General features: G+C 36.7%; 6 protein-coding genes across 11 annotated transcripts; 2 read left to right on the top strand and 4 right to left on the bottom strand.

The window, feature by feature from the left end:
* Positions 1–1,913: 1,913 nt before the first annotated feature.
* Positions 1,914–15,636, bottom strand: LOC113514660 (protein MEMO1). Its single transcript, XM_052892208.1, has 9 exons — positions 15,469–15,636; positions 12,283–12,364; positions 9,972–10,049; positions 9,471–9,583; positions 8,681–8,792; positions 8,489–8,554; positions 7,468–7,621; positions 5,775–5,879; positions 1,914–5,059 (listed from the first exon to the last, which is right to left on the bottom strand). Exons 1-9 carry the CDS (start codon positions 15,515–15,517, stop codon positions 4,922–4,924), a joined length of 897 nt encoding a protein of 298 aa, XP_052748168.1. The 5' UTR covers positions 15,518–15,636; the 3' UTR covers positions 1,914–4,921.
* LOC113514610 (uncharacterized) lies at positions 13,288–14,770 on the bottom strand. The gene is made up of 2 exons (XM_026898707.3): positions 14,232–14,770; positions 13,288–13,750 (listed from the first exon to the last, which is right to left on the bottom strand). The coding sequence occupies exons 1-2, from the start codon at positions 14,636–14,638 to the stop codon at positions 13,345–13,347; spliced, it is 813 nt and encodes a 270-aa protein (XP_026754508.1). The 5' UTR covers positions 14,639–14,770; the 3' UTR covers positions 13,288–13,344.
* Positions 15,637–15,989: 353 nt separating the features above from the next.
* Positions 15,990–28,864, top strand: LOC128200082 (ferrochelatase, mitochondrial-like). Of its 3 annotated transcripts, none has more exons than XM_052892205.1 (10): positions 15,990–16,316; positions 17,190–17,326; positions 19,360–19,525; positions 20,718–20,835; positions 21,285–21,386; positions 22,696–22,861; positions 23,362–23,517; positions 26,549–26,665; positions 27,763–27,890; positions 28,729–28,864. In XM_052892205.1, the coding sequence occupies exons 1-10, from the start codon at positions 16,295–16,297 to the stop codon at positions 28,796–28,798; spliced, it is 1,182 nt and encodes a 393-aa protein (XP_052748165.1). In that variant the 5' UTR covers positions 15,990–16,294; the 3' UTR covers positions 28,799–28,864. The 3 variants fall into 3 exon arrangements, with proteins under 3 accessions (XP_052748165.1, XP_052748166.1, XP_052748167.1); XM_052892206.1 differs by having other exon boundaries at positions 15,994–16,147; XM_052892207.1 differs by lacking the exons at positions 15,990–16,316; positions 17,190–17,326 and having other exon boundaries at positions 19,394–19,525; positions 20,722–20,835.
* A 4,379-nt stretch (positions 28,865–33,243) lies between these two features.
* Positions 33,244–108,399, top strand: LOC113514639 (leishmanolysin-like peptidase). Of its 2 annotated transcripts, none has more exons than XM_052892230.1 (18): positions 33,244–33,497; positions 74,203–74,303; positions 77,123–77,153; positions 78,398–78,480; positions 89,279–89,390; positions 92,500–92,629; positions 94,456–94,600; positions 95,171–95,308; positions 95,806–95,871; positions 96,788–96,911; positions 97,318–97,419; positions 99,473–99,654; positions 102,560–102,692; positions 103,258–103,417; positions 104,192–104,286; positions 104,812–104,883; positions 106,259–106,390; positions 106,872–108,399. In XM_052892230.1, the coding sequence occupies exons 1-18, from the start codon at positions 33,354–33,356 to the stop codon at positions 107,019–107,021; spliced, it is 2,100 nt and encodes a 699-aa protein (XP_052748190.1). In that variant the 5' UTR covers positions 33,244–33,353; the 3' UTR covers positions 107,022–108,399. The 2 variants fall into 2 exon arrangements, with proteins under 2 accessions (XP_052748190.1, XP_052748189.1); XM_052892229.1 differs by having other exon boundaries at positions 99,473–99,660.
* Positions 68,643–71,574, bottom strand: LOC128200085 (uncharacterized). Its single transcript, XM_052892234.1, has 2 exons — positions 71,329–71,574; positions 68,643–70,448 (listed from the first exon to the last, which is right to left on the bottom strand). The coding sequence occupies exons 1-2, from the start codon at positions 71,372–71,374 to the stop codon at positions 69,637–69,639; spliced, it is 858 nt and encodes a 285-aa protein (XP_052748194.1). The 5' UTR covers positions 71,375–71,574; the 3' UTR covers positions 68,643–69,636.
* Positions 79,571–87,684, bottom strand: LOC116413336 (uncharacterized). 3 transcript variants are annotated; one of them, XM_052892232.1, is made up of 8 exons: positions 87,553–87,684; positions 86,023–86,226; positions 83,381–83,542; positions 82,719–82,865; positions 81,316–81,487; positions 80,385–80,615; positions 80,038–80,182; positions 79,571–79,718 (listed from the first exon to the last, which is right to left on the bottom strand). In XM_052892232.1, exons 2-8 carry the CDS (start codon positions 86,206–86,208, stop codon positions 79,586–79,588), a joined length of 1,176 nt encoding a protein of 391 aa, XP_052748192.1. In that variant the 5' UTR covers positions 86,209–86,226; positions 87,553–87,684; the 3' UTR covers positions 79,571–79,585. The 3 variants fall into 3 exon arrangements, with proteins under 3 accessions (XP_052748192.1, XP_052748193.1, XP_052748191.1); XM_052892233.1 differs by lacking the exon at positions 87,553–87,684 and adding an exon at positions 87,422–87,517; XM_052892231.1 differs by lacking the exon at positions 87,553–87,684 and adding an exon at positions 87,035–87,127.
* Positions 108,400–110,093: the final 1,694 nt, after the last annotated feature.

Raw genomic sequence — 110,093 nt, 5'->3', positions numbered from 1 at the left:
TCTAACTATGTAATCGATTTATCAAATTTCCCGCGCTTTTTAACTGTCATTAGCTATAAAATTTGACGCTCTTTTGCAACTAAGCCCCTTTGAGTCGTTTCCCAAAAATCCTATTTAATATAAAAAGAGATGCTATCTAAAAGAAGTAGCTATTGTAAGTATACCATTTACATATACTAGTCTGTTAATATTACGGCCACAACGAGAGGCGCGTATTCAACTAGTCGGATTATACAAGAAAATCCTGCATGAGATATTAAAAACAAACCTTATCTGATTCATGTAAGATCGAATTTTAAACTCCCCAGCCTCCCTAAACAAAAGGTGTCGACGAATCCATCGACAATATCTCCTCTGGCCGAGGAGATATGAGAAAGACTAAGACGGCGTATATCGCTGTCTCATTCTATTGACGGATTCGTTCGTACCTTGTCTAAAGGGATTTCCACGTTAGTAGACAGTAAGTACCTCATTACAGTTAATTTAATATGTTAATTCTAAATGCCTTCATATATATACTTACTTCCAACTTATGTCTTCTACCAACAGTCAACAGTTACTGTTTTACAAAAATACATAACTTTTATTACAATTTATTATATTTTACTTAATATCTAAGTACAGTAATAAAAAAAGAAAATTTTACTCAAGTGAAAAAAGCTATTTGTGAGGAAAAAAAATAGTATAAATTATCAATTAATTTTTAATAATATAGTATATATACATTAGACAGGAATGGCAACACATGCTAGTTGCCATATGCGTCAAATATTAATGGGCTTGACTATGGTATTCTGTCCATTTCTACAGGCGACAGATACCTATATAAAATATATAATTTAACCTAATTATTCATAAAAACTAAATTCTACTACAAAATTATTTTAGTTATTACAGAGTGTTTTGTCACTTTCTCTCAAATTACGAGATTAAGGTAAGAGAAATAGATAGAACACATTTGACATTTTTATAAATGTGTCAATGTTTTTATTTTATTTTTTTTACATAAAGAATTTTTTTTAAAGAAATTTTTTAGGTGAACACTTAAAAAAAACTATATATGTATATCAAAAACGTATAAAAAAAAATTCTAAAGCTTATAAACTAAAAGCAGTGCCCACATAAAACTGCCTGAAATAGTAGATTCCGATTGAAATAAGCAGTTTTTCATTTAAACATCGATATATTTCCATATTTAAAAATTGTTGAATATAAAAATAAGTAATATTTAAATTCAGAAATACAATTGTTTAAATTTCGGTGTTAGATTCAGTAAGTGATAACACAGAACACTTATCTACAGTTGAGATAATTACACGTAACAGCAAAACGAGTGGTTTTTTTTCTACGCACGTCAAAATGAGAGAAGGGGTTGTCAGAACTAGTGCTATTGGCTGTAAAGAAACTATGGACAAGGAATTACATAGAAGAAATGCTAAAATAAAAACTGTAAATCATATGGTTGCCTCCTTTCTTCTTATGCAAATATAATTAGTAAAAAGAGGACGAAAGATACACCATCCGTTGCTATTTATCTCAATTCATAGCAGGCTAGTGTATAGAAAATGTTTGATATGTCAATTATTTGTCAATGACAAATTTTACATTACTAGATTATATATTCGACACAGTTTATGTAGAAAGTATGCAAGCAGGTTGTATCTGAATTTGGTAGGATTATACGGCCGTATAACATTTTCTGTACACTAGCCTGCTATGAATTGACAATTTTATCACTCCTATGTATTCTTGTTCTTGGTATAGTGAGGCACATATCCTGTCAGGTAGACTGACAGATAGGTAGGCCTAATGAATTAGAACGCCTGATTTTATTCTCATTTATATCCCACTGGTGCCTCACTAGTGTATACCGACAGCGCAGGCAGGGTTACCATTCATTAATAAAACCAATCTTAAAAAAAAAAAGAATTTAATTTATATTCTAAATTTAAAATAAACATAATAGACATGTGACCTATTTTTTCAGGCAGCTTTTATTAACTAAGTATTTTATTATTGAAAAAAAAAAAGACATATTCTTTGTGGTTCAATAAGAGAACTAAAACTAATGAAAAATACCTTAAAATTATTACAATATAAAAAAAAAAAATTGTTACACATCACCAATTGAAATCTTTTAGGGCTAATCCCGTGGGACTCGGAATCCCACACTTTACACAACACTAGTACCTATTAAATATTTTCTTTTTATTAAATATACGCAAATTTTGAGATGTAAACAGTCTATTTACAAATAATCCCGGGAATACAAAATAAGACAAGAAATTAAATGTAAAAGTAGTTATAGAACGCGACAGTTTAAACTTTTATTTTTTAAAACAATCTTTTATAATCCGCCATTTTGTAGCTGCCAATTATTTTAATGACGTCATTTATTGCATCGTTATCTACTCTTCAAATGCTTTCATTTAAAAGCCACAGTAAAGGAGTTGATAAAAAATACACCGTCCGCCATTTTGTGGTGACGGCCATTTTGTAAGTATTATGAGTATGCAAAATTTTAGTTCAATCATGATATAAAGGAATGGTTTTAAAGCTTGCAAGGTTCAAATTAAACAAACTTACGTTGCAAGTTAAATAAAAGCCCGTAAAATATACATTTTTTAACCGGGAATATTGGACATACGCCATAGAAGAGCAGAGGAAACTATTAGAAAAAATTATATGTGAAAAAAAAAATAGTACAAACTGTTTTTATACACTTGGCATATATTACACCGGAGAAAAACTTTGTACAAAAGTCGATTGCTTGGGTACCTCTGTCGCATTCGTGTTTCAACTGTAAAGCAGTTGTGTTTGCATGGCTGTGTTTCAGTTTGAAGGGTGGGATATGGCGTGAATTTACTGGGTACAGAGGAATAACACCTAAGTCCTCAGGAATGGCAACGCATGGGGGGTATCATGGGCGAAACAGTATACTCTGTTATGTCCACGGTACTGCTCATGTCTATAGGCGACGGTTACCACTTTCCATCAGGTGGACCATCAGCTTGTTTGCCATTCTAAGTTGTATAAAAAAACAAGTGTGGATAGTGAAGATTGTTTACGCTTGGTGGAGTTTAGAATTCATCTTTATATTTATTTATTATTATTTATTTATATTTAACAGACTTTTACGATACATATATGCCAAGTTTAAAAGACAGTAAAATAATGTAACATTATTAGTTTTTTTTATTTTTTTTTATTAAGGGTTTATGGGTTTACACATTAAATAAAAGAAAAAACTTTCTTGTTTCTAAAAAGGCTCCCAATTAAATCTAATTACAGAGCAATCAATACAGATTTGTATTTTTTTTTTTAATAAAACTATAAAGTTCCAGATCTTACGATTCGATATAGATTTTAGTTTAATAACTTATATTTATTTATGTGGTAACACAGTACACATACGATGCGTAAGCGCATTATTTCGTTCCCATGGTAAAGAGGCGGAAAGGTGGCGAATACCACCAACAAGTGCTTTCCCAAAAGAGGGTTGAGGTCAGGCAGGCGGCCGGTCGTAAAACTAAGTCAATTTCATTTTGTAATATTTTTTTTTACAACACGGGGCAAACGAGCATGCGGCTCACCTGATGGTAAGTGACTACCGCCGCCCATGATCACTCACAACACCAGCGGCATTGCAGGTGTGCTGCCGGCCTTTTAATATGGAAAAAACATTACGCCGACCCCATATAATAATTGGGATACGGGTAGGAAGAAGGCAAAGAACGAGGCGACTGTAGGTGCATTATAATGAGGCCGATTCTGTGGTACTGTGCTTCTAAATTTATTTCTTAACTTATTAATTGAATGTTGGGCTTTTTCAGGCAGAAAATCCTGGAGCCCTTTACACGATCTTTCGTGCTTGCCCTCGCCGTGTTCCCACAGAACTTAAGTTTTAATAAAAAGTGCCGTGGAACTTGTCCTCTATTTAAGCATTATTAAAAATTAACAAATATGTAATTTTTTTCATAATAATTTAATGAGAATGTAAACTAAATTAATCGATTCCCCCTCGCCCTCCCGAGACAGCCTAGTGATGTCCGATCGAACAATCGAGAATCGATAAATTGAATGTTGATTATCGATTGAATATAGATCACCAGAGGGAGACTTTGTATAAAAGTCGATTGCTTGGGTATCTCTGTCCCATTCGTATTTGAACCGTGAAGCATGGCTGTGTTTCGGTTTGAAGGGTGGGATATGGCGTCAATTTACACGGTACAGAGGAATAACACCTGAGTCCTCAGGAATGGCAACGCATGGGGGGTATCATGGGCGTAACGGTATACTCTGTTATGTTCATGGTACTGCTCATGTCTATAGGCGACGGTTACCACTTTCCATCAGGTGGGCCGTCAGCTTGTTTGCCATTCTAAGTTGTATAAAAAAAAAGATTTATTCCTAATTTTGTTTAGAACGTACTTTTATGATAGCTTCAACAAAATTTAATTACATTTTCATTAAATTGTATTGAAAAAAAAAAATTAAACATTTGTTATTTTTTTATATGTTTTAATAGAAAATAAATCCCACGGCGCCTTCTTTATTTGAAATTTAATTAAATGTACAATTTATTTGTTTTCGACAACATAACAGTACCCATGTGGAACATTTGTTTGACATCTTTTTGTTTTTAATTAATGATTATCAATGTTTGACACAATAATTAATGAATGGGTCAAACATTAAAAAAAAAGGACACTTTATTACACTGTCCTTTTAATTAATTTTTTTAATCAATCAACTAACCATTTCAAAATTTTTTATGAATTGTGACAACACTTTCCAATCCCGGGATCGATTTACCAACAACAACATTCTAAGAGATCGTCACTAACTTCACAAAAAAAATCGCGGAATCCCGCGGGATTTTCGCCGGTGAGTTTCAACGGGATGATGCGGCGGGTGCGGCCTACTCGAACACGAGGGAGGCACTGGCGTACGACACGGACGAGTCCTGCGGGTTCACGCACTGCGACGACTGGGCGTATTTTAGGAATTTCATGGACATTCTTGGTGCGTTCTGTTGCGATTGAAGCTTCGATATTGCCTGGAAATACAATTTTTATTATTATTTCAGCTGAACGAGTCTTCTCCACAAGGAGAGTGTTGCCAGTAGTTGCCACGCTTAGCAGGCAGGTTGACAACCACAGTTAGGCTTTAGAGTTATTTTAAGAGGGACTCTGCTGTCCATCCCTCGACCTCCCGTAAGGAAGTGGTGGCCCATTCTATGCCGGGACCTATACGGCGGAAATACAATAGTATTTATGGACCATTTTCAGCGAGTGCGATACTAGTCCTATTTCGATGTGTGCTTTTAACTTTTTTTTAATATTGTTAAAATAAGGTGATTACTGTTAAAAGACCAGAGGGAGACTTTGTACAAAAGTCGTTTGCTTGTGTACCTCTGTCCCATTCGTGTTTCTACCGTGAAGCAGTTGTGTTTGCATGGCTGTGTTTCGGTTTTAAGGGTGGGATATGGCGTGAATTTACTGGGTACAGAGGAATAACATCCGAGTCCTCAGGAATGGCAACGCATGGGGGGTATCATGGGCGAAACAGTATACTCTGTTATGTCCACGGTACTGCTCATGTGTATAGGCGACGGTTATCACTTTCCATCAGGTGTGCCGTCAGCTTGTTTGCCATTCTAAGTTGTATAAAAAAAAAAACAATATTACAAAATTTGTGAACATAAAATATAAACATAAGCATACATCTAGTGAACAGTCACAGATGGTGAAGGTGATGATGATGAAACGTACCTGCAGTAGCACGCCTATGGGATGCCTGCCGCATATCGTGTTGCTATACTTTTTTATATACTCTGTGAACGCGCGCGGATCCATCTTCTCAATTATGTCCATAGCCTAAAATGAATGGATGAAATTTTATAATTCACTAGATTAGAGAAAAATAAGAAAGGAAGTATTATTATTTGAGTAAACTTAGAATTTAACCATTTTTTCTCAAACATGCTTGGAAATGTGAGCATTGTTTTGACAATCTACCAAGGAGGTAACTAATAAAAGGTTTTATTTAAATTTCGAACTGGCTTGCAAATAGAAAGCTGTTTATTGAAAAAAAAAAAAACAAATGAACATTATGGCGCGTGAAAAATTATTATTGTTCGTTATTCGTCATTGAACTTAAAAAAACTTTGATGGACTCACGTATGTGTGCTTCGGCTATGCCTCGGCCCACATTTGCACCTTCGTCCATCAATGCCTCAGTAGTTGGCCGCTGCAGTAATGTACTATTAATAGTGTTTTTTTTTTCATTACCACCCATTCGGAATGCTATTTCAGCCAAGAACGAGCAAGAAACTCAGCTGTTGCTTTTTCAAAAAGTTTAACTATATAAATAATGAATTTGTATGAATACAAACTACTAAGCAGTATCAGGTCATGCAATTTAAAATATATTTATATATATAAAAATTAATGCCACTTTTCGTTGTAATTTTCTAACTCAAGAACGGGCTCACCTATCCAAACCAAATGTTTAAGCTTTGTTCAGACTATTTAGTAGATGGTTTATGTGAAGTTTGCACAAAATCGCTCGAGCGGTTCTTCATTTATCACATTTTTTGTAACAAATGAATTCAATAAATGGCGGATCATTTTGTTAATGGGGATTTTTGTGTCAAATTCAAACTTTTTTTTAAGATGGGGATTGTGCTGTCAAATTTAAACTTTTTTCAGTGTTGACAGTACAAGCATGTGGGGGGAAGGGATTGTTAGTAATGGAGACTGAGAATCCCATTGCTAGCAATATACCCAACCAGGTCGACCTCCTCGCAGTTCCCCCTGGAAACTATCATGATTAATTCCTGATGAATTCATCATGATGGGCTAACTGGCCTGTTTTCATCCTCATCTATCACCCTTCACTGGTGCTCCGCCAGCGTATCCCGTTAGCACAGGCGGTGTTACCATACCATTTTCACCCATTAAAAAAAAAAGTACAACCATGTCGTTATGTCATTCATGCGGTCATTTTATTTTGGACGTGCAATTTAAAAATTTAAAAATTAAAGCAAATTGTCAGCGATAATTATTGCTTTGTGTTTATATTTTTAAACATCACTTTATACGTAGCGAAGCACGTACCGGGCCGCTAGTAGTATATAATTAAAACAAATCTATATTTTGTTAAGAATTTACAGGGTACAGAGGAATACCACCTGAGTCCTCAGGAATGACAACGTATGGGGGTATCATGGGCGAAACAGTATACTCTGTTATGTCCATGGTACTGCTCATGTCTATAGGCGACAGTTACTACTTTCCATCAGGTGGGCCGTCGGCTTGTTTGCCATTCTAAGTTGTATAAAAAAATATACCTTTAATTACAAAATAATGAACAAAAACCACAAGTATCGATTCCAGCGCCATCTATAACAGATGGCGTGATTTTTTAATTTCGTTTAGTAACGTGCCACGTTAAACACTGTACCTGTTTGTCGAGCCACTCGATGCTCTGGTGGATGGGTCCCCTGGACGAGTCGCGCCAAGTGTACCGGAACCTCGAGCCCCAGTGGCAGAAGTCGGAGGAGATCACTAGTAAATTCTGCGGGTCAGCCAGGTAGGGGGCCAGGATTGCACCATATCTGGAACGTTAGATAGATACTCTTTATTGTTTCCTCCAAAAGATTACAATAGTAAACTTATTATAAATATAAATAATTACAAGAAACAATCACAGTGAGAAAACAATGGGCGACCTTATCGCTAAGAGTGATCTCTTTCAGGCTGCTTTGATTGGCTGACTGTACATTTGTTACACACAAAAAAAAAAAGACTTTAACGGTGGCAAATGTAGTTTATTTTGATTTAAAAACCAAACTACTACAGTGTCTTTGACAAATTTTCTACGAGAACAATCTAAAAATATATTTATTTATTTATTCTTTATTGCACAATAAAATTTTGTACAAATGGCAAGCTTAATGCCATATGGCATTCTCTACCAGCTGACCATTAGGTGAAAACAGAAAGCGTATGAAGGGCAGATGTGGTGAAAAATATATGACAATTATAGTAACAATAGTATATATACTTGGTTTAAAATTTAAATAATTTTTTTTTATACAACATAGAATGGCATACAAGCTGACGGCCCACCTGATGGAATGTGGTAACCTTCGCCTATAGACATGAGCAGTACCATGGACATAACAGAGTATACTGTTTCGCCTATGATACCCCCCATGCGTTGCCATTCCTGAGGACTCAGATGTTATTCCTCTGTACCCAGTAAATTCACTGTCATATCCCACCCTTCAAACCGAAACACAGCCATGCAAACACAACTGCTTCACGGTAGAAACACGAATGGGACAGAGGTACCCAAGCAATCGACTTTTGTACAAAGTCTGCAAAATTACTTATTGATATACATTGACTATATTATTATATTAGCCGTTAACTGCCCACTACTGGACATAGGCGTACCCCATAAGAGAAAAAAAACTTACTTGGCCTCCTTTTCCGGCGTTAGAGAGCCGACCAAAATTGGTATGATTGTGAAACCGGTTTTATACCTGAAAATAAATATTATAAACATATCAGATAAGTGTTTCCCAACGTGGGGCCCACGGCCCACAAGGGGACAATTTGATAACTATCAAATTGAGATAACTACAAATAAAGATAAAACATGTACATACTCCTCCATAACTTTGGCGATGTACGGTAGGTGCATCTCTATAGAACGCTCGTCTTCGTCCGTCTCCACGTCCATCCATTCGAACTGACGCGTCGCCTCCAACTCCGCGTATACTGAAAACAAATATGGCATTCTAAATTTGAAATAAAGAAATGGTATTCTAAATTTAATTTGTTTAAATGAATTTAAAACAAAATAAAAAAAAATGTGTTTAAATTTCGAATAAGTTTTGGATTCGTTGTTTTTATGTACAGTGTACATTGACTGCTTTGAACAAAGAATTACATAGAAGGAACGTTAAAATAAAAACTGTTTAATCATACGTTTTATCAATACGTTGTATTTATGACATTGCCAATGCGTTAGAAAGGGATAGATATATAAGATATATAAAAGCGCATCTGCCCTTTGACTAGTCCGTAGAAATCAAATTCCTCAAGATATGTCACTTGGTTTTATTGGTCGTATAATCCTACCAAATTCAGATACAACCCGCTCGCATACTTTCTACATAAACTGTGTCGAATATATAATCTAGTAATGTAAAATTTGTCATTGACAAATAATTGACATATCAAACATTTTCTACACACTAGCCTGCTATGAATTGAGAAAAATAGCAACGGATGGTGTATCTTTCGTTCTCTTTTTACTAATTATATTTGTATAAGAAGAAAGGAGGCAACCGTATGATTTACAGTTTTTATTTTATCGTTCCTTCTATGTAATTGCTTGTTCTTAGATTATATCAAACTCTGTGTATCTATTACCAATAATAAATTATCTCTTACTCTGTTTGTCTATGGTGAGATCGTAGAGCGGAGTTTGATATTTGTCGAGCGAGGACAGAGCACATTCGCCCATCCGGGCGTAATGCGACGCGCCTAGGATAAACACGCGCTTCCTGAAAATAACCTCAAACTGTATTATTATATTTAACATTTTAAGACAGCGCCCATCTAGTTTTTTTTTAATAGGTGAAACTGGGATGGTAACCCCGTCTGCGCTATCGGTATACACTGGTGGGGTACCAGTCAGAGATGAGAGGTGAGGATGAAAAGGCAGATCAGTTAGCCAATCGTGACGAATTCAACGATAAATGAGTCTAATAAGGCATATTGCTAGCAATAGGGCTGTCACACTTCATTGCTAACAATCCCTTTCACCCCAATACACAGATATCGGATCGGTATCCACATTACACAAGCCTAGTTTGCAGCGTATTTTTTCTTCAAAATAGATACACTAGTGGTAATTTATTACGTGAATTTAATGTGAAACAATGTACTCACACAACAACAGGGCTGACTTGTCTGTAGGCGAAGGCTGCGCACGCTCCGCACGCTCCGCAATATGAATAACCCGCGTGGCTGAAAGCAAGCACAATTATTTATTTATTTATTTATTACATCCACTGGGTGAGCCTTACAGTCTCCCAATACGCCCACCCAGGAAAGCATGAATACAACAACATAGAAAAAAAAGGAATATTACACATATATACAACAAGAATAATATAAAAAGACTTAAACAAAAACGTCTGAACACAAATACTCTGTGGTCACCCGGCGAAACTCCAGCAAGTTGGAGGCAAATACATCCAATTGCGGATACTGGCTCAAAATATCATTGAGTAGTTTCAATGCAAGAGATAGGGGAGCCTGCTTAGCGAACTCTGTTCTTCGTAATGGAACATCGAATAAGTGCCGTCTACGTGCTCGCACGTAGTTACTGGGCGCTCCTATTGATATTGATTCCAGTACAGTTTGGTTACACTTTTCCCCCCGCACTAATTTTACCACATATTCAATTAAATTTAGTTTTCGTCTCACTTCAAGTGTATTATAGCCCACCATACCCAACAAAAACATACTCGGGTATATATGGGGATAAGACACCTTGAAACCATACTGTTTTATTATTTAGAAGTAACACATTATAAAGAAGTAACACTTGCTGACTGCTTCATACCAATACAAGTCTAAGTGACATACCGGCACAATTGTAGCCGCTCGCCATTACTACCCTACGGATTTTTTATTTTTTTCATTTCTTTTTATGAGTGATAATGGTATGGTAACGGTAAGTCCGCCTGCACTAATGGGACACGCTGGCGGAGCACCAGTGAACGGTGATAGATGAGAATGAAAACCGGCCAGTTAGCCCATCATGATGAATTCATCAGGAATTAACCATGATAGTTTCCAGGGGGAACAGCGAGGAGGTAGACCTGGTTGGGTATATTGCTAGCAATGGGATTCTCATTCTCCATTACTAACAATCCCTTTCCCCTTGATCTTTCTATTTGCGCGGTTGAAAAGACACAGTTGCGTGATTCCTGGAGAGAAACACTGTTACCATGTTCTATTATGTTTTTTATACTAAGATTTGTAAGATTTTCAAAATATCGAAGATAAATCTATAACTACATGAACCAGAGTTGTTATTTATGTCGCATCTAAACTACTCGCTTCCCGTTTGTCTGTCCATGTTTTTTTTTATACAACTTAGAATGGCAAACAAACTGACGGAACACCTGAACATAACAGGCTGTTTCGCCCATGATACCCCCCATGGGTTTATCATTCCTGAGGACTCGGGTGTTATTCCTCTGTACCCTGTAAATTCACGCCATATCCCACCCTTTAAATTCAAACCGAAACACAGCCATGCAAACACACCTGCTTCACGGTTGAAACACGAATGGAACAGAGGTGCCCAAGCAAACGATTTTTGTACAAAGTCTCCTCTGGTAAGATGTATGATGTCTCTAGATCTTTAAAAATACGCAACGAATTTTGATGTATTTATAAACAAATTAAGAGGAAGGTTTGTATGCATAATACATGCATACATACAATATAGTAAAGGAACACAGATAGTTTTAGAGGTTTCTAATGTAATGACGTATTGTAATGGGGGGCCGGCGGCGCTATTTAGTATCAGTATTGCATCCGTGCGAAGCCGGGGCGGGTCACTAGTTTAAGATAAAAAATGAATTTTCCAAATTCCAAATCGGTTTACAACTGATGGGGTTATGAGGTAATAAATATAAAAAGAAAAAAAAATAATTCACTCTTGCGCCACCTGCCCACTTCTATCTGTTCTCCTTTAACCAAAGGTTGTCTGTAAGAGATTGCCCTAGCGGTAAGACCGCCTTTTGTACCTTTATGTGTATATTCCAATCTGTATTTATGTTACTGTATTTCACTTGAATTATTCACTTGTCATTGTATATTTTTGTTTATGGTGCAATAAAGAGTTAAATAAATAAATAAAAGCCAGCAGCACACCTGCCATCCTTCCATTGTTCACGACTGACGGAGTTGTGAGATTGTTACCTCACAACTCCGTCAGTTGTGAATCGATTTGGAAAATTCTTTTTTTTTTTTTATCTAAAACGATATATTTACAGATGGTATATCCATGTAGAAATTTTATCAAAATTTGTTCAATAGTTTAATTTTTAGACCAAAATAACTGGTTTTCACACGATTGAAGTCTTTTTTTTACAATACAATTTTTAATTAATCCTCCAGGAATACTGCTGCTGGGAGTTGGTTTCAAAAACTACACCAAATAAACCACGAAGTCTATACTTACGGTGCAATGATGGCTCGTGCCGGCCCGTGTGTGAGATCAGCCTTTGACAGCCAGAGGTCCAGTTGGCGGGACAATTCATTGCCTATATCCAACAGAAATTTAATCTACAGAGAATGCTTATAGATATAAAGCATCCACATTGAGTACTACAGAAGAATATTTTAAATCTCTTAATAAGTTTAAAACTGTTATTAAAAAATGCTTATTGAGCAAAGCCTATTATGTGCTGAACTATAGCTAAGATTTATGTGAAGCAATGATTTATTGAATCTAAAAAACTATACCTATGTCAAATACCTCAAGAGTTTGTTATGCCATATTATTGTTTATTTGTTAATTAGCACGCTGTGTTTCCTTTAAAATGCTTGTACACTAAGTATAAATAGACAGTAATCTTAATATTAAATCTTATCAGTGTAACAATTGCTGGGAGACCAGATAAAGATAAAATAAAAATGAACTATTACTTGGATGACAAATGTGCATGGTGTTAGTCGATCATGCACGAGCTTTTAACGACCATGTAATTTTAGACATAGTACATTGAAATATATAGACATAGTGTTAACAGAGATTTAAAAGAGTAACTGTTGAGTTTCCTGCGGGCTCTACTTAACAGATAACAACTTATCTAACTCTGCAGTAACTAACTGCTCTGACTCTAACTAAAAAAAAATTACAACTTAAAAGTGCTTTTTGAATAAAAATTATTTGAATTTGTTCACATTGGATTTGACACTGTTTTGTTTTTGTTTTGAAAAGTTATTTATTTATTATAATTAGTTGAAAATATAATAAATTCAAATGTGTGTAAGCCTAGAATTTACAGGGTTTAATGCTAGCAATGAGAGGTAATATCCTCATTACTAACAATCCCTCTACACCCCACTAATGGGGTATTAATTTAATTTACTATATTATATTTAATTTCAGAAACAAAAATTAACTCATGCATTTAAATTAGTATATTAGTAATTTGAAAGCTTTATCAAAGAAATAAAATAATTTATTTAATAACAATTATTATTTAATTTTAATTGAGATCAAGTAACAAAATATAAATTAATCATCCATCACTTTGGATATTTTATCAGACACTTCCTTTAGTAATCTCTCATTGAACTTTGGGAACTTTGCCTCAAATTCCGATTTCAAACTTTCCAAATCGAATCTATCTTTTTCTAATTCCTCTATGTTTGTCTGTGATTTTTCATACTCTTTAAACTTGTCTATGTCCAAATTTGAATGTTTTTTAATCTGTTCCAATCCCTCAATGGCTTCATTCACAGCATCAAGTAACTGTTTATGCCCAGTATCTTTATCATATCCAAAATCAATATTTTTTGTTTCCAGTTTGTCAAGACATGCTTGTTCTGTGGCAGATAAATTTTGGAGCAATTCCTCAGCATTCGAAGAATCAGTCATAGAGTAGAACTGTGATGCATCCTGACTCTTTAAATCTAGCAACCTGTAATTTATAAAAATGCCAGACTGAAGTTTAAAATTTTTAATTATATAAATATACTATTTCTTTTCAATTGGCATATTTAGTAAACCATGTAATCTCTTTTTATCAAATAAGTTATTAAAGTAACATATTGCTAGAATAGTCTTATGTTTAACTAGCAACTCACCCCAGATTTACATAGATACATATTGGACATATAAACATTTTATAAAGAATATCTAAATGACAATGAATCCCATATGATAATGTCTTGCTTCCTTTAAAAGTACTTTAAAAAAACATAAATATGTCAACTTTGTGTTAACCTACATGTCCATTTCACCTGTCTTAGGGTAGTGCAGAAACAATGGAACGCCAAATGCTACATAATCTCAATAAAAGCATACCAAGATGATTTACTACATATATTATTTGGCTAGTTTGTGTATGATAGTTTACTGTTTCTCAGTAAACACAAAATAGCCATAAAATTTGTACTAACCTTTTCTGTTCCACTATAAAGGATATATCCTTCAGCCTCCTGTTAGTTTTATCTAATAAATCCACGGTTTTCTGGAACCTATCCGCCAATTGTGCCATTTGTATATCCATCTGTGTTTCTTCCAATTCAATTTTCTCGTCTACTAAGCAATCTTCTAACATAGCGCGTAAAAACTTTCCGTAAGCAATTTGACGGTGTTCAGCATCGAAATCAAGTACAGAAGCTTCTTGGCGTATCATCGTCATGTCCCCTTCGCCTAATACCGTAGTGTTTTTATTATTTTTAGGACGAGCACCAATGTTTTTATCTTTCGCCGTTGTCGCATTTTTCCCGCGCGATGACGAAGTTACAGCACTAACTGTTGATGGTCGCTTAATTTTTACAGTTTTAGATGTTGGCGGGGGCATTGTTTTTGATTTCTCAGATATTTTTAACGATTTTCCAACGATAAATATATGCGACGAAATTTGTTGTATTAAAATTGACGTTCAATTCAAACGGTTGTCAATGCTGTCATAGCAACCATGTTTCGTTCAGAAACGTTATATTGAAACAATACGAAAGTAAGTCAGCGTAGATTAGAGATTTACAATTATTTAAATAAAATTGTTTATAAATATAAACGATAAAAATAATTTACTATTTTTTTTTATTTTTTTAAATAAATATTGCTCTGGCTCCTTACATGAGTTAACAGGACACAAGTAACATTTCTGAACGCAGGAAAAACAAGTACTTGTCAAACAAAATAATCAAATGACATTCTTTTAACAATAATTATAAAATTATAAAAAAACATCAGGCAGAAGAATATTTTAGATAAATAAATATATTTATAAATTGTAAAGTTCATCATAGTATTAACGTTTAGATGAAAATCTTGCTGCATATTTTCTTTCAGACACAGAGAATTATACGATGTTTGACTACAAAATTACTTAATTAATATTTTCTTTTTTTTTTTTTTTTACAAATATCAAATCTCTCAATAAATTTTTATAGAAAACAAAGAACAATAATTGGACATTTAACGACTAAATTTAAGCAGAGAGGTCATTAACCTATAAGGATTATTGACTCAACACAGGAGTCAAACCAAAGTAAAGGACAAAATAGGGAATTATAAGGTGGTCCACAAAAGAATAGTAATATTAATTTACGTTCACAAGAATATACTCAATTAGTTAATATGAATTTTAGATAATTATCTATCTACATTTAGCAATGATTTACATACCATTTTCAGTGTACCAACTACCAGCGTGAGAAGCGTTGCGACAAGACATTTTAATAAAAGTTATATGTTTTTGTATTTTATAAACAAAATAATAAATAATTTTACAAATTCACAATCACAAATATAATACTTTGACGTTGACGACTTTGATCTAAAAACAATATACCATAGACAAACAGCAGTGTTACCACATCAGGTGTGAATTTATGTGCTAAACAATAAGAATAAATGCAATATCATTATTTTATATTATTTTGAAATTATTTGTATTTATATTTTATAGAAATAGTTGCACAAGAAAATGAGGTACGATAAAATTTATAAAAATGAGAAGACGTAATACTACCTCATCTCATTTTTACACAAATATATATAGAAAAATAAGACAATTTTAATTAATAAATATAAGAAGCTACGTTTTTTTTAAAAAGAAGCTAAGTTGAGTAATTCAATTGTGTTGTGTCTAAGCGGTGCTACCACAGATATTTTGGAGAGAGTTGTTACGTTCTGTCAAAGACAAACTGGAATTGGGAAAGTTGAATAACCGGAAACCCCGGCTAGAAGTTGTCAATTTTTTTGTTTTTAATTGTAAATAATATAAGTTCATAATAATATTGTTTTTTTTTTTTTATATAAATATGTTATTGCAGATTGTGTACGATTACTTATAAGATTTCTGGTACTAATTGCACCTTATGATATTGACTTCTACGTGATTACTTGCTTGGCGATTGATCTATATGTATTATCTTCTACATCCATACTTCACTCAATCTGTTGATCACTATCTATTATCAATTATAACCTAATTTTTTAAACAATAAATATGAAAATGGTCTCTATTATATGTGAGTACGATATTAAGAATCTAAATGTAGTAATATAGACTATACCCTACGTTTTTTTTGTGGAGCCCATTCCTTGGCACTGTTGCAAAACATTTTTTTTATAATTTCGCAAAAGCACTACTTTATTGATCATTACAATACGTCATAGTCCTTAATATACAGTTTTTGTTTTGATTACAAATTTAAATTATTACAAATAGTTTTAAAGAATGCTGATGCAGAATCGACCCCAATACTGTCATTCTTTTTTTAAAATACCTATTAAAATTTTTTTTTTAACTTTCTAAATTAATATAAGGACTAAGACCAAAGAGTGTAATACTTAATTGTCCATACCTTATATTCTAAAAAGATAAAGAAGACTGCTGCTAAGAACTTCATAAAATTCCTGTTACAGACAGGAGTTGGTAGTGAACTTTAAGAAAGGGTGAACACAACATATCTAATATGTCCCAGTGTTTCTCTGCCTGACAAAGTCTACTGCTCAATAATAATAATTGTTTACACTTCTAATATCTTTCATTTATCTCTTACTACAGTCAGAATGTACACTTTAAGAACAGGAAAATAACTGGGGGTCTACCATGAAATGAAATTCCGAATTATCGGGCTCAATTTCGTGGTTTTGTTCGTACCAAAATCGACCCTGTAAATGGAGCTTAACATTTCGTTTATCATAAATCCTATCATAAAAGTTCAAAGGAACGATATTTTAGCATTTTTAATATTTTTAAACGGTACATATCATGTAATTTTAGCATCAAATTTTTGTTTCTTTCGGATCTGAAATTTTGAAAAACATTTCATGATAGGCCATCTGATCTAGCTTTAAGATTATCAATTCATGATTTCAATATATTTTTTAAATTTCAGCCCGTATAAGTAGCACCCTGTTTCCTCGTGTTAGTATGCCTGCCTTCACTATGGCATCACGCTCAAAAGCAACATTGGTTAAGCCTAAAACAGCCATTGTCATGCTAAATATGGGGGGACCTCAAACTACTGATCAGGTATTTTTTTTTTACATTTTAGCTGCATTCACTCAAATTAAAATTTTGTATTAAGCATTCGGTTTTATTATTTTTGAAGATTTGTTAGTAATATGCTCGGTCACACAGCTCCATTGCTAGTAATACTCTATTCTCCAGTGGATAAGGAGGCACAGTGGATCTTATGGTAACAAACCAAGCCCATATCCACTTTTTTCTCTTCCATTCTTGTAGTTCTAAACATGGATTCTTCAAAGATGCATTTTGTTACTAAAGATAGATACAGGCTATTCATTATAGACAGGGGGGAAGGGATTGCTAGTGATGCAGGCTACCAGTCCCATTGCTAGTAATATACCATGTCAGATCGACTTCCACATGGTTCCTCCTGGAAACCATCATATTGAATTCCATATGTATTCATCACGATGGACTAAATTACTTGCATTTTCATTTTTATATATCCGTAACTGGTGCCCCGCCAGCATATAAATGCACGTAAGGTTACTATTCCATTATCATCCATTAAAAAAAAACTTGTCATAGACCATCAAAATTGGGTGTGTCAATGAACAATTGTCAAAACATTTATTATATGTAGGTAGGAAAATATCTTAAAACAATTATAGAAACAATAAGGGGCCAGGCCCCTTAAACACAATGGAGTCTACAAACAGCCTTCTATATCAAGGCTGTTTTTACGGTGAAGAAAGGGCTGCCCATGTAATTCTGGAATGTGTAACTGTGGCTCGTCAACATTCAGAAATCCTCAGTATAGTGAGATCGCTCTATGAGGCCTGTGAAGATACTAGGAGGCTTCATTGTTTCTAGGCGCAGCTTGGCTGGCTGTACTAGCTACGACTTACACATACAGCGGCCCAAATTAGAGACTGAATGTGGAAATAAGAGCCCAATTTACATTGTATTACATTACTCTATTAGGTTGAAGGCCACGCAGTTTCCCTTTAAAAAATTACTGCGGTTAACACTTTGCTGACCGGTAATTTCGTCAAGGTTGAAATCTTTGGATTTAAACTAAAATTGTGATAAAAACCTTTTTTTTATACCACTGAGGTGGCAAACAAGCATACGGCCCACCTGATGGTAAGCGGTTACTGTAGCCTATGAACTCCTGCAATACTAGGGGTGTTACGCGCGCGTTGCCGACCCTGAAGAAACCTCTTTACCCCCCTTTTGAAGAACCCCATGCTGTAGTCTCTTGGCCGGGAGGGAGGTCATTCCATAACCTGAATGTTTGTGGGAGAAAACATCTCTGAAACCGTGTTATACTCGACCATTTAGGCTGTAAGGTATGAGGGTGAACTCCCTGTCGATGGCGAGCCGTACGATGATAGAAAGTGGCCGTAGGCATCATATTGAATAATTCCTCTGAGCACAATCTGTTGTACAAGCAGTAGAACACAGAGAATCTTAATACAAAGAAATGTAATTTTTTGGTCATGAACGCTTTGTAATCCAAAAGGTCTTGTTTTGGTCTTGTCGTGGTAAGAGGACGTACCTACACGCTAATTTAATGACAAGTTAACTCATCACCGGTCGGTAACGTTTGGATATGAAAAGACGAGTTTTTTTTTAATGGGTGATAATGTGGATGGAACGATAACCCCGCCTACGCTATTGGTATACACTGGCGGATCATCAGTGAGTGATGATAGGTGAGGATGAAGTAGGCCAGTTATCGTTACGAATTCAACAAGAATTAGCGACAACGGTTTCCAGGGGGAACCACGTGGAGGTTGACGCCGCCTGCGCTATGGGTATACGCAGGCCGGGCACCAGTGAGGGATGATAGGTGAGGATGAAGCAGGTCAGTTAGCCTGTGATAAATCGAACAATAAATCTATCACAATGGTTTCCAGGTGGAACCACGAGGAGGTCGACTTGATATAGTATATTGCTAGCAATAGGGCTGTCAAATCTAATTACTAACAATCCCTTCTGAAAAAATACAGAAATACAGCTGGAATAGAGATGGTAAACGATAGTTCTACAGTCTGCCTCTAGTAATCTTATCAGGATTTCTCTTTGATCAGGTTGGAGGATATCTTCTGCGTATCATGACAGACCGCGACATGATTCAGCTTCCGGTGCAGAGCAAACTAGGGCCGTGGATCGCCACGCGCAGGACCGAGGAGGTGATGAAGAAATACAATGAGATTGGTGGCGGTTCGCCCATACTGAAGTGGACTAATACACAAGGTGAGTGTAAGGCAAGTGTGTTTAAAAATATTTGAAAACAAACTATTGTGTTTTATACTAGCGGCCCGTCCCGGCGTCGCACGGTTAGATATTTTGAACATTTCCCTTCACTGCTCTGCTCCTATTGATCGTAGCGTGATGAAAAGTACTGTAACCTGCCCAGGAGTATGAAGAATAATTGTACTAGGTTTCGTTAAAATCCGTCGAGTAGTTTTTGTTTCTATAACGAACATACAGACAGACAGACGGACAAAAATTTTACTGATTGCATTTTTGGCATCAGTATCGATCACTAATCACCCGCTGATAGTTATTTTGGAAATATATTTCATGTACAGAATTGACCTCTCTACAGATTTATTATAAGTATAGATAATTTTATATTTATACTAGCGACCCGCCCCGGCTTCGTATGGGTGCAATGCTGATTTTAAATAGCGCTGCCGGTCCCCCATTATATTAGAAACCTCTAAAATTATCAGTGTTTCTCTACTCTATTATGCATGTATTATACATATAAACCTTCCTTTTGAATCACTCTATCTATTAAAAAGAAACTGCATAATCGTTTGTTGCGTAGTTTTAAAGATCTAAGCATATATAGGGAGGGGGGACAGAGATTGTTAGTAGTGGGATCCAACAGACCCATTACTAGCAATATACCCTAACAGGTCGACCTCCACGCGGTTCCCCCTGGAAACCATCGTGATTAATTTTTGATGAATTCATCACGATGGGCCAACTGACCTGCCTTTTCATCCTCACCAATCATCCCTCACTGGTGCCCCGCCAGCGTATCCCGATAGCGCAGACGGGGTGATCATTCCATTTTCATCCATTAAAAAAAAAAGCATATATAGGGACAGACAGACGGGAAACGACTTTCTTTTATACTATGTAGTGATTAGTGTTGTGGAGGGGGTGGCCTATTCTATGCCAGGACCACACGGCCAAGTTATGAGCTGACGAAGAGACGACGAGAGATGGACAGCAGCGTCCCTCTTAAAACATCTCTGAAGCCTGACTGCAGTTAACAATCTGCCTGCCAAGCGTGGCAACTGCTGGCAAATCCCCCCAAGGGGAGGCCTATGTTCAGCAGTGGACAGTTATAAGCTGGTATGATGATGATGATGATGAGACCACTTTTCCAGGAGGACTGGTTATTGCGTAACTTCATAAGGCCTATCTTCAGGTAGAATGCTGACAGAAGCCCTAGACCAGATGCTACCAGAGTCGGCGCCGCACAAACACTACGTGGCATTCCGTTACGTGCCGCCGTTTACAGAGGACGCTTTCCAGGAAATTGAGCGGTATTTGTTTTCAAAATTTTATTTTTTTAAATTGAGAGTTCCCTCTTGTTGGTGCAACCAATTGATGTATTCTCTTCCAGCCAGCTCTATCCCAGGCCATATCTTTGACCTCCCTATACGACATGACACATAGTGTTTCCTTTATCTGTCCCATGTAGTTTATTGCTCAGTCTCCCCCTTCTTTTATCAGTAAGCCCGTCGTGATGAATACACCTGGAATTCAGCACGATGGTTTCCAACGGGGACCACGAAGAGGTCGACCCGACATGGTATATTGCTAGCAATGGGACTACCAAGTCCGGATTACTAACAAAAACTCAGTACAGACAGCGACCACTCACGATTTTATTATATGTATTGATCAGGTCACCGGCACCAAAAACGTGGAGTAAAAAATACTAATTCTTTTTGAACTAAATTTGAGTCTAATATTTTTTTTTTATCACCAGCGATGGTGTAGAACGAGCGGTGATATTCTCCCAGTACCCGCAGTACAGCTGCGCCACGACTGGCTCCAGCTTGAACGCTATCGCCGACTTCTATAGGAATAGGTAAGCAACGGGCTCGCAAAAAGTCCTTATTCATACAGAGTACCTATATATTTGGTGCTGTGCGGTCCCGGCATAGAATGGGCCACCCCTTCCTTTCCCGTGAGTGTCGTAAGGGGCGACTAGGGGAGCGTAATGGTCGAGGAGTGGGCAGAGGGAGACTTTGTACAAAAGTCGATTGCTTGGGTACCTTTGTGCCATTCGTGTTTCTACTGTGAAGCAGTTATGTTTGCATAGCTGTGTTTCGATTTGAAGGGTGGGATATGGCGTGAATTTACTGGGTACAGAGGAATAACACCCGAGTCCTCAGGAATGGCAACGCATGGAGAGTATCATGGACGAAACAGTATACTCTGTTATGTGCATGGTACTGCTCATGTCTATAGGCGACGGTTACCACTTTCCATTAGGTGGGCCGTCAGCTTGTTTGCCATTCTAAGTTGTATAAAAAAAACCTATATCGGTTACGTGGACGAAGTCTCCCGAAAGTTTTCTTTTACCGGACATATATAAAATCCCTTCAAGTATATAGTAGCGCTATAGTGGATCTTTTACCATCCATGCTGCTACATGGTGGAATTCTCTTCCCATATCTATCCGTAAGAGTCAATCCCTAAATATTTTTAAGAGTAGACTTAAAGAGCATCTTCTATCTCTATGAACATATATTTATTTATCTATATATGTAGGCATATATATATATATATATATATATATATATATATATATATATATATATATATATATATATATATTTGATGTAACAGACACATTTCCCTTCACTGCTCTGCTCCTATTGATTGTAGCGTGATGAAAAGTATACTATAACCTGCTCAGGAGTATGAAGAATGATTGTACCAAGTTTCGTGAAAATCCGTCGAGTAGTTTTTGTTTCTATAACGAACATACAGAGAAACAGACAGACAAAAATTTTACTGATTGCATTTTTGGCATCAGTATCGATCACTAATCACCCGCTGATAGTTATTTTGGAAATATATTTCATGTACAGAATTGACCTCTCTACAGATTTATTATAAGTATAGATATGCATGGATGTAGGTATATATGTATATTTATACGAAATAAATGTAATTTATTTAATTTAATTTTGTCTATGTTGTTTAAAAATTGTCCCAATATTGTACACCGCTCTAGCCGCTGACATTAATGCTCCTTTCCACTTTGCGTGTTGCTGGAAGAGAACTTTATTAGAGTTAAGCTCGCCTCTGTACATTTGATTACCTCTGTCATATTTTTATAAATAATTAGTGTGTACAATAAAGAATTATATAAATGAATACCATTTCAGAGAAGTACCAAGCAGTATAAAGTTTAGCCTGATCGAACGCTGGGCCACTCATCCTCTCCTCGCGAAGGTGTTTGCCGAACGGATCAGGGAGAAATTGGAAGCGTTCGACAGTAGAGTCAGGAATGACGTAGTCATACTGTTTACAGCTCACAGTCTACCATTGAAGGTATGTAACCAGGGTTATAGCTAGATCTAAGTTTAAGGTAGGGCAAAAGAAATTCTTAGTAGAGCAAAAGTCATAATTTTGTGACTTCAAATTGAGACTTTATACAAAAGTCGATTGCTTGGGTATCTCTGTCCCATTCGTGTTTCTACCGTGAAGCAGTTGTGTTTGCATGGCTGTGTTTCGGTTTGAAAGGTGGCACATGGCGTGAATTTACAGGGTACAGAGGAATAACATCCGAGTCCTCAGCAATGGCAACGCATGGGGGGTATCATGGGCGAAATAGTATACACTGTTATGTGCATGGTACTGCTCATGTTTATAGGCGACGGCTAGTTAGCCCATCAAGATGAATTTATCAGGAATTTGATAGTTTCCAGGGGGAACCGCGAGGAGGTCGACCTGGTTGGGTATATTGCTAGCAATAGGATTCTCAGTCTCTATTACTAACAATCCCTTTCCCCCCTAATCACAGGATACAGTTAGTTCAATATACATTCCAGGCGGTATCGAGAGGAGACACGTACCCTCATGAGGTGGCAGCGACCGTGGCGGCCACCATGAGCACTCTCCAGGTCCCCAACCCTCACAGGCTGGTGTGGCAGTCCAAGGTCGGGCCACTGCCCTGGCTTCAGCCGTACACAGATGATGCAATCAAGGTAGATAGATAATTTATTTACATTACTTACAGCACACAAATTACAATAAAAAAAAAAAACATACACATAATACACAGTAAAAGAGATTAAAGAATGAAAATAAAAAAGCAACAAAACAAAAAAAAAAGAAATTTTTCCTGTCTTTTTTTTCCTTCATGCGTGTGTCACAGTAACACAAAATGGTATATATATATATATATATATATATATATATATATATATATATATATATATATATATATATATATATATATATATATATATATATATATATATATATATATATTTTTTTGGACAAGAGTCATATTGGTCGGATATCTATTTTCGAATATGTTAAAAGTCTGTTAGGCAATATTATTTTTTGGATAACAGACTTTTAACATATTCGTTATTGCACCAGTATATACATATTGCTACTAAAATATATAGATATTGCTATATGTTACCTATCCCTAATATTTCCTTCTACTCTATACGTACGAAGGTGGCGCCCTCTGCGGTATACACAGTTGTATTCCTGAAGGATTGTTTTAAAATATAGCACCACGCCGGCATACACAGACCAACAGAGGGAGGCCAGAGGATACCACAGGGAGACTTTGTACAAAAGTCGATTGCTTGGTTGTTGGATTGTTTCGGTTTGAAGGGTGGGATATGGCGTGAATTTACTGGGTACAGAGGAATAACACCTGAGTCCTCAGGAATGGCAATGCATGGGAGGTATCATGGGCGAAACAGTATACTCTGTTATGTGCATGGTACTGCTCATGTCTATAGGCGACGGTTACCACTTTCCATCAGGTGGGCCGTCAGCTTGTTTGCCATTCTAAGTAGTATATAAAAAAAAAACCAACAGTGTATGCCGGCTGCAAATCCAGCGACCTGGAGGTTGTCGCCTCCGGAGTAGAAGCCGGGGTAATGGGATACGCCCTGAGGCCCCTACCTCGCCCGCCCACACACCATCTGGCGGCCAAAGAGATACCCTGTTGTTGTTGTAAAATGTGGTTTTTGTTTCACTTCTATTAACTGATGTGGTATTTGGTATTTCATTGGTTTTTCTACTTCTAAATTTCGTATTTTTTTTCATACTGTTATGTATTTATGTTAGTAATAGATGGGTATCTGTGTATGTTATAAGGTCAAACACATTTAATAATAATAATTTACATACAATTTAATAACAGAAAAAATAGCTTATTATAAATACCAACCATCAGCAGTATTAGAAAATTAACGTCACACAATGTACTGGGATCGAACTATTATAACAGATAGAAGAATACATTACAACAGACCAGATATTAAGATTTTTTTTTCCCCTTGTTATCTACAATCGGCTCTTCCATAACAGCCATAATCAGATAGTCATGTGTGAAAATTAGCGTTTTGGGAAGCAGTCCAGCCAGTGACAGCTCTCTCAGAATGATTTTGTAGAGCTCTTCAAACTCTAGTGTCAAGGTTCAATACAAGCCATCGTCTCAGTCTTGTAGATTGTCGTGCTGTGAGCAGTTCTCCAGCAAGGTCATTCCTATGATTTATGAGGCGCTGTTTATATTTTTTGCTGTTCATCCTTATCTCTTCTTAAGCAGTATTAATTTGCATATAGTTATCTACCTCCTCATTTCTAACAAACCATGGAGATTATTCTTGATAAAGACAATAAAATAGTTTACTTTATAGACATATCAACATGCAACACACACAATTTGACACAAACACACTCTGAAAAACTGGCTAAATACACGGATCTCTTTATAGAAATAAAATCCCAATGGCGAATTCAGTACAGTAAAAACAATACCAATAGTTTTATCTACAACGGGTGTTATTACCCGAAAACCTTACACACAAGTCTCCATACATTATGTATAAAACCCTCCACATATATACTCCTCCAAAAAGCAGCAGTTTTAAATACATGTCGCCTGCTCCGTAAGTTCCTATCCATTGAACTGATGTTCCAAAAACACTTGGCTTTGGCCCGTGTCTAAAACTATCTCTAAATGAGAGATATAACAAATTAAATAAATAATAATAATGAACGGTCGGTAAACGGTCTTATCTTATCCCAACCAGTCTGGAACAACATCTCAGACGGTTGGGATTCCGAGGCGGCTCACTCCCGGGAAAGATGCAGAAAGCGGTGCTCTTAGTTACTGTCCGCATTGTACGCCGGTTTCTCTCGCTGGGGCCCTGAACCCCGGCCGACTGTGCTTCTGCCGGGGGTTAGTTTGCCATCTCCTCTCCTTAAGAGGGGAGATGTGAATTTAGCAAAAATTTAAAAAATAATAATAATAAAGATTTGTTGCACATAAAAATATACAGTCATGGGCTTACAGAAATTTCAAAGTGAATTATATATGTATAAAATGTAGCATTATGCCCAGCACATTAGAGTCTAAATTAGGCCTAGCCTGTATCTTAGACACCAATGCCTTCAATTAGATACATATTTTCGTGCAGTTTCGCTATATTAGAATAATACAAGATTCAATAAGCAACATGTTTTATATTACTAAAAGAGGGTATCTGTAAAATAAATAACAATGTTGTATCAAGAAATGTGGCATTATTAGTAAAATAGATGTCATGCTTTGCATTGTTCAGCATTTATTTATTTATATATTTATTTAAGGAACACCAACAGCATATTGCGTTATAACATATAGGTATAACAAACATTAAATACAATACAATATTAATGCACACGCCTATTATAGGTATTCACAGCATTCACTTTAACATAATTATACAGTGCAAGAAAATTAAGTAAATAATAAAAATAAACATGTAACCTGAGTTGTGAGCAATGTCAGAAAATAAGATTATGAGTGAATTGAATTAAAAAAATATTAAAAAAGATATATATTATGACAATTTGAGTTAATTTTCATAAGATTTATAATAAAATCAGTGCGTATTCAACCTCCACTTCTGTCACTCGTCCCCTGTCTCGCATATTTAGTATTGGCGACGAAGGTGGCGAAGGAGGCTGTATAATTTTTTTTTTATATATTGAATTTCTTCTCAGGCATACGTGAAACAAGGGCGCAAACACCTGATCTTAGTGCCGATAGCATTTGTGAATGAACACATAGAGACCTTGCATGAACTGGACATAGAGTACTGCGATGAGCTGGCTAAGGAGGTAAGTGGGTTTTTTTTTATAAATGATAATGGAATGGTAACCTCGCTTGCGCTAACGGTATACGCTGGCGGGGTACCAGTGAGAGGTGATAGCTGAGGATGAATAGGTAGATCAGTTAGCCCATCGTGATGAATGCACCGGGAATTCAGCACGATGATTTTCAGGGGGAACCGCGTAGAGGTGGATCTGATAGGGTGGGTACATTGCTAGCAATGGGGACTAACTACCACATTGCTAACAATCCCTTCCCCCCAGTAGGTGGGGTTATCAACTATTTTATTAACAAGTTAAAAAAGGAAGCAGATGATGTCAGTTCTAATGTATTTTTAACAGACTTTTAAAATAAGGATTTACAATTCGGTTCTTTTTTTATTTTTTATTTGTTGGTTTGTTTTAACTTCGTCAGTCGTATCAAGGTATCTTATCGGTAAGAGTCGACAATCTGTCGCTCCCCTCTCGCAGGCTTGGAATGCCAACTGCACTCGTTCCTGTACGCACCTGGTGAAGCTGTAAAGGCCATCTGTACCAACAGCAAGTACAGATTGAAATAATAAACAATTTAGAATGGCCAACTAACCATCGCCTATAGACATGAACAATACCATGGACAAAGCAAAGTATACTGTATACTGTCTAGCCCATGGTACCCCCCATGCAATGCCATTCCTGAGGACCAAGGTGTAGCCTCTCTACACTGTAATTTTATTGCCAAGTCACGTAAACACAACTGTTTCACGGCAGAAACACGAATGGGACATAGGTATCCAAGCAGAGGGGCTGACCACCAAAATAAAGACGTATGTACTCTGAGACATGTCTTACGTGACTGCTGAAACCATGTGGACACTAGACAATTTACAGGGTACAGAGGAATAACACCTGAGTCCTCAGAAATAGCAACGAATGGGGGGTATCATGGGTGAAACAGTATACTCTGTTATGTCCATGGCACTGCTCATGTCTATAGGCGACGGTTACCACTTTTCATCAGGTGGGTCGTCAGCCAGTTTGCCATTCTAAGTTGCATACAAAAATAGACAATTCCGGGGTGGGCACGGCTCGCCCGGCCTTATCTCTTAATACATCAACGCTCGCAGGCGGGAGTACAGCAGATAGAGCGAGTCGCGACCCCCAACGACCATCCCATATTCATCGCGGCGCTAGCTGATGTCGTGGCCAACCATCTGAAGAACGGCCCAAGGCTTAGCAACCAATTCCTTACCAGGTATGAAGTTATACATGTCTATTTCTTATTAGCAAGGAATAAATGAATATTGATTTTTTTTTATACAACTTTGAATGGCAAACAAGCTGACGGCCCACCTGATGGAAAGTGGTAACCGTTGCCTATAGACATGAGCAGTACCATGGACATAACAGAGTATACTGTTTCGCCCCCATGCGTTGCCATTCCTGAGGACTCAGGTGTTATTCCTCTGTACCCTGTAAATTCACGCCATATCCCACCCTTCAAACCGAAACACAGTCATGCAAACACAACTGCTTCACGGTTAAAACACGAATGAGAAACGAATGATGCCAAGCGAACCTTGCCAAGCGTGGCAACTACTGGCAAAACCCCCTAAGGGGGAGGCTTATGTTCAGCAGTGGACAGTTAAAGGCTGATATAATGAAATGAATAATCAATGATAAATTTAAATAATAAATACTGAAGCCACCCCCCCCTCCCAATAGGGGAAGGCCTATGATTAGCAGTGGACAATTGACAACTGATATAGATTTATTTTAATGGATGATTTTTTTATTGATGATGGAATAGTAACCCCGCCTGCGCTGACGGTACACTGGCGGGGCACCAGTGAAGGATGATAGGTGAGAATGAAAAGGCAGGTCAGTTAGCCCGTCGTGATGATTTCACTTGGAATAGAACACGGTGGTTTCCATAGGGAACCGCGTGGAGATCGATCTGATAGGGTGTATTGCTAACATCGTGGCTAATCCCCATTATTAACAATGCCTTCTCCATTCCCCCCCCCCCTTCGAAGCATTTGTGTGGTGTCACTTTATGTATATAATGTAAAAATACATTTGTATTATTTCAGATGTCCACATTGTGTCAGTCAAAGGTGTCAGTCGTCAAAGAGTTTCTTCAAAAAATTTATAGGTGTTTAACCACTGTTATTGTATATTATAAATATGTTTATATGTGTGTGTAAATAAATATACTTACTATGTGTTTTTAATAGATTTTATTTTAAACATAACCATTAACAAAATGTATATTTACTGGGGGGAAAAGGGATTGTTAGTAATGGAGACTGAGAATCCCATTGCTAGCAATATACCCAACCAGGTCGACCTCCCCGCGGTTCCCCCTGGAAACTATCATGGTTAATTCCTGATGAATTCATCATGATGCGCTAACTGGCCTGTTTTCATTCTCATCTATCGTCCCTCACTCAGCGTATCCCGTTAGCGCAGGCGGTGTTACCATACCATTTTCACCCATCAAAAAAAAAAAATACGTTTAAAATCTTTTTCTCCTTATTGTTAAAGTGAAAACTGAGTCTTATAAACTTATAAACTCTTTACTGAAATTTGAAAATAGAAAAAAAAAAATATTGCCTAGTAACCTTCATATTTGTGTTGTGTTTTATAAATTAACTTTTGTCTGAAAAACTGTATTTACAAATTGAATAATATTTAAAGATAATTGTGCGATATAGTGTTTCGTGTATTCAGTGTGTTTTGTGTTTATACATACTTATAATAAATCTGTAGAGAGGTCAATTATGTACATGAAATATATTTACAAAATAACTATCACGGGGTGATTAGTGATCGATACTGATGCCAAAAATGCAATCAGTAAAATTTTTGTCTGCCTGTCTGTATGTATGTTCGTTATAGAAACAAAAACTACTCGACGGATTTTAACGAAACCTGGTACAATTATTCTTCATACTCCCGGACAGGTTATAGTATACTTTTCATTACGCTACGATCAATAGAAGCAGAGCAGTGAAGGGAAATGTGTCTGTTACATCAAAACCACTGAATCGTGTGGAAAGGACACAGGCCACTTATTTTACGAAAAACAACGGAATCGCGGACGAAGTCGTGGGCAACAGCTAGTTATATTACAAATAAACGGTCAAGTTACTTGTACTAAGAACTAAATCTATTGTGTTCAAGTGCTACCACTACCTTCTTGTTGGTCTATCTTTCCCTGTATATGTTACCAGAGGGAGATTTTGTACAAAAGTCGATTGCTTGGGTACCTCTGTCCCATTCGTGTTTCTACCGTGAAGCAGTTGTGTTTGCATGGCTGTGTTTCGGTTTGAAGGGTGGGATATTGTGTGAATTTACTGGGTACAGAGGAATAACACCTGAATCCTCAGGAATGGCAACGCATGGGGGGTATCATGGACGAAACAGTATACTCTGTTATGTCCACGGTACTGCTCATGTCTATAGGCGACGGTTACCACTTTCCATCAGGTGGGCCGTCAGCTTGTTTGCCATTCTAAGTTGTATATAAAAAAAAATCTACTCCTAACAAGGTAGGTAATCAGCTGCAACTCTAACACCCATTTGTGAAGAACCAGTAATAATTTATAACTAGGCTGTATGGATCGTGCTCTTTGCCTGACCATTTTGGATGAATTTTAAAACAAAAACATTAACATGGCGACGTGAGTGATACATGATTATAAGGATTGATCTATGTTCTATTTAGAAACAACTTTCTTAGCTGATATATCTGCAGGGTAAACGATCTATGATCGCAGTGCAGACGAGCGACGAATTTAAAAGGAAAGGAGAGCTATGCAATCAGTCAAGACATAATAATATAATAAAATCGTAACTGTCCGCTGTCTGTACATGGAAGATATATAAGAAAAACTATTATAATAGGGCTTTGTGACCGCAATATAGCTCAAAACAATGATTTTGGATGATGATGGAGAGTTCCAATGAGAATGATATACGGGAACTGCATAGTAAGAAGTGATCTATGCCGCGGGAAACGGCTAGTTCTAAATATTTCATCTCCGTTTAGCTTTGTTAGAACTTTTTGGTTCTAGTCTAGAAAAGTCTAGAAAATGCTTTATACAGACCCATACACCTTGTGGGAGGTGAGGTACTGTGGGAATCCCCCCGTAAGGTGGGGGTGTACCCACCAAAAACCAGACGATATACCCTCGGGGTGCCATATGTCGGAGACATGGGTTCGCTTTTATTTTAGCCAGTCAGGATTCGATTATCAATGTTACCTAGCAATTGTTGTCGACTATCGTTATATACGTAATTGAAAATTGGTAGACGTTATAAATACTGTGTTACTTGAACTGTGAGTGATGTTGTGTGTTCGTTTGTGTATTTCGTGTAATTTGTTTGGACTTCATAAACTGTAAAAGTGACATCTACCAACTTGAGAGTTCCCTGCTGTTCAAGGTACAAGACTCAAGGTACGAGTTTCACTAAATATATTCAGCGAAACATGCGGTAAGTAGCGAATGTGGTATTCTCAAAAAATATTTTTCTCTTGTTTAACGGAATATACTAATTCCGTTGCAGAAATATCGGAGAAAAATACATTTTTTATTTTTATTTTTTTTTTGCTTGTGTCACTTAAAATGGCATACAAGCTGACGGCCCACCTGATGGAAAGTGGTAACCGTCGCCTATAGACATGTGCAGTACCATGGACATAACAGAGTATACTGTTTCGCCCATGATACCCTTCATTCCTGAGGACTCAGGTGTTATTCATCTGTACCCTGTAAATTCACGCCATATCCCACCCTTCAAACCGAAACACAGTCATGCAAACACAACTGCTTCACGGTAGAAACACGAATGGGACAGATATTACTTAGATCACAAAGTTTTTAATACATAAATATGTGTTTATATTTATAATAAGTTTACTATTGTAATATTTTGGAGAAAACAATAATAATAAATTTATTTCTTTATACAAAGATAGTTACATTACAGGGTTTGGTATTTCCTGTTAAGCAAAGATTGCTTATGTTAGGAGAAACCGCTCTTTGATAACAATAATTAAATTTCATAATCATCAAACAATAAAAAGTATCTCTCTATCTATGTGAATATTGAATCAAATCGTACCCACCGACAATAAATCGCTTGTCAGTCGCGCGTCTGCCTCGTGTCATAGATCACGCGCGCCGTTTGACCACTTTCACACAATAGGCATGCGACACACGTAACATTACATAAACCTGGTCAGTATGTCCGTGTGTCTGTATGCGTTCTAAATAAATAATATCACCAATTTGTTGTTACAATGACAACTTGGTCGCATGACGTCTGTCATAATGCGAACGTTTATGAGAACGAAGTGTGGTAACATCGAAATTAGAGGGGAAAGGGATGTTTTTTTTAAATGGGTGACAATGGAATGGTAACCCCGCCTGCGCTAACGGTATACGCTGACGGGACACCAGTGAGGGGTGATAGGTGACGATGGAAGCAGGTCAGTTAGCCCATCGTGATGAATTACGCTAGAATTAACCACGATGGTTTCCAGGGGGAACCACGTGAAGGTCGACCTGATGGGGTATATTGCTAGCAATGAGGCAGTTAGAGTTCATTACTAACAATCTCTTTCCCGGGGGAAAGGGATGTTAGAAATAAGTTTATTTTTATAAATATATTATTAAATATAAAAGTTATATATATATTTTTATATAAGTTTATTTCCAGGGGTGACCACGTGGAGGTCGACATGACAGGGCATCTAGACAACCCCATTACTAGCAATATACCCTATCAGGTCGACCTCCACGCGGTTCCCCCTGCAAACCATAGTGGTTAATTCTTGTTCAATTGATCACTATGGGCCAACTGACCCGCCTTCATCTTCACCTGTCACCCTTCACTGGTACCCTGTCAGCGTATACCAATTGCGCAGGCAGGGTTACCATACCATCTTCATAAAAAAAACAATCTTCTCAACAAATAAACGATATATCTATCTATCTATCTATCTAATTGAGCTATTTTTTTTTATGGGTGAAAATGTTACGATAACAATACGAATAATAATAATAACAAAACGATAATAATAAGGAGGTAGACCTGGTTGAGTATATTGCTAGCAACGGGATTCTCAGTCTCCATTACTAACAATCCCTTTCCCCCCTAATGTGGTTATTTTAAGGGATCAAGACTCTCTCTTGGAAAATTATTTATATGTTGATGCCATTTCATTAAAAAAAAAATCTTATTCTACAGAGATATAGAGCAAATTTCTCAAGGCAAATTTTTGCACATAGCGCGTAGATAAGGGAATGTAAAATGTCAATGACATTTAAGACGGACGAAAGTATGAATGAGTTAGAAATGAGCGAAATTTTAATTAGTCAATAGAAAATCAAGTTAACGATACGCAATGCAACGTTTACTTACTTTTTATTGGTAACCACTTCACGTTCTTGTTGACACTTGACACCAGACTATTTTCTCTCCCTCATTCGGACCGTAGAACGCGTATGTAAGAAAGAAACAAAATATTAAACTAACTTCAGATCAGATACGTTCATTCAACAACTTCAAGTAATAATTCATTACATTACATTAGTTTCGTCGCGAAACGATTACTGTTTACACGTCATTTTTTCACAATTCTATATTTAAAATGTAAACAAATGTTTGTTTATGTATTGAGTGAAATATCTCATAATTCTTACGCACGATGTCGAAAATAAAGTTTACAAGTAATGTGCCCGTGTTCAGTTTGTTTGTGTTATTATTAGTGGTTGTTCATGTTTTTTGCAATATAGTGGTAACCGAACACGAACATGTTCATTGTACCCATGAACACCCAAGGGAGGACCAAGTAAGTTTCGATACCGACCTCTTTTTCAAGCTCCCTTCTTTTTATTAGAATTTAAAAAATAAAAACTTTACTCACGACTTTGAGGTTATGTTTCCAATCGAATAAAAAAAAAAATACAAATGAACGACTAATTTGTGTTATATATCATTAGGTGTCGAGTTTATTTAACTAAAATTTACTTGGTAAATTATTTATGTTTCTGTTATGTTCTGTAATACGGTAAACGTATGTCCATATTTTTTTTATTACCTATAATCAGATAAAGAAACCAGCAAAAGAAAGCTTGTTAAATGCAACCGGTCCAATGTTATCAGATTTTAATGCAATAGACTGAAGTTCTTACAGGAATAACAGTAATTAGTATTTCTAAGATAGGTAATGAAGTGGTGAAAAATAAATAAATAATAAATTAATTACCCGAGGTTTCTTGTCAATCTGGTCTCCCTTTTCCACTTGGTGAGATCCCCATACCCCTTTCCTGTTTTTTTATATGTAACGTAAAATAATTTTTTTTTTAAACGTTAAATGTAGTAGGAGTATAGGTATTATGCTTTATTTACTTGTTTCAGTGAAATAACAACTGAATAAAAAGTTGTGTATTTTTAATTGACTTTTTTTACAAGATTCTTTCACCTCTTGCCTCCCCTTCCCCCTTTAATATCATATAATAGACCTCCCTTATTTAAATTATATAGTGGATGTAGTGATGCAATTTATGTTGTCAATATGGCTTATTGGGCAACATTTTTTTTTTTATTTTTTTTTCAGTCCTTGGTGGGGATTTGATAGCAATGAGTCTAGCCTCTTGCTAGCAATCTATTTATTTATTTAAAGCAATCTACTCTGTTAAGTCTATCTCCTTGCGAATCTCCAAGGAAAACATTATATTTAATAAAAAAAAAAAATCCTGGTATTACTTATACATAAGTCACAATGGATCAACTAATCGGACTCCATTCTTCTGTCATCTTTCACTGGTGTACCACTAATGTGATAGCACAAGTGATTGAAAGATAAAAAAAAGGAATGATAACCCATCATTCCTTTTTTTTATCTTTTTTAACCAGTTCTCAATTTAGTTAAGTATATTTTTTTATGCTTGTTACCTCATAACTCCGTTAGTTATAAAATCTGAAAAAAAAAATATTTGAAGGATATATTGGTTCCATTATCATCATCATCTCAGCCATTATCTGTCCACTGCTGAGCATAGGCCTTCCTCATAGACTGCCGTAAAGAATGACCCTGAGCCATCTGTCCATCTACTGACTCCCAGACTAATTGGTCCCATAGAAACTTTACTTTAATTCATATATTATTGTTTTATGCTTCAACATATTTTATAGCAATGAATTAGACACACAGTAATCTGATTAAAATTTTATCAAAATTGGTTTTGTAGTTTTTTTTTAATAATATAACTCGTTTTGCCACAAATAAAATCGGTATATATTTTGGGAAACAAAATCTACTTGTCTATGTATAATATGAATATATTACAAAAAAAGCTGTGTATTAAATGTACATTATACTCACATTTACTTACAAGCTCTAATTAGGACTAGTATTATTTAATATGTCTTCAAGACTTCAAAACAGGTTGAATGGGTCATCTTTTTTATCGTTTTCGAATTTTAAATGCAACACTTGAAGATTACAAACAGCTTTAATGTTTTTCTTTTTATTAATGACAACACGTCAATATTAACTATTTTTTGCCAGTGTCGAGCTTATGTTTCCCGCCATTTTTTTATTGGTCAGTTGAGCAACCGTTATGAGTACACTAGGAATTAAACACAATGGTCTCTAGCAGGATTACGTGAAGGTCAATCTGACAACTATATTGTCAATAATCTGTTACTAATAATCCTCTGCCCAAAACTTTAAATAGTTTTTAAATTATAGATTCGAAATATAGATTAATGTAAGTTGAATACGGTTTTGTAAGCGTGACATATTTTTTTTTTAATCATGGGAAAATAAGGCCAAGATAACAGTGTAAACTTACGTACACAATGAAACTGACATAATTAATGTATAAAACCTAAATATCTAACTTATACGCAATTCTGACCGCTTTGTATATGCATACGTGATGCAATTGGTAGGTATGTGACTTTTAATTTATGCAGTTTTATGGTCGTGCTTCATTTACTGAGTTGATGTACTGTAGTGATGTGGCGAATCGGATTTTTTTTGTATTTTGGTGTAAATAAAAAAAAAAATGAATAATTTTACAATCGATTTGTGAAACATATTTTAAATTAAGGTAATATTTAGTTATGTGACGACTTTTCTTTTAGTAATTATGGACAAATATCGTCATAGTCGTAGAATACTGACGGATCTGACAAAATATTACATATATAGATCCGTCAGTATTCTACGACTATGACGATATAACCATCAAATAGAAACGTAAAAACTTACGATAAACACCCGACTTTTTCCACACAGCCTCTCATTTGGGCCGTTGTGCGTATGAAACTCCGATTAGTATTCGAATAAGGAAGTACTCAAAACTATTCGAATATCGTGTATCTGAATTCTGTATCGAGTACTCGTCTACCTGAGTATTGAGCTTCTAGTAGATAATTGTTTATTAACCATTTTTGTGTCGCGAAAAAGCCTAAAAGTTAAGTAAAAGTCTTGCGACTCTTCCTATATATATATTTTTTTTGATCGGTAAAAATAGAATGGTAACCCCGCCTGCGCTAACGGGATACGCTGGCGGAGCACCAGTGAAGGGTGATAGGTGAGAATGAAAACAGGTCAGACCAGGCCCATCATGATGAATTCATCAGGAATTAACCATGATAGTTTCCAGGGAGAACCGCTAAGCTAGCAATGGGAGATTCTCAATCTCCATTACTAACAATCCCTTTCCCCCCCGCACAGGCGGGGTTACCATACCATTATCATACATTACGTACATCACTACATTGTAGTCGCGACTGTTTGTTTGCATACCTACTCCTCAATAAGGCAGTTGCTCGAATACCTTTAACTCACAATTGGAATGAAAAATCTATTATAACCATGTTGTTTGTTACCAAATAAAGGATTCTGAATCGCTATTTTAATTGTTATAGTGTTTTTTTTTTTTTTTTTTTATATACGTCATCGCAGCCATTACACTTTGTCGTACAATTAATATTACAGTTAAATTATTACAATATTTTATTATTATGTGCTGTGTGGTCCCAGCATAGAATAGGCCACCCCTTCCGTTCTCGTGGGTATTGTAAGAGGCGACTAAAGGAGGGCGAGGAATGGGCAGCAGCGTCCCTCTTAAAACATCTCCAAAGCCTTTTTTTTTTATTATACGACTTAGAATGGCAAACAAGCTGACGGCCCACCTGATGGAAAGTGGTAACCGTTGCCTATAGACATGAGCAGTATACAGTAGAACGGAGTTTACAGTTTCGCCCATGATACCACCCATGCGTTGCCATTCCTGTGGACTCAGGTGTTATTCCTCTGTACTCTGTAAATTGACGCCATATCCCACCCTTCAAACCGAAACACAGCCATGCAAACACAACTGCTTCACGGTTGAAACACGAATGGGACAGAGGTACCCAAGCAATCGCCTTCCAAGCCTAACTGCGGTTGCCAATTCGCCTGCCAAGCGTGGCAACTACTGGAAAAATCCCCAAAGGCTTATGTTCAGCAGTGGACAGTTAAAGGTTTGATATGATGGATATGTAATTATATCCTTTCAAATAAAAAATAATTTTCCAAATCGGTTTTTGACTGACGGAGTTATGAGGTAACAAACATAAAAAAAAAAAAACAAATAAATCGAGAAACTCCTCTTTGAAGTCATTTAAAAATAATCTTTGGTCTGTGGTATAGAAAGTTCAAATTACCCAAATCTTATATTAAATTAAAGACTGCTCATTATTAATAGTCATTATATTTAATTTTGGAAATGTATCTGTCATAATATTTAACAAAACTTGGTTACATACCTTTTTATTAAGATCTATAGAAACGTGACAGTATTTACTGTGGAAAAATCATAGATTGTGTATTTTTTTTTTATTACATTTTTATCGATCTATACATTCCGGTTTTGGAATTCACAAAATTCGTATAAAGTCGCGTGCAAAATCCATAAATGGAAAACCCTAACATGACGTAATCAATAATAGAAACTACGCCCCATGGTACTTGCGTAATTCGATAATTACCTATGGGAAAGCAGTACTATCTCTACTATTATATTACTAATTGTGTGTGTGAACAGTTGTAGTGGCAGGAGGGGACCATAATATAACTTACATTATAAAGTATTATAGAGAAAATATAATAACCTGTATGTTAGAGCGAGATAGACTATAGGACAATTATTTACAGAACATATGCTCGAAGCTGATTTGGCGGGAAAATGAAAAAAATAACTTTTTGACTACGTTTTGAAGTGGAATTAGTGTAAGTGAATGTTTTTATTTAGATTTTTTTTTATACAACTTAGAATGGCAAACAAGCTGACGGCCCACCTGATGGAAAGTGGTAACTGTCGCCTATATACATTACAGTGTCATAGACATAACAGAGTATACTGTTTCGCCCATGATACCCCCCATGCGTTGCCATTCCTGAGGACTCAGGTGTTATTCCTCTGTACCCAGTAAATTCACGCCAAGTGTGCTCTATCTGAATATGATATTAAAAAGGGAAATAAATAAAAAAGTTGCATGTTTTTCCATGTAATTACACTGTAAATATGTATATATATTCTAGAACAATTAGAGTTGGTAGAAAAAATATCTGATTTAATCAAAATAAAGTTCTGAACGTCACCAATTCGAAATTAAAATTGTATTATTTAATAAATTTCGCTATTTTTCCAATTTAAATTTCATACAAAGTCAGATCTGTCACGTGTACAAATTTACAAAACACGCAAACTAGTGTAAAAAAAAAAAATCAATAAAATGTCTTGTCTCGTTTTTGTGTTTTTTTTTTTAATGGATGATAATGGAATGGCAACCTCGCCACAAAACCCTATTATTTATTTGAACACATGTTATATTATTATATTACCTATATATATTGTTTTTTATTCGACCAAGTCACATGTGTTGTTATCATTCATTCTATTTCCGAACAAATATATCTTGTAACAAACAAGGAAAGTAATTTTGAGATATACAGTTCTTTTGATGGAAATATAATGAGATTTCCATTACCACAGGGACTGTACAAAAGTATCTTTGTTCGATTCGTGTTTCTACCGTGAAGTATTTGTGTTTGCATGGCTGTGTTTCGGTTTGAAGGGTGGGCATATGGCTATGAAATACAGGGTATAGAGGCATTTAACTTCAGTCCAATATATATGGCAACGCATAAGGTGTATCATAGGCGACACAGTATACTCTGTTACGTCCATGCTACTGCTCACGGCAGCAGTGAATTTACAAGGTACAGAGGAATGACACCCGCGTCCTCAGGAATGACAACGCACGAAGGATATTATGAGCGAAACAGTATACTCTGTTATGTGCATGGTACTGCTCGTGTCTATAGGCGATGGTTACCACTTTCCATCAGGTGGGCCGTCAGCTTGTTTGCCATTCTAAGGTAAAAAAAGGCTTCTGACATTCCTTCATATTATTTGTACTCTATTCAATTTTATATATGTATCACAACATAGTATAAAACAAAGTCGCTTCCCGTCTGTCTGTCCCTATGTATGCTTAGATCTTTAAAACTACGCAACGGATTTTGATGCGTCTTTTTTTTTAAATAAATAGAGTGATTCAAGAGGAAGGTTTATATGTATAAGACATGCGTAATATAGTAGAGAAACACTGATAAATTTAGAGGTTTCTAATGTGATGTCGTAAATAAACATATTTTTTTGCGCTTAGTACATTGCAAACGCTGGCTGAACCTTACGAGATAGATCTAAATAATGTACTACAGTATCGTACACCTTAAAAAGGTCTACAAAAAAGTCCACGATTGTATATGTATGAGGTATATACCTTAAGAAGGTCTAGAAAAATGTCCGCAATGGTATGTCTATCTCTTAGAAATAATCCACAATAACAGTTTTTTATCCTTTACTTTTTACGAGAAATAATGGTTTATTTACGAAACAATTTTAAGCAATGCAGCATTAATACTTATTCAGTCAAGTAGCTTAAATACATTGCGCATTTAATATAGATTAATATGGCCCTTTACAGTATGTAATTTAAATGAATATTGTAGAAAATATTATAGATTTAAAATGCAGGGACATAGCGGTTGCGGCGGTATCGGCCGGGGGCTGGCGGCGCTATTTAGTATCAACATTGCACCCGTGCGAATCCAGGGCGGGTTGCTATTTATTGTAATAATAAATATATCTATTGTAATGCGTAGAGGATGGATGAAAGAAGAATTACGAAAGAAATTTATCGAGCAAGAATGAATGGTGATGTCGATAGGAGCCGTCCTAGACTGACATATCTCGACTAAATAGCCGACGTGCTGAAGAAGGGCCAAATTAAAAGTACCCGTAACCGGCGAGCGTGTATGAAAAGATTGATGAATGTGGAGGAAGCGAAAGAGGTTTGTTTGAAAAGCATTTGGCGTTCCATTATTTTTGCCTACCATAATGGGAGACAGGCATGACAGATATGTATGTATTTGTATGTATATTATAATCAATCAATACATCTGTACAATAAAATCGTAACTGGTCGCTGTCTATACACGGAAGGTATATAAGAAAAACTATTATAAGGGGGCTTTATGCAAGTAATAGAACCCAAAACAATGATTATTAATTTTTTTTCTGTCTGTACGTTTGTGCACGCTAATCTCAAAAACGGCTTTACCGATTTCAACGCAGTTTTTACTAATGCGTTGCGGTTTATATCACGTAACATTTAGAGTTTGTTTTATTTCAATCGATTCATAAATAAAAAAGTTACATCAATCTAAAGAGTCACATATAAAATGCTATAAAATAACCGATCAGTTGTATTGGCTGAAACTTTATGAAGGTATTAGGTACGTGATTATCATTTAAGTATATAATACAATATAAGACTAGATTCATGAAGGGTTCCAATGGGAATGATATACGGGAACTGCATAGTTAGAAGCGGACAACGCCGCGGGAATTAGCCAGTGTATAATAGCGAAAATTGAGTAATAAGTGAAAGCTGAAATGAAAATTATAAACATTGGGAATATTAGAAAAATATAGTAATTTTTTTTTTTAATGGATGATAATGGAATGGTAACCCCACCCGCGCTATCGGTATACACCGGCGGGGCGCCAGTGAAGGATGATAGGTGAGGATGAAACAGGTCAGTTAGCCCATCGTGACGAATTCGACAAGAATTGTTCACGATGGTTTCCAGGGGGAACCACGTGGAGGTCGACCTGATCCGGCATATTGTTAGCAAGGGGGCTGTCAAATTCCATTGCTAACAATCCCTTTTCCCCCTACAGTAATATGTTAGAGCGGTATTGATAGATAGATAGGACCATTTTCATTTACGTCAATGGACTGTAGTGGTTTGGCGGATGTTTTGAACAAAATACATTCTTTTTTTTTTTTTTTTTTTTTTTTTTGCAAATTAAAGTATGATTTTGTTTAATTGGACATCATTAGTTAGGCTTACGAGTGCAATGTGTGGATATAATACAAAGTAGTGAGAAAAATATTTAAATGCAAAATTTTAGACGAAGGGGAAGACTGAGAAAGAACTATGGGGCCGGATAAAGAAAACTGTGTTATGTCGTAGAGGGAGGTCAAAGATATGGACTGGAATAGAGCTGGCTGGAAGAGAATGTATGAATCAGTTGCTATTAAAAGAGGAAACTCTTAATAAGAAGAATATTTCTAAATCATTGAAGAATTATTAAAGGTACTTACAAGAATTGATATAGAATTTTATGGCGTTTGATATATAAGTGAATCTGGATGCCGATGAGACGTAATAAAATAAATGAATAAATATATAGTATTTCTAGTTCTTTTTTAAAATTTCAATTTCTTTCAAATTCAAATTTAGAACTGTCACATGCATATATTTACATTCCACGCACACTAGCGTAATTGTATTTGGTCTCGCCTCCGTGATTACATTTTCAGTGTGCCAGTACGAGAGTTGTGTAATTTATGAATATTGTAAAATGCGTACATTTCCTGAGTCTAGGATTCGTTTCAAAGAAATAAAACGATCCGTTGACGTAACCGCGTGGCCTTGCTTGAATTGTCGTTTAATTGGCTCGCCTCATTTACAATTAACGTTCATTTATTTACAAGATGAAATGCGACTATGTAAATGAGAGGTCTCTTAGATTACCAAGGTTGTCCTTAAATTGTTATCTTTATATAGTGTCTCTTTATAAATCATCATCATCATCATCATCATCATGCCAGCCCAGTTAAATGTCCACTGCTGAACATAGGCCTCATCCATGAGTGGGAGTTTTGCTAGTAGTTGCCACTTTTGGCAAGTGGGTTGACAACCGCAGTTGGGCTTTTGGTGATGTTTTAAAAGGGACGCTTCTGCCTTTAATCCCTTGTCCATTAAGTTCCCTCAGTCACTTCATACGACACCCACGGAAAAGAACGAGTTGGACCATTCTGTACCGAGATTATACAGCCATTTTTTTTTCTCTTTTTATTAATGCTTTATCAAAATTAGCATAATATGTATTTGGTTTCTCGTAACATATTCCATCGATGGGTTATAAAATTAATATGGAATCGATATTGAAATAAACTATATAAATAAATTAATCATTAACAAAATATAATTAAATTTATAATTCAAAATATAATAATTACCTTTTCTTTTTTTAAGTAGACTAAAAATATCATTTTTTTTTAGATGTTCAAGATGAGACGACTCTATAGTTATTTATTGTAGAAGATTAAGTTTGTATGATTCTGTACCTTTGCCATTGTGACGTAATACGAACATTAATACCTATTTAAGATCTCATAATAAAAATCGGAACAGTATTCCCACAAGCCAAACAAACTTAATGAGAATCGCCCGATGAACATTTCGCACGCACTCTCTTATTGTATCGAATTGTGTAATTTTTACTTTCATTGCCTATTGTCGTCTTGAATGTTCACAACTATATGGCACATTGACGACATAATCGGTGCCTTTTGTTTCTGATCTAATGTCAGATTAAAAAAAAAAACTCGTTGTTTGACAAGCGTTTTGGCGGGAAATCAGGAAATGGTGTTCTTTTTTTTTCTGTACATTTGAATTGAAGTTACGCAGAATACACAAACGAATATGCATTATTCGCAGATTAGTTTCTGTTCTTAGATTCGAACCATAAACACAATAAAAAAAAAATAACGTGTGAATTAATTTTTAAATAAGACAAAAGACAGTGTGATCATGATTGTGTATCAATATTGATTTTATTTTGTCGTCGAAAAAAAGTTACGAAATTAACAAAGAAACCGTTGGCTTCTTTGGAAGTTTTCTTGTTTTTTTTAAACATATAATATTTTATTACTACATATTATTACTACATAATTCTTCACTAATGTTATAAATGTGAAATTGAGTTTGTTACCTTATCCCTTAAATACTTGAAGTTCCAAATTTGATACCGGGCTTATAAATCGCATCGGGCGCCTACAATCGATTTTATTTTAATATTTGGCTGTTTACATGTTACCAAATGTTTTTTTCAAAATAAATATATAAAAATATCGTTGTGATTTTTTTTTACTATTTTTTCCCATTAGTAAACACAGTAAAGGGTACACTTATATATTTTTTAATTTGATTTAAAAAATCTGACTTTTAAGGGTTATAGCGCCTTCGTGGCTCATTCAATCACTATGGAATTTGGTATATATATAGATAGATAGATAGATAATTTATTTGCATCACTTACTGTTGGCGATAGACCTCTTTTTACATAATTTACCTTTTTAGAATTATATTTTTATATTATGAATATGTCTTTTTGATATTTATTTTGTTTTTCTTCCTGATTGATATATATTGTTATATTGTGTACGTCTAAGAAAATATATTGGTAAGCCTCTCTCTTAATATTATTTTATTATTGTCGCTGCCCTCCTCTCCAACCAGCGCCTTTTTTACTTACAGCACACAAACAGCAAAAGATACAAAAGCAAAGTGAAAAAAGATAAAAAAATATACATGTACAAAAGATTAAAAAAAAGAAAAACCAAAAACAAAATCAGAATGCATAAAATTAATAAAAATTAATAAAAAATATATGTACTATATGATAAGACGGATGGAGAAGAACATAGGGTAGGTACTTTTTAATCCGGTCACGTGATACAGGCGCGGGTAAAAGTCGGTAAAGAGTGAAAAGTGAAAAGAATAATCTGTTAAGAATGTTTATTACGTTTTATAATATTAAACTTTGCAATGTACTCTATCTACATTGCAAAGTCACGAGAATATTGCGTGCACGAGTACATCACGTGGAAATTGCATCCTCATATGTCATTTCCTCGCACCATTTAAAGGAACAGCACGTAGATATATCAGCAGGGCCGGCTCAGGCCTGCTAGATGTTTTTTTTTTTTTTTTATTTTTATACCATGAAGGTTGCACACAACTTTTTATGCAACTTAGAATGGCAAGACTTAGGTAGGCGACGGTTACCATTTTCCATCAGGTGGGCCGTCAGCTTGTTTGCCATTCTAAGTTGTATAAAAAAAAATGTCGATATCGCCCATATCGGTCGGATATCCATTTTCGAATATGTTAAAAGTCTGTTAGGCAATATTATTTTTTGGATAACAGACTTTTAACATATTCGTTATTGCACCAGTATATATATATTGCCACTAAAATATATAGATATTGCTATATATAATAATAATAACATTTTTTTTATACAACTTAGAATGGCAAACAAGCTGACGGCCCACCTGATGGAAAGTGGTAACCGTCGCCTATAGACATGAGCAGTACCATGGACATAACAGAGTATACTGGTTCTCCCATGATACCCCCCATGCGTTGCCATTTACTTATAATGACAATTACTTATGGGAACCATAAAAACTTTGTTACTAATCACAAAAGTAGGATAGTGTATGATGACAGCTACATTAGTTGAAATAACTGTGTCATGGCCGTCAACGTCATGGCAATATGTAGATATTGGGGGGAAAGGGATTGTTACTAATGGAGACTGAGAATCCCATTGATAATGGAATGGTAACCCCGCCCGCGCTATCGGTATACACCGACGGGGCACCAGTGGAAGATGATAGGTGAGAATGAATGCAGCTCAGTTGGCCCACCATGATGAATTTGACAAGAATTAACCATGATGGTTTCCAGGGGGAACCGCGTGGAGGTCGACTTGAGAGGATATGTCGCTAGTAATGGGGCTATTAGACCTCATTACTAACAATCCCTTAACCCCCTATTTCTATACCTTACCCATCAGTAACTCTGTCTAATTTAAAGCTTACTATAAATTCTGTACATGTGTTTATAGGTACATAATTACATGGTGTATGAATGGTGGAAAGTTGTGAAAGATTGTTTACTAGGTTTTACGAGCATTGAGTATTCACGTATTTACGACTTGAATGGGTAAATAGAATAGTGCTTAGGCCCGTAAGAACGGTGGATAGCTTGTTCTGCGTACAAATTTTCCCTCTGTCAACCGACTTCAAAAAAGGAGGTTCTCGATTGGATTGTATTTTTTTTAATATATATTACACTAAAACATACAGTAACAACAATAAGTTAACAACAATGTTAGCAAAGGCGAACTTATCTCTAAAAGAGATCTCTTCCAGTCAACCTAACGTAGTAGCATAGGAAGTAGTGAGTGGGCAGCAGTAGTGCAAGACAGGAATTTAAATAAATATTTACATAAATTATAAATCATTATATATATATATATATATATATATATATATATATATATATATATATATATATATATATATATTCTTTATTGCACTAAAGCATACAGTAACAACAATGTTAGCAAAGGCGAACTTATCTCTAAAAGAGATCTCTTCCAATCAATCTAATAACTACGTCAAAAACGTACAAACTGATTTGTAAAATCTTATCTTTTTTTATCCGAATGAATAAAAAAAGTAAACACAGTGTAGGCTGTAGCCTATTTGGGTCACTGCGACACACATGGCGAAAATATATTTTCGTGATTTATCTTTTGTTTTATATTTAAAAAATGTTTTAATAATATAGTAAGTAACTAATTTGATTGTATAAACTCATTTGTTAATTTACGTGTGTCATAAATGGCTCAAAGTGTTTATCTATCCATCTCGGACGACCTTCCACTAGATGGAGTGACGACCTGAAGTGCGTTGCAGGGAGTCAGTGGATGCGGGTGGCTCGGGACCGTTCTTTATGGCAGTCTATGGGAGAGGCTTATGTCCAGTAGTGGACGTATAATGGCTGTAATGATGATCTGAATGGGTATACTTGCAGATTGGTCCCGTAGAAGTTTTATCAAAATTGATCCAGGAGTTTTTTTTATACAACTTAGAATGGCAAACAAGCTGACGGCCCACCTGATGGAAAGTGGTAACCGTCGCCTATAGACATGAGCAGTACCATGGACTTAACAGAGTATACTGTTTCGCCCATGATACCCCCCATGCGTTGCCATTCCTGAGGACTCAGGTGTTATTCCTCTGTACCCAGTAAATTCACGCCATATCCCACCCTTCAAACCGAAACACAGCCATGCAAACACAACTGCTTCACGGTAGAAACACGAATGGGACAGAGGTACTCAAGCAATCGACTTTTGTACAAAGTCTCCCTCTGGTAATAATTATTAAATAATTGTATATCTTTCGTCCTCTTTTTACTAATTATATTTGTGTAAGAAGAAAGGAGACAACCATATGATTTACAGTTTTTATTTTATCATTCCTTCTATGTAATTCCTTGTTCTTAGGTAGGTACTCAATAATGGTAACGCATGGGTACCCGTGGGCGTTACAGTGTATTCAACGGCGCTTATGAAGTCTATAGACGGTTACAACTTTCCATCAGGTGGGTCGTCAGCGTATTTGCTATTTCAAATTACATAAAAAAGACCGGTCAAGTGCGAGTCGGACCCGCGCACCGAGGGTTCCGCACATATTATAATTGAAAATAAATATTGCATTTTATTTTTTGTTTGTGAAATTTACGTTTTTCGGATTTTCCCTTTTATCTGTGTTGTACGAAATTGCTTCTTGTCAAATTAGACTATTCTAAGTCAACGGGAAGATAGAAGGTCAGGATTTCTTAAACTTTTTGCAGTCCACGACCAATCAATGCTGTCACAGTTTACCACGAACCTCTGTCAAAAAACATTTTAATTTGGTCCTCAAATTTAGATAAAGAAAAAAAAAATTATTAAAAGAATCTTTTATTGGTATTTCCAATAGATTCTATTGAATTCGTCGTCTGACGACGACGACGCGTCTCGCCGAGTTTGCTACACAATTTTCTAATAAATATTTTTACAATTAACTGACCTATTGTGGACCCCTGATACACATTCACCGGACCTCGGAGTCTCTATATGTCTCTCTAAGTCTCTCTATGTTATATGGAAGTCTAAGGAGTCTATGAACACCACTTTACAAAACCCTGCTATAGCTTTTGATTCTCTTGCAAATGTTAAACCATAAGCTATAAACGGCCGTTTGATTTTTCATAGCTTTTAGCGTTTGACTTAAGTCATCATCATCATCATACCATCCTTTAACTGTCCACTGCTGAACATAAATCTCCCCCTTGGGGGGTTTTGCCAGTAGTTGCCACGCTTGGCAGGCGGATTGGCAACCGCAGTTAGGCTTTAAAGATGTTTTAAGAGGGACGCTACCCGTCGTCCTCCCTTAGTCGCTTCTTACGACACCCATGGGGAAAGAAGGAGTGGCCTATTCTATGCCAGGACCACCAAATGTATTTGATATTAATTCTATCTTATTTTTTTTATACCACTGAGGTGGCAAATAAGCATACGGCCCACCTGATGGTAAGTGGGTAGTGGTGGTGTTGGTAAGCCTATGAACACCTGCAATACCAGAGGTATTACGCGCGCGTTGCCGACCCTGAAGAAACCTCTTTACCCCCCTTTTGAAGAACCCCATGCTGTAGTTTCTTGGGAAAACCTCGGCAGGGAGCTTATTATACTTCCGGAGGAAAAGGCTCTTGATACACAGATAATAAATTGATGCTATAAGGGTTTAATTTTTCCTCCTAGAGACACGGAACCCTAAAAAGATAATCGACGGGTTTCCTACAAGATGTTATTCAACAATTTTCTACAATCAGAGTTTTTACAACAACTCGGTACAACTGTTGTATTTATATTATTAGATAAGAGGTTTTTTCTTGACACTGGCGTTAGTCGATAGAAATTGGCATTGATTCCGAACTTTCACTGACTCGACACTGTGTGTAGTTGCCTACGTACAGATTAAAAGTTCGACTGCATTCGTTTGCTGGCAGTTTTTTATTTTTTTTTTATTTATTTATTTAACACTTTATTGCATTAACATAACAGGATTTGTTGAACAATTTTCGATAAGTATAGTGTAGTACAAAAGGCGGTTTTATTGCTAAGCAATCTCTTCCAGACAACCTTTGGGTAGAAAGAATTAAAGTATAAATCAGTAGGTGGCGCGTTAAATAATAGATCTGTAAAAATAATGTAAAAATAATAAATATCTGTGTAAGCACAATTATATACATACATAAATATACAACATACATTTACCAGTACTAACATTTACCAGAGGGAGACTTTGTACAAAAGTCGATTGCTTGGACACCTCTGTCCTATTCGTGTTTCAACCGTGAAGGAGTTGTGTTTGCATGGCTGTGTTTCGGTTTGAAGGGTGGGATATGGCGTGAATTTACTGGGTACAGTGGAATAACACCTGAGTGCTCATGAATGGCAACGTATAGGGGGTTTATTGGGGGAAACAGTATACTCTGTTATGTTCATGGTACTGCTCATGTCTATAGGCGACGGTTACCACTCTCCATCAGGTGGGCCGTCAGCTTGTTTGCCGTTCTAAGTCGTATAAAAAAAAACATATATAACATACATTTTAATAACTGATCGAAGTCTGTATCCTTTAAAAGGGACCGTTCTAACATTGAAACTGGGAATTTTCAGAGAAACTTGGATACGTAAATGATCAAAGTATCTTCTTCAAGGCACTTTCTTCCACGCACAACCACTCTTTGGAATCAACTTCCAGCAGCAGTATTTCCGAACCGATACAACATAACCTTCAAGAAAAAAACATATTCCTTTTTAAAAGGCCGGCAGCACACCTGCAATGCCGTTAGTGTTGTGGGTGATCATGGGCGGCCGTAGTCACTTACCATCAGGTGAGCCGCATGCTCGTTTGCCCCCTGTGTTGTAAAAAAAATCGTATTGGTGATATTCAGTCGAGTGAAGTATCTATCGAGAATCGGTTCATTGGCGCACGCGGAAGTGAAACGATGCCGTGTGTATCGGATGAGATAACGCTATTACTGGTTACGTTACTATTGCACAATTCGTGCCGTATCGTTTTTTATTATTCGTACTAGATTAAAAGATTATAAACGGACTAATCGTTCATCTAATTTAATCATTTTCTGGTCATGAGTACCTCTGTCCTCGTGATTCTACTCTGTGCAGTTTTTTTTTTTGGGTGGAGAATATGCCAGTAAAAGGACACAGTAGATGTGTACATGTGCTTTCCGACTGTATTGGGTCGGGGAAAGGGATTGTTAGTAATGAGATTTAACAGCCCCATTGCTAGCACCCTATATACACCCTACCAGATCGACCTCCACGTGGTTCTCCCTGGAAACTATAGTGGTTAATTCTTGTTCAATTGGTCACTATGGGCGAACTGACCTGCTTTCATCCTCACCTGCACCCTTCACTAATGCCCCGCGAGTATATACTATTAGCGCATACGAGGATACCATTCCATCTTCACCCATTAAAATAAAAACTGTATTGGGTTGATTGGAAGAGATCTCTGTCAGAGATAAGTCCATCCTTGCTCACGATATTTATATATGCATTAGCAATGTAGTTTACAAGTTCAATAAAGAATGTATATAAAATTATATCTCAGTATTGGTGTCACAATGCATTCTGTGATGTCCACGATCCTGTTCATGTTTATAGCCGGCAGTTGCAGTCCATCTGGTGTTCTATTATCTATGTTATTTTAAGTATCATAAATAAAATCGCCCACATTGTTCAGGGCTGGCCGTTGAACAAGTCCTTAGCTATATTTATGGGAGGGCCAAAGGCGCCGTGCCCACTACAAAATTGGTTGGTGCCCACACCAACATGCAACGGAGTATTCAGCTATGGGCAAAAGTATGTTTGAGAGTGCAAGTGAGCCTTTTTCTTAAAGGCCTCTGGAATATAATATTAAATTCGCCAATTGTTCTTATCATCAATGGAAGAAATACGTATTAAAACTGTCTAATGAATTAAGGAACTTAAAATATAATTTAATGTCGGTACTTAACGAAAACTTTACAGTGCTACGCCATTATTTCTTGATCGAACATCAAGAAGCAATGGAGGATTGCTGGTAAATGTTACCATCAATTTCCTTGTTAAAGTTTATTTTGATAATCAATACGGAAGCACCGAGAATGCAAGCACTATTGTAAGATGGAAGCGTTCTAGAGTTCTAATTTTATGCTACAAGTAGGTTTCTGTATCTATTATTCCTTGATTAATTTATTTTTTATTATATTTACTTATAAATCTTTTTAAAAAGCTTCAGGCGCATTTCGAAATGTCAATCAGTTGTTAAAATGCTTATTTTTTTTTAGTGAATTCCCGCCAAAAACTAGATAGTCTTTGTCTTATTTTTTTTTTTTTATAGCAACTTGTCCATTTTCATCTCGATACTCATATATAGGTTAGTAGAATAATCCATAGACAATCAATATGTGTTAATAAAACTGAGGTGAATGCCTCGATCTTGGTCCATTGCTCTAAACAAATCGAGCTAGTTTTTTTATTTGCGTGATTTCATTACGTTGAAGGTCGTGTTGCTACAGAATATGAAGTAAAAACAATGGCGCGAAACGCCCATACTTCAGAAATACACCAATTTCAAGGTTAACTCTATGGAAATCGTTTTAAACAGTATTATTAAGTTAGTAGCTTCAAAACGAATCCGTGGCACTCTGTACAGAAATACGTTTATATGTAATCTATGCGACCAGTTTATTAAATTTGAAAACTTTGCACTATGACGTAACAAGGTTTTATTTATCCATATTGGCGTTTTAGATAAATTCATATTATAAAAATAGCTTTGATTTATTATGAAAAATTTGTAATGTTTTTGAAAACTTAATTGTCAACGTTTTTTTAATCATCGCGGGTGTTTTTCCTTTTTTTTATACTTAATTATTCCTGTTTACATAATTATGAAGTTTTAAATGACTATTTAATGACAGTATGCCTGCACGAGTTCGGTTATCTGCTATCTTGTGTCTTAAAAATACATTATAAAAGTATTACACTTTTCTTTCATCTATGTTTAAACATATTTCAGAATTACTGAGCAAATACACACTACCAGATTACCAAAGGGAGACTTTGTACAAAAGTCGATTGCTTGGGTACCTCTGTCCCATTCGTGTTTCTACCGTGAAGCAGTTGTCTTTGCATGTTTATGTTTCGGTTTAAGGGTGAGATATGGCGTTAATTTACTGGGTACAGAGGAATAACACTCGAGTCCTCAGGAATGGCAACGCATGGGGGTATCATGGGCGAAACAGTATACTCTGTTATGTCCATGGTACTGCTCGTGTCTATAGGCGACGGTTTCCACTTTCCATCAGGTGGGCCGTCAGTTTGTTTGCCATTCTAAGTTGTATAAAAAAAGAAAAAAAAAATTATGAGTAGGCATCACCCTTAAACTGATGAAACTGGAAGATTGAATATATGCAATCACTTAGAAATATTAACACAGTATAACAAACGAACATACAAAATATTAATATGGATAGGTATCATAAAAGACCTAGCTATATTTTATTATAGTGTAAAATTATCATATTCAAAGAACTGTTTACACAGATTTCATATAAATGTATTTTTGTTTAGTGACGCGGCCTTACATATCACCTACTTAATAATAGCATTCTATAATCTATAGATAAAGCACTTTGAAAAATTAAATTAAAACAGGTGTCTACATTTTTTTTATTGGATGAAAATGGAGTGGTAACCCCGCCTGTGCTAATGGGATACGCTGGCGGGGCACCAGTGAAGGGTGATCGATGAGGATGAAAACAGGCCAGTTAGCCCATCATGATGTATTCATCAGGAATTGATCATGATAGCTTCCAGGGGGAACCGCAAAGAGGTCGACCTGGTTGGATATATTGCTAGTAATGGGATTCTCAGTGTTCATTACTAACAATCCCTTTTCCCTCCAGGTGTCTACATTTGACACAAAAACAATTTCGATAAAACATTTTCTTGTATTATTAATAAAAGATTTAACTTAATATTTGTACAGAATAATAGATTAGTTTACTGTGTAAAAATCTTTGTTGCAAAATGTAACGTGTTTCAGCGACTTTCTTGTTCGTGTTCAGTTAAATGAAAATAACTGAACGCCGTTGAAGCGTGGCGGCTTTGCTATAACTTACGACTCTAGGGTACCGTTTGTTATTTAAATAAAACACCTAGATCATATTTATCTAGATAGTTTCTCTATATACATTGCGCTAGAAACAGTTCGTCTCTCCAAGAGGCAAACTAATCTACTATCGATAGAACAGTCTTCGCTAGCGAGTCCATGAGATAGAATGAGACGGCGACGTGCGGCGTCTTATTATTTCTCATGCAAATCCTAACCGAAATATATTTATTGTTAGTAATGTGGATTACCGGTCCATTGCTAACAATATACGCTATCAGGTCGACCTCCACGTGGCCCTCTGGAAGCCATCGTGCTGAATTCCTGGTGTATTCATCAAGATGGGCTGTCTTTCCATCCACGCCTATTATCCTTCATATCATCCTTCTCTTTGACATTTGACTAGTGGAAAGCGATTTATTCTTGTAAGAGTATATTTTTCTCTGTTTATAATTATATTTTGTCTGTTATACTTACTACATTTATTTTCTATATTCCTCAATATAAGACCAGTGCCGACTCTTAAAATATGTAATTATTACTTACTCTGTGCCATAGATTAAGGAGTACCTGCGTTCTGTGCATACTATAATTTCACGAATCAATGGAAATGTGTACAACTATGTATGTATGCACGAAACCTATTTATAGTGTACGGCTCACTCTTGTCCCGCATTCCATCCGCAGCAGAGCGTGGGCATTAATAAAATCTCGGATCGTATCGGAGCGAAAATGCTACGTCAAGAAGATTCCATATTTTTCAATGACTTTGTGAAATGGAGTGTTATTTCTTTGGAGGATCTGCGATTGTGGGACGCAATCTCCTGTGTCCCTTTTGTCCCTTTGTGTCCTCTATACTTTATGAAGTAGGGTTTCAACATAGCAACCGATAGTACTGTCGAAGTCGCAGAGTTTAGGTATAAATAAATTTCACCAGAGGGAGACTTTGTATAAAAGTCGATTACTTGGGTACCTGTCCCAATCGTGTTTCAACCATGAAGCAACTGTGTTTGCATGGCTGTGTTTCGGTTTGAAGGGTGATATATGGCGTGAATTTACTAGGTACAGAGGAATAACACCTGAGTCCTCAGGAATGGCAACGCATGGGGGGTATCATGGGCGAAACAGTATACTCTGTTATGTCCATGGTACTGCTCTTGTCTATAGGCGAAGGTTACCACTTTCCATCAGGTGGGCCGTCAGCTTGTTTGCCATTCTAAGTAATATAAAAAAATAAAATAAAAAAATGTCTAAATATAAACCTAACAACAACTTGACTTTAAGGACTGATGTAGTTTAACACCCCTATTACTAACTAGATACCCTTTACTATGTACCAGAGGGGAAGGGATTGTTAGTAATGGGGAGGTTAGTCCCCATTGCTTTTTTTAATAGGTGAAAATGGGAAAAAATGAAATGTAAAAACAGTATTATTGCCAGAGGGAGACTTTGTACAAAACTCATTTGCTTTAGTACCTCTGTTCCATTCGTGTTTCTACCGTGAAATAGTTGTATTTGCATGGCTCTGTTTCGATTTAAAGGGTTCTCTTGGTAAGTGACAAATGGCATGGTAACACCGCTTGCGCTATCGGTATACACTGGCAGAGTACCAGTTAGAGGTGATATTCTCTCCATCTTCTCTTATCATCTTTCAATGATGGGTATCATGCCCCAGCGTGTATCGATCGCGCCGGCAGGATTACCATTTCATTTTTATCATTAAAAAGTAACATTTGTATTGCTGTTATTAATAGTCAGAGAATGGTCAAAGTTTCTATTTATATATGTTTTTTATAATGTTACGCGGTTTTGACGATTTTTTTTTGCAGTCATTAACTTTTTTTATACAACTTAGAATGGCAAACAAGCTGACGGCCCACCTGATGGAAAGTGGTAACCGTCGCCTATAGACATGAGCAGTACCATGGACATAACAGAGTATACTGTTTCGCCCATGATACCCCCCCCCCCCCATGCGTTGCCATTCCTGAGGACTCAGGTGTTATTTCTCTGTACCCAGTAAATTCACGCCATATCCCACCCTTCAAACCGAAATACAGTTATGCAAACACAACTGCTTCTCGGTTGAAACACGAATGGGACAGAGGTACCCAACCAATCGACTTTTGTACAAAGTCTCCCTCTGGTATAACTGTCATCATTATCATAATAGTCGTCAACTGCTTACTGCTGAACTTTTGTTCCATTCTATGCCAGGACTACACGGACCCTAATGTCACTCCTGTATTGGTCCCATATTAATAACGCTATATTTAGGTCTGATCAAAGTTTCACATTATCAGTTATTCTTTATTCTCGTCTACCATCTAAGGAACTTACAATTTTGATCGTTAGAACGAACGAACGTGCCATATAAGTTTTCGTAATGTGAGAATTACGTTTCGTAGTAGACCTCCTGACCATATCCCCCGCCTTGTATTTTTCACAACTCTACTATAGGAGAACAAGGCTTCGCCTTATTCGAAATTGTATACGTAAATGTAACGATTTATTATTATGTAAAATCGCCAAGCGTACTGGTCAATTTACACTTAAATGGTAAAAGAGTCTGTTCTACAACCTTCAGGCGAGAAATGTTTGTGGGTTTAGGTTGCGGTCTCTATGAATGCTTTTAGCGGTTTCTTATGCGACTATTGAAAGAAGTGTTTTTTTTTTTTATGCAACTTAGAACGGCAAACAAACTGACGGTCCACCTGATGGACAGTGGTAATCGTCGCCTATATACATGAGCAGTACCATGGACATAACAGAGTATACTGTTTCGCCCACGATACCCCCCATGCGTTGCCATACCTGAGGATTCAGGTGTTATTCCTCTGTACCCAGTAAATTCACGCCATATACCACCCTTCAAACCGAAACACAGCCATGCAAACACAACTGCTTCACGGTAGAAACACGAATGCTACAGAGGTACCCAAGCAATCGACTTTTGTACAAAGTCTCCTTCTGCTGTATCATACGGCATTTTAATTTTTATCTAATTTTATTCTTTACGCTCAAAGTATCCAAATTTACCTATAACAATACCAGTGACCGGCAAAAAGCTGAACAGTAAATCGCTTCTCTTGTGGAGTGATATTTCGCTTGCCGCTAATCGCTAATGCACGAACCTCGTCTTTATCCATGTCGTCTGCTAATTTGCACGTATTATTTACGCTTTGCTCCGAAATTCTTATGAGCATTGAATTATAAACAGTTTCTTTCAACACTTTTTTTTTTTTTAGTACGTATATTTAACTATTATGTTTGTATGTGTTTATTATGTAAAATGTATATATATATATATAAAAAAATGTTGTATATTTAGAAGGGTCATCCGATATATGCGGAACAGATGTGTTTTGTTTTAAATATGTATATATATTTTATATCTAATATATAAAATTCTCGTGTCGCGGTGTTTGTTACCAAACTCCTCCGAAACGGCTTTACCGATTTTCATGAAATTTTGTGTACATATCAGGTAGGTCTCGTACGGCAGCTCACGTAATCCTGGAATGTGAGGCTGTGGCCCATCAACGTTTAGAAATCCTCGGAACGGTGAGGTCGCTCCGTGAGGCCTGTGAAGAACCCAGGAAGCTTCTGCGCTTCTGGACGGAGCTAGGTTGGCTGCACTAGCCACGACTCATACGCACAATGGCCCAAATGAGAGGCTAAGTGCGGAAAATGGAGTCCCTTTCACAGTCACATTCACATTCACATCAGGTAGGTCTGAGAATCGGCCAACATCTATTTTTTATACCGCTCAATAATAAGGGGGACCCACCAAAAAAAAAATTTTTTTTTTTAAAAAAAAAAATTATTTTTATTTTAATATGATTTTCACACTTTTACAATCAACTCCTGTTTTTTAATCGCGATTTTTATATACCGCAATTGGGTTGCAAGATGACAATCGAATATAACAATTGTAGTACGATAAATTTTCATGTATAGTTCCACAAATAATGTATATGGTAAAACAACGTTTACCGAGCCAGCTAGTTATGGTATATATTACTATACTACCTACGGTGTTAAACAAACATACGGATTTCACCAGAGGGAGACTTTGTACAAAAGTCGATTGCTTGGGTACCTCTGTCGCATTCGTGTTTCAACCGTGAAGCAGTTGTGTTTGCATGGCTGTGTTTCGGTTTGAAGGGTGGGATATGGCGTGAATTTACTGGGAACAGAGGAATAACACCTGAGGCCTCAGGAATGGCAACGCGTTGGCGGTATCATGGGCGAAACAGTATGTGTGTGTACTGTTATGTCCATGGTACTGCTCATGTCTATAGGCGACGGTTACCACTTTCCATCAGGTGGGCCGTCAGCTTGATTGCCATTATAAGTAGTATAAAAAAAAACGGCCCACCTGGTGGTAAGCGGTTCTTTTAACAGAACTTTACAAAACTTGGAACAGAACACGATGGTTTCCAGGTGGGGCCACGAGAAGGTCGACCTGACAGGATAGTATTGCTAGCAATGGGGCTACTGATCCTCATTATTAATAATCCCTTCTCCCCCAAAGGTTTTTTTTAATGGATGATAATGGAATGGTAACCCCGTCCGCGCTATCAGTATACACTGGCGGGGCACCAGTAAGAGATGATTGGTGTGGATGAAAAGGCAGGTCAGTTAGTCCATCATGACGAATTCAACAATAAATTATTCGCGATGATTTCCAGGGGGAACCGCGTGGAGGTCGACCCGATCAATATACCCTATATTGACAGCAATGGGAACTAACCTCTCCATTAGTAATGAACCCGATGCTAAGCGGTTACCATAGCCATACCGTAGAATTGAACACTTTCATCATCATCATCATCATCGTCATCACATCATCATCGTTATCACATCGTCATATCATCATCATCATCATGTCATCATCATATAAGCCTTTAGCTGTCCACTGCTGCACACAGATCTCTCCCTATTTGGGGAGTTTTGCTAGTAGTTGCCACACTTGGCAGGTTGCTAACTTGTTTGACATTTTTTCATCTATTACCAACATCAATAATCTATACTTATAATAAATCTGTAGAGAGGTCAATTCTGTACATGAAATATATTTCCAAAATAACTATCAGGCGGTGATTAGTGATCGATACTGATGCCAAAAATGCAATCAGTACAATTTTTGTCTGTCTGTCTGTATGTTCGTTATAGAAACAAAAACTACTCGACGGATTTTAACGAAACCTGGTACAGTTAGTCTTCATGCTCCTGGGCAGATTATAGTATACTTTTCATCACGCTACGATCAATAGGAGCAGAGCAGTAAAGGGAAATGTTAAAAATGTCTATGTATGGGCTGCTAGTGTTTAATATATGTGTAAAAAAATATACATATATATATATATACATATATTTAACCTATTTTAAATTCGAATATTTGTCACATTTGAAGACACTGTTTATTTGCACACTCATATCAATTTGTCACAGAGTAATAAAAGTTAAGTCACGTAACATTGCACAGAGTATAAGATTTTCTCGGAAAAATCTGACAAACGCAAGTTGAATGTACAGATGCGGGAAAGGTCGACGGAGCGGAACCGGTCCGCCCTTGCCACTTAGCGTACACCCGCACTCGAAAGTGGTTGCCGTTTGTTTTTTCATAATTATTTTCGACACATTTTGGAAATAAGGTTTTTTGTTAGTACAATATAGAATGGCATACAAGCTGACGGCCCACCTGATGGAAAGTGGTAACCGTCGCCTATAGACATTAGCAGTATCATGGACATAACAGAGTATACTGTTTCGCCCATGGTACCCCCCATGCGTTGTTATTCCTGAGGACTCGGGTGTTATTCCTCTGTACCCAGTAAATTTACGTCACATGTATATAAATGCATGTAAGGTTCTCTACCCTTACATGCATCTTTGTACCTAGTACCAAAAAGATCCGACCAACTTAAATAAGTTCGTTTCCTAAATTGACCCGACCGAGAATTGAACTGCGTACGTTATTTACGAACGGAGATAGTCGATAAGTTTGTTTTGTACCATAAAAGCGACTAAAAAGCATACAGCCCGTCTGATGGTAAACAGTTACTTTAGCCTATGGACGCCTGCAATAGAGGTGTCACGTGCATGTTGCCGACCCTGAAGAAATCTTAATATATCCTTTCTTAAGAAACCCATACTGTAGTTTCTAAGGAAACCTCAGCAGGTTCACCTTTATTTCACAATCTGAGTGTAAAAAGTAAAAATATATTACATATAGAACGCATTACAAACGTATAGTTAGCCCATCACGATGATTTCATCAGAAATCAACCATGATAGTTTCCAGTTACCACTTTCCATCAGGTGGGCCGTCAGCTTGTTTGCCATTCTAATTTGTAATTAAAAAATATGTACGATATAAAAACATAAAATATTGTTTTTTTTTAATGGATGAACATGGAGTAGTATTCCTATTATTTTGCCTGAAGAAGCCCCGTTTAGAGATGAAACGCGTGTCGCAAAACGTGCGTGGACGAAATGACGGTCGGAGATTGATGGCTAATATGGAAGGTTGTGGAACTTCTGGTAGTAATAGTGGTGGTCATTCTTCGAGTATTGGCAGTCGCACACATATTAATGGTGGCGGAATTAAACAAAATAATTGTAAACAAATAACCGGTAAATATGGACTCCCGCAAAATAACACGTAAAATATTTGTGTGCATGTCTGTACATCTGTGTTTTAAATCTGTGTAAAGTGTAAATGACATTCAAAGGTCACTCACATTAAGTTTGGCGGTTTGTTTTTTTTTTTTATTTATTTAAATCCAGGGAAGGCACTCTGATTTGCTACTGTGATAATAAAACTCAAAATCTTATACTGTGCTACCTGTATCTTTAATAGAGAGAGACACGTCTCGAGCAGTACTGTATTAATGCACTAAAATTATAATATGAGTGCCATAGTGTTTTCTCTTTTTTTTTTTATTTCTGATAATGGAATTGTAGCTTCGCTTGCGCTAACGGTATGCGCTGGCGGAGCACCAGTGAGCGATGATAGGCGAAGATGAAAAAGCAGGCTAGTTAGCCCATCGTGGTGAACACAACTCGAATTCAATACGATGGTATCAAGGGGGACCACGTGGAGGTCGATCTGATAGGGTATATTGTTAGCAATGGGACAGGTAGCCAGCATTACCTACAATCCCTTCCCCCCAGATAATGGAATGGTAAGTGAGGATGAAAAGGCAGATCAGTTAGCCCATCGTGGTGAATATACCTGGAATTCAGTACAACGGTTTCTTGGGGGGACCACGTGGAGGTCGGCCTGTCAGAATATATTGCTAGCAATGGGACTGGTAGTCTACATTACTAACATTCCCTTCACCGAGCAGTGTATTCTGTTATGTCCATGGTGCTGTTCATGTCTACGGTACACGGTTACCACTTTCCAACAGTTGAGCCATCAATTTGTCATTTCAAGTTGTTTAAAAAAAAGCGGTTTCTCCCTAATTGAAGAAAACATCGATTCGTTACAATATCGTTACGGATTCATTGAAATCGGTCAAGTTTCTGCTGTCAAAGTCATTGCCACAAAACAATAATTGCGATTGGTCGTGGAACTGAGGCGATTTGACATTTTCACTTTTTTAATTAGCAGGCTTAAAAGGCGAAGGTACTAACGCCATACAGCCATATCGTTCGAATGTTTTTTTTTTGTTATATAGATTAGTTGTTTACCAACGTGATGCTGGTAGTGAGATACTGAACTATTTAGTCTAATACAGTCTAAGGCGGTCTATACGGCCTGACCTGGCCTGAATTTATCTCATTACAAACAAACTAATCTTTCCTCTCTATTTATTTACTAGTGGCCGGTCCCGGCTTCGCGCGGATGGACATTTTTACAACATTTTAAAAAGTGGTTATTGTGACATAAATGATCGGGACATTTAGCGTCCCGATCAAGTACAAATCGGGACGCGGCCCCAGACCAGAGGGAGACTGTACAAAAGTCGATTGCTTGGGTACCTCTGTCCCATTCGTGTTTCAACCGTGAAGCAGTTGTTTTTGCATGGCTATGTTTCGGTTTGATGGGTGGGATATGGCGTGAATTTACAGGGTACAGAGGAATAACACCTGAGTCCTCAGGAATGGCAACGCATGGGGGTATCATGGGCGAAACAGTATACTCTGTTATGTCCATGGTACTGCTCATGTCTATAGGCGACGGTTACCACTTTCAATCAGGTGGGCCGTCAGCTTGTTTGCCATTCTAAGTTGTATAAAAAAATATATATTTTTCCGGTACGCAGAAAGCTTTTTTTTTTCATGGATAACACCATACCATACAACGAACCATCGATATACTACGGCCAATACGTAAATCTGTTATATAATCTATGCAACCATATCAAGTAGTATATAATCTATGCAACTTAACTCCATTGGAGATTCTTCAAAATACAGCACCGCCATTTTGAATTTACATAACCCTAATTTCTATATTAATTTGTTATGGTAATTTTAGTTGGATCGTTGATAAATAGCTTGAATGGTTTTCGTCATACATTATAAATACATTGAGTGTCGGTAACTGGCAGTAAATATCAAATCTTTTAAGAAGGTATGACCGCTTCTTATGAAAAACGCTTGGTATGAATGCTTCGTACAGAATTAGGTACATTGCTCCTCAACAGCTAGTTTTTATTCGACAAAAAAGCAACACCAATTTCAGTTATAGCGGAACCCGTTATTTTGTTTAAAAACCCAAAGTACTGCACCGATTTTGATGAAATTTCTTTTGGATCAATCTGAAAGTATATGTTTTCAGATAAATAAAAAAAAATTCCAAATGACTAGAGATTTAAAGATACAAAAAAACCGAATTGAGAACTCTCGTTTTTTTTTTAAGTCTGTTAAAAATAATTACTTGAAGATGACCGATGCCATGATGAATTACATGACATTTAAAAAATTTCATTTTATAACCTTGTGTTGTGTATCTACAAATCTACATGTACACTTTGCTTTCATAGAAACAGTTTATTTAGCTTCGAAAACAAAAACGTCAGTTTTAATTGTAACAAAATTCACATGAGATCGACACTCAAGATGGATCTATCAATTGTAAAAATATTGTGTAAATCGTTTTAGCCACAATAGCGTAACAAATAGCCACAAATAATAATCGAGTCGAATTTAAAACTCCCATCTTTTGACTCTTAAAAATGGCATTACTGTCTTTCGTCACACGTAAAGGCACATTAAGTAGCCAAATCTATTTATTTAATTACAAAAATGTTATATTCGTACAAAACTCACGTACAATAAAAGCTAGAATAGGCATCATTATGTGTTATTTAATATTTAGCAATAATGAGCTAAAAATTGCATCTCGCCGCTCTTTGTAATAGATTGCATTACTTATTAGCGTCCCATTGTTGGCAATGAAATAACTACACGAGTATCAGATAACGTCATAATTTGCTTTCCTGCTCTGTACCTTCGCGTTTTTTTTTTTCTTTTTTAACAAAATATTGAATAGGTTGTCTATTATTTTTCTTTTTTACAATAAAGCGCTAAAATTGTTATTCGAATTCGAGCGTTTCGTCGAATAAATGTTTATGAAATCTATACGACTCAATGAAGTGGTTGCATAGATTACATAAAAATATTTAAAATATGAACAATTTAAAGTGGATAGATCTTTTATTTACCTATCGATATTTTGAACATTATAAATAGTTGTGCAATATTATGAATATTCATTTATTTTGTCTTGATATTTCTAGATCTAGGCGGTGGCATAGATTCATTTTCCAGTTTCGTCAATATAAGAGCTGTGCCGACTCCTAAATAACGTAGTGATTTCTAGATCTATAGAGCTTAAGTACATTGCTGAATTTTGTTTTTTTTTTAGAAAAAGGCGCCAAATTGTCTTTGTCTTTGGTATTCTTCGTCCATAGATTACCTGATAGTACCTGCAGTCTGTCACAATCAAAACCATCGATACTTTATTATAAATAATTATAATAATAATTGATGATTTTATAAACATGATTATTTAAATAATACGTATACTTATTGGATTGTTAAGACGCATCTTGGGGTCGTATGTAATAACATTGTCGTGATTTCCAGTCACGTATATTTGTTCATGTATTGCATATTCATATAAAAATAACATATGTATACAACATAATGTGTAGAACAATGGTGTCACGATCACTGCAAATACTGTTTGTTAGTTTGTACCGAGTGAATTTGAAAACCCGTGAAACGGATACTTTCAATCGTCTTCAAAAAGGAGAAGGTTGTTATGGAGCCATTTTGGTTGTATTTTTTTTTAGTTTTTAATTGATTTGAATTATTCTTTTTTTTTATCTGAAAGGATATGCTCACAGATTAGTTTCATAGAAATTTCGAATCGATTCAGTTGTTTCGGTTTTGAATCAAAATCACTGATTTTGTCTTAATTGAAGTCGGTTTTTTTTTGGGAAACCAATTTTTAATATCTTCTATAGAAACGATGATTAAAAAAATTACAAAAATATATATCCTCTCATATATGAAAAAAAAAAAGAAAGAATTCGGCTAATCCAGCTGTTCTAATTTGAGTTGTTATATATATATATATATATATATATATATATATATATATATATATATATATATATATATATATATATATATTTTATACAACTTAGAATGGCAAACAAGCTGACGGCCCACCTGATGGAAAGTGGTAACCGTCGCCTATAGACATGAGCAGTACCATGCACATAACAGAGTATACTGTTTCGTCTATGATAACCCCCATGCGTTTACGCCATATCCCACCCTTCAAACCGAAACACAGTTATGCAAACACGACTGCTTCACGGTTGAAACACGAATGGGACAGAGGTACTCAAGCAATCGACTTTTGTACAAAGTCTCCCTCTGGTATATAAAACAGATTTCAATAGCCATAAAACTATAAAACTAAATTGATTTTCATAGGATCTGAATATGAAAGTATATCACTTTACGATTAGTCGTCTTTTTCGTGAGGTAATGAACATAAAAAAATGCAGTCGAGTTAAAAACCTTCTTTTTGTCTCAAAGTAAAGAAGATTTAAAAAAAAAATACCTTTTAGGTATAAACATCGGCACGGATTTCTTCCTAGAATGAGCTTTGAAATCATGCTATATTTATTATGTATGTTGGTATAATTAATTACTCAAATCAATTCATTATTCCATAGAGTATTTTCCTTATTTTTAATTAACATACGTGTAGGAATACATGAGGAAAAATATTTTATTGCCTTGTAATTGATGAGGGTCAATTAATAAATTAATGTTTTTTTTTTTAATTGGTGATAATGGTATGGCAACCCCGCCTGCGCTAACGGGATACGCTGGCGGAGCACCAGTGAAGGGTGATAGATGAGAATGAAAACAGGCCAGTTAGCCCATCATGATGAATTCATCAGGAATTAATCATGATAGTTTCCAGGGGGAACCGCTAGGAGGTCGACCTGGTTGGGTATATTGCTAGCAATGGGATTCTCAGTCTTCATTACTAACAATCCCTTCCCCCCCCCCCCCCTAAAGAGGACAAGGGATGGACTGCAGCGACCCTCTTAAAAAGTCACTAAAGCCTACTGCGGTTGCCAACCCGCGTGCCAAGCGTGGCAACTACTGGAGATCGAGCGTAGATGTGATTTTGGAGTTCACTATCAATAAATAGTATTTGTGACGTCACAGCACCCATCAGCTGTTCGTTTCTCGAATCCACCGCCCGTGTCGAAGGTTACAACTTTCGCCGTATCACTAATGGATTATTTATTTAGAATCTGCGATTAAATTATCTTGTTATACAATTAGAAACACTGGAGCTAATATGACCGATTCGGTCGTGCGGCATTTCAAGGTTTCATAATCGTAATAGATAGAGCCATAGATAAAAGAATTTCTTTTTGTCTATGGTAGAACCATAGAGATTTTTTGTTTTAAATCTACTAACACTGACCGGAAAGTTAATATACTAAAAAGTTACAAACAAAAGATAATTGTATAAAACAGTCTTTACATACGTAGATAGTTCTTAATTTTTTTTTTTGATGGGTGAAAATGGTATGGTAATCCCGCCTGCACTAACGGGATATGCTGGCGTAGCACCAGTGAAGGGTGATAGATGAGAATGAAAACAGGCCAGTTACCCCATCATGATGAATTCATCAGGAATTAACCATGATAGTTTCCAGGGGGAACCGCGAGGGGGTCGACCTGGTTGGGTATATTTTAATTTATATTTAAATTGTAAGATTTGCTTTCTCCGACTATGGTAGAATCATTACATCAGTCGTTAGCTGTCCACCGCTGAACATAGGCCTCTCCTTAAAGGGTTTTTGCTGGTAGTTGCCACGCTTGGCAGGCAGATTACCGTTTTTCTTAATAGAAGACAATAGTATGGCAACTCCGCTTGCGCTAACGGTATACGCTGGCGGGGCACCAGTGAATGATGACAGGCGAGTATGAAAAGGCAGGTCAGTTAGCCCATTGTTGGTAAATTCACTAGAATTGAATGCTCGACTGGTAGAGTATACCGTCCGGTGTTAAGTCCGCTAAATGTACATAGAATTTTACTGCGCATTAAAGTTTAAATAAATAAATAAATTGAACACGATGGTTTCCAGGGGGAGCCGCGAGGAGATCGACCTAGTTGAGTATACTGCTAGCAATGGGATTCTTAGTCTCCATTACTAACACCCCCCCCCCCCAGACGGCAACCGCAGTTAGAATTTAGAGATGTTTTAAGGGAGACGCTGCTGTTCATCCCTCGACAATTAAGTTCCCTTAGTCGCCTTTTACGACGCCCACGGGAAAGGAAGGGGTGGCTCATTCTATGCCGGGACCGCACGGCTTACACACGCACACTCACAATTTTTTGCGTCTGTAATATTATATTTTTAGTACTAGGATCTGTCTGTTGCGATGTTTATCATAACGATGTCAGACTTGATCTTTAACAGATTTTTTTTTCAAATAAATTACGTATCTAGCAGAAGAAGGTCGCTAGTAGCTTTTTTTTTTTAATGTAAAATTCATCATCTTCCCGCTCTTATCCCAATTATTTAAGGTTTTTTTTCAATGGATGATAATGGAACGGTAACCGCGGGGCACCAGTGAGAGATGATAGGTGAGGATGAAAAGATACCTCAGTTAGCCCATCGTGATGAATACGCCTGGAATTCAACACGATGGTTTCCAGAGGGAGCCACGGGGAGGTTGACCTGACAGGGTATATTGCTAGTAATGGGGCAATTTGATTCTGTTACTAACAATCCCTTCCCCCTGGCCGACAGCTTGTTTGACATTCTGAGTTGCATAAAAAAATAAATAAAAAAAATGTTACATTATTGTGAATTATACACATACGTAATTTAATCTAATAAAAAGATTAAATGCCACAGTGTAACACCTATTTTCAATATTATTTACCAAATTAATGTCATTTTACGTAATACAGTTTGACCGGCGGCCATAATGTATAGATTTGAACTTTATGTCGAGGTCAACTATGTTTATTAAATTAAAAAAAAAAACTTTCACTCCGCCATGATGTAACTGTTTTATTTGCATTATTCATAAGTTCGCGCCAATTCCGAGATGGAAACGATTTAACATTATCATCATTATTTTTTATCACACTTTTAATGTAGTTTCGGTAGATTATTATCTGCTGACAATATATATTTATATATATATATATATATATATATATATATATATATATATATATATATATATATATATATATATATATACCAGAGGGAGACTTTGTACGAAAGTCGATTGCTTGTGTACCTCTGTCCCATTAGTGTTTCTACCGTGAAGCAGTTGTGTTTGCATGGCTGTGTTTCGGTTTGAAGGGTGGGATATGGTGTAAATTTACAGGGTACAGAGGAATAACATCTAAGTCCTCAGGAATGGATACGTATGGGAGTTATCATGGACGAAACAGTATACTGTTATGTCCATGGCACTGCTCATGTCTATAGGCGACGGTTACCACTTTCCATCAGGTGGGCCGTCAGCTTGTTTGTCTACAATTTTGCGTGATAAATAGTTATGAGTGATTCCTTTATAACTTCTATGTTTATTTTGTCTTAAATATAATAGATGAAACGGCAGGTTAGTTAGCCTATCGTGATGAATACACCTGAAAGCACAATGGTTTCCAGAGGTCACCACGTGCAGATCGATCTGATAGGGTAATTGCTAGCAATAGGAATGATAGTTTGCATTAGTAACATACGTACATGTGTTCATTTTAATCAGATTTTTTTTTTATTTCGATTCCAATTTAAAAATCGACCTGAACTGAGATATTTTAATCCAATTACTGGCAACACTGAAAAATACAGTTGCAGACACCCCCCCACCCCCCCCCCACCCCCCGGAAAATAATTTTAAAGTGTCATATTTAAAATTGTCATTAATACTTGCAAAGTATGCGTGAGTATTATGGATACCAATCCGTTATCTATATATTGGGTTCCTCTGAACCTTGATGGCGGAAAAACGTTATCCGTTCGGATATCCGGTCGTTATTGGATTAGTATTGACATTGTAACTAAAATATGTAGATATCGATATATATACAACTTAGAATGGCAAACAAGCTGACGGTCCAACTGATGGAAAGTGGTAACCGTCGCCTATAGACACGAGCAGTACCATGGACATAACAGAGTATACTGTTTCGCCCATGATACCCCCCATGCGTTGCCATTCCTGAAGACTCAAGTGTTATTCCTCTGTACCCTGTAAATTCACGCCATATCCCACCCTTCAAACCGAAACACAGCCATGCAAACACAACTGCTTCACGGTAGAAACACGAATGGGACAGAGGTACCCAAGCAATCGACTTTTGTACAAAGTCTCCCTCTGGTTACTATATAACCCTATTGTAAAGCGTACTTGACACTTTAGTACATAGATATTAAAGATGGGCTAAAAAGGAAACATACAAAGCCGTAAAGTTATTTAAAAAAAATGTACTTGGCACTACTTCATTATTTAATTTTTAACGTTAATAATTGTATGATTAATAACGAGTATTTATGTTAAATTATATAAAATTTTTATGATAGTATATATATACATAGAATTATAATTATTGCAATACGTCAAGGTATCGATCAAACGTTATAATACTTCCGCCAACAATTAATATAAAAGCGAATCCAGCTGTGCGTTATCTCAGAACTCAAGAACCGGTCTCGTTAATGGCCGTTCACTAAGATTATGTTAATATATCATCCGTATAGTGGTTTATGGGTATTAAAATATTTTATTTGCTCGTTCAAAAACTGCGAGATTACATCTTTATATGTCGGTGTACAATCAATTGGCATAGACTATAAATCCATAGATAATCGTTCATAAAATATTTTGGACTGATGTACTTTGGTCACAGATTAGAACATTTCCCGCGGATTTTATAAATGTACACAATTTGTATGTAATATAAAAATTAGTGTAAAATATTTATTTATTACATCCACTGGGTGAGTTTTACAGTCTTCCAATACGTTCAGCCAGGAAAGCATGAGTACAATAACATATAAAAGGAATACTACACAAAAATATAACCCCGACCGCCCGAGCCGCTGCAGTGTTCCAGTCCTTTCCGCAACTGCAGTGTCCTCTCCTTTCCTTTCCCACATAAGTCCCTTATTCCTCTCATTCACCAATTTCCTTTACGCATTTACAACGTTCCCTTCCTTTTTTCCTCAATCCTTTCCTCCATACCGTAGGTGGTGGAAACTACCAACAAATGCATTCCCAAAAAGGGTTGACGTCAGGCAGGTGGCCGGTCGTAAAACTGTACCTAAGCCAAATCTTTTTGTAATCGATGACTTAAGAGAATGTTGTGCACATCTGTAATTGGTGTAAATGCAAAATGCAAGCCCTGTATATCAATTATAATTAATGTCTGTATTTACATTGTTGATGTATCTTTTAAAAAAATATACAGAGTCAAAAATCTAAAAATTTATAAATTATTATTTATAATTCAGCCTCTATTACTCTTATTAAAACATCTCATACAATTTTTTTATTTTTTTATTTATATCTTCAATATTATAATAAAGAATGTATTAATAAAATAAACCGACTTCAATTCGTTTCTAACGAAACCAGTTATTTTTATTTAAAAACTAAACTAGTGAACCGGTTTTGATGAAACTTCTATGGGAACAAAGTAAGTATATTCTTTGATATAAAAAAGTTGAAAAAGAGTTAATAATAAAAAATACAAGCACCTCCTTTTTGAAGTCGGTTGAAAATTCATATTTATGTTTACAATAGGGAGTAAAATCTTCAGTGTTTTAATAAACAATAGATTTTTGTAATATATATATATATATATATATATAATATCAGGTATCGATATAATCAGGAGGTTTCTTCAGGGTCAGCAACGCGCGCGAAATGCCCCTGGTTTTGGTATAAAAAAAATGTTTATTCTAGTATGTATGTATATCAATAATTACTAGTACCGCATTCGAGTATTCTAACACTTCCCTATGGTTGACTGGGAGAGAATGCTTTTAGCATTAAGTCCGCAATATATACACATACATGTACAAATAAATAAATAAATATTTATCTACTCGGCGACTGCATTCTTAAATTTTTTTTGTTTTTTATTTGTGCTTTTTTATTTTCATTCTTTTATCTCTTATTGTGTATTATGTGTATGTTTTTTTTTTATTGTAATTTGTGTGCTGTAAGTAACGTAAATAAATTATCTATCGGGCTGGAGGAAGATGCATGAATTAGTTGCACCGACAAGAGGAAACTCTTAAATGAAAATGAAAAGCAATGTTTTTCAAAGCCATCTCAATATTTTCCCGCCAAAACGTTTTCGACTTATATTCCATTGCGCCCTCTAAACTTATCTTTTGTTAGTCTTAGGACATCGCAGGCGTGGCTTGACCTTTCAAGATTTGAATGTTCTCAATGTATAGCAATGATCTTTGTTCGTACACTAACCATGTACCTTGAATCTATGGTATTTATGGTACATTTTCATGGTATTACAAAAGGAACCGATCAATAGATCACTCATTTATTTGCGATACATTTTATTTTACTAACTAGTGGTATCCCGCGGCTTTACTCGCGTGTATCAGTGTACTAAGTATCCTGTATAATGCTTTTTATATGTTATTTCGTTTCCCTCGGCGTTGCCCGCTTCTAACTATATAGTTTCCGTATATGTGGGCCTACCATGAAATGTTTTCCGAAATTTCGGAGCCAAACGAAACACAAATTTGATGTTAAAATTACATTGAAAAATTTGGTTTTCAAGGATGGAACGCTTGAGTGCCACCATAGACATTACAATGTAGTTTGTTGTGTCTATGGTGTTGTTTATTTTGCATTTATAGATTATCAGCTTGTTAGCCATTTAGTATTACTGAAAAACAAAACAACAATACAAGTCATTATGCCAAGTTTTTATTATAAAATATTTTAGCTGCTTTCAAATATTCCCTTTGTTTGTTTTTTGCCATTTTTAATATTCTTCTAACGTACTGATCTCTTTTTAAAGCCTCCCTCGCTTTCGTTTCATCTATCAAAGTCATAACAGTTGATAACTTTTCTTTTGTCACTTTCACTCTCCTCGTAATATTCATTTGATTACTATAGCTGTCCTTGTCCAACGTGCCATTATTGCATGTGTTCGTATCGACCTTTTCTTGTTTAGGCTTATTTTCCAATTCTTGTAACAGATCTTCAAAGTCTGTCCTTAAAATATTTTTCACCGACGCTTCATTTTTCATTTGTTCCTCTATTTTTTTAATCAGCTCCTTTTGTTTCCTCAATATTTTCTGTATCTGTGGATCGTTCAATAAATCTATGGTTTCGTTTTCTTCTAATATGTAATCGTAATTCCTTCGTTCCTTTTTAAAATAGTCGTTATGAAATTCATAAATAGAATCTCTGTTCCTAATTGTATTATTCGATTCATTAAAGGCGGGAACTTTGAAGTGAGTTTTTCTACGAAACAAAACAAATTCGTCCATGTTTTTAATAATCAAATCGTTGTTTTGAGTTCTTTGCAAGTAAGGAATTAATTCAAGATTTTCATTTAAATGGGAATAAGTGTTTTTATCGACTCCACTGACCCCTGTCGTCATTTCTATAAATGGGTTTTCCTGTTTTTCACAATTCGTAGATGTAACCAAAACTTGTTTGTCACCAATTTCTTGATCGATTCCTCTTGAATTTAAAACAGAGTGATCGTTGCTCTTAGCTGTGAATTAATAATTTTTAAATATAAATGTCATATTACGTAATTATATGTATATTTTGCTCTAAAAAGCAACGACTAGAGACATTAATAAGTTTTTATTGTAATAGGTATATCAATATTTTTTTATTATTATTTTTTAAATTTATTTATATTTAAATTTTATATGTCACTACACATATCGTTTTAACCTTTAACTGTCCACTGCTGACACAGGCTTCTCTTATTAGGGGAGATTTGCCGGTAGTTGCCACGGTTGGCAAGCGGGTTTTAAGAGAACGCTGCTCATTCCTTACCCTCCCTTATAAATCAAATGTATTAGAGGGAGAACCAGAAGGAGACTTGGTACAAAAAACGTTTGCTTGGATACCTCTGTCCCATTCGTGTTTCTACTGTAAAGCAGTTGTGTTCACACGGCTGTATTTTAGTATGAAGGGTGGGATATGGTAGTGAATTTACAGGGTACAAAGGAATAACACCTGATTCCTCAGGAATGGCAACGCATGGGAGGTATCATGGGCGAAACAGTATACTCTGTTATGTCCATGGTACTGCTCATGTCTATAGGCGACGGTTATCACTTTCCATCAGGTGGGTGAAGATGTTTTAAGAGAACGTTACCATTAGACTTTCCTAGTCGCCCTTACGACACCCATTGGAAAGGAAGGGTTTTTTTTATACCACTGAGGTGGCAAACAAGCATACGGTCCACCTGATGGTAAATGGTTACCGTAGCCTATGAACGCCTGCAATACCAGAGGTATTACGCGCGCGTTGCCGACCCTGAAGAAACCTCTTTACCCCCCTTTTGTAGAACCCCACGCTGTAGTCTCTTGGGAAAACCTCGGGTTACTTTAACAATACAATAATAATAATTACTTACACAATATTATAACAGAGTTGAACAAAAAATAGAAATATACGTTCATAACGCTAAACCGTTTTTATTAGACCGACGGTAAAGTTTTATTGTTATTGGGCGCCGTTACAGTGTGATTGAGTAACATACATTTAAACATGTTCGCAAACTGTAAATAAATATTATAGTATAATACTATAAATATTTATTTATTTATTTATTTATTATAATGCATTCATGTACATAATATAGAGTTGATATAATGTTCTTATGCAGAGATTTTTTTTTAATGGTTGATAATGGAATGGTAACCCCGTCTGCGCTATCGGTATATACTGGCAGGGCACAAGTGAGGGATGATAGGTGAGAATGAAAAGGCAGGTTAGTTAGCCCATCGTGATGAATACACCTGGAATTTAGCATGATGGTTTTCCTGGGGGGACCACGTGGACATTGACCTGGCAGGGTGTATTGCTAGCAATGGGACTGGTAGTTCGCATTACTAACAATCCTTGAAATGAAATGAAATATTTATTTGCTTTAAACAAACATTTGACATTATAAGGGCCATGTGACAAAACATTTTGGCATCTGTTTAATTGCCTTAAAATTGTAGGCATGCAAATCTTATTTATTGCTTAAATAAGGATACAAATCCCCCCCCCCCCCCTCTATAATGAATCTGAAACTAGTATAATTACTAGGCAGTTAATGTAATCCTGTCACGGTTGAAGACGTAGTTTGCGGATGTATTTGTTAATTCAACGAATTTAAATCTCTGATCAATTAATTTAAAATTCTAATTCTTCGTCTTTTTTTTTTCAAATTTCTCCATTTCCTATCGTTTTAAATTCTATCATGTACACAGATTGTTTACGAACACTTACCAAAGTTTGGCAACATTGGACTTATCAGTTAATTTTTAATGACAATTGAATGATTATCCATGTTTCCAATGTATTTTTTAAATAATCAATTAGAAATATTGAAAAACGTCCAATAGTACCATACGACATCATCTTATGATTATCGTTCATTTCTGATTACCATCATCAGACTATCTACTTGATAACCTAACCTAAAAAAAAACATATTCCTTTTTAAAATCCCGGCAGCACACCTGCAATGCCGTAGGTGTTGTGGGTGATCATGGGCGGCGATAGTCATTTAGCATAAAGTAGATAAAAAAAGTTAAATTGTTCCTTGAACAATGTTCCGCGCTGAGCTTCGACCTTTTTGTATTGCTGCAGATCACACGTAATAACACAATTTTATAAATCTTATGTTGTATTATGTATTATCTATTCTTATGAACATGTTGTGTGTGATTAGTAACAAACAAATAAACGATATATCTATCTATCTAAATAAATATATGTAAATTCAGTGGTTAATATTTGAATGTCGTTTGATGTGGCGAAACATAATAGACATCTTGTAAACTTGACAAATGCAACATCTTATTTATAATGTTTCTGGCAAGTTTTGTAAAAATACTGTGTTTCAACCGTGAAGCAGTTGTGTTTGCATGGCTGTGTTTCAGTTTGAAGGGTGGGATATGGCGTGAATTTACAGGGTACGGAGGAATAACACCTGAGTCCTCAGGAATGGCAACGCATGGGAGGTATCATGGGTGAAACAGTATACTCTGTTATGTGCATGGTACTGCTCATGTCTTTAGGCGACGGTTACCACTTTCTATCAGGTGGGCCGTCAGTTTGTCATTCTAAGTTGCATAAGAAAAAATTAATTTAATTTCATCAGGTGAGCCGTTTACTCGTTTGCCCCCTGTGATAAAAAAAATTAGAAATTAATTCATTTTGGTTTTTGAAATGAAGACTTCGCTGTGATGTCAAATTAAAACATTATTTTTAGAGACAGGTCTTTAGACTGAGAATCGACTCCACTGTATGCTATTGGGCCATCTCTTCTCTGGATTATAATGCTAATTGGCCATTTGCTTTATAATAAAAATGTATTGAAATGTAAACGACGTATGTTTGAAATACAAATAATATGTACAGCCATGACGTCAGTGTCTTGTTGGCGAAAATAACGCAAAAACATCATTATTACAGTACTATTTTATACTAACTCTATCTTGCGGCGTTGCTCGCATGAATTCTGGCTAGTATTATATATGTGAAAGTTTGATTTCCCTTACCGTCTACTATAGGGAGACTTTGTACAAAAGTCGATTGCTTAGCTACCTCTGTCCCATTCGTGTTTCTACCGTGAAGCAGTTATGTTTGCATGGCTGTGTTTCGGTTTGAAGGGTGAGATATGGCGTGAATTTACAGGGTACAGAGGAATAAAATCTGAGTCCTCAGGAATGGCAACGCATGGGGGGTATCATGTTGAGGATGAAGTAAGTCAGTTAGAAGATCGTGACGAATTCAACAAGAATTGTTCACGACGGTTTCCAGGGGGAGCCACGTGGAGGTCGACCTAATGGGGCATATTGCAAGCAATGGGGCTGTCAAACTCCATTGCTAACAATCTCTTTCTCCCCTAAATATAGGGCTTCCGTTAGGTTCGCTTAGTCGCTTCTTACGGGATCTTATGGGATAGGAAGGGAAGGCCTATTCTATGCCGGGAACCATTTGACAATTTTTTTTTATACGACTTAGAATGGCAAACAAGCTGACGGCCCACCAGATGGAAACTGGTAACCGTCGCCTATAGACATGAGCAGTATCATGGACATAACAGAGTATACTGTTTCGCCCACGATACCCCCCATGCGTTGCCATTCCTGACGACTCAGGTGTTATTCCTCTGTACCCTGTAAATTCACGCCATATCCCACCCTTCAAACCGAAACACAGTTTAATGAATGTATGATATTTATTGTACCTACTTGTTTATACTAACGTTATATTTGTATTTTTTTTGCAGGTAATCCGCGGGGTTCACATAGAGCCAGCTCACATAGTGAAGAAACGAAGTATAGACCAACCACTTAGAATAAGTATAGTTTACGACCATTCAGTCTATAGGTGAGATATCCAGGTTTTTTTTTTATTTAAGGGCTTTTACCTACTTCAGGTACTTATCAGTACATATCAGCCTTATCGTACCCTGAACTGATTAATCAGTTTTATCTACTATATACTATATATATATATATATATATATATATATATATATATATATATATATATATATATATATATATATATATATAGATGAAAACATGTTTGTATGTATACAATGGACATAATAACAGTGGGATATTTAACAGTGGGTATCAATAACTGACAACGAAGTTCGAAAGTTTCTGATTTGTGTTCACCTAATACAGTATGAATAAGATCAATATTTAATTTATTCCTCCGTACCCTGTAAATTGACGCCATATCCCACCCTTCAAACCGAAACACAGCCATGCAAACACAACTGCTTCACGGTTGTAACACAGTATTTTTTACAAAACTTGCCAGAAACATTGTAAATAAGATGTTGCATTTGTCAAGTTTACAAGATGTCTATTATGTTTCGCCACATCAAACGACATTCAAATATTGAATTCAGTGGTTAGAATTTACATATATAATAATTTTTTTAACTACTTAATATGTAAGTGATTACAACATACGAAATACAGCTATGCAGACACAGCTGTTTAACGGTTGAAACACTGGTTGAATGGGACAGAGGTGCCCAAGCAAACGACCTTCGTTCAAATTTGATAAATAAATGTATTCTCTTTCAATAGACATAGTTTCTAAAAATTCCTTCTTTTATTCTCTATTGTTCTTATATATTTTTTTCTTAAATGGCTCCCATACACAGACATCGACAATTCATATTAATAAGATTAGAAATCTCAATTTGCATAGTTCATCAAAGATTATTCAATGAAAGATTTATTATTATTGTGAAATTAATTTCAATAAATTATATTTTAGTTTCAATCAATTTTTTTTTAATGGATGATAATGGAATGGTTACCCCGCCTGCGCTATCGGTATACGCTGGCGGTGCACCAGTGAGGGGTGATAGGCGAGGGTGAAAGCAGGCCAGTTAGCCCATCGTGACGAATTTTTTCAATCAAATTTATTTAATCATGCCCAGTAGATAATGTATGAATTTTTGAAAGTGTGAGATTTCTGGATAATTTTCCATCCTTATTTATTTATTTATTTATTTATTTGAAAATTTTTCACTACACTTACAGTTTCCCAAAAAGTGTAGTGAGCCAAAGTTTTATTTCACAAACTTACAAATTTTGTACAACATTTTAAAAATATACTCCTTTTGTAATTAAATATGTCAATATCTGGCTGCTGAGCAATCAGAGAATTGAGCAGAGAAATAGCCTGATACGTGGGAGCAAACTGAGCAGTACAGGTACGAACCGGCGGTGCCGATAGTAGTCTACAAGCACGCAATCGCATGCAGCGTTGTGGTGCGTACAAAGAACAACGGCTAAGAGTTGCAGGATTGTCTATTCCGCCGTTGAGCAACTGATAATAGTGCATCATCAAATTGCACTTTCGCCTTACCTCGAGCGTGTCTAGACCTACCATACCGGATACGAACAGTGATGGGTACAAATAAGGATAGTAGCCGTAAAGTTTACTATATAGAACACGTGCAAATTTCCTCTGAACTCTTTCTATCATTATCTTGTATTTTGTTTCATGAGGGTTCCAAATAATTGAATTGAATTCTAAAATGCTTCGTACAAATGAATAATATAATAATAATATTGCACCTTTATCTTGAAGTTGTACCGACTGTCTTATCTCTCGATTAGAACCTTCCTTGATCATTAACAAATATTTAAAGAGAACAAATAGCCTAATTTTTTTTATACCACTGAGGTGGCAAACAAGCATACGGCCTACCTTATGGTAAGCGGTTACCGTAGCCTATGAACGCCTGCAATACCAGAGGTATTACGCGCCCGTTGCCGACCCTGAAGTAACCTCTTTACCCCCCTTTTGAAGAACCACATGCTGTAGTCCCCTCGGCAGGAAGCTCATTCCATAACCTGAGTGTTCGTGGGAGAAAGCATCTCTGAAACCGCGTTGTACGCGACCATTTAGGCTGTAAGGTATGAGGGTGAACTCCCTGTCGATGGCGAGCCGTGATTGATTCAGCCGTTGTCAATTATTGCACTTGGCAACACATTAGCGATTGAATTTTTATTTATATAGATTGGGAGTCGGTCGCGATCGACCGGTCGCTTGTGGAAAGTAAAAAAATGTAATATGTTATTTTGCTAATCTAGCGGAAGATGCGCAGACGCAATGCTCACACTAATATAAATAAGTAGTTACTAAGAACAAATTTCAGTTTTATGTTTTTCCCTTTTAATGAAATAAAAAATACTACAATATTACATAATTGTGTCCTGAACTATGTTGTTTTATTTGCGATTTCAAGAAGGAGACTTTGTACAAAAGTCGATTGCTTGGCTACCTGTCCCATTCGTGTTTCAACCGCGAAGCAGTTGTGTTTGCATGGCTGTGTTTCGGTTTGAAGGGTGGAATATGGCGTGAATTTACTGAATACAGAGGAATAACACCTGAGTCCTCAAGAATGGCAACGCATGGGGGATATCATGAGCGAAACAGTGTACTCTGTTATGTTCATTGTACTGCTCATGTCTATAGGCGACGGTTACCACTTTCCATCAGGTGGGCCGTCAGCTTGTTTGCCATTCTAAGTTGTATAAAAAAAAAAGAAAATAATTGGTAGATCGTACAGGGTTTCGTCAGTAAACAGTACATCTTGGGTCTAGTCAAGTCGGCCACCCCTGATAGTTAGTTTTAAGTAAAATAATATTTTTTTTTTAATTTTATTCCAGGTTAGAACCAGAGAAGTTTGATATGATAAATGTGAGTTTACATCTCTCTTATTTTCACGTACAATTTTTTTTTTTTTAATTTAATTAGCATGCATAAATACATTAAAAAAAAAACTGGATTTTTAGTACCACTTAAACCTCTTGGGCTTGTGTGTGATACTTTACATTCGGTTCTCAAATGTCAATATTTACATTAGTATTTTGCTGTTTTAGCAAGGTGAGACAGTAAATAAGCTCTCAGTTTAAACTTTATGTTTTTGACAGTGATATTGTTTCGCAAGTCGGTAGGTAGAGAATTTATTAATTAATAAAATGATATGGTCAGAATGGGAGTGAATGCGGAAATGACTGCGTCTGGAGAAGAATGGAAGAGAAAAACATATTACGCCGACCCCAAATAATAATTGGGATAAGGGTAGGAAGACGATGATGAAATAACAAAAGTAATTATTTTATAATAATTACTTCTTTTCCAAAAAAAAAAAATGTTGCGTTCGAAAGTTGCTAAACGAGAGGTTTTATTGAGGGTTTTCTAAGAATGGGAGAGCACAAGTAAACCATCATATCAGCTGTTAACTGCCCACTGCTTAACATAGGCCCTCCCCATAAGGGAGACTTTGCCAGTAGTTACCACACTTGGCGACTTTGCAACTGCGGTTAGTCTTTGATAATGTTTTAAAAAGGACGCTGCTGCCTATCCTTCGTCTATTAAGTTACCTTAGTCGCTTCCTACGACACCCATGGGAAAGGAAGGGGATAATTATTGTTTGTTAACCCATAACATAATAAAGCAACTTTTAAAATATTTGTAATCTAGTATTATTTAATTCTTCAAAATTGTTCATTTCATTTCAGACTGTATAATTATGTTAAAGTGAATGCTGTGAATACCTTCAATAGGCGTGTGCATTAATATTGTACTATATTTAATGATTGTTATATGTGTGTGTGTGTGTTTTTTTTTGATGGGTGAAAATGGTATGGCAAACCCGCCTGCGCTGACGGGATACGCTGGCGGAGCACCAGTGAAGGGTGATAGATGAGAATGAAAACAGGCCAGTTAGCCCGTCATGATGAATTCATCAGGAATTAACCATGATAGTTTCCAGGGGGAACCGCGTGGAGGTCGACCTGGTTGGGTATATTGCTAGCAATGGGATTATCAGTCTCCATTACTAACAATCCCTTTCCCCCCATATGTGAGTGTGTTATAATGCAATATGCTGTTGGTGTTCCTTTAAATAAATAAATCATACATTATTTGGATTGTCACAGAACACAATACTGCCTGATGCCGTCAAGTTTTGGGAGCAAGCCTTGAAGGTTAGGAAGACAGGAGGTCCTATAAGGTTGAATAGGTGAGTTGATATTTCAATACATACTTAATCTAATTTCTAAGATGTATTTGTTAAGGTTAATTTTTTATTATCAAACAAGGTAAGACGTCTTTACTGGAGTGCAATATTGCAACTAATTTTGCTTTACTTTAATTTGTAACTGCATATAAATATTGAAAGTAACCAGTATTATTTTGCCAGAGAGAGGCTTTGTACAAAAGTCGTTTGCTTGGGCACCTCTGTCCCATTCGTGTGTCAATCGTGAAGCAGCTGTTTACATTGCTGTTTCGGTTTTTAGGGTTCTTTTGATAGGTGATAGTGGAATGGTAACCCCGCCTGCGCTATTGATACAAGCTGGCGGAGTACCAGTGAGGGATGAAAACAGGTCAGTTAGCTCATCATGATGAACTCCACTAGAATTAACCACGATGGTTTCCTACGAGGGTGAACCGTGTGAAGGTCAACCTGATAGGGTGTATTGTTAGCAATGTGGCAGGTAAAACCCATTAATTAATAATAATCCCCCCCCATTTGAAGGGTAGGATATGGCAGTGAATTTGCAGGGTACAGAGGAATAACACCCGAGTCCTCAGGAATGGCAACGCATGGGGGGTATCATGGGCGAAACAGTATACTCTGTTATGTCCATGGTACTGCTCATGTCTAAATCTGAATGTAAATGTGAAAGTGAAAAAGACTCTATTTTCCGCGTTTAGGCTCATATTTGGGCCGTTGTGCGTATGAGTCGTAGCTAGTACAGCCAACCTAGCTCCGCCCAGAAGCGCAGAAGCTTCCTGGGATCTTCACAGGCCTCACGGAGCGACATCACCGTTCCGAGGATTTCTAAACGTTGATGGGCCACAGCCTCACATTCCAGGATTACGTGAGCAGCCGTTTGTTCGGCGTCGAAACAGCCTCGACATAGAGGGCTGTCTGTGGCTCTTATTGTGTATAGATGTTTGTTTAATGTTCATATCTATATACTGGTTCGATAACGAATATGTTATTACGCTATATTATGTTCGTTTTGGCAGCAAAAAATACTTGCTTTGTTTATACAACGTTTTGGTAACGAAAAGTAAAAGAAAAATAAAAAAATAAAACATCAGTATGTATTAAAGAATGTTTATTTAATCACAGTGATCCGTTCACATCCACAAGGTCTGACGTATGCTATCTTCTTGTGGCAGTGCGGACAGTAGTGGTTCTTGTACTTGCACCAGTTGGCCCAATATATCAGAATAACGAACGGGAACAATCTGAAAATAAAATATATATATATATATATATATATATATATATATATATATATATATATATATATATATATATATATATATATATATATATATATATATATATATATATATTGGAAAGGAAAACAAGTAATTTTTTTTTATTTAATAGTCGAGGGATGGGCGACAGCGTAAAACATCACCAAAACCTAATTGTGATTAACCTTGTACCTTATCAAACGTAGTAATTAATGGCATCCCCCCCCCCCTTCCAATTGGAAGAGGCTTTATGTTTGCCATTCTAAGTTGCATAAAAAAAACTACAAAGAAACTTGTAGCTTACCCAAACGTCATCAAGATGATAGCCCATATATGTGTCATACATCCTGTTTCATGTATCACCAGACTGTTGATGTTGAATCTGCAGTGATGGCAGAACATGTACTTCCTGCTTATTGGAGCTTGCGTTCTCAAGTTCTGTGGCATACCTGAAATGGCAAAAAATTACAAGGGCATACTATGATAGCCCTCAAGAATTTCACTGCCATATCCCTTCGCTTCAAACTGGTGTTTCAGTTTGCCATGCTATGCCAGCCATGCAAACACAACTACTTTGTACATTGTAGAAACAGAATGGAACAGGTCCCTCTGGTAGATGTAAGATGATGAATGATGATAAATTCAGCTTACCTTCGGTGATGAAAATAGTCCGGGAATGTTCTTGCATTCCAGTCATTGTTGGTGTAGTCATTGGTGGCTGCGTCACTACTTGGGAGTTTACAGGGGAATAAGGGGGCGGGGGATCTGGGTAGGGTATCTGTTGATGCGGCGGGAACCGGTGCTCGTCAGGGGTGACCTGGTGACCACTGATGGATCCAAACTCAGTGGGCGATGGTAGACTCTGTGATGTTGCAGTGTTGCCTAAAAATACAATTAATATCTTTATAATGTAATCTGGGTGAGGTAGTTTTAACGATAAGGCCGACCATTGTTTTTTTTTTAAACGTATTTATGATGGGGGGGGGGGGAGGTCGAATAAATGGTTCAACGCTTTTATTAGGAATGTTAGGTACGTTATTCCACATTGATAAATACGTAAAAGTACCGAAGAGCGCACGAGAATGCATAGGATACCATCCAAGCGCTATCTCTCTTATTACCTGACTGCTCCAATACCCCACTCTCCCGTAATATCAGTGCCATCAGGACATTGATAGTGGAAAAAAAGTTATCACCCATTTCGACATCGCCCATACTAGTCGAATATCTAAATTTATTCTTTTGCCCACCATTCTATCTTCTACCACCGCCCTGTTCGCTAACGACAGAATTCTCCTCTACACCTTAGAACCTGGATAGTCGCGTACAGCTTTAGAGGCGTTCTCCTCGCCTGTTTAGGTTCAGGAACCAGCTTTCTGTCAAGGTTTTCTCAAGAGAGCATGAGGTACTTCAGAGAACGGGTCAAGATGTTTCTTCAAGGCTGGCATGCACAAGTAATGTCTCTGTTATTGCAGGCATTCATTAATTACAGTAACAGTTTACCATCAGGTAGCACGTTTTTTGCCACCCTAGTAAATAAAAATACAACGTACTGCTTAAATAAATTAGTCGTTACCATTACCTGCATATTCTGGTGATGGTGAATTTAAATTATTCTGTAGACTTAACAGTCTCTGCGAAGGTAGAGATTCCCCGGAGGATAAGCTGCTAAACGTGCTGGCATTGTTCTGGTCTATGGGTGTATTCGGCATTTGTATCCTTCTGTCCTTGAATTGATCATAAAATATTGTATCCTGTAATAATAGAAGTACTTGTACAACGGACTGTTTTCAGAAGAATTGTTCAACATGATGTTCGGCTTTTTTCTATCACCGTATAGCTCGCTATCGATAGAGAGTTAAGTCCCATACTTTAGAGGCTGGATGGTCGCGTACACCGGGGTTTCAGAGATGTTTCCTCTCACGAATGATCAGATTATGGAATGAGAATTACGCATGTGTTGCTTGCCTTGAAGAAAGAGGTTCCTTCAAGGTCGCGCGTAATGCCCCTGGTATTGTAGGCGTATATAGGCTACGGTAACTGCTTACCATCAGGTGGTGGGCAATATTATAGTTGAAAGAAGTGGTTCTAATTTAACCACTAGTTAAGTTCGGGTTTCGTAGTTTGAGTGTCGTACGGTTAACACTAGACTCTAAGCAGTCTGTTAATTTGCCTGAAGTTGCCTCGTTTAGAGAACACGTCGCAAAATATGCGTGAACAAAATGGCAGTCGGAGATTGCTGATAGATATGGAAGGTACAACCTTCCATATCTATCAGAAATTCTGGTAATAATAGTAGTAATTAATCTTGGAGTGTTGGCAGTTGCAAGTATACTAATGGTAGCGGAATTAAACGAAATAATTCCATATAATCAAATGACAAAAATTTTTTTTTCACAGAAATAATTATTTCAAATACGGCAAAATCAGTTAATTTGATTTTAAAAGAAAATTATTGAATTGATTTTTATAAAATTTCTACGGGTCTAATTTGAAAGTATGCCCTTTCAGATAATAAAAGAATTTTCCAAATCGGTTTATAAATGACGGAGTTTTGAGGTAACAAATATTAAAAACAAATTGAAAACAACGTTTTCAGAACTCTTATTTTTTAAGAAGTCGTTTAATAAACTAACATACTTAGCAAATTAAAAACTTTCTCAAACTTTCCTTGTACAAAAGTCGATTGCTTGGGTACCTCTATCCTATTCGTGTTTCAACCGTGAAGCAGTCGTGTTTGCATGGCTATGTTTCGGTTCAAAGGATGTGATATGGCGTGAATTTACTGGGTACAGAGGAATAACACTTGAGTCCTCAGGAATGGCAACGCATGGGGGGTATCATGGGCGAAACAGTATACTCTGTTATGTCCACGGTACTGCTCATGTCTATAGGCGACGGTTACCAGTTTCCATCAGGTGGGCCCTTAGCTTGTTTGCCATTCTAAGTTGTATAAAAAAAAGTTAAAAAATTGTTGAAATGAACCTGAATGAACGGAGGATTTTCTTCAGTCTCGGCACGCCTTGGCTCACAGACGTCGCTGTTGCTCGTCTCTGGAAGGTCGATGTAAACTACTGGGTTTTCATCCAAGTCCACCTTGTTTCCACGTGGTCTTATGGGCAGATCAGTTGGCTGAAGAAATACATTAACAGTTCAAACAAGTCTTGACTTGAAGAGGCACAATTTTACGTTCTAAATTACTCATGTAAAGTGTCACCCTCTGGTCATGAAAGATTTTAGTTTCTAGAGTGAAACAAAATTTTGAAATCCATTTATTTATTTATAATTATGTTACATATACACACATTCTATGCTGAAACTGCTATAATATGTATTTCGTTAAATTTTTATTTATTTTCTAGCGGTCCGTCCCGGCGTCGCACGGGTGGACATTTTTACATTTTTAAAAGTAGCCATTAAGGCTGCACACGCTACGAAAGCTTAAAAATGGAGTAACTTCTCCCGTTTTCCCAACATTTCCCTTCACTGCTCTGCTCCTATTGATCGTAGCGGGATGAAAAGTACTACTACCTACCTACCTACTATAACCTGCCCAGGAGTATGAAGAATAATTGTACCAAGTTTCGTTAAAATCCGTCGAGTGGGTATATCTGTTAAAATATAAAAAGATAAAATTCATTCTTTACCCGAACGGGGCGAGATGACGCTGATGTTTGTTGCCCGATCCTCTGAGTCACATCGCTGTTGCCGGGTTCTGGTAGATCTATGTACAGTACAGGGTGTTCCTCGTCTTCCGACTGGCTCTGTTCTGTCAGGGTTTCTTGGTCCTTTGTGTTCTCGTAGCGTGCCTTAAATGAAGTATTTTATTGGCATAATGATTTTGGTATCAGTCGTTAACTGTCCACTATTGAACATAGGGCTCTCCCTTGGGGGTTTTTCCAGTAGTTGCCATGCTTGGCAGGCAGGTCAGCAACCGCAGTCAGGCTTTGATGATGGTTTAAAAGGGACGCTACTGTCCATCCCTCGACTGTAAAGTTCCCTTAGTCGTCTCTGACAATACCCATGGGAAAGGAAGCGGTAGGCTATTCTATGCTGGGACCACATGGCGGATATTTCTTACTTATCCATTAATCCACTTTGATACGTAAACATTTATAAATCTAACAATGATTGTCAAGTGATAATCACTATGATTGATACATTGGGTAAGTCTCAATGTATCAATAGAAATAAATTGGTTTTCTCAAACATTTTTTTAACGGCTGATAATGGAATGGTAACCCCGTCCGCGCTAACGGTATACGCTGGCAAGGCACCAGCGAGGGATGATAGGTGAGAATGAAAGTTAGATCAGTTAGCCCATCGTGATGAATAAACCTGGGATTCAGTACGATGGTTTCCAGGGAGGATCACGTGGAAGTCGGCCTTTTTTTTAACGTCTGGAAAATGCTTTATGCAGGTGAATGGGTATTGTGGGAATCCCCCCGTAAGGTGGGGGTGTACCCACCAAAAACCAGACGATATACCCTCGAGGTGCCATATGTCGGAGACATGGGTTCGCTTTCGCACTCACCACATCTCCGACGGCAGCGACCCGCCCCCTGCTGGTAAGAGCAGGTCTCCTCTCTCAAGATAGGGTGGATGGCGTGCTCACCCTATTTTCGGGGGATGCGCCGGTATATTAGCACATCCCCAGGACGTGGAAGTCGACCTGACAGGATATATTGCTAGTAATGGAACTGGTAGTCCGCATTACTAAACATCCCTCCCCCCCATCAAAAAATATTACTTTTGTATACTAAAATGACAGATACAGCTGTAAAAGTTACAAGGTGAAAATGTAACCTTGCCTGTGCTATCAATTTACGCTGGCGGGGCACCAGTGAGGGATGATAGGTGAGGATGAAAGCTGACCTGGTTCATCATTCCAATATCATCATAAAATTTTGCCCATTCCAAATTGCATAACGAAAACAAGCAATTAGATAAATTCTACAATTCCGAAGTACAAAGTTCCGATCTTGGCATTTTAATGCAGTTGATTGGATAGTACGGTACAATAGCACTGAAGATATTTAAAAAAAAAACATAACTGAGTTTTGTATCTAATCTTATCAATAATTCCATTTATGGGTATAATGTTATATTTATTTGTGCTATTAATCCGTGTTTATTGTGGACAATGTTATCAAAAATGGTACATCATCCTACCTATTTTGTTTTATTATAATTGTTACATCAGCGTTAACTGTCCACTGTCGAACATAGGTTCCCCATTAGGTGTTTGCCAGTTGTTGCTATAATTGGCAAGCGGTTTGGCAACTGTAGTTGGGCTTTGATGTTTTAACCCTTCTTTGCATGATCTTTTTTTGGTAAAATAAATCAAGGTAAAAAAAATAAATTTGACAGCTATATATTTTTTTTCTGCAATAGACGTTAAAAAGGTATCCAGACACGATCAACTTAATGTGAATTTGTTCTTTTATATAATTTTTGCGCATTCAATGTTATGATGGAAATTTCTACCATTATGCGAAGAAGGGTTAAGAGAGCGCTGCTGCCCATCTTTCGCCCTCCCTTAGTCGCCTCTTATGACACCCGCGGGAAAGGAAGAGGTAGCCTATTCTATGCAGGGATCACATGACCTTATATATATATAATATAATTGTATAATTAGATATTAGTATTTTATGACGATGATGTGATTATAACATGATTTATGGATTTCCATGAACTATTTATATACAACTATTTACAATAAAAATATATACATTTATATGCATACTACATGCGAAGAAACGGCTGCTCACGTAATCCTGGAACGTGAGGCTGTGGCCCATCGACGTTTAGAAATCCTCGGAACGGTGAGGTCGCTCCGTGAGGCCTGTGAAGAACCCAGGAAGCTTCTGCGCTTCTGGGCGGAGCTAGGTTGGCTGTACTAGCCACGACTCATACGCACAACGGCCCAAATGAGAGGCTAAGTGCGGAAAACAGAGTCTTTCTTACATTACATGCATACTACATATTTAACATTTATGTAGTATGCATATAAATGTATATATTTTTTTAATATTTTTAAAATAGGCTATTTGACTGATCTCTGGGATCGATTTCATAGATCCCGCGAAAAGTGATTCTTTTGAATTAGTACAAATATTTCTTTAAAAAATAGCAAATTAATAATAAATTGGTATACTTTAAATAGATTGACAAAACGCAACTTTTGAGCAATATGGCGTCAGTGACGTCACATGGAAGTAAACAATCGTAATGCTATAGAGGAGTTATTATTTTTGTTGATTTTGTGGGCGAAAGTAATATTAATTACCTGTAAAGAGCCACTATTCCCCGCCAAATCTAAGTGGATCTCGCTTCTCGTGGGTGATGTGGCTGGGCTGGGCTGAGGAGTGATGGGAATTGGCCATTTGGGGATGTACTCCCAAGGCGCTGGCTGAGGGATCCATGAAGCACCCTGGTAAGCTGGGCTTCCGCTCCAAGTGTTGTTAGTTGACATGGGTTTGAAATAGGCTGGCTGAAATCAATAATATAAAGATTATATCCCATAAAAAACCGACTTTAATTACCGCAAAACCAGTTTAATAATTGAACCAATTTTGTTAAAATTTCTATGCATTTCTATTATCTGTAAGTGTATCCTTTCAGATAAAAAAATAATTTTCCAGTTTTTTTTATGCGACTTAGCAAACAAGCTGACGGCCCACCTGATGGAAAGTGGTAACCGTCGCCTATTGACATGAGCAGTACCATGGACATAACAGAGTATACTGTTTCGGCCGTGATACCCCCCATGCGTTGCCATCCCTGAGAACTCAGGTGTTATTCCTCGGTACCCCGTAAATTCACTGCCATATCCCACCCTTCAAACCGAAACACAGCCATGCAAACACAACTACATCACGTTAGAAACGGTTAGAATTTATCTTAGATTCTATAGAGATTACCAGAGGGAAACTTTGTATATAAGTCGTTTGCTTGGGTACCTCTGTTCCATTAGTATTTCAGTCAGTTTCAGTGGTATAAACTGAGGTGGTAAACATACGGCCCATCTAACGGTAAGCGGGGTTACCCTAGTCTATGAACGCCTGCATTACTAGAGGCATTACGTGACCGTAACCGACCTTGAAAAAACCTCTTTACTCTTGTTTTAATGAATCCAATACTGTAGTCTCTTAAAAACCTTGACAGAGAGCTCATTCCATAACCTAAGCATTTGTGGGAGAAAATATCTCTAAAACCCCATCGTAAGCGGCGACTAGGATCCTCTAGTCGCCTCTTACAACACCCACGGGAAAGCAAAGAAGGTTTAATACACCACTTACCTTAATCTATAAGTATTGCAAACACTTCACTAACTAAACGTAACTACGTAAGAGGCGACTAAGGTCCTTTAGTCGCCTCTTACGACACCCGCGGGAAAGGAAAGAAGGTTAAATACACCACTTACCTTAATCTATAAGTATTGCAAACACTTCACTAACTTAGACGCAAAACCACATCGTAAGAGGCGACTAAGGTCCTTTAGTCGCCTCTTACGACACCCGCGGGAAAGGAAAGAAGGTTAAATACACCACTTACCTTAATCTATAAGTATTGCAAACACTTCACTAACTTAGACGCAAAACCACATCGTAAGAGGCGACTAAGGTCCTTTTGTCGCCTGTTACGACACCCGCGGGAAAGCAAAGAAGGTTAAATACACTACTTACCTTAATCTATAAGTATTGCAAACACTTCACTAACTAAAACGCAAAACCGCATCGTAAGAGGCGACTAAGGTCCTTTTGTCGCCTGTTACGACACCCGCGGGAAAGGAAAGAAGGTTAAATACACCACTTACCTTAATCTATAAGTATTGCAAACACTTCACTAACTAAAACACCACGATATTGTTCAAAACAATGTTGCTTCTTATCGTGTAAGTTGAAAATGGCCGTGCCGACCATCCTATCAGCGGACAGTAATCATAAAGTGATAAGAGTATCTCTTATCAAATATTGGTATCATTCGTATCAAATATATCTTTAATAAGTACATATATATGTATATAAAAAAACAAAAGTCATTTGTACCTATTTGAATCTTTGCATTTACATTGTTTTCAGAAAACTATAGTTTAGAAAGCTTGTTTTTTTCAGCATACAAACTGACGGCTCACCTTATGGAAAATGGTAATCGTCGCCTATAGGGGGAAAAGGGATTATTAGTAATGAAGACTAAGAATCCCATTGCTAGCAATATACCCAACCAGGTCGACCTCCTCGCGGTTCCCCCTGGAAACTATCAAGATTAATTCCAGATGAATTCATCATGATGGGATAACTGGTCTGTTTTCATCCTCATCGATCACCATTCACTGGTGCCCCGCCAGCGTATCCCGTTAGCGCAGGCGGGGTTACCATTCCATTTTCATCCAATAAAAAAAATCGTTGTCTATAGACGTGAGCAGAGTACCATGCACATAACAGAGTATACTATTTTGCCCATGATACCCTCTATTGCCATACTTGAGGACTCTGGTGTTATTCCTTTGTACCCTGTAAATTCACTGCCATATCCCACCCTTCAAACCGAAACACAGCCATGCAAACACAACTGCTTCATGGTTGAAACACGAACGGGACAGAGGTGGGCCGTCAGCTTATTTGCCTTTCTAAGTTGCATAAAAAAAATTGCAACACTAGCGACATAATGGTTCCATATTGTTCTAATAAATGCATATTAGTGTAACTTGTTAAACCAAATCGATTCTTACTTAATTTCTAACTTAATTTCATGAGTGCAGTATAAAATTGTCATTGGCAATAGATTGGATTGATATTGGATTCCAGAGTAGATCTGATTTTTAAAGGTTTTTTTTTTCACACTTGTTTGCTTTCGTGCAATCAATTCAGTCTTTGAAAACGTATTGAACGGCGAAACCGGTGTGGTGTTTGTAAATATTTATAAATTAATGGTCTGGTAACCTCGCATGTGCTTTTGGTTTACACTGGCGAGCTACCAACTGGGAATGATATGATAGGTGAGGATGAAGTCAGGCCAGTTAGCCCGTCATGAGTTCTACAGAATTGTAACATGAAATTGGATGCGGTTTTCACAGTTGTATGCCTGAAGGTACATAGGGGGGGGGGGGAGGGATTACTGGTAATGCGAACTACCAGTCCCATTATTAGCAATATATCCTGTCATATTGACCTTCATGTTGCCCCCCCTAGAAACCATCGTGCTGAATTCCATGTGTATTCCATGACGAGGTAACTAGCCTGACTTTTCATCCTTACCTATCATCTCTCACTGGTGCTACGCTAGCGGTCCCTTAACTCAGGATTACCATTCCATTATCGCCCATTTGAAAAATAAAAAAAGCACTATAGTCCATAGGAATGACAACGTAAGGAGGGTATCATATGAGACACTGTGTACTATGTTATGTCCACGATGTTAATGCCTACAGGCAACGGTTACCTTTTTTATATTGTGGGCCGTCAGCTTGTTAGCTATTCTTGTAGGTGTAAGAAAAATCCTTGGTCATGAAAATTAAAATCACATGTTTATTTCTTTTCCAGAAAATGTCCCACGAGGCAGGTGTTTGTGCGTGGCGGCAGATCCCACTGTATAGATTCGTGCAGTGCCGAAACTATGTGTGGGGAAGTGAGGGTGCCAGAGAATCATCTTAATGTGAGCATTTTCAATATCTCATCTATTAACCATGGGCGTGGGTGTGTGCGTGCTTGCGTGCGTGCGTGCGTTCGTGCTTAGTGTGTGAGTGCGCGCGCTGTTATCTATATTCTATTACGAGTATAACTTCTTAATGTCTTTACAAATTTGAACATATAGAGTATTGTTAGTATCCTCACTTTATCCCTATTTGAAACTGGCTATAATTTTTTGACTAAAGATAGTTTTTAGCAGAGCATTTGTAATTTTTTATTTATTGGCAAATAAGGACTTATTAGTTTGTTATCTCTTGATGCATTAAAGACTCAACCAATCGTCTTAGTTTGGTATACGCATATTATTTGGGATGGGGAAGGGCATAGGTTACTGTTTGTCCTTTTCAGAGTTTCCTACAATTAAAACAGTATTTCCGAAGAAACATGGCTCGAAAATTGGCGAAAATAAATATCCTTCTTTTCTAATATTAAACTCGGTCAAAATATAAAAGTTCCTAACCAACTTATTCGTACTATTTATTTTCTTACTTCAGCAGTTTTTGTTAATTTGTCAGTTGATTACTTTTTCATTTTACTTGAATTTAAACAACAAACAAATATAGAAAATATTTTATTCCGATCTGTCATCTTTTTTATTTTCTTGCTTAGTAATTAGTTTCTCCCACCATGGCTCCTGATTAGATATTTTTGTTAAAGCTACAGCCCCGCTGGTGGCTATAAAATGCGCTTTCGAATAAATTGGACTATCATACTGGTCAAATTCATTTGTTACTTTTTTCGTTGTTAAATCATTATGACTTCTCTCTATATTAAATCCCATATAACGATTAACTTTATTTGCAATTGATCTACTATAATTTAATATAATTTTATCTCCTTCCATTCTATTTATTTCTTGAGAAGCGACCGATTCTATTTTATAGGTCTTATCTAGTTCAGAGTCACTTGGATTTCCATTTAGTTTATTATCAGTTCCTAATTTTTCTACATAACCTACTGTTGATTTAATATTTGATGGTAAATGATATGGTCTTGCTTTATTACTTATTGTTCGGTGTCTATCGAAATATTCTTCTTTTATCGTCCCTCCAGGACGTTTATAAATTTGTGGTACCTTAATTTTTTTACTATACTGATGATATTTTTGTTTTTTCTTTATTTGTCTATTGCCCAAATGTGTATTTGAATATATTTTATTTCTTGCATTACCGCTTTTAGATGTATCATAATATTGTCGCTTTGTAGTTCGTTTGTTTACATTTGAATACTTGATAGTTTTTTCGTTTGACGATGAATGGTCATGATCCATGGATTCTGGTTGCTTTGCTTTCATTCTTTTATCGTATATGATTGCATATCCTTTATGAGGTTTCCCTGTTTTCCCCTTTTTATTATATTTATATGTCGTTTCTTTAGATACTTGTTGAAAATTGTCATTTCTATCTTTTTCCACTGTTGTGGCATCAGTACTGATCTTGGCGATAAATTCAGCGATTTGGTCAATTAATGACTCGGATATAAATGTTTTTGCTATTCTTTTAATGTCGTCCATATTTGCAGTTAACAGTATATATGACTGAACTAAATACGTCACAGCCAGCAAATGTAAGCCTGAAATATATAAATATTTAAGTCTATAAGAACATTTAATAATTTGTAAAAGATCCTTACCACAGACATGAGATGTATGAACAAAGCACTTTGCCTTTCTTTCCTGTTGGGACAAGACAGAATAAAAAAAATTAACTGCTATTTATTTTGTGAATATTTGCTACATAAAAAAAGTAATTGTGTTGTAATTAAAGTAAGTGGAAGCAATACTGTCAATTATAATCTTTTAAAGGTACAGTAAAGCGTGTTATATCTATCTAACAAAGTCGATTCAGAGTTAGCGAAGCGGAACATACGAAAAATATTATCGAATTGGAAAGCTTATTTTTTTTTAAGTCGATCAAAATTTGTACAAAGGCTGTGACAACAAAAAGTTATCCCATCCCATTTTTTCTTTTCTTTATCCGTTGAGTTTTTGAAATAAACACGAATTCACTAACAAATTGTACACGATATCTGCATTGTTGGAGTTGTGGGTAAGTTTGGTCAACGTTTTATTGTTTTTTTTTATTGAAATCCACTTTGAATTTATTGTAATCGCCATTATTTATAATGTCGTTGGGGAAATGACGTCGAAAATGCTTTCAATCCACAATAGGTATTATGTAAATGTACTTACTCATGAAGAATTTGTTGAAAACGAAATCAGAATTTAAAATTAGAACAAAATTTGATGTTTTGAAAAAAGAACAAATGTTTAGTAATTATTGTGAGCAATTCATTATATTTACTGATCAAATTTCATCTCTGTCCTTATCTATCCTCTATCTACGGACGATAGGTGAGGATGAAAGTAGGTCAGTTAGCCCATCGTTAAGAATTCCGTAAGAATTAACCACGATGGTTTCCAGGGGGAACCACGCAGAGGTCGACCTGATGGGGTACATTGCTAACAATGGAACTATTAGATCCTATTACTAACAATCTCTTTCCCCCCGATGCTGGTAGTTACAGCTCGTTAAATAATAGAGTTAATGATAAATAAATAAATTTAAAGCTTTTAATGGTAGCTTCCGATATCAGGCCACAAAATGTTGAAACAATATACCACCTCCCATAAGACTGATCGCTACTAAGTCCAGCTTCAAAATTAATTTCTAAAAATTCTTAATTGAGAGGCAAAACTTAGACATTCCTGCAAGTTACCTCCATGTCCCATTTGTCTGCTAGTGAACTGTCATATCTGTCTGTTTACTGTATATTAATCTTTTTTTTTTTATTGTACGGATAATCTGGTAGTATTATTTTATTGTTAGCCTATTCCCTTTAGCCGCAACAGAATATCAGTGCTTTGCTCTTTTGAGGGCGAAGCAATAAACTGAGTTGTGGCCATTTTGTATTGCTATGGCACACTCACAAACGAAAGTTGCATTTGGTTTTGTGTATTTTTTTTTGTCATTTATGTTGTCTCGCTTTTTTTTTGTGTATGTATGTTGTAATTTGTGTGCTGTAAGTAATGCAAATAAAATTATCTATTTATTTATCAAACTACTTTTTTTCAGCCATGTTACGTCTGCAACAGCACAGGGCACAACTGTAGAGCGTTGCCGCGGCTCAAAACGAGGTCGTTTGACGAAGATGTCAGCACCGAACTCAATGACAACACTTTGAGCAATGACACTCAAGTTTCTTGTAAGTTCTTCTGTTCTGTTCTTTTGCAAGCTTTTATTCGACTTGCAGTGTTTAATTCTTGCAAGCTGATTTAGAAATAGCTTCTAAACCGGTGTTTTTCAACATGGGGCCCACGTTGCAGGGGTGCAATTTGATAGTTAAGGGGGGGGGGGGGTAATTAAAAAATGCTCTTGCTCCAGGTCATTTAAATGCAATGCTAAGAGTAGATATTGGTGCCAAATTTAATAAAAAAAAGTAAATTAAAAAATGCTGTAAACATTTATCAGGTATAATCAATTTCGTTTGACGTTACCAAAATATCAACTGAGCGATTAGAGTAGCCAAGTAAACTTTGTTAGGAAAAATTATGTAAAAATATTTTAGAAATGTTCAAGTAAGGCATGGCATAAAGAAAGTTTGCAAAACATTTTGTTCTACCATAAACGTTTTTGCAGAAATTTGCATGCACTTTTCTGGTAACAATATAATCTGTTATTGGACGATAAAATGGACAGTCCCACAACTGTCAGTCGTTGTTCTTTGTACGTACCCCAACGCTGCATGCGATTGCGTGCATGTCGACTACTATCGGCGCCGCCGGTTCGCACCTGCACTGCTCAGTTCGCTCCCACTTATCAGGCTATTTCTCTGCTCGATTCTCCAATTCTATTCCGATTCTCAGCACTCATATTTTGATATTTTCAATTATAAATTAAATAGATAAATAGGTTTATAAATAGGTAATAGTGCTACCTCTAGAAATACACTTAATGTCGACTCCTACGCAGTTCTATAAAAAAATTTACCAGAGGGAGGCTTTGTACAAAAGTCGATTGCTTGGGTACCTCTGTCCTATTCGTGTTTTAACCGTGAAGCGGTTGTGTTTGAATGGCTGTGTTTCGGTTTCAAGGGTGGGACATGGCGTGAATTTACTGGGTACAGAGGAATAACATCTGAGTCCTTAGGAATGGCAACGCATGGGGGGTATCATGGGCGAAACAGTATACTCTGTTATGTTCATGGTACTGCTCATGTCTATAGGCGACAGTTACCACTTTCCATCAGGTGGGCCGTCAGCTTGTTTGCCATTCTAAGTTGTATAAAAAAAAAGATGAAATAATTTGCTCTTTATTTATGAAGGACCAATTGTGACACATGACTAGGCTGTATGGACCTTGCTCTTTGCATGCCCAATTTTGAAAGAATTTTAAAACCACAATAAAAACAACATTTTTATTATTCATACATTGTTTTTACCATCCAAAATCTTTACATACTGTTTACTGAACTGCATTATATCTACACTAATATTATAAACTTTGTTTGTTTGTTTGTTTGGTTGTAATGAATAGCGTGGTTAGCTGGTCGCCGTCTGGGTGGTATTTTCATACTCCAGTATTAATCCTTATCCAAATAAATCTATCGAGTTATTTTCAAAAATTGCATATTGCGATAACCAAGATCCACGCGGGCGAAGCCGCGGGCGAAAGCTAGTTTTTTTTTATTGTATGAAAATGGTATGGTGACCCCGCCTGCGCTAACGGGATACGCTGGCAGAGCACCAGTGAAGGGTGATAGATGAGAATGAAAACAGGCCAGTTTTCCCATCATGATGAATTCATCAGGAATTAACCATGATAGTTTCCAGGAGGAACCGCGAGGAGGTCGACCTGGTTGGGTATATTGCTAGCAATGGGATTCTCAATCTCCATTACTAACAATCCCTTTTCCCCCGGGCGAAAGCTGGTAAATATATAATATAGTAAACAGTATGTAAAGAATACTATATGAAATTTCACATGATACTTGTGCATTATCTCTGATCTTTACCATCGTGGTTCCACCAGCGTTCGAGGAGGAGGAGGTGGAACCTGAGGGTGTGGAGGACACGGACTTCGTCCTCTACGTGAGCGCTGTGGAGACGGAGCGCTGTCGCCGTGGCCTGACGGTCGCGTACGCGTCCCACTGTCAACAGGAGTCAGCATTAGACAGGTATAAAGTTTATAGTTTATATATTCCATAGGCATATAAGCTCATATATACACGGGGACCAGTTGGGCCATTCATGGGCACGAATGGCACACCCTGGAATGTCTGCGGACACATAAGGAACGGAACACAAATGAACACAATGGAACCAAAAATAATGATTTTTAGAATTTTTGTCTGTTTGTCTGTACATTTGTACATTTGTGCACGCTAATCTCAGAAACTTATTTGAATGTGGTTTCCCCTATGCGTTACGGTTTACTCCACTTAACATTTAGTGGTTATTTTATTTCAATCGCTTCATAAATAAAAAAGTTACATCAATCTAAAGAGTCACATATAAAATGCTATAAAACAACCGATCAGTTGTATTGGCTGAAACTTTAAGAAGGTATTAGGTACGTGATTATCATTTAAGTATTTAATACTATATAGGATTGGATTCATGAACTAATGGGAATGATATACGGTAACTACATAGTTAGAAGCGGGCAACGCCGCGGGAAACGGCTAGTAACTAATTCTATTTAGGTTATGACTGGACGAGATGGAGCCGTTTAAATTTCCTTTCAGACCTGTAGCCGGCCACGCCAATTTCTGCCCTGGTGAGCTGTCAACGAAGTACAGAGACCTGCCGTCCGTGCTGTCCACTGTCAAACATGAAATGTTACACGCTTTGGGGTTCAGCGTGTCATTGTTCGCATTTTACAGGTCAGTTGCCTTTGAAACTAATATTATTAAGACGAAAAACTTGAGCTTTTGTTTATAATTAAAAAAAAAAAATTACCAATTTTAAAAGTATAGTCTATTGCTTAAAAATAGGCATAAAGGAGGTCATTCCGTATGGTAGTTTACTATTGGGGGGTTTAAGCCAATAGTTGCCACGTTTAGCAGGCGAGTTGGCAACCGCAGTTTGGCTTTTGGTAACGTTTCAATAGGGCTATGTTGCTGGCCATTCCTCGACTATTAAGTTAGCTTAGTTACTTCTTAAGGGACAGATAAAAGGAACACTATGTGTCATGTCGTATAGGGAGATAAAGGATATGGCCTGGGATAGAGCTGGCTGGAGGAAGATGCATGAATTAGTTGCACCGACAAGAGGGAACTCTTAAATGAAAAGAGAGAAGTCGCCTCTTACGACACTTTGGTAGTAGAAACTTGGACACATGGAATATCGTATTCAGGGTTCCTGTTCATGATGATTTCAGAGACGATGATGGCGAACCGTTGACTCCGCGACGACCGGACACGGGGAACCCACCGTTGGACGAGGAGTAAGTTTATATATATTTATTTATTTAAACTTTAACGCACAGTAAAATTCTATGTACATTTGGCGGACTTAACACCGGACTGCGTTCTCTACCAGTCGAGTGTTGGGCGAACAGAGAAATAAGTAGGCGGTGCATTATTGAATAGAGGAAATATAAAGTAATACTTGATATATTCATATAATATAAACATACATATAATATATTAAATAAATAAATATACACATTCAATAAATACATACATACACTAAATACTTATTTTTTTTTTTTATTTTACAACTTAGAATGGCAAACAAGCTGACGGTCCACCGGTGAAAAGTGGTATATAGACATGAGCAGTACCATGGACATAACAGAGTATACTGTTTCGCCCATGATACCCCCCATGCGTTGCCATTCCTGAGGACTCAGGTGTTATTCCTCTGTACCCTATAAACACACCGCCATATCCCACCCTTCAAACCGAAACACAGTTATGCAAACACAACTGCTTCACGGTAGAAACACGAATGGGACAGAGGTATTATTAATATATATATATATATATATATATATATATATATATATATATATATATATATAAAACAATTAAATAAAACACCTGTAGTACCTGTATGTACATGTAGTATGACTCAGACAGAGTAACCAGCAGGAGAAGCTTAAAGGGAAAGTGATTTTTCTAAGAAATAGGTGCGCCATTTGTTTTTAAAAGCTGGAGTTTTTAAAGGTCCGATCCTCATGCGGCTCACCTGATGGTAAGTGACTACCTCCGCCCATGATCACCCACAACACCAGCGGCATTGCAGGTGTGTTGCCGGCCTTTTAAAAAGGAATATGCTCTTTTCTTGAAGGTTATGATGTCGTATCGGTTCGGAAATACTGCTGCTACACAATCTAAGTGTGTACTTTATATTCACAGGCTACAAATACACAAATGGTCCGACAGAGTGGTGAGGAACGTAACACGTAAGCGCTGGATGATCCGTGGCGGGTACATCGACAGGACCTTCCACATGGTCGTCACGCCCAGGGTTGTCAAAGAGGTATGTTGAAATTTCTTTTTTTACCCCAAAAGGTAGTAAAAAAAAGCAACTTGAGGTATAATTAAATATATGAGTTTAGATTTCTGATAAACTGGTGCCTGCAGTAGGTTTTGAGGATCCTGTGTTACAAGTCACCAGTACCCCATCTCCATGGACTTTTTTTTTATGGGTGAAAATGGTATGGTAACCCCGCCTGCGCTAACGGGATACGCTGGCGGAGCACCAGTGAAGGGTGATAGATGAGAATGAAAACAGGCCAGTTAGCCCACCATGATGAATTCATCAGGAATTAACCATGTTAGTTTCCAGGGGTGACCGCGAGGAGGTCGACCTGGTTGGGTATATTGTTAGCAATGGGATTCTCAGTCTCCATTACTAACAATCCCTTTCCCCCCTATCTTTTCAGGTTAGAGACCATTTCAATTGTTCCGAGCTGGAAGGTGCAGAGTTGGAGGACCAAGGTGGCGACGGCACCGCCCTGACACACTGGGAGAAGAGGGTCTTTGAGGTTAGTGGAAATGAAAATTTATAAATTTATTCTACTTTTGCAGACATTACAATATGTGTACAGGGCGGACTTAATGCCTGATGGCGTTCTCTACCAGTCGACCGTTACGATAAACAGAGAGAGTATAGCGGTGTATAGACTTAACAAAACAATTTGTAAATTAAATAAATATATTGAGAAATAACAACATTAATAAATGAATATTTTTTTTTATACAACTTAGAATGGCAAACAAGCTGACGGCCCACCTGATGGAAAGCGGTAACCGTCGCCTATACACATGAGCAGTACCATGGACATAACAGAGTATACTGTTTCGCCCATGATACCCCCCATGCGTTGCCATTCCTGAGGACTCAGATGTTATTCCTCTGTACCCTGTAAATTCACGCTATTTCGTTAATTATCTTATTTTAAATTCGCATATGGGGTCAGCTAAGCTGTTGCACGTCGACCCATCGGCATCTTTTGTGTTTCCCCCTGCCTTATACCATCACTTCATAGATCCTTTGTGTTACCTTAACGATATCCCGCGGTTTAAGACATCTGTAGTCCCCTGGCTTTGGATAAGCCGTTCCCAGGCGCATGCTCGTTAACGAATCACAGTTGCACATCAAGTGTGCCATGGATTCCGATTTCTCCCCGCACAGTCTGCACAGTGTGTCCGAAGATAGACCCATCTTGTGTAGTATATGCCACGAGAAGGTCGACCTGACAGGATAGTTTTGCTAGCAATGGGGATACTAATCCTCATTTTTAATAATCCCTTCTCCCCCCAAGGTAGGGCATTTTTTTAATGGTAGATGATAGGTGAATATGAAGCAGGTCAGTTAGGCCTACTGTGACGAATCCAACAATAAATCCATCACGATGATTTCCAGGGGGAACCACGAGAAGGTCGACCTGACAGGATAGTATTGCTAACAATGGGGCTTCTAATCCTCATTACTAACAATCTCTTCTCCCCACAAGGTAGGGCATTGCCTTTCAATGCCCTCCCCCTCCCCTCCCGTTAGCTACAGCCATACACTCATTCTTCTTCCTTTTATTCTAAATCCTTTACTGTTCAGGCAGTTCGTCTATGGAACTCACTACCTACCTCTATTCGGTGCGCTCAAACTCTTACTAGCTTCAAAACCTCTGTTAAATCTTACTACCTCTCACTTTAGGGGGCATCCATTAATTACGTAAGCTCTTTTTCGATCAGTTTAGACTCCCCCCCCCTTAGGTGAGATTTAGTGAGATTTGCCTTGACCCCCCCCCCCTTTGAATTTGCCCCCCCCCCCTTTACGTGAGATTGACGCAAAAAATATTTTAAACTTAATTTATATTTATTATTCGGGAAAATAATAAATCGTTCAGGTATACTATAATTAATTTATTTAAATTAAATAAAATTTAAAGTAAAAACATAAAAACAAAACTTTCTTTTAAATTTTTACTCAATCCATGGAGACTCGTGTATTTTTTCAATCGAAATAGTTGGACACATATCATCTGGGATTTCTAGTAATGCAGGAAGACAATCACTGGAAACGTCTACGTTTATCTTTAATATTTTAGTAACATCTTTAATATTTTATATTTTTTGAAGTTGACGTGAGATTTTTGATTATCCCCCCCCCCCCTCGGTTTAAATGAGATTTGGTGAGAATTCATTAGACCCCTCCCCCCCTATTCTGAGCTCACGTAATCAATGGATGCCCCCTTAGTACTATTTTCCTGTGTTCTCTCTTCGTTTTCTTTCGTCATTTTTTTTCTGTTCTATGTGTGCTGTTAAGTATGTGTGTTATGTATATATTTAATTGTGTATATATTATATATGTATGTATATATATTTTTGTATATGATAATATTTATATACTAGTGCGCCACCCACCCTTTGTCTTTTTCTCAATGTCCTCTACCAAAAGGTCGTCTGGAAGAGATTGCTCAGCGATAAGGCCGCCTTTTGTATCACTTCTCATTAATATTTATTGTATTTGTTATTTCTCTTTTTACTTGGTGCAATAAAGTGTAAATAAATAAATAAATAAATGTCGTGTGTACACAGAATGAGGCGATGACCGGCACGCACACGCAGAACTCGGTGTTCAGCAGGATCACGTTCGCGATGCTGGAGGACACGGGCTGGTACCGCGCCGACTACGAGCACGCCGCGCCGCTCGACTGGGGCCGCGGGCTGGGCTGCCAGTTCGCGATGGCCTCGTGCAAGCAGTGGCTCAACGCACAAAGGTTGAGGTACACCCTTGTACTGTTGACCGATTTCTGCCCAGCTAAACGTACGATTTGTCCCACAAATAGGACGGTTCGTCCTGCATGCGCGTACGTTTTGCTCTGCTAAAAACGCCGCGTATATGTGTTTTTTTGCCCCTGAAAAGTGCGCTGCAAACGGGATACTTTGCCCCGAAACAAAAATGATTTGCTCCACATTCCAGGCATATCCCCCCACTAAACGTACGTTTTGCTCCGCAAATAAGACGTTTCGTCCTGCATGCGCGTACGTTTAGCTCTGCAAAAAATGCATATACATAATTGTTGCCCCTGAAACGTTCGTTTTGCTTTGTAAACAGGACAATTTACTACAAAACAAAATTTTTGCCTCACAATCAAATAAATTTTGTCTCGTAACCAGGTATACTTCGCTTCGCACATATAAAACACCGATATTTTGTTGTAACCAAAAACCAGCTGAGAAACTTCGCGGTAAAAAGAAAAAAAAATATATTTATTACATTATTTGATTATATATTTGATTTTAATTTATATTTATATTATTTATTTTTACAAGCAGCTCCGAGGATAATTCTACTGTGAAGTGAGTGATTTGATTGTTCGTAGAAACAAAAAAAAACAATTTTCAATGTACTTGATTGATTATTTAAAAAATTATAAAATAATATACAGTATTTCTATTATATATATATATATATATATATATATATATATATATATATATATATATATATATATATATATATATATATATATTAATTCTTTATTGCACTAAAACATACAGTAACAACAATAAGTTAATAACAATGTTAGCAAAGGCGAACTTATCTCTAAAAGAGATCTCTTCCAGTCAACCTAACACAGTGGCATAGGAAGTAGCGAGTGGGCAGCAGTAGTGCAAGACAGGAATTAAAATTATATTATATTATCCGAATTAAAATAAAACCGGGGGTATACCGGATAATGGAAAATCCGGATAATCGATTTCGAAGTCAAATTTAAACAATGCATAATTAAAGTTTAAAGAAAGAAAGAAAGGAATAATTTAAACGAAGAAGCATGCGGCGCACACAGTAGCGCACAAAACAAGAACAAAAGGAATCAAAACAAAACAAACAAAAGAAAATAATAATTGTATACAAATAGAAAGCAATTAAATTATAATAATAAATAAAAAACAAACAAACAAACAAACAGTAGGATAACTCTGGAATCCAACATGGATCTCAATACAAATCTATTGCTAATGACAATTTAATACTGCACTCATGTAATAATTTATGTACACTTTATTGAACCATTTATAAAATAGTAAACACATTTAACTGTAATGAGAAATGATACAAAAGGCGGCTTTATCGCTAAGCAATCTCTTCCAGACAACCTTTCAATACCTATACCTATAATAAACCTAACAATAGTTAGGAATTAGCTGTAATTAGGATCGGATTTAAAAATTTTTTTTTTTATTATGTAAAGGAGTTTGCATACGACATTTAGACAAATATGATATAAAAATAAATCACAAGCTATATATATATATATATATATATATATATATATATATATATATATATATATATATATATATAAGGGATTACATATTTTGAAATGAAATGAAATGAAATGATACATAATATCTATGTACTTATCATGGTCTATAGGCGACGGTTACCGCTTTCCATCAGGTGGGTCGTCAGCTTGTTTGCCATTCTAAGTTGTATAAAAAAAAAAACATAAAAAGTAACAGCTGCGTTTCTTGTCCGTTCCTCTTGGCTGGTATTGCGTTTCGAATTAGGCGGTAATGAAAAAAAAATACTATTAAAAAAATGCTTGAATCTAAGTTTACTTGAATAATTTCTTTCTTTCTTTGGAAAAATTTTTCTTTTCTCCATCCCACATATATTTTTTTTTTAAATACTTTTACAAGAGATTTTAAAAATTCTTTCATATATTAAGCTACATTGTTAGCGCCCAACGTGAGCTGTATTATTGTCAAAAAAACCCGTGTGTAGTCGGGGCGAGTCACTTGTATAATGTAGTATTCAATTTTCTTAAAAAATGATTTTTTTAAATTTAAAATTTACTTACAAGCAACCAATACGAAACGGAGACAGAAGAGTAAGTAATGTAATAGAATAAATATAAATTGTTTATTTATTTTACCGCCGTGTCGGTCCCGGCATAGAATGGGCCACAGGTTCCTTTCCCGTGGGTGTCGTAAGAGGGAGACTTTGTACAAAAGTCGTTTGCTTTGGTACCTCTGTCCCATTCGTGTTTCTACCGTGAAGTAGTTGTGTTTGCATGGCTGTGTTTCGGTTTGAAGGGTGGGATATGGCGTGAATTTACATGGTACAGAGGAATAACACCTGAGTCCTCAGGAATGGCAATGAATGGGGGGTATCATGGGCGAAACAGTATACTCTGTTATATCCATGGTATTGCTCGTGTTTATAGCCGACAGTTACCACTTTCCATCAGGTGGGCTGTCAGCTTGTTTGCCATTCTAAGTTGTATAAAAAAAGACGACTAAGGGAGGGCGAAGGTATGGGCAGTAGTGTCCTTCTTAAAATATCTGAAAAGACCTAATTGCGGTTGCCAACACGCCTGCCAAGCGTGGCAACTGCTGGCAGTACTCCCCCCCCCCCCTCCAATGGTAAATACTGTAAAAAAACGGCCCCTGGTCTTCAGCGGCTCCGTTATTCCTAGCAGGGAGTTACTGGATGCAGGTGGCTCGGGACCGTTCTTTATGGCAGTCTATGGGGGAGGCTTATGTCCAGTAGTGGACGTATAATATTTTTTTTTTATTTTTTTTTATTTATTTTATATTATTACATTAATGGCTGTAATGATGATGATTAAGTAGGAAAAAGGTGATAAGTGAACACTATTTTTATGTTCGCAGACGCAAAAACCCAGCGCCATTTTGCGAGAGGATCAAAGGCAACCCTCTGAGGACGGAGTGCTCCCCACGGAGGACGGCGGTGGTGCTGTGCAACCTGGTGCGCCATGATACCATACTCCCGAGGGCTTATCAGGTCAGTGGTGTAGAACTTGTGAGCTCTCTTCTTAAATTAAACATCGTATTCTACAAAAACAACTGATTTCAATTGTGACAAAAAACAATTGTTTTGATATAACAACTAAATTACTGTATTAATTTTGATAAAATTTTTATTGGACCAATCTATAATGTATGCTGAAAGACATGGCCTAAAATATAATACACAAAAAAGTGAATTTATGTGTTAGTAGTTAGTAGGTGGTAAGAATCCACAAATCCCGCCAATTCTTCTGAATTGTGTTCCTCTTAATAGAGTGACTCGGTTTAAATATCTAGGACATATTATGTTACCGATGACTTGAAAGATAACGCTGATTTTGAACGTGAACGCAGGGCGCTGACTGGCTACCTCTTAGGTAATATGTTGGCTCGCAGGTTTGCTCGTTGTTCGACTGTCAAAAGTCAAAATAATATTGTTCAAGGCATATTGCCAATCTTTTTACACGAGCAGCTGCACGTGGTAGTGATATCGTGACTATCGATGGATTAATGCACCGCGAAATGAATTCGGAGAGTGATTATTAATTAAATTGTTTTAGCATTTCGACGTGCTGCCCAACGTGCCTCCAGGAGACGAGGCCCACTACGGCGGCTCCGTGTCCCTGGCTGATTATTGCCCGTACCTCCAGGAGTTCACGTGGAAACACAAGAGCGTCCTCGTGAGGGGCAGCAGATGTGTCTACGAGGAGAATACACCAAGTGAGTTTTTTTTTTTAATGGATGATAATGGAATGGTAACCCCACCCGCGCTATCGGTAAACACCGGCGGGGCACCAGTGAAGGATGATAGGTGAGGATGAAGTAGGTCAGTTAGCCCATCGTGACGGATTCGACAAGAATTGTCCACGATGGTTTCCAGGGGGAAGCGCGTGGAGGTCGACCTAATAAAGCATATTGCTAGCAATGGGGCTGTCAAATTCCATTGCTAACAATCCCTTTCCCCCCCCCCCCCACCAAGTGAGTTTAGATTTTTTTTTCTCAAATGACAGGAAACGATAAACTGTTGTATGTTAACCTCTTTCAATGTTCTGGTCGCCTAGTACTTTGTGGTAAATGAAATACATGATTTTTTTTATACCGCTGAGGTGGCAAACAAGCATACGGCCCACTTGATGGTAAGCGGTTACCGTAGCCTATGAACGTTTGAAAATTGAATAGGTATTTTTGGAAGGGGAGGGACAGTCTGTTCTATGCCGGAACCACACGGCTAATTCAATTGTCGTCGTCATTATATCGTCCATTTCCAGAGACTAATTTATACGTAATACACCTTCTTTAATGTTATGATCTCCTAGTACTTTTTAGGAAATTGAATAGGTATTTTCGGAAAATACGCGGATTATTTTTTAATGGAAGAATTTAATTGAATTGAATTTTTAATTTTTAGTCTGAGAATGGTCTGTTCTATGCCGGCACCTAGCCGTGTGGTCCATTATTCAAGTATTCTATTAAAACTATATCATCCATTTCCAGAGACTGATGTTAACTTCGCTTTAGAGAACTATGGGCAACACTCGAAGTGCTTCGACCACAGCGACAGAGTTTGGGAGCAGAAATCTTGCAGACAGGTAAATACCTTTGTAGTACCAGTGTAGGACGACCCTCCATTAGACAGAGTGACGATCTCAAATGTATTGCAGGGAGGCTTATGTTCATCAGTGGATAATAGCTGATATGATGATGATGGCGATGATGATTGAGTTCCTCTAGACATTGATGACCGAAAAGCCATATCACCCATACCGGTCGGATATCTACATTTATATACATTTCACCAGAGGGAGACTTTGTACAAAAGTCGATTGCTTGGGTGCCTCTATCCCATTCGTGTTTCTACCGTGAAGCAGTTGTGTTTGCATGGCTGTGTTTCGGTTCGAAGGGTGGCGTGTATATGGCGTGAATTTACTGGATACAGAGGAATAACATCTGAGTCCTCAGGAATGGTAACGCATGGGGGGTATCATGAGCGAAAAAGTATACTCTGTTATGTCCATGGTACTGCTCGTGTCTATAGGCGACGGTTACCACTTTCCATCAGGTGGGCCGTCAGCTTGTTTGCCATTCTAAGTTGTATAATTTTTTTTTTATTTCAGATAAGAGAATGGCAACACTGGGGTTCGGGATGTTATAAATACAAATGTGAAAGTGGTCGACTGCATATTATAGTAAGTTTGTTTGATTTATTAACCAGTATAATGGATAAATTTTTGATAAATTTGCCGTGTATTCCCAGTACCGTTGCCGTGTATTTACCAGAGGGAGACTTTGTACAAAAGTCGATTCCTTAGATACCACTGTCCCATTCGTGTTTCAACCGTGAAGCAGTTGTGTTTGCATGGCTGTGTTTCGGTTTGAAGGGTGGGATATGGCGTGAATTTACAGGGTACAGAGGAATAACACCCGAGTCCCCAGGAATGGGCAACGCATGGGAGGTATTATGGGCGAAACAGTATACTCTGTTATGTCCATGGTACTGCTCATGTCTATAGGCGACGGTTACCACTTTCCATCAGATGGACCGTCAGCTTGTTTGCCATTCTACGTTATATAAAAAAAAAAGTACACTGTAAGAAAATGGGCTATGGAGAGGACTATGCTCGGAGTCTCTTTGCGTGATAGAATCTGAAACGAGGATATCCTCAAAAGAAGCAAAATAGCCGACATAGCCCGAAGGGTAAGCAAGCTGAAGTGGCAATGGGCTGGTCACATAGCTCGAAAACCGATGGGGAAGAAAGATTCTTGAGTGGCGACTCCGTATAAGTAAACGTTGTGTAGCTAACCCCCCACTAGATGGAGTGGCGACGTGAAATGTATTGCAGGGAGTCAGTGGATGCAGGTGGCTCAGGACCGTTCTTTATAGCAGTCTGTGGGGGAGGCTTATGTCCAGCAGTGGACGTATAATGGCTGAAATAACGATGATTCCCAGCATAGAATGGGCTTTTCAAAAACCCTGCCGGTCAGCTCCCGGACGCCCTTAAAACTAGGGCAAATCCGTGGAATTCCAAACGGATGGCAGCCCTACTTTGAGAAGAAAGAATTTGTAATGGAATCTAACAGCCCTATTGCTAACAATATACCCACCCAGGTCGATCTCCACGCGGTTCCCCCACGCGCACGCGGTAAACGAATGAATTATCGACCCGGCCATAAAACAGTCAGTTTGGGGGGGGGGGGGTTAAGTACTGTGGACTACCAGTCCCAGTGCTTTTTTTTGATGGGTGAAAATGGTATGGTAACCTCGCCTGCGCTAACGGGATACGCTGGCGGAGCACCAGTGAAGGGTGATAGATGAGAATGAAAACAGGCCAGTTAGCCCATCATGATGAATTCATCAGGAATTAACCATGATAGTTTCCAGGGGAAATGGCGTGGGGGTCGACCTGGTTGGGTATATTGCTAGCAATAGGATTCTCAGTCTCCATTACTAACAATCCCTTTCCCCCCAGTGTCGGTAATTTAGGTGATGGCAGCCCTACCTCGAAAGTATTATTAGGGCGTTACCACACTATTTTATGAACGCTCTTAATTTGTTAAATTCAGGTTGGTAATTACACGTACACGTGCTACCACGCCGGCCAAGTACTCCAAGTGAGGATCATCAAGAAAGGCTGGCTGCACAAGGGCGGCGTGGTCTGCCCGCCCTGCAAGGAGATGTGCGCTGAAGAGTTTGCTGTGAGCTTCTGTTTTTTTTTTACATAGATAGATACTCTTTATTGTTTCTTTTCTTAATAATATAAATATATATCCCTACTCATTATATATATATATATATATATATATATATATATACATATATATACTTTTTAAGTTTATCTATTACAAATAAATCTTTTTTTGTTTATAGAATAGAATAGAAATTGCCAGAATAACACATAATTATAATAGAAAATACAGAAATATTACATCTATATAAGAAGTGTCTCGTATTAGGCAAAATCAACTGGCTCAGCTGACGCTGCGAGTGTCCCAGTGCAGTGTGTATGTGTACAGCTGCTGTACAGTACTGGTTTCAGTCAGTCCCTCTCTTAACAAAGTACAACGATAATACAAACGGATACAACAGCAATTGCATGTTACAAAAATGTGTCATTTAATTAATATGAATTATTATTATTATTATATTATATTAATATTTGCAATTGAAAATTTACAGTCTCGCCGCGAATACTGCAAAGTTGGAGAGGAAGCGTTACCACCGAACCTGTATCCGAACGATGTTCTAACGTGCGGAGTTCCCGCGCTTTCGCCCGCCGCCATCTTGTTGTCTTCCGCCATTTTGTTGAGTGTGCTCCGCGTTCTTTGAACTGTTGTCTACTGTGATCGTTTGTGTTGTAATTTGAGACGTGTCGTGTACTTAGTATAGTGTCTATTTATACGATGAATTCTAGAACGTTATAGGAATAAAATATTTTTATTCTTCAACACAAATATCTTAGATTATGTAGATAGAGTATCGAGCTTCAAAAAACGGCTCAACTTTTAGTCTTGTCTTGTCAAATTAGCTGACTTGTTTTTTTTTTTATCTATATATTTACGTATAAAATGTATTTTGACGTATTATTTAATAATTGAATTGAGTTTTGAGAATTGAACGCATTAAAAAGATGCAAAAATTATAAGACAAAATAAATATATAAGTTATAAAGGAATCACTCGTAACTATTTATCACGAAAAATTGTATGAAAAAGTTGACTAGTTTTTCTCGAAGCATTTCTGTGGAGACACTCTATGTATATAATTTAAGGGAAATACTTAAAAAAATATTAGGATCGATTCTAAAGTTGTTCTATGTGTAAAACTTAATAAAATCAATTTGTTACTACACCAGAATCAGTATTCTAAGAACCAGTATATACTAACCCTGTTATTCATAAAAAGTAAAGCTTCCTAAACCTATTTTAGATATTGAAATGTTTTGTTACTTTCTTTTATAAAGTAAAAAATAAACCTGATCTGTTTTTTTTTCATTTGCATTAAATTTAATGCAAAAAAAAAAACAGAACAGGTTGCCTGGAAGAGATCATTATTTAGCTAAAAGGCCGCCCATTTTTACCTCTTTATCTTGTTTCCATGTAATTAAGTATTCATTGTACCAGACGGAGACTTTGTACAAAAGTCATTTGCTTGGCCACCTCTGTCCCATTCGTGTTTCAACCGTGAAGCAGTTGTGTTAGCATGGTTGTGTTTCGGTTTGAAGGGTGGGATATGGCGTGAATTTATAGGGTACAGAGGAATAGCACTCGAGTACTTAGGAATGTCAACGCATGGGGGGTATCATGGGCGAAACAGTATACTCTGTTATGTCCATGGTACTGCTCATGTCTATAGGCGATGGTTACCACTTTCCATCAGGTGGGCCGTCAGCTTGTTTGCCATTCTGAGTGCATATTTTTAATCTTTATAATAAATATCTTTCTTTGATAGGTACAATAGACACCTTTCAAGGACACGACCTTTAGTAATGAAGAGGACGAAAAGAGAGAAGGAGATAGGAACAATAGAGTTTTTATTCATTCATTAAAACAGTTCAATAGCAAAATAGGTTTAAAGTTTTTATGAATAAGAGGGTATATTTATAATGAATTTAAATCAGGACTAAGTATTATATATTAAATTTTCTTCTTGTTGATTCCTGAATTGATACTTTTGTATTATGCTGACCTCATTGTCGAAATTTAAAGTTTTTGTTTTTATATTTTTTTGATTTTAAAAAGAATCGTGCTCAAGTGCGGTATTTTTAAAAATTTTTTTTTAAAAAAATTGCATTATTATGTAAAGTGAAAAGTAATATATACCTACGTAATACTTTATGTAGTTTCGGTAGATCATTATCTGCTGACGAAATATATATATATATATATATATATATATATATATATATATATATATATATATATATATATATATATATTAGTATTCTTTTGTCTAACTGTTCTACTACTATAGTTTTTTTTTAGTATGGACACCTAATCACGTATGTATACTTTATATACTTTACGAGCTATTCTCTTACTTATCAAATATACATAAAAAACTTCATAAGAATCGGTCGAGCCGTTTAAGAAGAGATCGTTCACAAACACCGTGACATGCGATTTTTATATATAAGATTAATATATCCGTAACCGGCCTAGCGTGTATGACAAGATTGATGAATGTGGAAGAAGCGAAAGAGGTTTGTTTGAATCGAAGCATTTGGCGTTCCATTGTTTCTGCCTACCCTAATGGGAGACAGGCGTGACAGATATGTATGTATGTATGTATTAATAATACCTATTACACGTTTTTAATCGTATGTCAATGTTTATAGTAAATATTGGTTTATAGTAAATTATATTCACTTTGAATGTATGAGAAATACATGAAATAGTAATGAAAAAATATCATCAATACTTTATTTTTTAATCAAGCACCCGTCTCGTCTGATGGTAAGTGATTCCTGTATTCTATGTATGAAATTAGGTTATGGAAATTATAGTTCGTTTTCAAGAATGGCAACACGAAGGTGCCACGGGCGTCGTAGACTTCTGTGACCCTGTTCATGTCTATAGGCGACGGTTATCACTCACCATCAGGTGGGCCGTCAGCTTGTTCGCCATATGCAGTACGACGTTGCATAGAAAAATTGAAAGTGTAAGAGAATCAATTAAATAATATGTAATTAATAATGATTATTTAAATTATTATTATTGCTATAAATATTATTTCGACCTATTTTAATGTGGAATGGTTTTTTTTTTGGCGGTTGAAAATGGTATGGTAACCCCGCCTGCGCTAACGGGATACGCTGGCGGAGCACCAGTGAAGGGTGATAGATGAGAATGAAAAGAGGCCAGTTAGCCCATCATGATGAATTCATCGGGAATTAACCATGATAGTTTCCAGGGGGGGACCGCGAGGAGGTCGACCTGGTTGGGTATATTGCTAGCAATGGTATTTTTAGTCTCCATTACGAACAATCCCTTTCCCCCCTGTGGAATGGTTTCCCATGATATTTATAATAGGAATGTGCTATTTCAGAAGGTGCTTTGTATTTTATTTTACATTGTTTTAGTCATGTGTATTATCTAGGTACTTAAGCTTTTTTTTTTCATTTTAGACTCGTTCAAGTAATATTTTTAATGAATTTCTAAGTTAATTATGTACATCAATAGTGTTATATATAATGTATTCACTTATATGTTCACGACTATAATCCCTTATGGGGTGGACACCAAAATGTCCACATTTCCCATGGCAGCGGGCGATCCTACCTTCTTGGATTTTGAAATGAATCTTGATAATATATTGACACCTTGAAAATATTGCCCAAATCTTATGATGGCGGCCATTTTGAAATATTAGAAGGGGGTCGATTCTGAGGCGCCATTTCCT

The sequence above is a fragment of the Galleria mellonella genome, unplaced genomic scaffold, assembly GCF_026898425.1.
Source record: "Galleria mellonella isolate WM207_F2 unplaced genomic scaffold, CSIRO_AGI_GalMel_v1 utg150, whole genome shotgun sequence".
Lineage (NCBI taxonomy): Eukaryota > Metazoa > Arthropoda > Insecta > Lepidoptera > Pyralidae > Galleria > Galleria mellonella.
Note: the sequence above shows the minus strand (reverse complement) of the source record. Positions and strands in the feature narration are given on the sequence as shown.

Bases quoted from the DNA above. Each gene is read 5' to 3' on its own strand.
- LOC113514610 (XM_026898707.3), bottom strand. From the start codon at position 14,638: ATGCCCCCGCCAACATCTAAAACTGTAAAAATTAAGCGACCATCAACA. The intron at 13,751-14,231 runs GTTAGTACAAAT...TATAAATTACAG, and splicing joins TTTATAGTGGAACAGAAAAG to GTTGCTAGATTTAAAGAGTC.
- LOC113514660 (XM_052892208.1), bottom strand. From the start codon at position 15,517: ATGTCTTGTCGCAACGCTTCTCACGCTGGTAGTTGGTACACTGAAAAT. The intron at 12,365-15,468 runs GTATGTAAATCA...TGTTGGATATAG, and splicing joins TAGTTGGTACACTGAAAATG to GCAATGAATTGTCCCGCCAA. The intron at 5,880-7,467 runs GTACAGTGTTTA...CATTCATTTTAG, and splicing joins TCGAGTGGCTCGACAAACAG to GCTATGGACATAATTGAGAA.
- LOC128200082 (XM_052892205.1), top strand. From the start codon at position 16,295: ATGAAAATGGTCTCTATTATAT. The intron at 16,317-17,189 runs GTGAGTACGATA...TTTAAATTTCAG, and splicing joins GAAAATGGTCTCTATTATAT to CCCGTATAAGTAGCACCCTG. The intron at 22,862-23,361 runs GTATGTAACCAG...TATACATTCCAG, and splicing joins CTCACAGTCTACCATTGAAG to GCGGTATCGAGAGGAGACAC.
- LOC113514639 (XM_052892229.1), top strand. From the start codon at position 33,354: ATGTCGAAAATAAAGTTTACAAGTAATGTGCCCGTGTTCAGTTTGTTT. The intron at 77,154-78,397 runs GTGAGTTTACAT...GGATTGTCACAG, and splicing joins AGAAGTTTGATATGATAAAT to AACACAATACTGCCTGATGC. The intron at 104,884-106,258 runs GTAAGTTTGTTT...TGTTAAATTCAG, and splicing joins GTGGTCGACTGCATATTATA to GTTGGTAATTACACGTACAC.
- LOC128200085 (XM_052892234.1), bottom strand. From the start codon at position 71,374: ATGAACGTATATTTCTATTTTTTGTTCAACTCTGTTATAATATTGT. The intron at 70,449-71,328 runs GTAAGTAATTAT...ATTAATTCACAG, and splicing joins CAACTCTGTTATAATATTGT to CTAAGAGCAACGATCACTCT.
- LOC116413336 (XM_052892232.1), bottom strand. From the start codon at position 86,208: ATGTCAACTAACAACACTTGGAGCGGAAGCCCAGCTTACCAGGGTGCT. The intron at 82,866-83,380 runs GTAAAGAATGAA...GTATTTCTTCAG, and splicing joins CGTCATCTCGCCCCGTTCGG to CCAACTGATCTGCCCATAAG. The intron at 81,488-82,718 runs GTTCATTTCAAC...CTATTATTACAG, and splicing joins AAAATCCTCCGTTCATTCAG to GATACAATATTTTATGATCA.